Source organism: Neopelma chrysocephalum, unplaced genomic scaffold (genome assembly GCF_003984885.1).
Source record: "Neopelma chrysocephalum unplaced genomic scaffold, ASM398488v2 Primary Assembly neopelma1_67, whole genome shotgun sequence".
Taxonomy (NCBI): Eukaryota; Metazoa; Chordata; class Aves; order Passeriformes; family Pipridae; genus Neopelma; species Neopelma chrysocephalum.
Window position 1 is genome coordinate 1 of NW_020897726.1, and position 144,179 is coordinate 144,179.

Here is a 144,179-nt window from a genome sequence, read left to right on the forward strand (position 1 = left end):
CATAACTGTAAATATAAGTGTAAATATATTTATATATATTGCTTTGTCTCTCTCTCGTTTTCGGTTCTTTTGGTTTTTTTCCCCTCTTCTCCCTTGGTTTGGGGTGGGGGGGGACTTCTTGTGGTAAGGTTTGGAGACTTGGCAGGGAGCCAGCTCCAAACCATAACAATGGTTCACAAGCATAGGTTTCAAAAACTGTCTTCCAGTGTTCAAGTCACGATGCCTTCAAATATTGTTTTCCTACTCATTTCAGGCAAGCAACCTTAAACTGACTTGCAACAAGTTTTAAAACTCATAGATTGAAATTTACACCCTTCCAGTCCTAAATCACAAACATGCTTCACATTTCAGTGGCTTTTTTTTTGGCCAGTTCTACTATGATGATGTCATTTGTAAAATCCAGGTTTTGTTCTTATCCGCCTTCTGTTCATGACTGTCACTCAAGTATGCTCTAAAGAGGCATATGGTACTGTGCTTTCCTCAATTGCTTTCACTGCTTCCACAGAATTAAGTATCAGCAGGATGGCACAAAAGAAGGTGGGTGGAATTCCATCTTCTAAAACACCTTCAAACATTTCTTTTAAAGGCTCCTTTACAGATTTTTTAAGACATAAGGATAAGCAATAATGCCAAAGTGCAAAATACAAATAATCTGGCTAATTTACCCATTCTGATAATTCATGTAGGAAACAGGATTTGCAAAAATGCAACCAGAATTTCAAATGATACCTACCATGTTTCAGTACAAACATATTGATAAATCAAATATACATAGATATACAGATATGCCAATAAAAAAAAGCACAACAAAGTAAAGAAAAAAAGCCAAAATCATTTCAAACCACAAACTATTAAAACAGCAAGCATGTATGCCTCTTACATATAACACAGAACTAAGCAACTGACTGAAATCCATGAGATGGGCTCCAAATTACTAGTATTCTCAAAATTATCTGAAAGTGCAATAGTGAAATGTATTACATTTCATACTAAATATGCAATAATCAATTTGTGTTTTGCTCCTAACTGAAGGAGTTTTATGTGATATCTTCATATCAAGTTCATTTTCTCCTACTCTAAATCACAATACAGTGTTAACTTCTTGTGGATTAACCCTGGCCAGCAGCTAAGGCCCACACAGTCACTCATTTACTTTTGCCCAGTGGCATGGGAGAGAGAATTGTAAGGTCAAAAGCAAGAAAAATTGCGGGCTGAGTTAAAGACAGTTTAAAAAGTGAAGCAAAGCAGTACATGTAAGCAAAGAAGAATAAGGAATACATTCACTAGTTCCCATCAATAGTCAGATTTTTAGCCATTTCCAGGAAAGTGAGGCTTCATCATTCGTAACAGTTACTTGGGAAGAGAAATGCTGTAACCTCAAATGTCCCTGTTTCTCCCCTTTCTGACTGAGCTTTTACCACTGGACACAATGCCATATGGTATGGAGCATCCCTTGGGTCAGTTGGAGTCAGCTGTGGGGGCTGTGTTCTGTGGAGGTCAATAAAGCTAAGTCGATCCAAGGGAGGCAAGAAACTGGAATCCTCTATTCGTAGAAAAACTGGTATTTTTATGGGTCTGGGTTACTACATATTCATGGCAGGGGTTTGCATATTCATTTGAGGGTCGGCTTATTACAATTGGGGGCTTTACAGAAATGAGGTAAAAGGCGAAAACCCAGGTTTACAAATTTTGGGATCTTAATACTTACATCATAGGGGAAAACCCACTTTATCTTAGGGGAATTACGTGGGGGGGAAATAGGTATTCAAGTTTACAGAATTTACAGGATTCAGGGAACACAAAGGGAGAGAGAGAACACAATAGGTCTTCTGCAGATGTTTGATAACATATGGTCTCTCTGGCTTGGGCAGGGCACTCCACACAAATGGGTGATGTCCCATTTGCTTCTTAAACTGAGTTTTTTTTACCCAGCTCTCGTAGTCCAAGGCCTTTTGCTGAGACCGCTCAAATTCCTTTCTGCAGATATATGAATTCGGGATCCAACAGTGTTCCCTCACAGCTTCTTGTGCAGCCACAGCCTCCTCACTAGCTGGGAAGTGCAAGAAGCAGAGATAGCTTTGACTCTATATAAACACTGTTCAGCACCAGTTAAACTATTGGTGTGTTACCAGCACTGTTTTGGTAAGTAATCCAAAACACAGCACCACACTTGCCACTATAAAGAAAATTAGCTCTTCCTGCCAGACTCACTACGCAACTTGTAGAGTAAGTTTCAAGTGGAACTAAACCTTGTAAATATTTAATTTGTTCAGAAGTGAGGTTTTAAAGTTACAAACTGTACTGAGTCAAACTCACTAAGACTGGAATAAAAGGTTTGACTTTTCACATCTATCCCTTGTTGCCGCATATGACAATTGCCCCTTGTCTGTTTGCTATGCACTCCTCAGAAGAGCCTGTTTCCTCTATCCTCCCACTAGCTAGTTGAAGGCAATGAGATTTTCCCTGAGTCTATTTTCTTACAGAGAGGCATTAAAAATTCAGGAGTTAATACAGTAAATTTCCTGACAAATTTATTGAGCTTTTCAAGGCAGCTGATGATATTCAAATTATTATTTTTTTTCTTTTGAAGTCTTCTGGAACCTTTTTAACGTTTTCTGCTTGGATAAAGCAGTAGTAGAAGATAAATTATATTTGAAAGAAAGCAATGATTTCTAAAGAAATCCATTTACTTGAGGACTAAAATCTACCATTGAAACCTAAAGCTTGGTCCAACAGATAAACCTGATTTAATCTTAAATCTCTTTGAAGTACAAAAATAAAAAGTTGCAGTTTCTGGGAAAAAGGCAGAGAAGAAGAACAGAGAGGATACTTTTGGTTTTGATATATGCAGAATATTTTTCCTGTTGTTTGTTGGGTTTTTTTGTTAGGGCTTTCTTTGGTAAAGCATTAGTAATTATCCAGTATGTTTATCATCAGTTCAAGAACAACAGACCTTGCAGCTGAAATTGCTCATCTGTAGAGATTAAATCTACTTCAGCCTCAGCTTGAACTTAATCGAAAGATCATTCAAGCTGCACGAATCTCTTAACAGAAGCTACGGATACAATGGGCCTTAAAAAAGACTCTGAGAAGCAGAAAGAAACCTGAAGCCAGGCTCTTCACTTCTGAGAAGCAACAAGTAACGCATTTCCCCTTGATAGTCTGAAAGAAAAAGCAAAAAACAACAGCTAGTTTCAATCTTGTACTAGTAGAGCCATTTATTAAAAAAAAAGTGTTACTCTCAATTTCAATGTAGGAAGAACTTCCTCCTTCAGGTTTATCTGTGCCCCCATTTCTTTTATGATGTTTCTGGACAGGGGAGGAAGAGAGGCAGGGAACAGAATGATGAACTACCTTATAGTGAATTTGAATAATATGCTTGGGAAAATATCCACCCAAGCAAAGATGAAGCTTTACGTTAGGGAAGGTAGAACAGTTTACTTACCATTTGATATCCAGGTCGATGAACATAAAGATTAGTTCAAACTTATTCAGCTCCATATCAAGTGGGGCGAGAATATAGCACATCAAGTAATATATGATGAACTTGGAAGGTTTGGTGTTAACACTTGAATCTGTTTAGGAAATATCTTCTGATGAAAAAAAGTTTATATGTTACTACATTTGAAAAAATGGTCATCCACGTGCTAATCTACTTTTGAAAGTTCCTATGTCAACACAACTCCTTATCATGTAAAGAAACTGTCAGTCAGTAACTGGACATGGTTCTCATTTGACAGGATCTCTTAGAAATAGCTTCATATCTACAGGCAATATTCTCCAAAAAAACATAATTCAGGGGGGATTTGCATGTCAATAAATAGAATTTTTCATACTTTCATATTATATCTATTAATAGGAATTGATAGGTTGGAATTTAATAGACCTGGTAGAAATACCATGTGCATAATGCAGTAGAATAAAGAGTTGTGACAAAATTTATTTCACCATTCATCCTTGTTGCAAATAAATGAAGTTATTTTCTTAAGCAGAAACAGATCTTCTTCCCATAAAGGAAGCAAACCAAATTAATCCATACAGCTTCACATCTCCCCAGCTATCCCGCCAAATCTACTCCTTCACAGCCACAAAACGCAATTAGGTTACTGCTAGGTTTTCTTCAGAAATGTATCATCCTCTCTTCCAATGACTTGAACTTCATGCCATTCTGTGGAACTTGACACCAAGGCAAAGCCAGAGCTCTTCAAAGCATGCTCAGAAATCATACCTTTGTTCAGAGCTTTACTTTGGTGGCAGAGTGCATTCCCATTTCATGCCCATATTCCTACAACTATGGCCTCTAAAGCTTACATATTCCATTAGGCATTGTCTGGCATTGGAATGGACTGCCCAGGGACATGGTGGAGTCACTATCTCTGCAGTTTTCAAAAAGCTCTTAGTGCTACAATCTAGTTGACAAGGTGGCGTTTGGTCAAAGGCTGGACTCGATGGAGGTCTTTTTAAACCTTAATGATTCTGCACTTCTATGATTCTAATTAATTATTGACAGCACCTTTAAGTTCTCAAGCTACAACCAGGGAAGTTCACACATCCTAGACGGCGACCTGCTATAAGGAGGAAGAACTGATAACCATTAGAAGAAGACCACGATTTCACGGACGTTTAGAGGGCTGCAGGGGCTCGCTGAGGTTCCCGAAGGACGGCCGCTCTCCCCGCCCTCCCACCGCCTCAGGTGCGGCGGCCCCGCCCCCTCCCGCTCCCCGCTGCAGCGCCCCCCGGCGGCGGCGGCGCGCCCCCCCCGCGCGCTGATTGGCTGGTGGGGCCGGCGCTCTGCGGCGCTGTGGCGGCCCGGCTGCCGGCGCGGGGGGGCCGAGCCGCCCTCGCCGCGGGGACCCCGCGCAGCCCGCCTGGCCCGCTGCCTGCCGCGGGCGCTCCGGGACCGGCCAGCGGGAGGAGGAGCGGGGGAAGCACGGGGGTCTCCTCCTCGGCTTCCGCGTGCGGCGGCGGGCGCAGCATCCTCGAGAGCGAGAGGCTGGGAACAAAGGCTCCGCGCCAGCCCCGGCGGCTCCACCTGCCCTGCCCAGCGGAGATGGCGTCCCTCGGCTTAGGGGGGCTCAACGTCTCCGCCCGCAGGAAGAGCGTCCCGTCCCGCAACGCCGCGGTGGAGAGGCGGAACTTGATCACGGTGTGCAGGTGAGCCCCGGCCCTACCCCCCCCGAGGGCATCGTCCTTTCCCTACTCGCTCCCGCCGCTGCCCGGGGGCCCATCCCGCCCCCTGCCCCCCACCTCGCACAGGTGGGGCGGAGGCGGGAGCGCGGGCGGCCTCCCCGCCGCAGCCCGGTCGGGGGGAGGCAGGCCGGGGGTAGGGCAGCCTCCTCCATCCATCCATCCATCCATCCATTTGTCCATTCATCCATCCTGACTCAGCTCCTGCGGGAGGGTGTCCCGGCGGCGGCGAGGGGCAGGAGCTCACCGACCAGCGACGCTGCTTCGGGGCGTCAAATGGGATTTTTTTTGGTGGGAGGGGGTTGCATGGAGCGGGGGACTGAGAGGTTATTTTTGACCACCATGCTTGAGTTCTCGGGCGCAAGGCGTGTGCGGGAGCAGGGCAGGGCAGGCTGAGCCGTGGGCAGCGCCGATCGGACGCTGCCCGTCCTCGGGCAGAGCTGGAGCAGCGGCCGCTTCCCTTCCATGGCCGCGGTCCGGCCGCTTGTGGGGTTCAGACTTCATACGATGTCTCGGACGTGAAGGCTTTCGAGCCCTGTGGAAGCGGCCGAGCGTGTGCTCCTGCGAGCGGGCCGGTGCCGCAGGAGCATCCCGGGGAGGCTGCGCTCCGGGATATTTTTATCTCCGAAATCTAGATCAGGAGATCTGCAGTACGGACTAGAGCTACTGTATTCAAACATTGTTGTTTTTTTTTAGCATCTTGGTGCTGAGCTTATGCAAGCTTGGTGGTACGGCGTTCCGTGGAAGCGTTTCCACTGCTGTCACTGTGGAATTCATGCAGCGTTTTCCAGGTGTGCGGCACTGACCCGTTACGTCATGGCAAACTTTTAAATACGGGCATGTGCTGGTAGCAATGACTCCGTTCACTCGTTTGTTTCAATTGCTTAATTTTGAAGTTGTCAAACTAATTTGCATATTATCTGGGAAAGGTCTTCAGCAGATCCATGTGGGTTATGATATAGTTTTCCTTCTCACAAATCTTAATAAAGTTCCAGGACAACTATTAAATAATTTTATACCATCACCACTTAACGCTGCAGCAGTATTTAAAAATATTTTTCCTTTTTTCTTTTCTTTTTTCTTTTATTGCATATTGATAATAGGTTTTACAACTGACTCCATCATTCATCTACTGCAAGGAATTTGCTTCAATATTCCTTTGCTTCAATATTCTGCATTTCAGAGTAGCATTAGTACTATTCTGTCTTCTCCCAGGCTTTTGTGCTTACTTCTGTTCCTACGTGTGAAAAAGATATGCAACAAAAACAAAGAAAAAGAAGATTTTTCTCAGACTTGCTGAAGCAGATCAAATAAAAGAATAAAAGTTTTCAGTTTCACTATGGTTACAGAGATGCAGATATTGCCAGTCTATGTGTTCAGGAAAACACCAGTGTTATCAAGTAATGACACAATCGTACAGGATATAAACAGTTCTTTTAAAAAGAATATATTGTATTCTACAGAACTTGCTGGTTTTTTCTGCCTTCCATTTGAGGCAGTGCTCTTCTGTATTCTGTACTGTTACATTTTAGTTTTTGTTTTATCATTGTCCTACAGTTGAAATGATGGTGTGACATAGATACCTAAGTTCCATAAACCAGTTGCATGTGAAAATACATGGTTATGTTTGTGTAACTGCACAACTGTGATTTAAAGTGGGATAATTCTTAGGATTTTCTTGTTTGAGTAGGCAATACATGTTCTAAGCTCTGTCTCTCTTCTTACCTGTTTTCCCTGGAGTTTGATGCCTTTCATTTTCCAATAATTGGTGCTAAGATTTTATGGTGGTTATAGATTTTTCACCTGGTTTTAATCTAGTCTTCCATAGGATTCATAGATCAAAGATCCATATGGATACAGAACCACTGAAAAAGAAGGCCTTGGAAGTGATGTTCATAGGTTAGATGCGGAATGTTGACACAGAACTAAACAGCTGTCAGGAAATATATTTCTAAAACAGTAATTTTGCTAATATTCATGAGAACTGTTGCAGTGACATTGACCCTTAATTGAACTGTCTGGTTTCATGTCATGTTTAGCATAAAGAATATTATTTTATAATCTTAGGGATTATTCTATACTAATAGTTTGTATTCTTCAAAATGGCATTTTAATGACATTTCCCAAATTGCAAGCTAAATAAATTTGACAGAATCCTTTCATTCATTTGAAAACTTAAAAGGAGGAGCAAAATTTGACAATGAAAAGTGACAAATTCATACATCAGTCTAATTTTCCACTTTTTTGCTTTTTGATTAGAGGCTTGTTGCTGTTTTGGAAATAAGCCTATACATGCGGGATATATCCACGAAAGATTCGGCTTTGGTCTGGAGTTATACAAGAAATTTGGGAGACCTTCTTGTGTATCTTACACAAGTGCAAGACCCTACCCCAAAAAGATTAAGTCTTTCTTATTTAAGAGTGTTTCCATCTTACATAATTCAGAAGTTCTTTTTAAGGTTGGAGAATACTACTGTTTCTACATCTTTTTTTTGACTCAAGCAAGAGTAGATTCGTGACAGAGAAAAATATGTAAGAATCCAAAACCATCAGGTTTAATGAAGGTCATTTAGAAACACTGATATTGGAATCTCTCCAATGGCAGTTACTATATCTAAAAAAAATTCAAACCCAACAAAACCTTATTGTTGCAGTAACACAGTGGAAAATGATTGGAAAAAACCTCTTTTTTAAAGAGTCTTGAAGCAACAGGTATCAGAGCTATATTACTGCTCTGCTCCTATAGTCCACCAAAAAGTTAATTTTAGAAAATTTTTAGTTTGTTTTCAAGCCAGTTTACTTTCTCATGCTCTTTTTTTGCAGTTTCGCTGTTAACCTCTGATGTGTAGGTGGACTGTTGCACCGGGGAGGTTTAGACTGAATATTAGGAAAGATTTCGTCACTAAAAGGGTGGTCAGGCATTTGAACAGAATGCCCAGGGAAGTGGTGGAATTGCCATCCCTGGAGGTGTTCCAAAAAGATGTGTATGTGGCACCTGGGGACATGGTTTAGTGGTGGACTTGGATTGGATTAACAGTTGGACTCAATGATCTTAGATTCTATGAAGCTGGGAGCAACAAAGGAAACCAAGGAAACAGCTCTGGCTCTACCTACATGGACATTTTTTTCTTCATAGCTCTTGTGTGCTTTAGACCTGACCTTTAGTTTCTTGACTTTCAGTCGGCATGTGGTTCCACATAACTGGGCAAGAGCATGGACTTTCTTGTCTGGGGGACCATACAGTGGCAACAACACATTAGGCATCATTGATGACTGAGGAAAATGCTTACCCGATGCTTACACTGTAACCTTTTTCAAAGGGAAAACTTCTACATACCTTAAATCCTTTTTTTGAATCTGCATGGTAAGCATGGTGAAGTGTGAATATCTAACATGCAAAATATGCTTACGACTTTTAACTTGCACTTAGAGATATGTTTGCCTCTTTGTAGTATTTGGAGAAAAAAAGACAACTCAGAAGTATTTGCCTAAGAGGTTTTTTTTTTTAAATCTCAAGAAAATATTTCTGGTGAATCACATTTTGCCTGGTTGTGTCATTGTCTTCCTGGTCTATGGAAGTAATGGGTACATACTTGCACTCCCTGTCAGTCCTCCTAAAAGACAATTTACCCTAACTTGACATAGCTATAAAGGTTGCTTAGGTTTTTGGTGAAAATGTAGAGTAGAGAGGTGAAAATTAACATTTCCATGAAGTACATGGTGGCAGCAATATGAGCACTTAAAAAGAACACCATTATTGATGATGAGCTCTTAGACTGTCTTTTATAATCGGACCCAAGACATGTAGAAGTTTTTGTATCCTTAAAAACTAGATCTTTTTTCTTCAGTTGAATTGCAGAATGCTTTAAAATTGAAAATGTAAAATAAATTTCTTATCTCTGATTTTTAGAAGTGTATGTGAAATTGCTCTTAAGTGTTTCTTCTTGAATATATCTCCATTTCTGAATAGGTATTTGATACAGTATTAATCAGTGAACTATTAAGTAGGTCGTTGAATACAGGAAAAATAGACACGGCTATATATTGTACTCTACTTTGTTTTGCAGTTTGTTGTTGATCCTTTCTCTGAGTTTTAAGATAATATTCCTGTATATAGTGCAGTACATCACACTGCTAATTCACTGTCTATCTTGTGTATGTATCCCTGAGTGAGTGATATGCTGCACTTTCTCTTTTTCAGACCTGCATGGTGTAAGAGGAGTTGTCTTCTTACAGTTAATATTGACTTAGTCATGGCATCGCTATATGCATTTATTTTTCAAAATTAAGAAGGTTTTTTTTGTAGATAATTTCATGGCTCTGGTATAGCTTTGAGGAAGCAATAGTTTTTGCCATTAGAGTAGTCAATAGCGATTAACTGGTGGGCATGCATGTCTCTCACTTACTCAAAACTGGTTAAAAACGTGGAGGAGTTCAAAACTGAGTCATAACTTGGCACTGCAGGAGAAGCTTCCTCCCCCACCCTAATTCACTCCTAATTCCTGTCCTGCCAAAAACACTACAACAATAGAAGCCTGCGGGAAAGGTAAAAGAGGGAGTCTTTATTCAGAAGTTTTCTGAGTATAACAAATTGAGTGGAAACTCTTGAGATAAATGTCAATTCAGTTTGAGCATATTAGTTTCGTTTAGTAAGTGAGCATCAGGAGGCTGTGCTGACTCCACTAAGGAGGCAGTTAAGTTACTTTTATAGTACAGAGCATCTGAAACTAGTACGGTTGGTTTAAGGAGTTTCCGTCCTGCCCATGCCTATGTAGTATGCTGCTTCTGCAGCTGTGCCATAAAACTGTTTGAGATGCAATGATGTGTACTTATTATGAATGTATCCATATTTAAGAGTCACTTCACTCCTCCTTTCCAGTACTGAAAATCTAGAACAGTTCATAGTGAGCCCCAGAAAAAGTAGAACTGGCAGAACTGAGGAAGCCAATATGCTCAGGTATGGGATCTGTGATGAGCAGGCAGAGTGAGAACATCCTAAGCTGGTATTGTTGAGGTTTGGGTCTTCTGACAACCATCTCCTCAGGCTCTGGTATGGCTCTATTAATACAAATAAGATTGCTACAAAACCCCCCACAATAAATTCTTCAAAATAAGTGTTATTTTCAAATTTGAGAACATATGAAATCTGCTTTGAAACTGAAAACTGAAGAACAAGGAGCAGAAAAGAATATAAAAATGAATTATAATTAAAATTATAAAGGCAAAAGAAAATAATTTTTGGTCATGTTTTTTGAGGTTTAAACTATCTTCTGAATAAGAATAAAATTGTGTAAATGCAGTTGTAACTAAATACAGTGAACAGCCTGATTGACTAGTTACATTTTGTCGTGTTTTTACAGTGACTTGATTCAGCCTTTCCTATTTCAAATGTTAGATCATTTAAATTGATAGCTTTTCTAGCATAATAATGTAGTAATATATGGTGCTGAATACCCCCATTCACAGGGAAATCAGCCTATGTTAATGCACGGAGTTAACAGTGCATAAAAATTCATTGTTTTATAATATGTCTGGATTATTTTTGCATTAGGATGAAATTACAGTGTTCTCTTAATACAATAAAGTTTATACTTCTGATTCTTGGGCATGAATTTAGGGAATAAAAGAAGCATTGACGAAATGTCAAGCAAGAAATTAGTATGTTTAGGATTACAAAGAGAAACTGATGTTGGATGCTTCCGCGTGCTCATTTTTCTACAACTTCATTAAAATAGCTTAGGGAAGAGGAAAATAATTAGCTCATTTTTATGTGGAATGGGTGGAAATTTTTGTTTTCTTTCAGGTTTTAAGGCTTTATGCCTGAGACCAACAAGGATGATTGTACTTCCAGGCTATTTCTCAACATGTTTTGTGTTCCTATTACTCTGGCTGAACTTGAAATCATCAAGGTGGTTTCTGGTTCTTTGCTCTTTTGGTTTAAACAAACTACTGCCCTACTATAGAGGACCAGTAGCTATTCATATAATTTATGATGGTCCTGTACTTTTGCTCTAGGTTTTCAGTCAAGACTCTGATTGACCGTTCCTGTTTTGAGACTATCGATGATACTTCCCCTGAATTTAATAATTTTGCAGCCATTCTGGAACAGATTCTAAGTCATCGACTGAAAGGTATGTTAATAAACTTCCTTACTGGTGATGATTTTGCCATGATAATTTGTTTATAATAAACCACAATACATCTACAAACTTCTTGATGCTGAATGAAAGCATTGGCTTTCTTTGTGTGTCTGTCCCATTGCTGTTGCCTTCCTGATTTTTTACATTACTGTGGAAAAGTGAAAGCAACTGTTTTTTGTGAAACATGTTTCCAATGATCTTGTTGGAAGCCTTCTGGGCTGGTAATTAAGCAAGTGAATGTTGCCATGGTGCTGAGCTCTGTCTGCTTTTCTGCTTTATGATGAGGCTGTGTCCTAAGAGTCTGAAAGACAATTGTAGTGTTATTGGCTTTAATAGAAGCTGTAGACAGCAAAGTGTTGCTCCCTTTTCTTTCTCCCTTCCTTGCTTTTGTTGCCTTCTTTTCCAGAAACTGTGTTTAGGTCCTTTAATTCCTGTCCCCCCACTCCTTTAGTGAACACGTTTTTTGCTACTGGAATCTAATTGCTAACTATATGATTAAATTTAGAAAGGTCAGTTGTTGATTTTCTTCTTGTATCGAGTCAGATGTTCTAATTGAAGAAAATGTCTGTTTGCATTTTCCAATTGTTTTAGAGGAAGCTGCTTTGCTCGAGGAACAGAGTGTGCCTTAGCAGTAACAGTCACTAGAAGAAGACTTTGGAAGCTTCTCCTCATTTTCAGTTCTGTGTACAGTTTCTGAAATATTTAAGGATTATGAAGGACATCATAATCATCTAAATATAGATATGTAATATGACAATCTACTCCTTTTCATACTTTTTAATATTCATAACTAAGCTTTGTGAACAATATTGTGTGTAGGCTGACATTTGAGTAGCACAATTACTACCTGCTGTGGTTCTGTCAGAGAAGAAAAAAAAAGTCACGCAGTGGGGTGGAAACATAGGGTTTGTCACACTGTGACAAAGATTATTGGAGTGATTATGGGTACTTAGCAGCTTGACACTGCAGGGAAATTGCTCTCTTTTCTCCTTCTCCCCCAGCTTCAGTGATGTTAGAGCAGAAAACATTATACATTTTATTTTTTTCCACAACATTCTTTTGCTTCACAGTCTGTTACTCAGGACAAGGAGTACAGAGAAGCCTTGACAGGCTGGCAAATGGGTTACAGGCAAATGGAATTTGAATTTCTCCATTTCTTACTTTAAATAATTTTTTACTTGCAAACAACTAAATTGTTGTTTCAGTCTTCCCCTTGTAATTACTAGTATGATTTTCTAAGTTTTCAGAGTTAAATAAAAATACGTAAAAAGGCAGGAAGTTGTGCGTAGTGTTGCAAACGGGGAATATTTTGGTAATAAACTAGTTGACTGTGAGTAGTTTTTAAATAATAAAACAGAAATTGAGACAATAAATGTACATTGAAAATTCAAACTTTAAAAGGGTATATGTTATACAACACAGGGCTTGAAAGAAATTGTATTTTATTGATGGAAATGACTAATATATTCTGAATGCATACTTTTTGTCAGTAGGAACACACTAATGGCAGACTGGCTATTGCAGTAGGTTGTGTAAAGTGTTTTTAAACTGGCAAAACATACTTGATCTGTTTGTTTATGGTGAGATAAATGGCTTCATTGTATCAAACTTGTCAGGATAATCCCATGGCAACGTAGTTAAATGAACGATCCAGATTTAAGAGTTTAGGGTATATAGAACTTTCTTAAGGCCATGGAAAACAACTGTTCTTAATCTTTACTTCCTTTGGAAGTACTGGGTGAGGAAGGAAGAATATAAAAAAAGTGTTTACTTTGCATTATTAAGTACTAAGTTTACTCTTCTAATAAAACTTTTGCTGGTAACTTTTTCTTGCATTAAATTTAATATGTTTTTAAGGAGCAAAGCATAGTCTTGATGGAATATAGTGACTGTTTCTGCTTATTGATTTCATGTTTAATTAGAATCCAGACCAAAAAAAAAAAACAAAATGGAAGGAAGAAGGGTAGGTGTTTTAAAGGGAAAAGAGTTTAGCTACAGGGATTAGGATTGTATGCTTTTTTAAAAAACATTGCTATTAAGAATTCTGAAATAGTAGTTCTCCAAGCTTCATCTTCCTGGGTGTTCTGCTAAAAATGACTGTTGTAGCAACACAAGCATCATTTAAAAATGGATTTTTAATAGGTAACTGATCTGATGTTGTCAGCTCCCAATAGCAAAAGGGTTATGAAATAGCATTCTTAGTGGTTTCGTTGATTTGCTTTTTCCATTCGGTATCACTGAAGAATTAAGTTTGGAAAGTTTCTTACGAAGTCATCCAGTCCTACCTCTTGCTCATAGCAGGGCTGTCTCAGATTGCTCATGACATTTTCCAGTTTTGTAGAAAATCTTTATGACACTTCTTAAACTCAGTGCAGTTTGCTACAGATTTTTTTTTTTTTCCCTTCTCTTACTTGGTGCTTACCTTTCCCTAATATTGGCTGTGGTCTTCAATGGATCCTGTAGTGAACCAGACAGTCAAACATGCAAAAAACTAATCACTTTCCCCACGGATGCACCTTTTTAGCTCAGCTGCTCATTTTCTTAACAGTGTTTTAGATGTGGGTGTTTGCGTAGTAATAAAATGAGGTTGTCGAAAATACATCAGCTCACACAACAGAAGTCTGTGAATGCTGCTTGAACAGGTATCTGTTCATGCGATACAGAAGACTTGGCACATATGACACCAAAATAGTTCCCAAAAAGGTAACATAATATGCTATGGCACTACCTTACAGTTACATGTACCCCACTGACCATAAGCAGCAGTCAGGAATAGGCCACTGTTGTCAGTAAAAGCAATCTGGCTCACCAGCTATTTTGAATTGCCCTAAGGAAGAGAGAGAGTTTGAGCAATCTGTATTAACTGTCTTTTCAGGCATTGCAAGCTACTGGCTGCCTTATGATCTAGAAAGTGGAGATTTATATCCCGGTATTGTATGTGCAGTATACCTAGTACTCCCTAGGAGTGCTGGATTGATTAAAAATGTGGAGTAGATCAAAGATTGTAATAAGGAGGATATAAAGTATGTGTCCTTCTTGTCATCAAAGTAAACTGTGTGGCGTGCTTGCTGGCAAAATAAGATACTACTGGACAGGACAGTTGAAGATCTTGAGAAGGTAGGAGAGGAGGAGTAACAGAAAAAAATGCGTGACTAATTACTCTTTTATTCCTTCTCAGGAATAAGAATTTTCATGGTTTTGTAATACAGTAGAGACTAAGTTATTCTGGGAGGGTGCAGAGACAATGTATTTGAAGGTCCCAGGACCAATTAAGACCTACAGTCCTGAAAAGAATTTTACAGATCTGTATATAAATATATGTGTGTTTGATGATCTTAAAGCAAGGTGAGTAGTTTCAAGAGCTGTTTTTTTCCCAGATACTTGTTTGGAATTTGTTCTTTCTTAACCATTCTGTACCATGGAGATTAAGCTGTATCTTGTAATTGACTGCATGGTTTCTTGTTTTCACTGCTGGCCACAAATTTTTCAGGTACATTTCCTGTAAGCGTCCTTTTTGTAAGATCAGCTAAGGAAATATAGTTAGTGAAGAAATGGTAGGGGCATCAGAAGTGTTCAGCAATAGTACTTGGGATTTGATCTCAGATCTCAGGTGTTTCCTAGCTCAGTTAAAACCTGAAGTCATTTCAAAGTGATGTATATTTTGTTTCTACTCTTGCCTTTTTCTGTCACTTTGAATTAGTGTTAACTGAGTTTGTACTGGAAAGTATGGATAACTGTTGTAGATTTTTATGGCCATCTCAAACATATTTCTGAAAACTAATGTCATGTGTATGTATTCGTTGACTTACAATGTTTTCAATGTAATATCCTTCACAGCACAAATTATTTATATTCAAACTGCTAGCTAATATGCATGCTTAGAAATAGTTTTGGTGTATAAATTCTGTCACTGACAATGTATCCAGTGCATCTTGTTTGTGACTTCTGTAATTTTTGCATATCATGGTTACTCTGAGTTTACTTGTCATCTGTACACTTACTTGCGTTTATCACCACGATGACACAAGACAGGATGCTGTAATGTGCTATTTTGACACTTTCACAACTTTGTGTGCCTTTTTTCTGTACGTTTAGAAGGCATTATAAACACCTCAAAAGCTTCTGCTAGAGTTGCCCATGGAAGCTGCTTGTCTCTATCCAACCTACGTTATTCCAAATTTTAATGACTGTGGAGTTTGTTTTCTTGCTTTTCTTTTTTCTTTCAGAAAAACTACAATGAGCAGTAAACTTTTAGGGTAATCAGTGGTGCTTGAGTGGGAAGATAAATGTAATAATTCTCTTTTTTTCCTCATTCTGTAGAATGTTCTAGTTATATGTGTCATCAACAGTTTGGTGGTAGTAATGGTAAATGGCTGTACTAGTGATGTTACTGGTAAATATTCGGGTTTTGCTCCTCATAGTAGGAGAATTATTAAATAATTAATTTTTTAAGCAGAAAAGACTTTTCTTATATCTGCATTACACAATTTATCCCTTCCCATGTGAGTTTAGTTTACCTATTTATTTTAGGAGGAAAAAAAGCACTTACTACTACCTGCTAGTTTAGAGTCTCTTTCTTTTTAAGAAATTAATATTAATATAATTTTTATTAATGAAAATTCCCTAAATTCTATTAAACAGAGGTTACAAAGGGAAAGGGTACGAATTAGGTCTGCAGAAGACAATTTGTGCTTGCAGGTCTAGGTCACAAGTGAGGAAGCAGGGTTTTTCGAGTAAGTAAAATGCAACTTGTATTGCTGTTCATCCTGAGAGAAACATGTCTGCTGGATAAAATAAGTAAGGTAACGGTGACATAACAAAAAAGGTAGGTTAAGAAAATAAGAATTAAAGGCACCACCATCATGAAAATGACAAACTAAGCGTATAGCTGTAGTAGCCTTTTCTTTGGTGCCATAACTAGATTTAATATCTATACACATGTAGTGACCCTATTATTGTTTTTGACTAAAAAAAAACTCTGTAGGGCTTTTGTGTAGTTTGTGGCTTAGCTCGTTTTCTCTCTGTATGCAGAAAAATCATGAATGAATTTATAACTGTCTTGGAGGACTGGGTTTATGAACTATTGTAAATTTTTAATGACCCATTCTGTAGGCCTGAAATAACAGTAGGTATCACAGAAATTCCTCAAAGGACTAGCGTGCCAGTTTATTATCAATGAGTTGTATTAAAACTTATTTTTTGTGAGATAGAAAAATTTGCTGTGAACTAAATAAAACAGGAAAATCTGTAGGAAATCTGCTTATACCTTAGAACATCCCAGTCCTTACTTCTTTGCAACTAGGGAGTTTTGTAGATGAAATTGGACTGTGAGTGCGTAGGGATCAAATTGTTTAATGCCTTATTTGTGAAGAGTTTCTTGGGTGTGAAAAAGATCTGCAGTAACTGTGGATGTTTGTATCTAGTTATCTGACTGGAGCTGAAATGAGTTGATACAAGTAGGTGTGCAGCAGTACACAAAAATGTGGTGAAATTAAAAAAAAAAATCACAGTTGTTTCTATTTGCCTTGTGGTTCTGTAGACAATAATTGAACTAAATTGAGCTATGTTTAATATTAAACAAGCAGCTTCTATGCTTACCTGACAATATGTGTGTAGCTGATACAAGCAGCATCACTTCTTTTGGAATAGCTGTCAGCTTCTGTGTCTTGTGGTGACATAGGAACTTCACGCCAAAGACCATGTGCTCTTTGTCCTTTGGTCCTCCTGAGCAACCTACTCTTTCCCTAAGAAGTACCTTGACAGAATGTAAATTGCATACTAAAATTAGCTTTCAAGTTTATTAGGACCCCTTAATATTTAGATAGGATTTTGGAATCATAGAATTCTAGGTTGGAAGGATCTTCAAATGATCATGTGACCCAACCACTTCTGGGAAAGGGAGCCTAGATGAGAATGTCTGGCACCCTGTCCAGTCATCACATCTTGAAAACCTCCAGTGATGGGAACTCTGCCAGATCACTGGAGGTGTTGTTTCAGTGAATTTTGGTTCTTATTGTAAAAAAATTCTTTCTTGGGATGAAACCTCTCCCAGTGCAACTTGTAGCTGTTGCCCTTTGTCTTCTCCACGTGGCTCCTTGTAAAGAGGGAGCATTCATCCTCTTTAAATACTGGAATACTCTTTAAATACTCTGAGTTTCCCCACTGAACCTTCTCTTCTCTAGAGAGAAAAAACCTAATGCCTTCAGTCTTTCCTCATGGGGCAAGTTCTGCAGCCCTTTGACCATCTTTGTGACCCTCCTTTTGACCCTCTCCAATCTTTCTCTGTCCTTGAATTGTAGAGACCAGAACTGGACACAGTGGAGCCTGACAAGTGATGAGTACTGGGAGCTATTGCATTCCTCATTCTTGAGAGTTCTCATAGCTGTGTGCATTGAGTGCTTTGAGGGCCAAATAGAATTTCATATGCTGAAAGCCTTTAAAATTTTATTGAATATACAGTTTAGTATCTTATTAAGTGGTTCTTAAAATACAATCTCACTATTCTCAGTCTTTTCCAGCATTTTTCTGTGTATAGGTAGATTGAGGAAGTTTTTCTTCAGATTATGTTAATTACGATAGTGTGAGCAAGGTTTAAAGTTGTAGGGACAGAATAGTGAAATAAAGAAGTCCTTGGTTTGCCAGAGGTCCTGGGCTTGCTGTGAGTTTCAAGTGAAGAAATCTCCTACTGAAGTCTGAAACCAATTGTACCTTCTTTCAGAGCTGGCTGCGAGATGGGAGCCCTCTGTTATGTCAGAGTATGTTGAAGTACGGCCAGCTTGCTTTGTTGATCAGTGTAAGCCAAATAAGTGCTGTGTGCTGGTATCTATTTCTGTTATAAAGCTATTCTTGATTTTGAATTATGTGTTTTTCAGGTGTTCATTTATGAAAGAAATTGCTTTACATTACTGACTTCAGAAAACTGTGTAGTGAAATTATTTGTTGCCAAATATAATCTGTCCTTAAGACAGTTTGAAAATACCACAGAACTTAATGTATTATATGCTTGCCTTTATTAGTTGGCACTGGAATTGGTGATACAAAGTCATCTTCACACTTTAGCTGCATTTAATTTTGCAGGTATAATCCCCAGGCAGAAATGTTTCTGATACAGTGAAGTGTAAGAAAAATATCTGTAGTTTTTCATATTGTTAAAATGCCTCTGAATTTTTGTTGCTGTCCACTACATTTGGCATTTTAACAAAAACAGTAAGTTTATAAAAACACTTACCTTTTGGAAATTCTTTTATTTTAGTCCTTAGAGCTGAAAAGATCTGAAACTACAGTAAATGAAGCACCTTGGAATTTTATTTTTTCTTTGGTATACTGAGTAATATATGTTAATTTGTCCTGCTTGCTTTTTTTTTAATAAGTCTTTTATCAAGCTTTGAATTTAATAAATATGTCTGTGTGGTGAAGTAAGCAAATGGGCCACAACATCAAGTTACATGCACCCTCTAGGTGAAAAAAACCCTGCCACTTGAATTTCTTCAGATCACAGGGGACAGATCTTTGACACTACTTTGACTATACCTGGAGATAAGTCAAGTCATGTTAAATAAAAAATCTTTGTCATCATGTTTTGGCATTTTATTTTCAGTAAGTATGATTTACTGTATCAGTTTAATATACTCTTTCTTGAAATTTGAGCTTTCTAACAGGAAAAGAATTAGAAGTCTTTCTGATACATTAATACAGCTTCTGAAGTATAACTCAAGTCTTCAAATAAAATTAACTTGAAAATAAGATTTCATTTTATATGCAGAAAAGGTTTTGCACATAGTAATGATGGCAGTCACCAGAGGGCAACGTTCACCTTACTTGTTACATACCTGTTTGCAGGTATGTACTAAGTGTGAACGTTGTGCTCTTTGGTCTGAAAAACAGGGCTGAACTGTTGTGGCTGTGATGAAATTTATTTTGTGTGGAGAGGTCGCAAGTAGTATGTAATTTTCCCTTTCATTTTCTAACTGCAATACATTGCAAGCTGGAAGAAATATGAAGGATTTTGGTTAAAGTTTCAGAAGAGAGAATGATCTGCTCAATTCATTTTGGTCAGCTTCTCAAGGAGAAGTGTACTTATAATAAATTGTGACTGCGAAATTTTTTTGATTATGCATCAGTTTCTCCTCCAGTGAAAGCACATTTTGTAAACTTCCAGTCTGCTTCTAAAATAAAGATATCACTGCGACAGCTGACTAGCATTCTATATTTTTATTTAGTAATTTTTTGAAGAACAAAACTCTCACTACTTGACTGTATTAATGAAATGTGTGTACTACCTAAAACAAATAACAGAAATACTTTTTGCATCATATTTTCAAGTCACAACAGTCTGTGCTCTGTTGTGATTTAAGAGGTCTGTGAAGAACTCTTGAGTATTGTTGTAGCATACTAACAAGGAGAAAACCAATAAGATACACATAGGTAAACAAATACCCCAAACTTCTCTTTGTGCATCACTTTCAAACCAGGGTGAGCTGCATAATGCAAATTTTTTTACACCTGTGAGCCGGTTTTCAGTAGGAATTTATGGACTTGTTTGTATAAAATTCTGTCAGTACTGGCAACATTTAGGGGAGTATTTAATTATGTTTATCTCCAATAAGCAGAGAGGGAGGTTCATAAGTTTTTAAGTATCTTTTATTTTGATTTAAGGTCAGATCACCTGGTTTGGCTATGAAAGTCCTCGTAGTTTCTGGGACTACATTCGCGTAGCTTGCCGAAAAGTCTCGCACAATTGCATCTGCAGTATCGAGAACATGGAGAATGTCAGTTCTTCTAGAGCTAAGGTAGGGAAGAGAAAGGTCAAACTGACTTTTTTATTACATTGTTCTGTATGAAATACAACTGATATTTCTGTACCTGGAATAAAACCATATTACTAAGCTTACTCCACACATTTTTTTGTTGTTTGAAATTTGGTTTTTTTGGTACCTAGTAAATACTTACTTTTTAAAAACCCTTTTTAAATCTGAATGAGTTTACTTTAAAATTTATGTTATTCAGTAGAAAAAATTCTGAAATTGTCTATTCAGTAAGCATATTGTGTTATAAAATGATTGTGTTCATTGACTTCATTGTCTTCATTGTTTTTGGCCTTACATAATTTTTTGAAAATGCAGTATGTTGAGGGAAATTAAATTCCTGCAGACCTGCCAACAAGTATTATTTTAAAATTGTAGAAATTCGATGACTTTATTTCTTTCCCCTCCTAATAGTTTTGTGTATAATTTATGCATAAATAGAAAAGGTGTGATCAGCTTTTGAGTTTGTTGGTGTGATTGTATGGGAATCCTATCTAAATAATAGATTTATTTGCTAATAAAGATCTATTCTTTTAAAGGATCTACATAAAAATAACATCATATTTTGTCAAGGTACAATGGAAATCAAAAGGAAGTAACAATTTAATGTGTTTATAGGCATATGAACTGAATAAGAATAAGCTTTAAACTGACCTATTGTTAAATCTTAATAGTGAGAGACAGTGTAGACCAACATCCTAAATAAATACTGTTGGACAGAGATTACAAGTTTTTTCTGCTAGATTGGAATGTTTTTCAATAGCTTTTACTTCTGTGTAAAGCAGCCTTGATTGGTAACTGAGAACCTTTTGACTTGAAAGTAGCATAAGAGAATGCAACAATTAATGTTCTTAATACTTTTTATTCTTAGATGAACTGAAATCAGTTGCTTGAACAAGTGTCCAAACTGTGTATCACAGCTATTTTAAAAAGCCCATAGTTCCAGATTTTTATTGTACTTTGGATTATTCAGAGTTGGTGTCATTGGTGAGGTGGAAATACTTAGCTTGTTATATTCAAAAACTTTTGTAGGTTTTTTTTCAGGGGCATGACTGTCATTAGTACAATTTAAATTACAGGTATTTATGCAACCAGTTTTCTTCAATAAAAGTTGCTTAGATCAAGTAACACCATGAATCTAGAAAATCTTTGAGCACTCTGATGATCCATAGACTGCAGAAAAGTTTATTTGCTGTTTCTGCTGTTAGTCCTTTCTTTCTTTGAATAGACTGAGTTTTAAATTTTATATAGTAAATGTATCTGTAATTTGTGTGAAAGCTCTGAAACACCTGAGATTCTATGGCAAAAGATTATTAACTGGCTTTCCTATCCAGAATACTGCATCTCTTCCTAGCCCTCAATGGACTGGAGCAGTAGGCTGATAATTTGTCATGCAGCTTTTTTCCTTGCTTATGTTGAGATCTGGAAGTTCAGATAATTTAGAGAACTTATTTCCAAATGCTTTCTAGAAAAACACATGTTCTAGAATATGATGATTGTATTGCTTATATTCAAGATTTATTTTAAAGGTGTTTCTGAAGTCTAAGATTTTAATAGACATGAATGTTTAAAGTCAGTAGGTAATAATATGCAAAGCTATTTTCTGAAATGTTCTTGTAAATAAATTACAACCTTCTTTTACTCTGTGGAAAACTTCATGCCAAATAGTAGACCGAGAAGAAAATTTGTGCAGTGAGCGTGGAGAACAGTGTTGAATTTTTTAAGGGAGTGTTTTGGATGTCCATATCCGAAAAGGTTGAGAGCATGTCAACACAAATACCTATCATATGCATCAGTTTGACTGTGGTCCAAATAAGTGTAGTATTCAGCCTGGAAACTGTCAGCAAGGGTTTGCCAGGGCTAGTTGACCCTGCTTTCACTGGAGGTGCATAGGTTTTAGGCCTTAGCTAAGCAGCATCATCAGAATTTGACTGTTTCACTCGTGTTCTAAGTAACTGCAACATAAAGGCAGCTATCTGAGTAAGCGTGCTTTTAATATTAGTGCAGTCTGTGTTAATTTTTTTGCTGTGCTGTTGGTATTTATGAAAGCAAATTTTTTGTGTTGCTATTTAGCATTTCATAGAATCACAGAACAGTTTGGGTTGGAAGGGACTTTGTGTGGTTCCAATCCCCCAGCCATGAGCAGGGGCACCTTCAACTAGACCAGGTCGCTCAGGGTCCTGTCCAACCTGGCCTTGAACACTTCCAGGGATGGACCATCTACAACTTCTCTAGGCAACCTGTTCCAGTGCCTCACCACCCTCACAGTAAAAAATTTCTTCCTAATATCTAATCTACACCTACTCTCCGCTAGTTTGAAACCACTCCCCCTTGTCCTGTCACTACATGCTCTCTTAAATAGTCTCTCTCCCTCTTTCTTGTAGGCTCCCTTCAGGTACTCTAAGGCTGCCATTAGGTCACCCTGAAGTAGGATTATAATCTACTACAGGTTATTCTGGTAGAATGACTCTAGTGATATTCAACTAGATGTCAATAACGACCAAATATATTAAGCATAAAGACATCTTCCTACTTATATAACTGCTTGTAAGTTTATATGGCTTATGAGAAATATTCCTGGTGTTCTCAAATGGACAGTCATAACTGTGGCAGCCGTTTGAAATGTTTTTGTCTTGTAAACTACAATCCTGTGCACTAGACCTGTAAACACAGCACAACGTACTTTCCTAAGAGCTATTTTTTGCTGTTGTTTATAGAACTGATTGAATGAAGTTTTGGTTTTGGACTACAAGATTTAGACCACTTAGATTTAATTTTGTGTCTGTATTTTGTATGCACCTTCTATAATGATGTCCTTACTGAGGGGAAAAAATATTACATAATAAAAATATGTCACTGAGTTATACTTTTTTTATATAAATCCCACAAATATTTGAATGAACACAGAGAATTAGTTCTTACTTAAATCACTTGGAAGGTAGCTTATTGCTGCTTTACAATGGAACCAATTGGATGCTTCCAATACCATTGACTTTAAAATTAAGAGCTTTTTTCCCTGATCTGCTTCCTCTTAAACATGAGATTTTCAAAAGGCAGGAGTATATGATTAAAGAAAAATTCTTTTTTTTTCCCCTTCAAATTTTGGAAAACTTTATTTCACAATAAAGTTTATTTGTGTCCTTGTAAGAATGCATTTTCTCTTTTCATTATTGCTATACTGAAGTACATTGTAGCAACCATTCTGTTTAGTGGTAATTTTGTTAATCAGTTCATTACTCAGGTAAACCAAATTTATTAATTTTCAGATGTAAAATTATTTCCTTCTAAAATGCTTAAATATCTCATATCTGTTTTGTCTTGCAGGGTCGAGCCTGGATCAGAGTAGCACTTATGGAAAAACATTTGTCTGAATATATTTCGACAGCTCTTAGAGACTTCAAAACAACCAGGTATATAAAAATTATTTTTTCAGTATTTTAGTAAATGTTAAGTGAGGGACTTAGGTTTGGAAGCGAAGGTTTCTCCTTATTTGTGTAGCAAAGGATATCATTAATAAAAGAGCTGTAACCTAGTAAAAGGTGTCTAGAGTTGGTATCAATTTGATTTTAGCATGGGTAAAACTGCAAAATTGAAAATCCCTTTTTGATTTTAAAAATGTGGAAATAAGTCTGGAATTCTCAAAAGGTCAAAAGAGGAGAAAACCTCTGCAAAGAGGCAACTGAATCTGAAATTGTAGCATGATAAGGAGAGATGTAATATTCCTTTCAAGATTAGGTATGGTTGATGGAAAGACCTAGAGACTCAATGAAAAGTAACTTTTATAGGCACCTTTTCTGAAGAAAAAAGGAAGAGAATTCCAGGAAGCTTTTGAGAAATATAGAGTAACAGAATTAGTGATCAGGCATAACTAGGATCTTGGAACAGATTTTGTTGTAACTTCTAATGTAAAAACAGTTATGGATGAGAATATACTTTGTGATAGAAAACACTTTGGCAGTTTTGGACTGGTTTTAGATAATGTGATTATTAGATGATGTTTTATCTTGTAATGAGTGTGTCTTGTAGATTTATGAAGAAGTAATCTAAATACGAGTGAATCTATAACATGTTGTACTTTATGTTGAACACTAAAAGTTTTAGGTATAATGAATGGACTATTAAAACAATAGGAATTTTCTCGGTAAAGATTTCTGTTCATTTAGAGTATTATATTTTAAACCTGTTGGTCCAGAGATCTCCAGATATTTTGCAGTTATTAAGGTGACTTTGAAATACGACTAGGTAAATATCCCATTTCACCGAAGTTTCAAAACCTGTTGTCTTATTTTACCCAGATTTGCTGGCATTTACAGTAGACAAGAACCTCATAAAACAAAGATTTCTGGAAAATATTTACTCATGTTTCCTCAAACTGAAAAGTCATTTATGTTTTTGAGGGGGAGATGAGGAGGAAGAGTAGGGTCACAAATTATGTATTGTCCCTGTTTTGGTAATATGCTTTGTTAGTGGCTAACAATGGTCTTATTTGATTAGCAGTTTCAAATTAATTTATTTGAGCATGTTAATGTTTAATATATTTAAATGTTCTTTCAGTGGTATAGCTTTTGGAAACAACCTCTCTTGCATTCCAAACATAGTAAGTGCAAAGTTTCTTTTGAAGTAATATTTTAAATACATCTAATGGAAATAAAAGTTACATTGTCAGATCTTCGTTGTGTGGATTTCAAATCCACTAGAAATATACGAGCATACTCTCTTTTCCCATGTGGGATTTCAGATACCTAATAAGTAACCTGATTTTTTTTGGTGATGCTTTGCACCATTTATTTAGCATTTTAAATTATGTATTGTGCTGTATGTATATTTAATAATTATTTATATAAACTACAAATTTTTTGTGTTACACATATGTGTATGTAGAATACGAAATTCATCTATCATACTGATAGCTCTTTTTAAACCTCACTGTTGTGTTTAGGTGGCTGAAGTTAGGGCTAGTCCTTTAATGAAACAGCACATTGTTAGTGCTGGATCTACATATTATGCTTGGAAGAAGGTTTCAATGAGCATGGGCACACAAATATTTTACTAACAAATTGGTCAGCACAGACTTAAGTTGTAGTGGACTGTTGTGTTGTGACATGTCAACTGCATAACACTGAAAGAAGATTTGTGGGTTTTCCAAAGCGGCTGTGGTTTTGGCTGGGTTACTGTAGCTGGCTTAAGAATCACTACCACTGCCAGGCCAACTTCACCATTGAAATTATGCTCTCTGATTTCTTCCTAAGCACCTTTTTACAAAATAAGCTGAGCATAGTACAGATTGGTACCTGGCAGTGATTTTACAAATGCCGGTGAATTGGCTTGTAATCAGCTTGTACTGGGAGCACTGCTGTTTGTGCACAAATAAGAGTCACTGTGCTGAATCAGACTGTGAAGTCCATCTAGCTCAGCACTCTGGCTCACCAGTTTTGCCTCCTGGTGTCCCTCCTGAAGTCAGAAAGTAGGAAACTGAGTTTGTACATCCTAGCCTCAGTGTCAGGACTATAATCTCTGTTTTCTCAGAGGAAGTCTTACTTCTTGCTTCAGCTGAGAACATCCAAGGTCTTGGGCAACTCCAAATGGATGTCTGTTATGAAAATACAGAAGTTGGACTTTATAGTCCACAGTGTGCATTATAACACAGATCAATATTTGGAGCTGTGCCCCAAAACATTTCTTTCCTGGATGTTAACCATGCAGCCAACTTGAGCTCTCACTGAACCATCCAGGTGCTTTCATACAGTTCTTAAAACAGATGGAGCTTTTGGTAGGGCAGTGTTGGTGGTATTTGTCTGGAAGATGGGTTCTATTCAGTAATCTGGCACCTTCTTGCACTCATATGTTGCTAGAATGTATAGATAAACTGTGCACCTCAGCTCCTAGTAAGTGACCTTTCAACCTTGCCTTTGGTACTAAACAGCTCTTGGTTTCTCTATTTCCACAAGTAATGCTCAGGTGAATTCTAGTGACCTTTCTGCCCCTGCTACTGCCAAGACTCCTTTAACCAGAAATTAAAGTTGTGTGGTACTTTGCTAAACAGACCAAATACCTTTTTTACAAGGCCATGCGTGGCATTGATGGGACCTGTTTGCTTGCCCTGTGCATGGAATGTTTCTGTCTGGAAGTAGCTTCTGTGGTAACTGGGAGGAGAAAATGAGAATAAACAGGAGAGAATGGGGAGGTGGTGAGAGAATACAGATTTCAGCCGTCACAAGTCCTCATACGCCTGGGTGTGTGAATTATATTTTGAGATCAAGGCATGCAGTTTTAAAGCTTTGGTCAAGAGGTGTTTTACAATAAAAAATGATATTAAGAAAACACTCCTTCAAGTAATGAAAACTAAATCTCAAAATAGCTGGATGCAGCGTGCATCTTCCCATCATGCAGTATTTTAAGAGAATGTAAACTACGTGGAAAATAGCTGATTTGTGAAAATATTTTTTAAAAAATAATCAACTGCTAGGAATAAAAAGTGAATATTGAACTTCAAAAGAGGCTGCAAGTACAATTGTGAGAGAGAACTTTTTCCATGAGATGGAATCATTATTTTTTTTGTGTATATGACACAAATTCTTCCTTTTAGCAGTGAAGTATAAGATACCTTCATAATTTTCTTTGCATTCTGTCCATCCTGTTCTACTGTTAGGACTAATACTGAAAATTCTTCTTACTTCTGTCTAAATTTTTATGTGCTCTAAGATTGTCGTGTTTTGTGCTCTGCAGTCTATTGGTTTGCTTTATTTGAAATGAGATATGTATACCTCTGGGGTTCACATAAGTTGTTTTTATTTAAACTGGATTTCTTCAGTTTTCTGTTAACTATGAAAAATATTATCATTATTATTTGAGAGAAAATGGTATTAGTTGAACTAATTTCTTTTTTATTGAAGGAGATTTTATGAGGATGGAGCAATTGTTCTCGGTGAAGAAGCAAATATGCTTGCTGGTATGCTGTTGGGACTCAATGCAATTGATTTCAGGTATTATATTTGCATGCTTCGTGACTAAATGCTCAGAGAAAGTATTTATAAAACAATGTATTATGGAAAGCATTCTTAGATTCCCTTGGTAGTTTGCGAGACAAAACTCAGGTTATGGGGAAGAAGGGAGAAGGGGAGAGAGAGATATCTTAAATGGCTCTTCTAGATAAGAAAAAAGTTATGCTGTCTTTTATATAACTGCATGGTTACATGGTTGTTCTTTCAGGTATCAAAACCCTAGAAGCAATCAGAAGTATAACTGCAGAAGATATTTCAAACCTGTTAAATGAAGCTTACAGGCAATTGAATCTTTTAAAGTTATTTTTAAACTGTAAGGAAAACTGTGTGATTAAGTGCTTGGTTATGCCTTGGTACTCAAGGACACCATTATAACCCCTTATGTAGAAGGTAATCTTTAACTTTAGCACTTCTAGATTTTAAAAGCTTAACCTACAAATGACCATTTACTATCAATTTTTGTTATAATTAACTGCAGCTGAACATCTTACATTAATTTACCCTTGCAATCTCTATCCAGACTTTCGTGGGCTTTTTCCTATATGATTAATTCTGTGTTTTGGGGTAACAAAGGTGCAAGCACACCCTAGTTAATATAAATATATATGTTTATGGTATAGTGTATATATATATATATATATATATATATATATATACACTATAAAACCCATCAGTAACGCATAAAAATATAGTGCCTGTAAAAAGACCAAACCTGACTGGTGCAAGACCCTGTTAATATGCCTGGTTGGGCCCACTTAGCCTCAGGCAGAGCCGGCAGCAAAGCGTTTCATAACAGAGCGTAGGGGAAAGGAGAGCGATAATGTTATTCTCCATTCTTTTGTCCATACACTGTTAATAGTTACCCTGCAGCAGCATTATTGCTTGTCACAAACGAGTTTAGGAGATAAACTGGCAGAAAACAGCACATAGCCTCACTGGGTGCACTGAGTGATTACGTGTTGCCAAAAGGCCTTTGGAGATTTACTTCTGCTTATGTACCCTTATGCCAGTTTTGAGGCTTGTTAGACCCTTCTGTGAGCCACCTTAAATTGTTAAAGAGTAAAAAAACATACCCAGTAAGAAGACAGGATAGTTCTTTTGTTTTTAGTAGTTTGGTTCACAGGAGCATCCTGTTAGTGGGAGAGATGATGGGAGCATAAGGCTTAGAGAAGAAAAGGAACAAAAAGCATTACATTGAGTAATGTTTTCCCTTTCCAGTGGCACTGAGCATTTAGTTCAGCTGCCCGTGGAACTGCAACAGGATGCCAAAAGGGGAAAAAAAAAAGTAACCTAAAAATTCAGGTCCTCATGGCTGCTGAACTGGTTCATAATGGAGTCAGATAAATCCCAGTAGTGCTGTGAGGAGGGGAAAGGGAATGTAGTTGGGGTTTAGAAAAAAAGATAAAATGGAGAAGGAGAGATTGAAAACACAGGATAGCTTCTTTTCCCAGCATTTTGTCATTAGATTGGCTTAACTGCATCCTCACCATATGTTCTGGAGGAACAGAAGTGTGCTGGAGGATGATAAGGGTGCTAGTCTTGTGTTCAGCAAATTCAAATCTTGAAAGATTTTATTAGTTTAATCTTTACATTATGTGAAATTAAACTGCTTCTCTATTATCCCTATACTTGAAAGGACTATAGCTATACAGGAATAACATTGCAAGATTAGGTCTGCAGTATGTAAATCCTCCCATAAATAATCATCAGTTGTCTGTGTTTGTCTCACGTAAGCCTCAGTGATACATAGTAGGGTAGGAGTGCTTTTTTGTATGACTGCATTTGTTCTTCCTTTGTCCTCTGATTTCTAATATAAGCATATTTATAGGTATCTGTTAATAGTATTCAGAGTAATGATTGACTCTTTTTGGAGACTGTTAAGCTTTTTTCAATGCAGTTTTTGAGAGTCTAGGAATTTTCTGGTCAAAATGGGAGCATAGTACTATAGGAGTGTTTGTATTGTCTCACATATCACATGGTCACAGAATTACAGAATGGGTAAGGTTGGAAGAGACCACAGTGGGTCATCTGGTCCAACCTCCCTACTCAAGCAGGGTCATCACAAAGCACATTGAACAGGATTGTGTCCAGACTGTTCTTGAATATCTCCAGTGAGGGAGACTCCACTACCTCTCTGGACAATCTGTTCCAGTGCTCAGTCACCTGCACAATAAAGTTCTTCCTCATCTTCAGGTGAAACTTCCTGTGCATCAGTTTCTGCCTGTTGTCTGATGTCCTATTGCTTGGCACCACTGAGAGGAACCTTCATAGTATTGTGATTTGCAGAGCTGAGAAGCCATAGCCGTTCTCTGCATGTTATATTTGAGATTTTTGCTTGTCAGTTCAAACAGTCTCTGCTACATGACTAGCTTATCTATGTGGAACTGTAAAAAAGACTTTGGGGTGGAGATGGGGGAACTTGGGTGAGAACATAATCCAATTTTTTCCTCCTCGCAGCAATGTGGAATTAGGTTTTGACTTAAAGTAATTGTGATTTTGCAGGGATGCTTTTCTTATTTTCTTTGTTTTTCATTTCTTTGGGGAAAAAAAAGCCCTTTAGATGTACTTCCCAAATACCACTTAAATGACTGCATTGTCAAAAATGGCACTTTGCAATTCATTTAGCAAAAGCTATGTCTTATTAGAATCTGTTTACTGATGACAGAGATAGGAGGAATGATGAATATGAGCCTTGTGGAAGCATGGTTAATTTTGTCACTTCTGTGTTAATTAGACATGGTTGAAATGCAATAAGTTGTATCCAGTACAGAAAAGAATACAGTGTAAATGAGGGCTTTATAAAGTTACAGCCATTTAAGAACATTTTCTAAAAGTTAGTTTCATTTATGTTCCTCATCTTCCTGCAGCCCAGCACCTGTGTCTGAAAGGGGAAAGATTCTGAAATATTTTTGATAACAGATTTTTTGACTTAATGGGATGGTTGCATAAGCGCTCTGCAAACACTTTAAATGAAGTCAAATGCTGAAGATTCCAAGTTCATCCATAGTTCTTCTGTTGCTTTGGTTAACTTCCCTGTTATTCCCTTGCCATCTATCTGTATTTTTCAGAATAAAAACAAATATTTAAAAACTAGGGTTTATAGTACTTGCCCTGATCTGTTCCCTGATTATGTGTATTTTCTGGACTCATTTAATATTAAACAATCTAGCTCACCTGAGTAGGATTTCAGTGTTAAATGCTCTAAGCTTTTCTTATTACCAAAAAATTAAGAAAAATCAAATTTCACATTGGTAAGATTTCAGCTGCCACTGTTGTATAATTTTCTTTTTATAAACTTATTGTTTCTCTTTTTTATCAGTTTTTGTCTGAAGGGTGAGGGACTGGATGGCAGCTTTCCTGCTGTCATAGATTATACACCGTACTTGAAGTTCACCCAAAGGTACTTTTTAGCTTTACTCTGCTTCTTTTTATTTTATTTCGTTGGCAAAAATGTGCTTTGTGCTGGGCGTCTTACTTTTTATTTCACCTTCAAAACAACATTCGTCTCTAAATACAGATCTATACCTTTATCTTTAAGGCTGGAGGAGTTGTTACATGACTCATCAATGTGAGTCATGTTAACTTTGTTTCCTTGGCTTAGAATCAGAGTTTAGCAGGAAGCAAATGCTTTATCTCCTTTGATGATCACCAGACCAAGTTGTCCTTTCTCTTGGGCCTCTTCTGTGTAGCCATAAACTAAAAAGTAGTTATTTTGTGTATAAAAATTATATATGCCCTGCTAAATGTAAGATATGACATGAGCAGTATGAGCTGTTAGCACATAATAGAGAGTCACGAGCAGTTGCATATATAATCTGACTTTCCAGCTACATTTTCCTCCTCTAAACAACCTTATGATTAATAATAAAAAGAATTCCGACTATGTAATAAATCAGGTAACAATCTGACATAATCAAAAAACATGGAAATAAATAAAATGTGTTCTATTATTAGGTTTGCCAAAATGAAGGAAGGAGTTGATAGTTAGTAGTAGTCTTGGAGATGTACAACTGAACATGAAACATCCCAGTTATTTTCCCAAAGCTCTTACCAGCTTACATGTTAGTGACAAATTACGTGGTTCAGTTAAAGCAGAATTTGTATCACAGCAGGATCATAAGGTTGGAGAAATCACTACTTTAAAAAAACTGAGTAAATGCTGGTAATGTAGTGGGAAACATAGTCATAAGGGAAGATTTTAAATGGGTGTGGAGATAAATCAGAATTCTATTCTTTGAGGCAGAGGTCTGCATTCTCTGCTACACATTGATTCTGGATGATATGAAGATATTTAAGCAATGAGTCTGCTTACTATGTTGGGAAATGTATTCTCTGCAGTAACAGGCAGATGATCTTTGCTATAACCATAACGATACATTCTCATTTGAATTTATCATGATTTACCGTAATGACAACCACTTTTTTGATTTCCTACTTTTTTTTTTTAGAAAAAAAAATTATTTTCAGATCCTCCTGTTTGTCCTGAATTTGTGAAGAAAAGATTGTCACCACTTCCTTAGATAGCATATTGCAATGCATTTGTCCTTTGTATTCCAGGAGAGTAGCCCACATATGGTTGTCTAACTTGACTAAGTTCACAAGCAAATTTTTGCTATGCAAATAAAAGCTTGAAGTATAAGTTGTATTTAGTGATCTATCCTATCCCAATATTTTGATTCTTTTTGGTTTACAGAGCTTTAGATATTTTTAAGAAATATCGTGCTTTAATTTCAATCAGAATTTGCCTTTTTACAAGCATGCCTTTTGACGTGGCTCATAATTGTGATCTTTCAGTTCTGACAGCATCAGCAGTGATGAAGAAGAGCTGAGAACACTGGGCAGTAGTGGCAGTGAAGGCAGTACTCCAGAGAACATTGGTCCTCCTTTCATCACAGACGAAAACAGTTGGTACAACAAATGCAAAAGGGTAGAACAGAAGTACCGGCTTGCGTTGGAACAGAAGGTAAAAGATTAGTTTCGTGGGGGAGCTGTGAAGCCATAGCTCATCACCAGCCAACTGGTGACATATCCAGTTAAATAAAGTCAGGAAATTATATTAAATATTGTTTCGCTTCAGGTAAGTGGTTTTAGATTTTATGACCCTCAGAGTATCTAAGCATCTCTGCTCAGTGATTTGAGGGAAAAAGAGGTTTGGGGAGATGTGGAAGAGAATAATAATTCAGAGATCAGATTTCACAATCTAATGTAGAAGCTTTGTCTCCTTTTTCCAGTCTTGGAGTTACATCCAGTGTATTTCTGACACTGTTAGGCTGTGAGCTTGAAGTGAACATGATTGTCCACATGATTTTTCTCTTCCTTAGATGCTACGGAATTTTACTGATGTAGGTAGTCTGTCAGTAGAAGGCTTTTATGATGACAGTGGTGTTAAACTTAAGTCTTAGAGTAAATAGAAATGATCAACAAAGTAATCCATCTAGTAGGAAAAGTAAAGTTGCCTTCTCAGTGATACTATGATGGGTTTTTAGAAAATATATGGTTTTAAGACTTGCCTGAAGCTAGAATGGGAAAGGAAAAGAAAAAGTGTTTGTATTTGATTTTGATTTAGATGGCATATTGAATGTTACTATAGAAACCAAAGGTAAGTTTTCCATCTACACCCAAGACACTTTAAGTTAAAGGTGAAGTGAAATAGATGTCCAAACCGTTTAGTAATTAAACATTTTAAAAGGATAGTGCTTGTCAGTTTTTTATAATGGCATATTACATCTACCGTAATTACAGTGCATATTAGCTAGTGAGAGAGAGAAGAGCGAAGACTGTTCATAGACACTTAAGAAGTAGAGCACAGAAGAAGACACAAAGGATCAGGAAAAATAAAAATAAAGAAAATAGAAAGACAATTTTTTTTTTAAATAACTTCTATTACTATTTTCATTATTTTCTTTTTGTAATATAAGAATTTGATTTTTGTAAAACTCTGAGCACAGTAAACCATATGAAAGACTGGAACTACAGAAAGGTGCTTGGAGGTGTAATTATTTCCCAGAATGCAGAATCAAAACTGGTTTACTTTAATGCATTTGAAAGAACCTAGCTAAAGTTTTTCTTAGTAACTATGAAAAAGTCAGACTTGCTTGTGGGGTAATAAGTGAGCATTATTTTTTAAAAAGACACATACAATTATTTCTTTTCTATTTTGGGTCCCTTAGACTTCTTGGTTTTGAAAAATGACCTGAATTGTTGGCATCCAGGTTGCTGGTACAGTCTTTCTAGCTAGTCTAGTATCATTTTCCATATGGAAAGAACTTATGTTTCTGGGGGTCTCTTTGGTACAGAGAGCATTTCTCCTGCTTCTGCAAACCAAAATATGCCAATCAAAAGGAATGTCTTCAAATACATGAACAAAATGAAAACCTTGCCCTCCCCATCCCAACAGTCCTTGAACCACCAGAAGGTATTCAAGACAGTATTTGATCCTTGTGTCCAGACATAACATAGGATCGGTTTGAACTCACACACTTCCCCATGATGAGGAAAGTGTCATCAGCTCTGGAGAAGCATTGAAGAGAAAAAAATAAGTGCATGTTTATTTTTCATGGTGCATCTAAGTGGTTTATTTCCAAGGATACCCCATCATACATTATGACATACCTGGTGCCCAAATCCACTAACCAGAATTATTAGGAAGCTTTATATTTGCATAACACAAAGGTCTTCAGTGGCTGTAATAGTGAATGGTGGTTTTGGTTTATCCATGAGTCTAAGATCCAGAAACATTCCCATTCCATTGAAGTTATTTGCCAATCTGATACTCAAATTTTTGAGCATTATTATTATTTTAGTGAGTCACATTATTTCTTGTAACATTCTCTTAATGGACTGCTAACTTCTCTAGTTGTCTAATGTAAGGGTGAATTTAAATCAGTTTTAGGATAAATCTTTGAAAATTTTGATGCATTTAAAACAATTTTCAATATGATAGCTACTCTGACAACTGTTGACACTTTCCTAATTGTCCTCCTTTAGGATGCCTATTTGAAATTGCAGCAGCAAAATAACTTTTTTATTCCCACAGACAGAAAAAATTCCATTATTTAATTTTCATTTGGGATGCGCCTGCCAAGTTTTTATATAATTCTCTTCAACTATACAACATCTGTTCTATTTTATCTTGAACAAATGACCATTAAGAGGTTAGATGGATTACGGAATGGAGCTCCTTTCCTGGTGTTTCTCTCCCTTCCCTTTTTGGGACTTTTTTCATGGCAATAAGTTGAATCAACAACTGAGTTGCACACATTGCAATAGGTACCAGTTAATTAGAGGCAGTGTTTTTATTCAAACCAAGTGGTTTTCTGACAATCTAGAAGTTGGAAAACTGGATGTTTGTGACAAGAAGACCAAGTTGAAAGTATCTTTAGTAGCTGATGTAGTGGGTCTGATGGATCCTTCTTTTTACTCTACTATCATTCACTTTGCCCAAACAATTATAAATTCCATTTGTGCCTCCCAAGGAAGTTTGTGTACTGCAGTCATTAACAGCAAAGGTGAATAATATTTACCAGGACCACCATATGACTCTAAGATAAAGGTCTTTGTCTTCTGAGTCATTTGAATGGTAGGATAGGGTCAGGTACTATTTTAGTGAGGTAAATCCTAGTGTTGATTTATTGGATCAACAGCACTGTGCTGGTTTAGACCAAGAATCTTTGGTTATCCTACTATCCTGTCTTGGGTACTTGGCCGAAATAGATGTGGAGGAAAGAATAAACACAAAGCACATGTATATGCACCACTTTTCCTCTTATACATTCTTGGCCAGTGTATATCAGCTGAGGGACTTCCTGAGGCTGGTAAGGTTTGTCTGTGCAGTAACCTATGATGGATCTCTTTTCCAAATACTTGTCAAATATCTCCTTCATCCCATGCAAATTTTTAGCATCTAAATAATTTTTTTGCAAAGCATTCTGTGAATCTACCATCTGTTGTGTGAAAAAACACCTCCTTTTCTGTCTTTTGAATCTGGCTTCTATGGGCTTGATTTCCTGGTACCTACCTCTTCGTTTGTTTTTTTTGATTAGGAAGAATCACTTCCTTCCTGCCCTCTCTAGCCCACTCTGGAAATATGATGAGTTTGTCTTTTCCAAGTTGTCTCTTTTCCAGATCAATGAGTCATACCTTACACATTTGTTACTTATGTGGAAGTTATCCCTTCCCTATTTTGGAATGGTTTATACTGTTCACATTTGTGTAGTACACTCCTAAATTCCTTGTGTACTGTTTATGCTGGAGTTTTATGTGCTTTTACTGGTGGGCTGGTGCATCTCTATGCCATTATAGATAAGAGTATTTACTGCTCATAGTATTCTGTTTCTGACACTGATGCTTCATGTCTAAAATGTTTTTGTAAAATGATTTGATTTTTTTTTCTGAAAGTCCAGAAATTTGTGTGTGTCCTAACACATCATTTAGTACTTTCAAGTACTTTGTCTTAGAGCTCCAAGGAGTACCTTAGCAGTCAAGATGACAGTAACATTTGATGAGGCAGAACTAGGCATACTGAAAAGCTCTCAAGATTCCTTGGAACTTGTACTGAGGCTAAAAAATTCCTATCAAATATAAATATATCCGGTGGATAGAACTATGTGTAATTATAGAATCACAGAATACTTGTGGTCAGATAGCACCTCTGGAGATTGTCTAGTCCAACTCTCCTGCTCAGAAAAAGGTAGACCAGAGCAGGTTGCTTAAGGCCTTGTTCAGTATCAGGCCTTGTGAATATCTCAAGGATGCAGACTCCTCAGCCTGTCTGGACAACCCATTCCAGTGTTCATTTAAGACCAAGAAAAATAGAAGAGGAAAAAAAAGGTTTTCCTATATTTAAATAGTTTCCTGTGTTCCTGTACTTCAATTTCCTGTATTCCCGCATTACAGTTTTTGCCCATTGCCTCTTTTCACTGGCTACTGCTGAGAAGAGTCTATTTCTCCCCTTAAAAACTGATGATAAATAATAATGAATTTCCCATTAAATACTGATGCACATTGATATGATTCATTTTTCTTACCCTCTTCCCTTCTCCCCAGCCCTGACCTGAGCAATCCCAGCTCCTTCTTTCTTCTCTCATATGAGAGATGCTCCAAACCCTTAACAGTCTTTGTGGTGATGAATTACATTAGTAGCATCTTGATACCAGCTAATGTGAGACCTCTTTTCTTATTCAACAGGATTTGAGAACAGACACACCCATTCCATGTCTATGAAAACTGCCCTTTTTTTAATACCAATTTTTAAATGTGGGCACCTATGAGAGAGTTGCACAGTTTTCCACAGGTTTCGAGGAATATGCACAATTTTATGTAGTGTAGATGTAGTGTATCTAGTTTTAACTGAGAATTTATAAGAAGTTATTCACATCTGACATGGTGAAACTGTGCTTGAACAAGGAAATGGAATAGCTGCTTAGTATTGTAACCAGATGTGTAACATCCTTTGTGACCAGCGTGCCATCACAGCTGCCATTAAATACTCACATAGTGGATTTTTTTAGGTGACTAAGTAGTGTGATTAGGATTGTCCCATTTCTTTATAGTATCAGCTGGAAAAACAATGGCGTATGTGCACATTCCAGCTGTACATGTCCAATGTTACTAAAAGAAGTGACCTTCACTGGGTTTCTTACTTTGTGCTTTACTGTAGATTAGTATTTATTTCAATAACCTCCTTTGTCTTTTCAATGTGTCATGAGGTATTGCAGTTTTCAAAGAAACTTTAAAATAAGGTATATTTTATTCATAATAATTCTGGATCCCTTTCATTAACTATATAGATCCATGTAGTTTCTACTCTTGTGCTTCTTGTGCGATATCTAACATCCTGCATCTGTTAAGTTGTAGAATTCTGATCTTTTTCTTGTATTAGTGACTGTTCTATGTTGCTTTTAAAAAATGAATTAGTGTTTCATGCTGGTGACACTCCTGTCTCGTTTTTTCATATACCTCTGCAAAAGTATGTCATTTTTTTTTGTTGCCTATTAAGAAATATCAAACTAATCTTAAGTCAATTTACCAGTCTGTTTAAAAATAATTAATAAACCCTACAACAAAACCAAAGTAAAACCATATATATCATAAACCAGAAAATGTGAACATACATAAGGAAGTTTTTTTGATAGCTCTTTAAAGTTTTCTAACAACTTACATTTCCAGGGTTATCTTGAAGAATTGGTACGACTCAGAGAAAACCAACTATCTGAATCTGTCTCACAGAATAAACTGCTGTTACAAAGAATTGAAGATATGGATCTAGCCCATAAAATGGAGAAGGAGCAGCTGGAATATATCATTGTGGAGCTGCAAGACCAGTTGTAAGTTAGTATAATAAAGAAACATTGTTAGAGCAGTATTATTTAAATTATTTAACTTATTTAACTATACAATAAAAGGGCTTCTGGTTCTGTGGAAATGAGACAAACTTCTTAAAGAAATTGATGTATTTTAACTTTTTATTTTTTTTTTAACCTAAAAGTCTTTTATTTGAAATGGCTTCCGGAAAACTTCAGTAGTATAAGACAGAATAAGTCTGTCTTATTAAATATTTAATTAATTAAATATTTTTTTTTTTAGATCTGAAATAGCTTACAGTAAACTTGCTTAAATTTTTAACACTTTTTTTAAACTGTTCTTTATATTTTATTACTTCCAGCTTTAAGGCTACCCCTAAAAAATATTTAAAGCAGCTTCCTTTTGAACACTATTTTTTAAATGTTAGGCAAGAGGGGATAAAAGAAAAATACTTATTTTCATTGTTTAGATTCTAATTTATTTGTGTGTGACTCAAACACAGTAGAAGTTCATCTGGCAGTTCTAAAAATATTCAAACTGGTAAAACAGTTTGCTAGTCACCTTTTCTTTAATGCAAGGCAAAATGCTAAAACAACAGTAGAAGGCCTATTTTTTAATAGCATTTGTGGCTACTAATATGATAAATATTTGAATATCTTATGATTCTTACACAATTTATCCTCTCAGCCCTGCCTGTTGGCTGTTAGGGAGTTACTCTGCTTTTGCAGAGACACTCTCACACTGGATGAAGCTCTGAGCAACCTGGTCTAGTGGAAGGTGTCCCTGCCCATGGCAGGGAGCTTCGAGCAGGATGATCTTTAAGGTCCCTTCCAACCCAGAGCATTCCATGATTCTATGTTTAAAGACCCTGATAGATGGAAGACTCACTGTCTGGTGATAAGTTGCCATGAGACTGCTATGGTATGCACCTGCAGCAATTGAATGTTCTGTTCTGTTCGTAAGAAATACAAGATAAGTTATTTTACCTTATATCTGGAGTAATTTTTAAGTGTCTGAGCCCTAAAGTAACATCTGTGATTTTTGAAACAGTCCAGGATAAAGAGAATATAAAGACACACCATCCAGAGAGGTCTTTTCTATGCAGTAAAAAGTATTTAGCTTGTAAACAAAGATGATTTTTTTTCTTCTGCTCTTCCTTGTGATAGATCATTTTATTGGCAGTCCTCGAAATGCATTTTATGAAAATCCAAAGGAATACAGAATTTGCATTTTATTTATGCCAATTTCAGAGTTGAAGAAGAAAAAAGATGTTTTTCCAAGTTTCTCCCCCCCTCCCCCCCAGTTGCCTATAAGTTTTTGAGAGATACCTGTTCTTAAGTTGTTTTCTGAACTTACTGATATGCCTTATGATTCACGTTATACTGCTTTGGCATCCTTGGTTATTTGGGGGAGGTGTGAGCTCATTTAAACCTACTCTGGTACTGGAAATTTTGAATGTTCATACCTGCTGTTAATTTTTAGCTGAGATATATGCAGACTGTTCTAAAGATCTCAGTCTTTAGAGTTTGATTTTATTTGCTGGCTTTCTTATGTAAAGGTTCAAACTGTGGAATAGTTTCTATTGTATCTTAACAGTGTGTTTTTGTATAGCTGTTTGTGAGACGCAGTCAGGAGTCTGAACTACACTAGGTATTTGGAGAGGTATAATTTTGCATTTTTATTGCTGTTAGTGTAGTGTGCCTGTCAGATGAGGGAAGAGGTATTCTTACCAGGTTTCTAATGGTCAACACCATAATTAACATATTTTAATCATATTTGGTAATTAGTAATTTTCCTTTTTGTTTTTGTTTTGGTTTGGATTGTTTGTTGGTTTGATTTTTTATTCTGACCAAGGGTGACGTGGGAGCAGAATGTTGTATCACTAATGTATCTGTAATGAGGCATGAGTTTCGGCCAGTTGCTTTTTATGGTCCAGCCATTTTAGAATGATGTTAATGTAATTCCACATCTTAGTGTTTTGCTCTTCTACCATTAGTAGCATTTTGAAGCAGTGAATGTATGCTGTAATCTGTTTGAATTCTTTATAAGCAGGTAAGAGCAAGTTTGGGACTGTAATTCTGCCCAAGGCATACTGCATTACTGTTTGTAAAACACTTTTGAGATCTGATTTAGGATCATTTGCTGTATAATTGAAACTATTATAAATAAACATTCTATATTTTCTTTTTAATGATGCTTTTCTATTCCACTGGCTGTTGTTTCTGAGGTAACAAGTTCTATGGCTTCAGACTTCTGTTGCATAAGAATTTGTCAATGTTTCCAAAAGGCTATTTCACAGGCATGCAAGTCAAAATGTCTTACGTATATTCTCAGTGGGTTTGGGCAGAATCTGAGTCTCTGTCTATTTCTGCCTCCCCCAGAAAAAAAAAAGTGTGAGGTAAGGAATAGAGATCTGACTCTTTTAACAATATAGGTTGTTATTGTTGCTGACTTGGAAACCAGATAAGACAGAATCAACAGACAAACGCCGGATAAACAAGGCTTTCTGGTTAAAAATTTCCTCCAGAGACATTTTTCCACATGCATGTTTAATAAGGCAGTTTGCTATAAAGCATGAAATAAATATGAGGATAGGAGATTGGAGAAACTTGGAAGTTAATTTGCTTTTACAGCTGCTATGCTTAGTGTTCTACAGTTTTCTGTATTCTTGTCTCACACACTTGAGTATCCAACCTACAGTGAAGAACACAATTTTCAGTTTAGTTAAGAGCTATTTTACAGAACTCATGAATACCAATATCTGGAAAACAGAGAATCTGAAAATGTATCAGATTAGTTATTCACAAAAGAGTAAGATTTTTTTTTTGTCTTTCAGCTTAATTGGATTTCTTAGTAATATGCCCATCCATCTGTGGATTGGAGCTCTCTCTTTGTAAATCAAGTTAGAAAAGTGAATCTGCAATGCACAACCTGATCATCAGTGCAACACATTTAAACTAATGCAGAGCTGATCAATGAGGAGGTTCAGGCCGGACATTAGGAAACATTTCTGTACTGGGAGGGAGGTTAAACACTGGAACAAGCTTCCTAGAGACGTGAACAATGCCCCCAGCCTGTCAATGTTCAAGAGGTCTTTGAACTATGCTATTAATAATATGCTTTAACTTTTAATCAGCCTTGAAGTGATCAGAGAGTTGGGCTAGATTATCATTTTAAGTCTCTTCCTACAGGAACTGTTCTGCTCTATTCTAAGAACAGCTTGGTCCTTTACCACCCTTTCAGCATCTCCAGATGAAGTGATTGCCTAGTGACAGGTGTGAGTTATAGTAATGATGAGGCATTTATGGCCTTCATCTGCTTTCTTTAGAAGGCATCACTGGGATGTGTTTTTGTCTAGGACTTCTTGTAGCTGAACATTACAGAACAGTGCTTTTGGCTCCACTCTTCTTTAAAAATAGTGTATTTTTACAGTGAGAGTGAGGCAGTTCTTAAAGCCTTAAAGTGCTTAAAATTAATAGCTCACAGAAGGACAGCCAAGAGAAGCCTGTGATCCATAGCATGTCTAGCTGAAGAAAAAATTCTGTAACATCCAAAATGTGATGGGAAAGGGATCCCAAATAATCAAGAAATTGTATTCTGGAGTATTCAAACTCACAGAGGCAGATGTTCTTTCCTCCTCTATGATCCTGCGAAGAAATGTTGAATGTCTCTTGAAACAGAGACATTTGATTGCACACCCCATCAGTAAAAAAATTCTAAACACCCCCACAATGTAGGTATATTTATTTATAAATTATATAAATGTACTATTTCGCTAATACATTATTTAAATTTTTAAACATACACAAAAATAGAAATTTAAAAGTATGAGATAAAGATTAAATAAAAGCTATTTTGTATTTTTTGAAATGTATTAACAGTACAAAAAGTATTTTCTTCCCGTACCCCAAAGGATTGTCTTTCGCACCTCACTTTGGAGGCCACTGCATTGAAGAACTAGTTAGCTCAGTCAAAGATGTGACTGGGCAAAATCTGGGACCATTTGCCCACAACATCCTTGTATTAAAACTCTTGAGCTCATCTTAAAGAGACTTTTTTCCCCCTTTGGGTGATTCTTAGTCTTACTTTTGACTAACACACTACCTGTGTTAAGACAAACTCTGCTGATATTTGTTACTTTAAAGTTCAGATTCTGCATCTGAAATTGATATTCATATATGTTAACTATTGATGATTACAAGAGAGATTCCATCGATTTCCAGAATAATGACTCATCTCCTGCATGGTGACTCACTGATGTTATAAAAGCTGATCACTTTAGCATAGACCATCTTTTTAAAAAAAGTGAAAGGAAAAGGGAAGGCATTGTATACCAAATGAGAAAACCATCAACTTAAAAAAAAAATGCTTTAATTTTTTTTTTCCTGCTGGGATATTTGTTAAAATATATCTTAAAAAAGAAATTTGTATGTTAAAATAGTGATTTGCATAATGTTTATCGACGTAGGTTTCCTCCTAGATGATTTCTTAGGGTTTGTTTTCAGGCTGGTGTGCCTGATGTAAGATAGTACAGCCCTTTGTCCCAGCTGCTGTTTTTCCTTTTTTTTTTTTTAATTTATCACATGTATGGAAAATCCATTTCTTAGATTCAGCGATTATGCTACATTTTATACCACTCTGTTTTTAACCCCCTTTGCTGTTTCTTTTTATATCCCTGTCTTGTTCTGGTGTTTTGTGGAGGGGCATGTGAAGGGAAGAAAAATCAGGAAAACTGTTCTAAGTTTGGAATTCTGTCACTGGTTGTGGCACAGATACGCATCAAATTTAATTGTAGGGACGCCCATGTCGTATATTGAACTAAGCTTTTATGCATAACTAAGAATTTTTTTAATGTATTAGCAAATCTTAAAGATAGGTTTATTTAATTTGTCTTGGTGTTACTTCAGAATTAGTCTTTCCAAGGTCCAAACTGTGCTTGTAATCCATTCTTAATACCTTAAAATAGCTTAATATTTTAATAATTCTTAATAGTTTAATATCCAGCAATACTGCAGTTTCTCTCTGGATAATGTAGATGTCTTTGTAAAGACAGGAAATTACAGTGTACTTGCAATCCTGAGAGACTGGTCTTTTTCGGTAACACTTTAATTACAATAAGTGTTCTGTGTATGCTTTCACCCCTGAGAAGTACACAGCCTGTCACTTACACTGTGCTCTTTTCCAGGCATTGACTGTTTGAGTACTCTGTCCTCACACCTCTTTTCCCCTTTGTTAACACTGCGGGGAGCTCAGGGTAATGGCATCTTGCCTTTCAGAAAGGTCCATGAGCTGATTCTCAGCAGCACGTGGATGGAACACAACAGTTCTGTGAGACATCTGACATGCAGAGTAAATTAATACATTTAAGTTCAGGCAAAATGACCTTCTCAGTTTCAGACAGACCATGTCCTACCAGATCTGTTACGGAGTACATAAAGGAAGATTTACTATATTCTTTGTAGCAAAGATGATTTCTTTTCAATGATTGATCATACCCCATTTTGTTAAAAAACCTGCTTATGAAAATTCCATCTGTGCTTTTCCTTGCTTTGTCAAGGTTCTATTTGTAAATGCTCTAGAGCTTGTAGAGTGCTGCCACAACTACTCTCTCTGAGAGCAGGCAGGGGAGGTTCACAGATGAAAGTGCAAAGCTGTAGAGGATGTAGGCAATAGCTCTGCTGTCAGGGACAAAGCAGAGGAAAGCTTGTTCAAGGAAACGGAAGCAGAAGGGTCTGAGTGAAGGCTTTGAAATTTAGCCTATTTTGTGTCTCCTTGTGAGTAAAACTTAAATGTCAGTTGCCTGGCTTTGTAATCCTAGCTCAAAAACTAAATCATCTGCAGAAATGGGGAAGCTGGATTGATTTTTTAGCACCTTTACCTTCATTTCACATGGTCCTCTTTTAAGACTTACTGGGTTTTTTTAAGAAACTGAATTCCTCAACTGCTTAAGTACAGTAAATCCAATTTGTTGTAGCTACTTTATTTTCTCACTGAAAGGAAATTGGAGATTAAATTTTAATCTTTGATCTTCTTGGCAGATTTCGTTCCTAGAATATGAAAACTGAGAATGCTAATCCTTCTTCCTTTTAAAGCTTTCACGGATCCTGCTATCAAAGACTAATTCACATGAGCCATGCTCTTATTTGTAATGCTTCCTGTCTGTCCTCTATATCCCTCAAATTGGCAGCAGCAGTTAGAAATCCTTAGTATTTCAGTCTGTTTTCAGGTCTTTCTTTTTTCAATCTGTATTTTTTTTCACAGCATAGAAAAAATACTACATATTCTGACAGATGTTAAAACTTTTGTTCAGGCAGTGTTTGGGATTTTGGTTTTGTGTAATTTTTTCTTTTGAAGTTTGCTGCAATATTGTAATCCTGTTCTGTTGTACAAAGGTGTAGTACACAGAAAGATGGGAAGTTCTGTTTTCAGTGAGGTGGAAATCCAAGAAGACATGGGTGTTTCCTTTTTGCTTGAAAATATAACTAGAAAAGTTCAGCTGGGCGTAGTACATGGACAGACAGACTCCTGCAATTCAGAGTGGAGCATACAGGGCAAGGCACAGAACACTGCAGAATTAAACAAATTTGCAATCAAGCCTCCAACATGACAAAGGATATGCTATTCTTAGAATCCACATGGGTTTACTGCGCAGCAGGAAGCCAAAAGTTTCTGGGTTGATAGCAGCCTGAAGGAAAGGACTTACTCTGCAAGATGCAGCAGATAAGGGAGGGTTTAACTTTTAAACCCTCATATTTTAGTATCTCTTTCAGAACTTTTGAAAGGGAGGTTTAAAATGTCTATATTAAAATAAACCTTAAAATGTTAAAAAAGCTTAAAGCTTTTGAAGCTGTTGGTGTCTTCAAGGATAAGATGTGTTGGTATATTTACATCAAAATGTTGTCTGACTCCAAAGGGAAAAATACTCATTTTTGTGAGGAGTCTCTCTTCTGCCCCTCTCCCCTCCAGCCCCCTTGGTGAGTTAGAGACCCATAGGGACTTTTCTTTCATCATTTTGCATACTTAATGACATTAGCAGGGCAATGTGTCCCCTTCTATGAGTCTCTACTGTGTAATACTAAAATTTTTTTTTTACAGTGGCATCCTTTCTTTTTTCTCCCATAGCTACACTTCTGTGGATAAAGGCATTGCACAGAAGTAGCAAACAAGAAGGCTTTAAATAAGTTACTTGGACATTAGCACTTCATGCATTCAAAATTCCAGAGTATTTATCCAATGTAGAATGAAAAGGTTGGGAGCAGGGGAAAATAAGGCCTTTCAAAATAATAATAATGACAAGTATTGAACCTCTGAAGCCCTCAATGCAATGGAGTTGCAAATGATGTGCATTCCCAGTAAGAAAGTGTATTGTGTGGATCATGGAGTTTCTTCCTCTGTTAATATACCTGAACTTACATGAACTTACCTGAACTGTGGCAGAAGAGAATACTTGCTTTGACATAGTAATACAATAAACATTGATGTCTTCCTCTTTTAATTCCACAAAGAGAATTATGTCTGGAACAGGTGAAGGTTTTGATTTCATAAAAGGGTTTAAATAACTTGATACTGCAAATGGAGGGGATAGAAAACATCATCTAAAATATATGGTAAGTCCATCATGGTGCATAATCATTAACTGCTGGAGTATGATCATAGAGACTGAATTTGATCTCTTTGTGCTTTACCTATTTATATAAATAAACTTGCATAACCATTTGCTTCTGAGAGTCACAGGTTTTTGTGCTTCATTTCTTAACACTCAAACTCATTTACTGTAGATTTGCTTCAATATTCCAGAAGATATTGATGAGAAAAACAAGCATTTCATAGTGCTTATACATAAAGGAGATGAGTTGAATAAAGGTTATTTTTACATTCTTCTAATATATTTATTGCAAGTTACATGAAGTTCAATACCAAACTAAATGGGCTTTAAATGACAAATAGTAAAAATATAATCAGTTTTTGAAGGGGTGGAAGAACAGTACCAAGTTAAAATGGTGAGGAGAGTGTAGTTCTGTATTTGCAGGCATAATTCTTTGTCATTAATATATTGAAGGAGTCTCTCTGAGATTATCCAGATGAAAGAAACTGATATTTAAATTATCCTAAATTTCAATTTTATTTTACTAGATTTATTCGTTTGAATAAATCATATTGGGAATTAACTTTCATCCAGTCAAAAAAAATATAGCAAATCCATTTTATACTTTCAAAACAAAATTAAAGTTACTCTAAAATACAAATAGTTTGACCGAAGTAAAGGTGAGTTACAGTTCAGTATACATGCACATGCAGTGGCAGAAATGTTTGAGTGTTTAAAAAATTATGGATGATATTTGTAAATTTAGGTTACAACTTGTCTTTCTAGTTTTAAGGCTACAACTTTGTGTCTTATGTTTTTTCAATATTTCACTGAAATAAACACAGTCTAAAGGAGTTTGGGAAAGGCTTAGAATAGAACAAGTGAAATGTCTGAAGTTATAACCAAGCAAATACAATGTAGTGTGTTACCTGATTATTGAGCAGGAGCTGCCTTCCTGTTTGGATAGCAAGTGGTTGAGATATAGACTGGTGCCTTTTCTGTTTGTCATTGAGATGTTCTTATGCAATCATGTAACATCATAATTTTTCAGAATGTTGTTATCCAAATTATACCTCAAATTATTGTCTGTATTCTGAAACAAAGACTCCACTGTAATTAAACTAGAACTAAAGAGTCAAGCTCCTGGTTCTTCTACCAATATAAACTTATCCAAGTTATCTAAAGGTCAAAAAGATTGAAAGCTGTATAAAATTGATAACTAATTTTTATTACTGGAGGATATATTTCAAGATCTCTGAGACAATAAAGGAGGACTAAAAGGTGCTGAAGAATCTTTGAGGAGTTTTATTCACAGCTTGTACCATTGCTGTGACACACTAAGATCTGTTGGTCAGTTAGAAAGAGTAAGAAAACGTTGCGGTGGGACATTCCTGGTTTTTTTCACTGCAGCAGCTGCCTTTAAAAAGTCTGCTGGGATCTAACTGCTCTGGCATCTAATTTGGGGAATGCTGTGTCTGTGCACAAGGCATAAACCTGAGAGAGGTGATATGTTGCAGCATCAAAATCTACTGGTAAGTAACCCATTTTCATACCTGCTGATCTAATTTCTCAAAGTCCAATGATATACCAGTCCAGACAGCTCACTGTTGTGCTACAGCACTGACAGTTTGGGAGTTCCCTTTTACTTTAGAGTTGCTCTTACAGATTTTGGTTATATTCATGTATGCTATCAATTTGAGTTTGCATTCCATATTTCCTGTCCTAAATAAAGGTTTTTAAACTTTGTTCTTTCTTATTCAAATGTTTTTATTTTTTTTTAAGCTTTTATTTTTACTTTTACTTTTCACTACTCAGGAAGTTCTTGAACTGGAGCACTCATCTGATATAATTCCCTTTCTTAGGGAATTAGTCTGTTTGGTTTATTTCCTGTCTTCATCTGCTGGTAGGAGGGCAAATTGCCAACTGGACTGGCATTTTCTGGATTTGGAGAAATTAAACTTGCAGGTAAGAAATTACTGGTTTTTCATAGGCATAATTGGAAACAGAACTGATTTTTGGTTTATTAAACAAACAGAAAAATCTGTCTAAATGGGTCTTGCAGAATAAGCTTCCAATGGTGTGAATCTGGATTTGACCCAGGGGAAGTTAGAAATCCAATCTAGCTGAAATGAGACCAGAAATTCTATGTGGTTACCCAGATAAGGCTTTTCTATATTAGCTTGGACTAAACTCGAGATTAAATTTTACTTACTTATTTATTTTTTAATTCCCAAGTAATATAGTTACAGTATAGTAACTGACCAAAGATAATCAACGTTTTATGCCATACAGGTTGTCTTTTGTCCCCATCCCTCACTGAAATGTAAGTCAGGTCACACTTTCAAAATGCAGAAATCTTAGATGTGTTAATTCAAAGGAGTAATTTCTTAATCTTTTGAGAGGCTACATGCCTCTCAAAACAATGCTAGTGCAAAGAGAATTGTTTGTGGGGTTACCTTGGGAATTAAATTAAAAAACAAACAAAAAAACCAAACCAAACCACCAACAACAAAAAACCACAAAAACTCAAAAGAAAAAAACCACAAAAGCTTCTTCAAAAATTTTTTTTAAATAGATAATTTTGATGACCATTTTCAGAGTGACTCCTTACTTGATTGTACCAGAACTGAAAAGGCAACAGGGATGGAAATGGGCGGTAATTTGTCAGTAGCATTTTATGTGTGTACCTTACAAAAATAAAACCTGCATGTGTTTAAGAAATGATCTCAAAATAATAAATCCTTATGTAAACAGCTCAAAATAATAGAAGTTGAGGAAATCTGCAAGTAAATATTGTGGAGAGTACCTGACAAAGAAAGGGTCAGTGAACGCTAGAGGAGAAGGATGTTTATTGGAAGACCTCACTAATCTCACATTTCCCAGCTTCTTAAATACATTATTAAATAACTGAAAGTCAAAAACATGCAGAGACTTTTTGGGGAATAGCTGTGTAAACCTGATGAATGCTTTGGCTGCTTCTGTTATTATTGAATAAAAGTAGTAAATTTACAGGCCTGGAGGGAGCATATGTATCTGCAGACACTTAGTTCCAACGTGGGAGTATGTTAGTATTGATTAGTTAATGACTCATAAGTATTCTCAGGAATTCATTAGCAGGATGTTTTTACTTTTCTTTGTTTTTGAAGAGGAGCTTAATTTAAATAGTGGTTCCTGATTTAGAGAACAAAAAATACAAATGTAAGCCAAATATTTGTTAGTTTTTAATGATGTATTCTAGTATTAAGATGATGTTCTCATCTCTTTTGCTGATTGTTTTGCTGAACAAATTCTTACTTGCACTAGTATTTTGAATTTTTATGGAGTTTTTCTTTTTTTCAGACATTAAAAAAAACCCACCACAATTCAAACGTCGTAACTTAAATAGGGTATCCAGGGCTAACATGGCGAGACTGGGTATATTATACTTCTCTTATATATATGCATTATGGAAAAATCTATGCTGTGAAGTAATGCAAAGGATATTTGGTCATTTTCAAAGCAATGTCCTGGTCTCAGCTGGGATAGAGTTAATTTTCTTCCTGGTGCTGTGTTTTAGATTCAGTATGAGAGTAATGTTGACAAGAGACTGATGTTTTGGTTGTTGCTGAGTATTTTTTCTCTGCCTGCTATCTCTTCACTGTTTCTTGATTTTTATAGTGTTTTTCAGAACTTGAAACACTGAATGAAATTATCTTACAGAAGTGTTTATTGGGGTAAGGACTGCTTGAGGCACAACTGTTTTCTCCAGATTATAAAACAATCACTTTTTGTCAATGTGATTATAAAGAGATGGAAATTACTGTAGGCTGAGAAGATATGAGTTAGTTGGATGAGTTCACAGGCTCTCAAATATTCAAGAATTTTTTCATGCCTAGATTAGGGAATGTACCATGAATCGGTTTAATACCTCTACTTTCATAATAAATTCTTACATATTCTTCCTACTCTGCACAAAATTTTTCTGCACTCCCCAGTCTCACCGTATTAGTTCAGGATGTCCTGTTCAGCCACATCTCACTGCCTTTCTTTCATTCAAAAAAAACAATCATACAATCTCTTATTAAGATCCACTGTGTTCTCCATGTAGCAACTGCCTTCCTGAGATATACTACTTTTAGCCACTGGTTTTTTTCCAGTCTGAAGAAAAGGAGTTAACAGCTTGTTGTATATGCTTGTTTTCACTCAGACTTGATCATATTTCCTTATTTTTTAACTTTCCTCTTTAGTAAATCCTTTTATCTCTCTTACTTCTCCTCTTCTTTTTTTGGAATGTCCTTGCTTTTACTCTTGTATTAAATGGATTAACATATTGTCTACAAACCTTATCTTGCATCATCTTCAAATCCTCACAGCTACAAACCCAAGAGAATAATATTTTATTGAATTGTATTTAAAAATAGAACTACATACTTGTGATCTTCTTGTTATTCTTATGATGTATTATGGATTTTGTTCCATGTAAGTTATAAGTTAAACAGTAATATCCTTGGTAAAATCTAGGCTTTGAGTCTTGGTCTATAGGTGTTCAGGTCATTCTGGATTTGAGTTGGTGTTTGTTGCCACTGGCTCGTTCTTAGAAACAGAAGTGGTAGAACAAAATCTGTGTGTACATAGGCCATTCCAGTTCAGTATGTGTTACTACAGACCAACATTACATTACATTAATTTTATGTGACCTTTCAGTAACACTTGAAATATTTCCCAGTTAAGGCCCAAAGAGTCCAGCAGTTCCTCTTATTAGTTTCTTTTTTTTTTAAACAGAAAACACTGATTTTACATTTTATTCTTGAATATTTTTTGAAACTTGTAAATTCCACAAATATCTATTTGCCATTTGTACCTCTCCACCATTTCTTCATTTCTTACTTTTGTTCTATCATGACCTTAATTTTCTCCTGAAAGCTTTTATATGCCAGACTTATTTTGCTATACAAGCAGATAAATAAATTTCAATAGTAATATTGTTTGTTTGGTTAAATGCCTGACAGTAAACATCTAGAGGAAAGCTCAGAGTCTTCATTACACTCCTGGTGATGAGGAAAAGTCCTGCTTCAAACCCTGTAGCATCTCTGCCCTGATCTGGCGAGCACTGGTTATGGTGTTTGCATTCTGGGGAACAGGAGTGCTACTGTGGAAATTGTCTGCCTTGGATAAAATAAATTGTTGTCCTTTGAGAGCTCTTAACGTCTAGAAACTGCTTCTCTTGTCTGAACAAGAGCAGGACAGCACTTGATAATCTTATGCAGCATTTTTTCACATTGTATGTTCTGAAATTTGTATGCTTTTTTCATTAAAACTTGTTCATATTTGCTTCCTTTTTAACTCCTTTCTATAGTAAATGCTTTTGTATCCATTTCTTTTCCTCTTCCTGTTTTTGAATATTTGTAGCAGGATCCTTTTTGCCTTATGGTGATTGAGTTTGAGGATTATGTATGCTGTGTAGACTTGGCACTTAGGGACATGGTTTAGTGGTGGACTTGGCAGTGTTAGGTTTAGGGTTGGACTCAGTGATCTTAAAAGTCTTTTCCAGCCTAAATGGTTCTATGATTCTGTGCATTTTAACACTTTGACTCTTCAAGTAAGTCTGGTTAAACAAAGGCAGTACCAGTTTTTGCGTATTATCTCGAGAGAATTGCTGTTTGCAGACAGTGCCTTTATAATGACTCTGCTGCAGCAGAATCTCGTGATACTTGAAAAATGGCTGCAAAAGAGCAAAGAGCTAAATAATCTCAAAAGCTGAAAAAATAGGTGGTAACTAATAACACCTGCTGTGAATATTTTGTCTAACTTTCTAATGTCTATACTACTATTTTATGTATCAGTTTGGACTGATTTTATGTATTCAAATCTATTTTTACATACTTTTAAAAATTCAAAATGACAGTTTTAGGAGGAGAATAGTTAGTTATGTATCCTACTTGATGCCTGGTTTTCTTCCTGAATGTGGTGGAGTGGTTTAAGAAGTGATCTACTGGAACTATCTTTTAATCTTGTTATGCTAAAATCCCTGGAGCAGTTTGGTGAGTCTTCAGAATTTCTTTGTTCACATAGAAAGGGTGAAATTTCAGGTTACTATAGGATAACGATTTGTGGGGAAAGCCTCAATATAGAAACCCACATAGAATGCAAAAATTCCTCTATTAGCAACTTTCCTGTAAATGTGTGTTGTGTGGTGATAACATACAGGAGTTGTCCAAATGGGAATTTACATGTATGTGTTATATGTGTGTGAATTTGCATTTAGGCATTGTGGGCATAGTGACTCATATAAATTGTGTCCTGTTACAAAACTTCTATGAAAGCATGCAAGATGTCCTTCTGAATAAGGAGGTAATGTAGTGTACCTGGCAACCCTCATGAGAATTTGCTCTCTCTCTGTTTCAGTTTCCTTAAATCAACAAACCTGTAACAGACTTGTTTAATGCTCAATGTACCCCATGGAATTAGGGTAATTACATGGGGAAGGGAATGCCATACAAGATATTTGAAATTATTGAGAGCTTTGGGTTAGCAAAGTGTTTATTCCTATAGACCCCTTAGAGAGGTGAGGAGGGAGACCTCTGGGTAGAAAAGTTGATTGTTTATTTCTATGAATGCTGGGGGAATTAGTCATCTTGCGAAAAGTTTCTTGAAACTAGTTTTATTCACTGTGGAGCTTCCCACCCTTCTCGTGCAATATTACTGTGCATCTGTCTCCACTCTCAAACTCAGCTGCTAAAAATTCTTTACTGAGCTCACTATTGTCTTATTTTTTTTTTGTGAGAAATTTTGGCTCTTTGGGCAGTGTTATGTGCCCTTATTGAGATTGCTGTCTAAACAGTTCAGAAAGCACCAGAATAACAACTGAGTTGTAAAAATAGACCTGTTGACAATGTTATTTGGGAATTCACATAAATGTATGTGTGCCATGAATAGTTATTTAATTTGCTCTGCAGTTTGGCATTTCAGATAACAACATGGCATTTGGCTTTGAACTTTTGAGTACATTTGGTATGGAGATTAGCTTTTTGCTTCAGGCCAGAGATAGTCAAACTTGTAGAGCAGCATTTTACTAATGTCTAGTATTTTGTGGATTGGAGAATTTATGGGTTAACAAGCACTATTACTTTTGTTTCTAGTAATTCTACAGCAGTATAAGGGTAGGCTGGATGTTGCCTTTTACTACTGAAGAAGGGCCGATCCTGTCTTGGAGCCTGAAGAACTATGTACTTTCCTTATTTCTATATGACTTTTGGCAGGTGATTTCTGATTTCTAATGTTGGCATTTTAGCTTCCTCATTTTCAGAATTTTAGAAAACTGCTTTGCTTTATGGGAATATGAGGCAAAACTAATTTGAACATGTAAGGTATTCAGTTTATATTTTTTCTGTCAGTTATAGACATAAGTTACTAGAAACTGTAGGGTGGTAGAAAACAGAATAACTATGTATTATATTTTGCCTGGAAGTATATAATGGAATTAACGTATCTGGATTTCGGTTCATTCATTCAAAAGTATTGAAGGGGACAGTGGGAGGTGTTCAAACTACAAAAAAAATTGGGGGGGGCGTGCAACAACATCACTTTCCCATAGTGGGTTTGCAAAATAGTTGGGCTGTTAATTACCATTATGCTGGCAGAAAGAATCGTTTGCCTGCGGTTGCTTTTTCTTTGTTGCTTTTGCAGAAGGATTCTAATTTCAACTTTTTTTCTGTGCATAAATACGTCTCAATAGTTTCTAAATTGCTTCCCCTAAGAAAAATGAACAGTTTAAGGTGCTTTATGAAAATTGCAGTCTGTTGATCCCTCAAAGCAGAACATCAGTCCAGTTGCTAGCTCAGTTTTCCCCAGGGCTCAGCTTTGGGGCCAGTCCTGTTTAACATCTTTATTGATGATGTGAACATGGGGATTGAGTGGGCCCTCAGTAAATTTGCAGATGACACTAAGTTGGGTGGGAGTGTAGATCTGCTTGAGGGTAGGAAGGTTCTGCAGTGGCATCTGGACAGACTCAATCCATGGGCTAAGGACAACTGCATGAGGTTCAACAAGACCAAGTGCCGGGTCCTGCACTTGGGTCACAGCAACCTGTAGTGCAGCACTACAGGCTCAGGGAGGAATGGCTTGAGAGCTGTTCAGCAGAAAGGGACTTTGGGGTGTTGGTCCATAGCTGGCTCAATATGAGCTAGCAGTGTGCCCAGATGGCCAAGAAGGCAAATGGCATCCTGGCCTGAATCAGGAATATTGTGGCCAGTAGGACTAGAGAAGTGATCGTGCTGTAGTCGGCACTGGTGAGGCCGTGCCTCAAGTACTGCGTTCAGTTTTGGTCCCCTCACTTTTAAGAAGGACGTTGAGGTGCTGGAGCGTGTCCAGAGGAAGGCAACAAGGCTTGTGAAGGGTCTAGAAAATATGTCTTATGAGGAACAGCTGAGGAAGCTGGGTTTGTTTAGTCTTGAGAAGAGGAGGCTCAGGGGGCACTTCGTGGCTCTCTACAAACTGAAAGGAGGTTGTGGTGAGGTGGGGGCTGGTCTCTAATGCTGTGCCTGCAGTGGGAGGACAAGAGGAAATGGCCCTAACCTGAGACAAGGATGATTCAGATGAGATAGCAGAAAAAACTTTTTCACTGTTATCATGGTCAGGCATAGGAATAGGTTGCCTGGGGAGGTGGTGGAGTCACCATCCCTGGAAATGTTCAAGAGGTGAGGTGTCTGGATGTGGTGCTGGGCGTTGTGGTTTAGGGGTTACACTGGTAGTGCTGGATGTATGGTTAGACTGGATGATCTTGAGGTCTCTTCCAACCATGATAATTCTATGCTCAACTTTGTCAAGACTATTTGTCCTGGTTTTTATTTCTGTACCTTAAGGAATTGCCTTTAATAGACTGGGGTTTACTGTTTTTTGTATTCACAGAACTGTGCTAAAGAATAATGACTTGAGATCAAGACAAGAATTAACTACTCACCTCACCAATCAGTGGCCTTCCCCAGGAGCTCTGGATGTCAATGCTGTTGCCTTGGACACTCTACTTTATAGAAAGCACAATCAACAATGGGATGAGTAAGTTTAATGTTTATTTTGATTCCCCTCTAGAGGAACAGAGAAACTGAAAATTATGTATTTTCCTCAGCACACCCTGAAACATATCCTGTCAGAGTTACCTGTTACAATGTACAACGATCAGCTGGTAAATAAAATCAATTTCTCTTGCTTACCATACAAATTTCCTTCCTTTGGATTAATTTAAAAAAAGAAAGAGAGAAAAAGGAACTATTGCTTTAGGAAAAAACTGATTTAGGAAACAAACAAATGAAAAAGTGTTTTAAGAGAAGAAAGATTAACTGCCTAGGTTTTTCTAGAAAATGTTTTAAGAGTTGAAGATATCTAGTTATATCTTTAAATGTGTTGCTATTACATATTGATTGCTTTGCAGGAAAAGTTTTCAAAGTCTGGACCAGCTTTCAGCAGATGTTAGTCTTTCTCAATCTTCTCTGGATCCAGGTCACTCACAGGATGAGAAGCAGGATGGAATGAACATGTTAAATGAAGGTACAGAGCCGGTCTAGTGGCTTCCTTTAATTTTGTTCTTCATAGCTCTGAACTTCAGTTGCTGTGAGATGAGTTTTCAGTGTGAAGAAAATATACATTGAAAAGCATATTTTTCATTGTTATGCAAAGTGTTTCAGAGTCCGTGGGGAAACCCCCAAGGACTCTGCTTCAAATAATTTTGGATTTATGAAGATACCCACCCCACTCCCCCAATAAGTATAAGACACTGTGCTGTGTTTAAAGCTAAGCTTCAAGTATGTGGCATATCTTCTTTTTCCATCACAGAACCAATCAGCTCTGTTACAAGGAGGATCTTCTGACGTCTTTCTGCTGTAATAAACGCTTTCATTTTGGTTCTTAAAAGAAAGATTAAAGGCAACTGGATTTGCAACTACCGCTGTCATTCTTATATCTTGCATTTAACATTTATCTGTGAAGATGCAGCCTGACAGTGTTTCCATTAAAATAGAGAGAGGAACATGATATGAACTGTGTATATAAATGTAATATATATACACATTTCCTTTCAAGACCTGTATGTTTATCAAAGCTTAGCTGCTCCATCTTGTGGGCAATTGTAAAAGCAGAAAAAAGATGGAAGACATATGAAATAGTAGTATTTTGGGCATAGAACATAAATTAATATAAAAAAATCCTTTTTGTATCTCATCAAAGCTTTACATGGAATTGATAATACAGAGCCTTAGTATTACATAACTGTTAAAGTTTCTTGGGTTTAAAATATCAAGGATGAAAAATGTAGAGTTTTTTTAAAAAACACTATAGGCAGTCTTAAAATCTAATTTAATTCAAGTTAGCGTAGAGAAAGTGAAACAGAGTTCTTGTGCAGATCTACTTTCAACTGGTTTTTTGCAATGTTAATCATTTGAAGCTATGCTTTGTCTTATCTTCTGAAAATTAAAGTGTGGGAAAACCAGTGGTAATAATAGTTTAGGTTTTGATTTCAACACTGTCTTTAAAGGTAGCATACCATCTCATTTCTAAATCAGTGACGTTCATTAGCATTTAAGTTTTAGTGTAGTTTTGTAAGACACAGTGATCCTGCTGTGGTATCTTTGGTCTAACTCTCAATATGGCAGTTTTAACGAAATGATTAGAAGTAGTAAATTTTCACACTATTCTGTAATCCTTTGTAATGTAATTTATTAGCAGAGTTGGCACAAAGTAAGTTGAACAGGTATTCTGAGAAGGGAAGACATAAAATAAAGAGAGAAATTGTCCAGTGCAGTTTCATATGGGTATGTTTCATGTTAGCTGTATTTGCATGACAAGGCAGATGTTTGCACTGCTACTCCTGCACTGTGTGGCATTTTCCAGTGGTTGGAGCCTAATGCATTTCAAATTACCAAGGTTTAAAAAACAAAACATGCTTATTTTGATAGAAATAGATCCTGATCCAGTTAATTCTACTCCTTTCTGTGGGATTTAAAATTAGATCTTTGGTACTGACATTGTATTAGTAATGTCACTTCCATGTATACACAATGGACTTTATATACAATTGCCTTCCATTTATATACAGTGGACAATTTATATACAATTAACTGGTGCTGGAATTAGTAACTTCAGTGTGTAGTCAGTGGAGCCTCTGGATCTGCCTCTGCAGGAGACTGACTACAGCCCAGCCTTTAGTGCACAGGTAGGGATCTCTGTACCACCTGGACAGGGAAACTGTGGCATAAATTACGTGGCTTCCCAATGCCTGTGCTGAAGCAGTAGTATGTAACTCATAATAGTGTAGATGAAACTGCCTTTTCTGTTCTTTCTTTTTTTTCTGTTATCTTGTGCTGTAAAAATTATTAGCTTAATTCTTGTTTTTCTTAACAGGGAAGGAAGACACTCCATCTTTGCTTGGTCTTTGTGGTTCTCTTACGTCAGTAGCAAGCTACAAGTCTCTCACAAGTCTGAAATCAAGTGAATATCTTGCAAGTCCCACAACAGAGATGACAAGTCCAGGCTTAACACCATCTTGAGATACACAAGAAGGAAGAGCTTTGTGTTGTACGCATTTGGTTTATGTTCTATAAAATGACTTGCAATGAAGACTGCTAGTTCTGAGTTGAAAAACAAGCTGCTTTATTTTTTCTTTTCCTGGTTACCTGTGTAATTTACAAATTCTGTCCATTTTCATTCACCTTTTTTTCCCCCAGAGGACTTTTCAGATTTTCTATTTTAATCTGGATTTATTTAAAGCTCTTTGTCAGGTACAGAATGTATAATCCGATGCTTATGAATGATTTTTAAAATGAAAGTTGGAAAACAGTCCCCTACTAAATTGCCATCAGCTTTGTTTCTCCTTGCACTGGCCTGGCCCTGCTCCAGCCACTGTACTTTTCTGCAGTGCTTTAAATATCTATCAACTCTTGCAGAATAGACAGGGAATCCTTAATGCCAGTCTTTATAGGCAAATAAATATATACCTAAAATTCCAGCTTTTCATCTGTGTATGTTGTGTAGGACCTCAAATAGCATATTTAACCTATCAACAACTTTTCTCAAGTTGACTCAGTGTTAGGTTTTGCATTCCTGTTAGTATCATGGCACTTAGATGTCCAAATCTCACTGAAGAATCACACTGAAACACTCTTGCAAACTCTTGAAGTTGCATGTGAATAACAAATGTAACTTAATCATATAAATCAAGCATACTTAGCAATTTTCAAATGGTGAGGAAACTCGCTAAATGCTTTTGAGTGACCTGAGTTACAGATAATCTAACATTATATGAGAAATTTCTTGCTGGAAAGATAGAGACTAAGGATAGTGGGGTTAGCACCTTGGGAAGTTTGGATTCTGTGTTTATTGGCAAGATCCCAAGGAGAGTGAAAAAGGGGAAACAAAGTAATGGCTGTATTTCCATGTTAAAGACTTTTCTCATCCCTGTAGTAGTGCAATAGGTATTTTTCTTGATAAGATAATACAGCAGAACTTCTCAAGTCAGTTTTCTCAGATTACTTGCCATTGATTTAAATTATTGATAGGAAAAAAAAAGGAGACATTTTTTAAATGTAACTAACTTTCCAGATCACCCTACAGTTTCAAAGTTTGCAACTAAATTTTTGAAATTGCAAACTATATTCTTAATTCTTTGTAAGATACGATCTTATCTATGAATTTTGCTAATCAAGATAATGCTTATCACTATGATTAGTAACTTTTTAAACAAAAGTTAAATGCATGTAAGTATGTTGTATTTATAAGTGCTAGGGAAAATGCTTTTTTGTGCCAAAGAAGTTTCATAAATTGTTTACATGAGTAGCTGCAATACAGGACAGATTTTTAATTATTGCTTACTCTTAGGTGTTTACAGTATGTCACTACATTCTGTACAGTTTTACTTGATTTGCCTCTTGTGATGGTACCTTGGCACTACTACTAAAAACTGGTCATCATAGGATGGGCTTGAAAGAAACAGGATTCATTCTTACCTTTACTGAAACTATAGGGAATGTAGCCTTTGTAAGTATAGGCTACGCATCTCTGGAACTTACGGCACTGCTGGATTTAGCTGGAGGAGGTTCAAAATACATATCCTCAACTCTCTAGTCCATGCTGCTAGAGGTCACTGCATCCATGGCAGGGTACACAACTACTGATGCTGTTTTAATGCAGCATTTTAGCAAAATCCACCAGATCTTGTCTTTCAAGCCCTCGTGTGCCCACCCAGTTAATTTCTCTGTAATAAACTGACAGTTAAATCCTGTCATACACTGTCAGAATGCCCAGTACTTCATGTAACCTTTTTTTGTTATCACATTAAGCACCTGTTCTTTCATGACAGTCGAGTAACATTATTAAATATAAATTTGTAAACTAGAGATGCATTTTTACTATAAATAAAATGAGGGAATCCGGATTCCACAAGTTAACATTCTTCATCAAGGTACAGTGATTTAATGGGTCTTGTTTGCTGTTAAACACTTCTCACATTACAACAATATTTTGGAGGGGGCTGTAATCATGATCTTCAGTCATGTTCACTGATGGCTCTTTTCTTGGAGCTACTAGTTTGAAATTCATGTGTCATTCAACTGAAGTCTTTTATGTGGTCAGACACCACTGAGTTTCTGGGTTTTGTGCATGGGAAATCAGTTATGTGTGTCTTTCTCAGTTCTAAACATTAATCATTTAAAAAAAAATTAAAATACCAAAACTGTATGTTTTGTTGCCTTGATGTTCCATAAATGTTGCATGTAAATTAAACATTTTGTATCATCACAAGTTACAAATTTTTGTCTTTGTTTTAATCACGCAAGATAAAATAAGACCATTCAGTAAATTACAGTATTACTGAGCTTATAGCAAATTCTTTTCTTGCAAAATGGGGAAATCTGGTTTTGTTACTGCAAGTCATTCAGTGTCATCCAAAATCTGTTGTTATTATTTTCTCTTAGGCCTTATTTTGTCAATTTACGTTCAAAAGTCACAGTGGGAGAACAGTGTTTAGTATCTCCTCTGGCAGCACTTCTTGCCTGCACCATATGCTGTAACATGGTACCTAACGTCTTTACAACTGCAGCATTTTTCAGCGTGTGATGAATTTTCACCAAGACAGAACATATTCTGGGGTACCTTCTTCACAGTAGGATAGGACTGAAGTCCATTTCTTCAGTAAAGCACACCCGAATGTCAGTGTCTTAATGACCTGAATACTGAGTTGCTTTTGCATCAGCAAATAAAATACACAAAAAAGTAAAATTCAACCCCTTCATTGAAAATGCATGGAAAAAGGGAGGTAGAGTGAAGGTAGTTAAAAAATAATTAAAATCATACAGAGGAAGCTCTGATTCAGTAACTGAAGTACCTATGGGCAAGTGAGGAGCTGCAGCTGCTCATACCACAAGTGTGCAGTACACTGTGGCAGACAGTGGCTGCGTCGACAGCAGCAAACTAAATATGCTCTTCCCTTCAGAGAGACACACGGCTGAGTCCAAGAGGCATGGAACCACCTGCCTGTGCCAGCACACCTGGCCTTCCAAGACAGGTGATCCCATAAAAACTGTGTATGGCTTGGCCCTGCCCAAGAGCATTGTGGCAGTGACAGCTTGCACCTCCCAAAAACATGTGAGGCAGTGTTTCTCCAGAGCATCTGTACAGGCCGTTGTCTTCAATGCCTGGATGTGCTTTAATTTTTTAAGAGTATTACCTTAAACAAAAGCCACTGCAGTCCCTATCACTGTATTCACTAAGCTCTCTTGGTTTCTAATGAGCATGAGTATTTTTTCCACTTTGACATAGGGAATTTTTCATTTAAAATAAACAAGAAGCTGTTTTATAATGTGTACTGAAACAAAATATAGAGCTGCAAACAACAAACATGCCCAGAATGAAACGCATCAAGCAGCAAGAATAAATAAGCATTTAATGAATTCATTCTGTATCAACCTCCGTATTGAGAAATAAATATATCATACAACTGGAAGCCCAAAACATTTTTAAACAATAATTTTAAATATCCAACAAAAATGTTTCATCAGACTAAAAATTTAACATGGTGGCAGTCGTTATTCTTCATTGCTCTGTCCAGGCTTAAATTCTTTTTTTTTCTCCTCCTTCCTTTCTTTTTCCTCTTTAGCTGCAAGAGAAGTCACAGAATCTTCAATGGTAGTTTAAGGGTGATGTGTATTTTCTTAGTCTTAATTAAAAAAGTTAATTTATCCTTCATGAAACAGTTAAAAATGAAGTTGTATTTAGTTACCAAATGTAATGGTAGAAATTCACTGTGAATTCTAGAAAACGTCTTCACAGATTAAAATTTGGCACAACTTTCACCATTGACTTCATACAATCGGATGAAGGAGAATTAAGGACGTTGATTCATTTTTTCATTTAAATGAGAAAAGAAAGATTTTCCATATTCGTATGTGCTGATCATTATGGCACAAGCAGGAGCAACTTTACATAGCCGTGGAATAATACCTGCCCAGAAGAGAAAGGAAGGTATTCACTATCATTTGTTTTCAGACCAAGTGCTGTAGTACAATTTATTGGTCACAATATATTGGTACCATAGTATATCAGTGTAGAACTCTGATTGTACGTGTCCGTGTTCCTCAAAATACTAAATTTACTGGCTGTAGGTATTGCCAGAATAACAACCTTATGCGCTCAGCTATGCCATCCTGTGGGGCCTGTCTGCCTCGAGACTGCTGTGTCTCTGCCCCTTCCGACTCTCTGGAACACCTGGACCTGGAGGGCTCCTGTGCTCCAGCACAGAAGAGGTGACCCAAGGGCAGGCTGTGCCCACCCCTAAGAGCCAGTGCAAGCTCATGGGGGACAGGCAGAGGCTTATGATCTCTCAGGTGTGAAAAAAGAGGTTCATGAAGCCCTCAATCCTGACATGGATAAAGTCAGGGAGGAAAGGGCTCAAGTACCATGCTGGGCTGTACTCTCTAGTATACAAGTTTGTGGCTCAGCCCTTCAAGCCAATTCTTAAGTAAAAAATCTGGTTCCCTTGCCACTATCTCTTAAAACCTATAGCACCTCTACTAAAATGGAAGAATCCTGTTCAAATGTATGATGATAGAATTTCAGTGTTAAATGTGTCTCATTACAGTCAACTGTGATCTTGTCAATGGAGTTCAGAAAGTGATTAAGTTTACCTAGAGATAGGAAAATAAGGCTGAATCCACTTGTCCACACACAGCCAGCCATCTACTTCCACTTGAAACAGAAGGACGTCGGTGGGGAGCCAGTGCAGATGAGACATGGGTGGAAAACTTGAGTTGCTTAGGAACAGCAGCAAGAGGCCAGGGAGACTGCCCCTGGTCACCTTAGCTATGTGTGGACAACTGAACTAAACTACTGGCTGATCAAGAGAACATCTCTAAACTCTGCTACTCACGTGTCAAAACCTACACGTAGGTATCCTAATCTATTAACTAAATTCCACCCACATTGGCTACTAATACTGATACTTTGTGGTGTCTTGCATTCTGCTGGCATCAGTGCAGACCCTGTTGCCCTTGACATTCCTGGCCAGACTTAATTCTATCAGAGCTTTAGCTTACTTTCCCAAGCTGATCCCTGGCTGCTTGGACAGTTTCTCTATGACAGGTTACCTGTCCTTGTTTCCACCCTCTATAGGCTTCCTTTTTGTGTCTGATTTTGTCCAGGAGCTCCTTGTTCCTCTATACAGGCCTCCTGGAGTTTTTGTCTCACTTCCTCTTTGTTGGGATACATCATTCCTGAGCCTGGAGGAGGTGATTCTAGAATATAAATTGGATCTAATGGGCCTCTCTTCACTCCAGGGCTTTGCACCATTGTACTCTACCAAGCAGATCCCTGGAAAGGCCAAAGTCTGCTCTTCTGAAGTCCCAGGTAGTGAGCTTGCTTCTCATTGCCCCAAGGATCTTAAACTCCACCATTACACAGTCACTGCAGCCAAAGCTGCCCTTGAGATTCCCATTCCCCACCAGCCCCTCTTTGTTGGTGAGAACAAGGTCCAGCATAGCACCTCTCCTTGTTGGCTCCTCTATCACTTAGAGGACATTTTCATCAACATATTCCAGGAATCTCCTGGATTGCTTACGCCTTGCTGTGTTGTCCCTCCAGCAAATATCAGGGTGATTGGAGACCCCCATGTGGACTGGGGTTTGTGAATGCAAAGCTGCTCAGTCTTCCTGCTTGGGCAGTCTGTAGCAGACCCCCACTATAATGTCACCTGTCTCTGCTCTCCCTTTAATCCTGACCCACAAGCTCTTGGTCAGCTCTTGGTCCATCCTCAAGCAGAGCTCCATACACTTCAGCTGGTCATTGATATAGAGAGTGACACCCTCTCCTCATCTCCCCTGCCTGTTCTTCCTAAAGAGTCTATATCCTTCCATTTCAACATTCCAGTCATCAGGTGTTCACCTGCTGACCTGTGATCCCTCTCCAGGCTCTGGACTTCTCTTGTGGGCACTGGCATCACATTGGTGAGAGTGGGATGGATTGAGGTTCCCCTCCCCTTTTAATTTAAAGCCTTCCTCACCAGGTGGGCTTATGGCTAAAGATGCTCTTCCCCTTCTCTGACAGATGGACCCCACCAGCCCCCAGGGTTTCTCAGTGTGAGTCCCATGGTCTGAAGCCCCTGAGCTGTGGCACCAGTCCTGTAGCATTTGTTACAGTAACATTGTAGCTCCATGTAAGAGACATTAACAGCTGTAGTCTGTGTTACTGCTCTACACAGAAGTCGGGTCTAAGGCTCAGCTTTGGTACAGAGCTACAATATTGTATTTCTTGAGGGACAGTAGATACGATATAGAATAATCTAAAAATTGTACAGAAATCTTTAAGCAGTGAAGACTTGATAAATTTTTTATTTCAATAATGTTCTTATAGAAAGGCAAATTTTCTAAAACCTGAATTCCTGAGGGATGCTAAGCTTTACAGCCAAGAAGACCTTCCCATTAGGATAGCAATGCTTGTTCCAGCTCCACCTTGCAGGCTTCCCCTAGCACTAATTGAACCCACAGCAGTGCACCCTAAAGGTCTCCCAGGGAAGAGAGACATTCAGTTTAGTTTTGGAGAAATTTGCATATGCCACAAAAAGTATCTGGTAGCTGCAGAGAGGAAATTAGGGTGGAGAGAACAGTGTATAGTTAACCTATCACATAATCTTCTGTTTTAATTACCATATTGGCAACTAGAAACACAAGTTGCCTTCTATGGCTACTTAGGACACAATGGATGAGAATGCAAGAACTCCAGCTTCTGGGAAACCAAATCTTTTCTTTCTCACAGAGCACACCAAGTAGAAACCTCTGACAGAAATCTAGCAGGATCCCTGACAGCTGCTGCCAAATATCTACAGATCTGTGAAAAAAGAATTCCACTACATTCTCCAAGAGAATATTCAGTGATCTGGCTAAATCCATTGTGAATTACCAAAATGACTGGCAATTACCTCAGAGAGGAGTCAGGCCCTTCTGGTCATTCCAGAAGTGCAACATTCCCTGAAAGATGTTAAGAATTAAAAGAAATCCTCCTTTTCAGGATGAGGTAACAATGAGGGACTTCTGCTCCAATGCTGAATGTCACTTTTCTCGTCTTTCATGTCACATTTGTCAGCTCACAAAGACCCTCTGTTCTGGCCAGGGCAACTTGGTTATTCAATGGAAAAGACTCCTAAGCCTCGTGAGGTCTCAGGAGTCTCCATGATCACTCCTTGGTGACAGGAAGTCCTGATACAACTGAGCCATAATTTGAAAATAAGGAGGAATATTTTATGCTGGACCCTTCAGGGACAACAATCTTTGTTGCTAGAGGTTTTGAGTTAGTACCAAGAATTAGGTCATTAGGCAGTGCTCACAGTTGCCAGGATTTGAAAAAGACATCAGAAAGTATTCCCAAGGGTTTATTTTCTGTTCTTTAAATATGCAGGGTTTAAATGGCGAAGATATCTTGGGATGGTCAGGGATACATCTATGCTGATTAGCACATAGTCCAGGGCTAAAAAATGATCTTTGCCACAGCTATCAAAACTACTAAAAGACAGTCTTTAAGACAGTCCCTGCAAGAAGAAAAATAAAATACATCAAGGAATTTCACAGCTAAATGGGGTATTCACAGTGACTTGATCATGTCTTACTGAATGGCTCAGAGGAACTGAAACAGTAACAGCTACAAAGTGAACTGTGCAGAACCTTGATAGGTTCAGTGAGAGTAAGAAAGTCATGTAAGAGGGGTTCACTCATATGAGTACAGATGAGAGAAAATATAAGGAAAATTTAAAAACTATTAACTCATTAATTATTAACTTATCATTAACTCAATATATTGTCAAGATTGCATTTCTCCCTCTGTTTAAACATAAAAATTTAACAAATATCTTAAATAATGTTTCTAGTTTGCCAGACACTTCAAAGGAAAAAATTCTTGGAGAATGGTTGTTGCATGACCTTGAATGCCCGAAATATTATACAGTATTCAACATAATTACTCCCATTTAGCAAACAAGTACTAATAGAATTGTCAAATCTTCCAGTCCTCTGTAAAAAACTGTGTTGAAGTTGGACTTCAGCTGAATGCATCATAGGACAGTATCATAGAATTATTTAGGATAGATGGAATCTATCCTGACCCTAGTATTTCACAAGCCCATAACAGTATTTTATTCTGTAAATTTTTCAAAATACCTATTCCATTTTCAGACTTTTTGGGTTCTCAATAATGCATCTTGTTCAAAGACTAAGAAGGGAGACAAATAAGCTTAAACTCTGTTTCTGAGACAGAAAGAACCAAAAAAGTTGAGTACAGAAACTACTACAAGATGAAGAACAAAAGTTAGGATGGCTATTCCTAAATATAGATGCTGCAACAGTAATGTCTGCTTTAAGATTTTTAGCACTGGACTAAAAACTGCATATAAGAAACTTTGTCAGCCTAGAAAAACCTCTATCCTGTTGGTTGCAAACCTACAATCTATTATTTTTATTTTGCACCAATTCTTTCTGAAAAACTTAAGAAATCAATAAAAGCTTAAGAAATCAGTAATTTTTTTAAATTTGAAAAAAACATTTTCTGAACTGAATCTTTTAGCACCATTTTTCATTGCCAATACAGACATACTGGTCAAGCCCAGCCCCTCTGCTTTTAAAATAAATGGTATCCATCTCAAACAGCTATATCTTAGTAACTTGTTAAGAGACTACCAAAATTCTCTCTGGATATATGCATGTCTGTTGCTTTATATATACAAACTATTCCATAACTGACAGTGTTCACAGAGATGGAAATATTATACAATTTATGCATGTTAACATCTGTAATCACTTGGTAATGATTAAAAAACTCTCTAGTCCAATTTTTTTTTAGAGATATGAAAAGATTTACCAGCAAATAATCCAGTAATCCCATTGCTAGCGACAACTTTCCTCATAACTGCCCAGGTTGATGTAGAGTCCCTCTGTGGAACTTAATATAGTACAAGACAACAGTGAATCAAGGAATCCATACATTGCCACGCAAGAATATTTTTTGAAATCAGAGAGTCACAGATGTAATTATTAGGTTTAGTTCCTTTTCTATTAATTTTATCCATTTTATTTACACAGTATGTTAAATCCATACAGTATGCAAATACACAAGTTAAAACAGCATGAGATGGAAACGTTTGTAGAAACACCTGGTGTAAGATATATGAACAGATACAATATTCCTTACAAGAATACAAATCCAGTGAAAAAAGTCAACTAGCTTTCAAATGAGCCATTCCCTCTCCGTGACACCTTACACATGCAGCTAAAAGATCATCACAATTCAGACTTTTAAATAAGAACTTGCTTTTCTGGTAAACTGAATCCAAAAGTAAGTTTTGAGAATTGTTATCATAAAAATGAATCATAAGATTGAATATAATAGTTAAGCTAGGACACTACACATTACATCTAACTTTACAAAAATCAAATCTCCCCTAAATTTATGTTTAAGAAAGTACAGCTCTAAGAAATGTGGATTGAAGTCCCTTATAGAGCTAAATCACATACCACAAGCAACCTAACAGCAGCAGCATCCAGAAGCAATCCGCATTCCAGACATATGCAATTATTTTAAACAAAGGAAATTTTCTGTGCTATTTCATGTACTGTTTTCTTTGATTTGAAATATGAAAGTGGCCAAGAAATTTTTTTTCTAGATGAAAGTTAAAGCAGTGTCATAGAATACATTCATCAGGAACATCCCACAGCATTTAGAAACTGCAAAATATTTTTGCAGCCACAGAGAGACAATATATAGATGCACAGTTAGTGTCCAACTCTAACAGTAACTGGATTTGGAAAGAATTCAACTGGTACAAATTAAAGATAACCATAATGAAATTCTGAATGTATATTAATCTGGTTAATATCAACCTAATAAATATATGGCAGCCACACGTGTTTCAAAGTGGTGTTAGCAATGAATTCTTACATTCATCAGCACAAGAAAAAGACTGAATCACAATAACTATTTATAATTTAAGCTTTTTTGATATTTTTCTATTCTGCAATGAAACATTGCTGTGTTTTTTCAAGAATTACACTAGAAGAAAATAATTTACCTGAGAGAATGAAACCTCATGCCAAAAAGTGAGGACTTAGTTTCTAAGCAGAAACTGTTCAGGTACTCAGCCTTTTTAATGGTCTGTAATCTTAAAGTCGTGATCTAACATTTAAGTTATTGAAAGTCCCTCACTGGTCCAGGTCCCAAGTAATGGAAAAAAAAAGTTTTTATATACAACTCGAATTCACATAAAGCACAGCAGTGCTCTACTGAAAGAACAGAACATAAACTTCCCCTTTCATCCTTTAAAGATGTTAGGACATTCACTAATATGCTCTCAAAAATAATTCTTTTGAAAGAACATGAAAAGAAGGTAAAAACACAACCTGAGAAAAGTGCTTTCTTTCTCTACCCTAATATTTATCAAAAGAATATTGTTATGAAGGAGCAAGTGGTAGTGAACGTGCAAACATTTTATCGTGTTATTTTAAAGTCTTTTTCAATAGATCACTGTTCACCTGAATGTTTTAGAAGTTAATTTTTTGCCTATTTAAATATAACTTACTTCAATCATAGAATTATGATTGGGTTGGAAGGGACCTTTAATGGTCATCTAGTCCAACCTCCCTGCAATAAGCGGGGACATCTTAAATTTGCAATTGGTCTGCCTAACTGTAATAGTTTTGAATTTATTTGTTGCAATTTTATACCATCTTTTTAAGCTCAATTGTACTGAACTCACACCTTTTCCCTTTTCCATGCCATTAATGAAATATTGTATTGTCCTATGAGATAAAAAGTATCTCATGGGATATTACAATTTGGAGAAGAAAAAAGGCCTGAGTGATAGAATTTTTAGATAAACTTCAGAGAAGAGACAAAAACTTAAAATTCCTACCAAAAGTCTATATACCCAAACACTAAGTTTTCAGAAACACTAATTTTCCCAAACCTTGTAGGTTTTTTTATTCTTACCAGCTACTTACTTTCTAAGGTCTCACTCTCCCAAAGTGCAGTCTGTCTATGTGTTTTCACTACGTCAAATGGCTGAGTTATGACAGCTGCAATCTATCAGGAAAAGAAAACAATTTTAATGTTAGTGCACAAACAAAATTTAATTTAAAATTTTAAATTAAAGTGCACACAATTGAAAACTAGATTCCATATTCCAAGCACATGATAGTATTAAGTCTTGTATGTCAGAACACCGTAATTTATTCAGATTTATCTAATCAGCTTGAATGCCAGGCCATGTGTGTTTAAAGTACACGTGCCCCAAAACATAAATTTCTGAGGGAATCACCTAAAATCATACCTCTTTTAAATAGGTTATTAGTGATAATAATAAAGAGTAGTACTAGAAATGAAATTATATACTTACAGAGCCAGATGCTGCTCCTGAAGTAAAAGCAATAAAAAATGTAGGTTCATGTCCACCAACTTGCTTGCACATCATCTTCTTGAAACGTTCATAATTATACCAGTACATTGCTATGATTACAAAAAAATAAACTTGCATTACAAGAGATTTTTATGTCAAATACAGAAATTCTTTCATCAAGTACAGATGTAAGAATTCTACTGTGGCAACAGAAGCCAGAAGAAACAAGAGCTGAAAGCATAATAAGTGTCCTCTGTGCTAACCCATGGACAGATTGCCCTGTTCCCCTTATCTCCATATCCCAAATTTCTTCATATAATACAAATTAGCCTAATCATTTTGTCCTTCCCTCAAGTAACCCCTATCTTAATACAATCTAAACCAAGCACTATAAAACTCACATTCAATTTAATATAAATTAAAGTGTAGGCTTATTATTCACTATGTTTTCAGGCATATTTCACATTTTCATCAGTCTCACTAATTTTATAAAAATGTGTCTCATGCAAAATGAAAGGTTGCTCAGGACTGCTTCATACTTTTCTGAGGGACAGAGTGTAAAATTTAACTCTGAGAGAACCAAAAAGTACAATTTTGCTCCTTGGAATTACTAAGAGGAGAATGCCTTTGTGAAGACTGTCAAAGACAAGTCTGGCAAACAACTTTAAGGAACAATATCTGTTTCTTTGACTGCCTGCTGAACTAAACTGCACTCTTTCTGCTTTCTAATCAAAACTCCAAGCTATATGCTACCAGGTCCAATTATAGAGTCAATTATGGCAGCTGGTCAAGTAAATACTTCAAATGATGGCTGCACATCCTGAAAGGTAACTGTGCCTTGGTCAGCACTGAGTTCTGAAGGCTGTGCCAGCAGAAAAAAGTATTTTCTTGCCACAAAGACTGCCAGAACATGTGTCTGGCCTCAATCATTTTGCAAAAGCAAAAGTAGGTAGTATCTCAGAAGGCATTCTCAGGGTTTGAGGAAAACCTACTACTGAAATGTACAAACCCCTAATTTAATATAAATTATCTAAATCCAAAACTTTGCTTAAGCACCTACAGGACTCATTTCCCTGAATATCTTTTATATTTACATTGTCTGCCACACTACTTAAAGAATGACTCAAGTATTATTGTTAACCCAGTTCTTGTGTTTATAAAGATTCACAGCTCAAGTTTTATTCAGTCTAGCTAGCATCCCAAGGAACATGCTTGAAGCATATCATGAACACTTGGACTCGAACACAGTGGGATTCTAATTACCCTGTGCTGCTTAAGACATGTTGTACTGCTTGACTGTTTTCACAGAGGAATGACTTTTTCAATACAAATTGTTACACTGATTTTAATTCTTGAGATAGCTAACTTGAGCTACCTGCAGAAAAGCTGTAAACTGTGCTGTAAGAATACTAGAGACTGCAATGCTGTGGGGGCATCATTCAAACTTAAGAGCTAAGATTGAATGCATTAAGGCAGCTCAACATAACAGACAAAGTATTTATAAGAAAAGAATTATCAGAAAACACATTTGAAAGAGATATTAGGCAGCAATAAACACCCTTACCTTTTAAAATCAGAGTTCTGTGGCATTTAATTTTTTTTTTTTTTTAAAATACATTGTCCTTTACTCATGCATCTACTTGCCTGCTCACTTTTGGCTCTTTAACAATAGTTCTCAAGCTATAAGGCAGTAGCTATAAGGCAGTGAGACCCCTGGTGGCCTAGTGGTTAGCGTGCAGGACTTTCACTGCTGCGACCACGGGTTCAAATCGCGGTCTCCTGGCCTGATGGAGGTCGTTAGCCCTGTGAGGCCATCCATCTATGAGAAGGACACTCTAAACAAACCTACGTCCTGAGGACCTCACTGCCATTGTCCAAGCTTGCTTGGCCCCGGCAGATGAACCTTAGGATTAAAGGGTGGGCTCAGTTCAGCGCACGCTGTGTCTCACCTAAAAAATCCATTGCGCAGGCTGGAAAGGTAAAAGACCTTTCCCCAAATCTTCGTTCGCGAAGATGGGCCATTATTTATAAATAAGGCAGTAGCTGTATGTTAACTTGTGCCTCTACCTTTTCAGCATCCCATGATACCTATGAAGTACTGGGGACAGACAAGCGCCCACTGGCTGTGAAGTGAATGCCAGAGCAGTGTGGAGACTGAGTTAAAATAGACGAGCATGTTTTGGATCAGTGGAGGAACAGCAGGCATGGACGCAAGAATCTAAAAAGGCCTGAAAAGAACACACACATCACCTTAGTGCTCTCTTCCTTGTGCACTCCCTCACAGTGCTCTGATCTTCCCCCTCTGTTAAAAGCCGCAGAGGGAAGGAAGCTCCAGCCACACTGGTACAGACAAAAATCAGTAAGAGAACAAGAGTTTCTACTTCAAGTCAGACAACAGGGATTAGATGAAGAGTTCCCTTACAAGTCTTAGCAGAACAGCCTAAGAGAAAGTTGAGTTTGGCAGAGAAGAAAAATAAGTAAATTAAAAAATAAATATTGAACAGGAAGCACTTTGGACTAAAGGTTCTCTGAATTCTGACAGTTATCTTTAGCCTTAGTGAAACCATGTTGTCGTAGGTAAGGAAGCCTTCCCTATCAGAGAAGGCTAAATTAAGTCCTATCAAAGAACTGGATCCTGAAACAGGAAATACATTCCAACCATGATTTTCAATCACCTCCCAGTAGCTAAGTGAAAGAACACAAGAGTATTATACATTCTGGAAAGAATACAGCTTAAATAACTCAGTTTACTCACTTAATTGACAACTGCAATTTTTAACTAAATATCATAACCACCCCACACTTATCATGTCTTGGTTTGGTTTACAACCAATTGAAAATTTACTCCAGGTACACATCCAAGTGTGCTCAAATCCCATAACAGTCCACACCAATGACTGGCCCTCTAGATTGCTTGGAAACACAAATTAAATTAAATGTCAAACTATCTTAAGACTGAAGTAGGAGAACAAAGACAGCAGGTCAAATATTTCAAGGGTTCTCTGACTTCAAAAATAGGTTAGAAGAATTTTTCTGAGGCAACATCAGGTGTTCAAAGGTGTCATTCCTGCTACTATCCAAATGACAGAAACAGCTTCAAGGACAATTGATGTCTGCTCCACAAGTGCTCTGACAAAAGCGAGCCTCAAAGAGACAGGGGCTTTTACCACTGGCATTAACAGGTGCATTAGCAGTCTGCCCTGTAACATCTGTCCCCTCTATCTTAAGGAGAGCCCTAGGACTAGTTATGCTCTGAATCAGACTTTTTTTCTTCTGGGCTTTCAGCTTTGGAGCTTTGCTAATGAGTGGTGCTCTACCTTCATGATTTCTGGACCAGTTATAGAAACTAATTAATCTTTATTCAAAAAAATCCTGAAGACACTACTGTGTCACTCTCTGTACATGTTTTCAAAATTAAGTAACAGAACACTTACATAAAGGATGTTTATCAGAAAATAGCCACTATACCTATTACAAAGAAAATTTCCTACTCAAAGTCTTCAAAACAGTCATTGTGTAAGCTAAAGATGAGAAGTAACAGACTAAGTACAGAGAAAGGGAATGTAACAATGAACGCTATCAGGTTCAAAATGGGAAAAATCATGTCCTCAGCAAATTTATAAATAAAAGCACTCAAAACAGAACGAATCAATCTCAGTCATTCCTAAAGCTAACCATTAAAATTACATAAAAGCACAGAAACAGACTAAGTTATGCATAAACATATCTTCTGCCATAACAAAAACCCTGCATGGAAAATAAACCCTACCTGAGAAAGGTATATCTCTCAGAACAGTAGAACTCCAGCCTCTCCACAGTGAAAACCACCCATCTGCAGCCACTTGAGTGCTGACGCACAGGTACAGCTGCTTGTAGGACAACTTGCGATGCTGCATTCTAGTTCTGATCAGCTCCAGGGGACTCACCACAGTGAGAGAACTGACTGCAAAGGAGGAAAATGCCTTTTTTTCAAATCAGCATTTAATAGTAACGTTTCCTGAACATTAAAGTCACATCTCACCTTGCTTTATATATTTGATTCTTTTCAACTCTCCGATTTCCCTTTTCCGTTTTCCTTCTCAAAATAAGTTTCCTTTCCAGATAAGAGCATCACATCTATTCACAGTACCTACACTTTCCGGTTTAGGGTTTTTTTCAATACTGGCCTATTGTAATCGTGTTAAGAATCCTCATTTTCAGATTAAATACATAAATAGGCTGAAAATTTCAAGTACTTATAAACATTAATTTTCAATAATTGCCATTTCAAAATGTAATTTGAAGAAAGTGAGCTCGGGGTTTAAGGCTTTTTTTGTGTTAAGGACAAAAATAGTTGTTAGAGATTAAGCTTTTATTGATCTCTAAGCACCCTTGCCATTCTTATTTTAAACTCTCAAGAATAATTAGCAGGCCATCTGTATCCGATAAAGTGACTCTTTGAGCTTGCACAATGGTCAGTGAGTCATGACTCAATAACAAGCTCCCATCACACATGTAATAGACGTTAACAATTTTACTAGATCCAAGAACTTTTCTTCTGTTGCTAGGATAAGGTTTAACATGTGAATTTAAAAATCTGGAACACCCTAATAAGAGCAATTTGCCACACCACCACAGAATAGCAATTTTTTTCAACCAGTCTTCCAGTGTCCCCATGGTTGTCATAAGTAAAATATGTAACTACATCATCAGACTCTTCTAAGAAAGCCCTAAAATATATGATTTGTGTTACTTCTACAAAAATAGATGAGGAAAAGGCTAGTAAGAAAATATAAAAGCACATTCAGTCCACTTCACATCATACAGCAGTAAAACCAGTCCAATTCTAAAAGAAGTTCAATTTTCATTTTCCTATAAATACCTGTGTAGTTGCCATTATAGAAAATAATGATGTTTATTGCTAGATTCATGACAGAACAGACTTAAATTAAACTGTACTTGGTAGAAGTCTAGAAATATAAACATAAAATTTTGAACAAATTACAAATGTAGTAAAAGTGTAACAGCAAAACCAAATCACACTATTCCAAGTTACAGAGTTTTGTTGCCCAAGAAATAGTGGGTAATTACAGTATTCCTTCCGATCCCTCATTTAAAGCGATGGAAAATTTACCTTAAATAAAAATCAACAAAACAGACCCAAGAAAACAGCATACAGGTATTGCATTTCAGTTTTCTCTTTAAACAGGTGAAAACTTACATCTGCTTAAGGAACCTGCAAGAACTGGAATGTATTCATCACCCTTTTTCAGTCTGTATTTCAAAGCTTCACGCAGTTGGTCATAGAGGGTAAAATAGATCATTGCGTTAGGAAGTGCCATTATTCTAAAATACAAGAGACATAATTTAAATTTATACCAGGAAAGCAGAAGAATAAAGGCAACTGTCTTGTATGGATATTTTACATATATTAAAAAAAAAGTTAAATCTCCAGCTGTGCGTTATGGATGAAGAAAAAGCATAAATCCCGTGGCTTTAATTCACTGCCTCCAGTTCAGATTTTCAATCCACAGTTTTCCTAGGTTTTCATTTCATTAGGAGAAACTATAAGTAAAATGATGGTGGATTATCTTACCCAAAATTTATTTCACATCAGCTTCAGAACTATTTTGATAAAGAAATGGAAGTGAAAGATCTGAATATGAAGAAACCAAATAAAACATTACAGGAGTGCTACTAACATTAAATTTTTATTTATTTAACAATTGGAGATTATTTTCTTTGTCTTAGTAAACAGTTATGATTCTCACTACTTGAGAGACAATGTAGTATTCATAAATACAAGCTATTTCCATTGCAGCACAGTACAGAGTATAACAGCAACAGTGAGATCTAATAATCATTCAGTGTAGGGATAAGGCACCACATCTTACTATAAAATGGCAAGTACATTTTTGTGTTATGTCCATACCAATGTAGCATGCACCACCATTACCAAAAAACACTGAGGACTGTCATGCTTGGAAAACTAACAAGCCATAGTTTAAATCTCTTAAAAACTGTGTACCTTTCTCCAATCAAGAGGCTAGTTTTCTGCTGGAGAACAAAACACATGTTGAATAAAAAAATTGTATTTATTTAAATAGTTCAGTCAGGTCCTAAAGGTTTATATTTTTAAATTGCCATATACTGCAGGATAAATAACTATGTTGAGCTTCACCATCCTTTTCTTTCTTGTGTCTATACACTGAGCACTGTCTGCAAATCAAAAACATGTGGACCACTGCTTTCCTTCTGGGCCGCACTTCATGTCTTACAAGATACAACTTCTAACATACATCTTAGATTTGATTACTCTCTTGGTTTATGGAAGAAAACATAATTATAGAGGTCTTAATTTCTATCTGTACCAGGTTAATATGAATAATATGTAGAGAGAAAACAGGTTATCTGTTTTCCACTACAAAGTCAGATAGGATAAAAACCCCAACAAAGTTCTTTAAAATAAAGATGATGGTTACAAGAATTAAATGAGGGTAGTGAGGTGCAACACCAGAGCATCTGGAAACAGCCGTGCTGCTGATGGAAAGGCATTAGTAACAAGATAGAACAGTATGTTTTTGTCAAAAACTGTCATTCTTTAGTGATCACCTTCCATCCACCAAAGGAACGGTTATTGTGAAGATACCACCTGTAAAAGGCACAATGAGAATTCTAATGTTCTGGCTTAACTACTGAGAATATATCAGAAAACTCTGGAGATCTGGCAAAAATTATACTGTCCCTAGATGTTTCTGATTGAACTGATTGCTCTGTAACTTCAGAATTGAGTGAATTTTTAAAATAACTTAGAAACACACATAATAATTTATCTAAATAATTAAGTAGTTTTTTTAACAATAACTCATGTTACCAAAACCAGAACATTCAACTTACAATGTTGGAGGAAGCCCACTCCACAGTGACTTAATTCCCTCTATTCGAATAATTTTCACAAATGCATCCTAAAAGTGTAACCAGGCAAAAGGAAATATTTAGCTACAAACTTTTGTAGTCAGTAATATATTTCAGCTGGCAGAACACACATCTTTAAAAATATGTTTCTAAAGTGGTTTATCACTGTAAGATAGCTTACACTAGCTATCATTTTTAACCACACAAATAGTTCCACTGAGCTGAACAGAATAATTTGTGTGAATGAAATTAAGAAGTTTCTTCCATCTTTAAAAGACCAAAGTAATAAGTGTTTGTCTGTGACTGAATGCCCTGTGAAGAAGTTACTTTCAGAACTAATATGGCACTGCAGCAACTTGTGGAAACTTCCCCAAAATAATTGACTAAAATATTTTTCCAATACATAACAAAGATTCTAGGCATGAAATAGCAATTAATTCTTAATGACTTTTCAATACTTGCTTTCTCTGACAAAAATGTGACAACATATATGCAATGTATACACACTATACTCTATACTTGGAAGCTTGCAGCTATTATTACACCTGTCCAATATATTCCCAGGTGACCTGAAAGCATCATTAAAAAGACAAACTCTCTATTATTAGAATACCTAGTTTTCTTAAACTTTTGGGGGAAAAGGTTGAGATTTGATGGATTAGAATATGCTTAAGACCAGACATTATCGCAGGGCCTCAAAACAGTCTGACAGATCACAAAAGGGACTTCTATGAAGATAAGGGCAAATATCTTCACAGGAGATAGTCTTGATGGACTAGTCCATTGAGGTAAAAAATGGAATGGGGAAAACAAAGACATGATTTATTAAAACAAACCTGACTAGTAAAAATGGAGCTTTGAGAGAATCCCTGAAAGGTCGTAATGTGGTTGGACAAAAAAACCCCAACTTCTATACTAGTTAGTTAATATGCTTATAATCCAGCTTCATTTATGCCCATGAATTTATGGGCATAAATTCATGTCAAATAAAAAACTAAGTGACCTTCTAAAATTATATAGTAAAGCTAACTGAAAAAAAAAATCACACTTGTGAACTTATTAATTAAAAAAAAAACACTGTAGAACTGCTGAAGACACCTTTTGCATTAACATCTCATTTTCAGAAATTTAATTCTGAAAAATCCTTGATCACAGGTTTAATTTAATGGCAGAGCCATACAAAATCTTGATTAATGAACCAGCAGGACAGTGTCTGACAGCAAGTCTGTTTCAAGTGTCTGGGAACATGCCAGTCCTACAAATTTCAATGGATAGAGAACTTGACACATGAACTTGACTTTAAAACACTATCTGCATTGTTACTTCAGCTCAGGAGCATACTGGGACACAGAAGAGTGTGAGCAGGTAACAGAAAATCATTACCTGCAATCAGCAACTACTGGCAATACAGCTCAAGTGGGGACAATAAAATCATAGAGCCAGTAATCTGTGAGGAAAGCTGTGCATCCTTGTTCATCTTAAGGAAGGAATACATATTTTATTATAGAAAATAGGAGGTATCACTAATCAACATATAAATTACACAGTGTAGCCACACAAATTTCCCTCTAGAATAATAACAGACTCCAGAAGAACCCCAAAAAACCCCAATAATTTTATAGTATGCTACTTAAAAATGTACAGTTTTATATACATGTAAAATGTTCTTACCAATGTCCCTTTGAAATTCCCAGGTTTTTTATACCAGGCTTTGCTGTTCCCATTTTCACAAACACATATATGATCCATAAGGCCACTGGAGTATACAAAACATTTTCCTAATAAAATGGTGTATAAGAATAAAGTTAATGCTTGTAAGATCATTCTTACACAGCAGCAATTTCAAATATATAATGGCAATACAGATTTATCTCTGATTAGACACAGAGGAGCAAAATAATCTTGGTCAGTAACGACAAATTAGTTAAAAGGAAAAAGGGCACAAATGTACTCCCCAGAGTGCCAGACTAAATGGAACTGCCTTCATAAGGCTCCAGGATACATGTTTATGTTACACTACCATCTGCTGAAGGCTAAAAGCAGCACAAGACCCGAATATCACTATTGTATCTAACTGTGAACGTGTTTCAGACTTCAGAATTTTTATTAAGTAGCCTAAGTATCCACATTACAAGTGGAAGTATTATATCTTAGGCTGGACTGTATTTATATTAGATCATCCTCTCTACTTGTTTTTTATTTCTTCTGCCTCATGTACTCTGAAACTGTTTGATAAAATATTATTGCCATTACAAAAACATACTTTGAGCCTCACATTTTCAGATTTCTGGCTTTAGAATTTACTAAAAATCAGGATAGAAGGCACAAGGATTTTTCCTACTTTACAGCAAGTCTGACTGCAAGTATTCACCTCAACATTCAACATGCAACACTAGTCATCTTCTTTCCTTTTAAATTTCATTTATCACATATAACTAAATAGTAGGAACCAATAACACGTTTTTGAGAGCACAATGTCTTCATGTATTTAAAACCCAAGTGGCAAGTGACTTCTGTATTTCACAAATCTCTAGATTTTGGAGAAGATAAACTTTGATATAGCATCCCAACCACATAAGCCCTCTGATATAATATTTACTTATTTATTAATAGCTTTTTATTTTTTAACTCAACTCGGTATTAATTGTACCTTCTGCCATAATAAAATATTAAGAAAGATAGGGGGAAAAAAACCTGTTTAAAATGGTAGGTATTGATGGGATTTTTTTCTCCACTGTTCACTGGCACATTCTTTCTTTAGCAATTTCAGTATATGTGTTGCTTTTTTCCCCACTCACTTACACTGAAGAAACAAACTCACTGTTGTGAAACTTACACAAACATTCTGCACCTGAGCAAAGGATTATGACAACTATCTGCTAAATACACTAGCAAAAAGCAACCTGTGTCCCCCATTACACTACATATTGTTTACCTTTAGGGAACGGACTGCTTTGGGCTTGCAGTCGAGTTTTGACAACATCAAGAGGAGATACTAAAATGAAACAGAAGTCATTTAGAAATGCCCTGCATGGCCTGAAAATGCAGAAGTGTACAGATGCCTTATCATTAACTTCTACCTTTTTTTTTTTGCCAGAGGAAAAGAAGAGACCAGTTTTACAATGTAATCAGGCAGAGGAAAAGGAGATGTTAGCAGACAGAGGCAAAGAACTACAAATCCTGTATGGTTTGCAAGCAACCAAATATATCTTTTCTAATGTACTAACAGTTGTGCAGGCATCAAATGTTAGAGAAACACAAAGATCATCTAAAAACCCTTGTGTCATCTTGTTTGAAATTGCTAAAACTTACTACATTATGCTCTGCTGCTAAACTTTTATAAGTAGAATACCACTAGGCATATGAGATCAGATTTTGGACTCCAGCATGTAAAATAGCACAGCATTCTTCATGTGTTTATTCTTTCTCAATAAACTGACCGTAACAGCAACATTCAAAAGAAAAACGTTAAACTCATGATGTACATTTCTTTTTTTCTCCATGTAGACAATATCTAGAAGACTGAGGCTGTTGATAAGTAAATGAAAGTTCAGTGAACATTTCATTGCTTCCACTCCAGCCCTTACAATTTTTACAGGCCTAGACATGCTGAACTTCACAGTGGCTGGGCAGCTGGACCACAGTCTTATTTTATTGACCCAGGGCTCAATTCAGTTGCCTACATATAAGCAGCTAGTGCCATCTGAGTCTCTAAGGTATCCAAAATACCTACTCAGTTGACAGAAATGACACAGGACCTACAACCTTACTTACCAAGTGGCAGCTAAAGTCTAAGTCAAACACACCAGCATGTGTCTCACTGAAACATTACTGTGCACAGGCAACGGAGTTACACCTTAGCTCTCCATTGATGCCTCTCAGTTCACTAACAGGCGGTGAATACTTGGCTCACATTTCAGTATCTAAATGTAGGGATCTCAATGTTACTGCCGCAGTTCAATTAAGTTGCTTAAAATTTGTCATCCAGTAGCATTTTAGCCACTCACAGATACTTTTGCTTGTCTCCAGGAGGCACTTCAGAAAGGAGTAGGTCTCCTATACCTCTCCTACATCTCTCTTGAATACCAGCACCTTACACTGTACTAGAATTGTGTGTATGTACCCACAACTGAAATCCATCTTGGGAATACCACAGGTCTGATGTAGCTTTGCTTGGTATTTTACCTAACGTCACAGGACATGTGGTATAAAGACAGAACAAAAAGACTATGAATTTGACAGGTTTCCGGTAAGATACTATTTTGTAAACATTTGGAAATTTGGGGGAGGGGGAATCGTGCTTAGAAAAGAGACAGGAAGTGCTGAATCTAACCAACCAATGACTCCTTAGGTTTGCATGCGGAAGGAGGTCCTCAGTGAGATGACTGAACGTGAAGTAGAGAATTAATTCCACCAGCTATCCAGAAGATTAAAAGAGTAATAAAAAGCTATTATTAAAAGCAATGTTTAGAGAAAAAAACCAAAACCAAACGAAACCCAACAATAAAAGGTTTTGACAGTGTAAGACATCACAGCAGCACAAATTCTTACTACTTAAGTGGTAACATGCAGGAGACATGTCACAGTAGCCAGCCTTGCAGGATTTGTGTCTTGTGTTGTAAAGTAGACTTTTATTTAATACATTTTTTTAAGCAGCAGGAAACATGAAAATTATTTTTATGGATAATTTTGTTTCTTCTAGACAAAAAGCAATTAATAACTACACTAAGAGCAAAAAAGAAAAAGAAATTAAAAGTTAATAAATATCATTCTTAGTTTCAGAAAGGGTTAAAAATTATTAGGGACAGAAAAGATTTCAACTAATCACATTTTTTAAAACATACACAAAAAAGAAAACGATCCAAAAACATCCTTGCCAAACATATTAGTGGAAATATATATGCAGACATATACTCTTACAGAAGAGTAATCACTTGTAAAGATTCTCTCTGTGGCAAGCTTGATAGTTTGCCTTACCAAGTAATGAAGTAATTATAGCTCCACAACAAGAGGCCATTGCTTGCTGAATAATGGTTGGTTTTTCTAAGTTGCTATCACTCATTTCAGTCATGGCTTTATCCCTGGAGAAGAAAAACCTGTTAAGGAACAGAAAAACATATTACAAGACTATGCTCAAAACTTGCAGAGAAAAAAAATCAAGGGAAAAAAATATTTTAAATTTTCATTAATGTGCTATGTATAAGCAGCAATATTAGTTTTCTCCTTGTATAAAAGCATCTCTGGAATTTCTGAGATTAGAGATTTGAGCCATGTTTTGTAAGTTTTCTAAAGACAATAAATTTTTTAAATCACTCTTACACAAATTCCAACATTTATATGTTTTTGTAAAACACATTAAATCTTTAATATGTATTACCTTTTGCTGCAACAAAGCGTTTAGGAACATGTAAATAATCCACACAGAGATAAATTCCCAGCCTGCGGCCCATAAACTGTAGCACTGCAGAATAATTCATCCAGCCCTCCTTTTGCTCCCGTCACTCCTGTGAGAAAATCCAGAAAGGTCTCCTGGTTGATCCAGCACTCACAGCCTGCTGGTGGTGACTATACTCTGGCAAGCTACTCACGTAAGAAACAGTGACTAACTAGTATTAATGCTACTATCAAATACTAATTCCTGAAATCCTGCTGTACGGCTGCAAAGGCATGGTCACAACAATTTAGGAACACGCAATATCTGCAACTAGCCAGGGCAGAAGAGAATAAAAATATTTCACAATACAAAATCCCCAAATAAAGACATATCTCTTAAAATGCACGTTGTGCGTAAGTGCAGCCTTAGCTTTATTAGCTGTCACTGATCTAAGTTTTTTATCTGCTCTACAGAAACATTATGCCATGCTGTTTTCATCAAGTTTCAAGTAAAAGATAAGAAAGCTTAAGCTGCATAAAACAAGACTTGTCTCTCAGGTGCTAGCAACTGTTAACGAGGGGTGTCAGCGGGGAAGAAACTGGCTTTCTTAATGTATTTTTAACTTAGAACATCACTGCCCAGAGTAGCGCACATACATACCCGTTTATGAGCAGCGCCCGGGCCGTGCTCACCGCGGACAAAGCTCTCCGGAATCCCAACGCGGTACCTCAGGTGAGGCGAGGAGCGAAGGGGGTAGGCACTCCTGCCCCGCCTCCCCACCCACGGCCGCCAACCTCCTGTCACAGGGCCTCCCGCCCCGAGGCCTCCTTCCCTCCCTTCCCTCCTTTCGCCCTCCCCTCGCTCCGCCCCGGCCCGGCCGTTGGCGGCGGCGGCGGCGGCGGCGGCTCCGGGCTTGCCGGAGGCGGGAAGGGTGGTGAGGGGGGTCCGGGCAGCCCGCGCTGACCTCGTAGGTGGCGACGGCCGCGGGGCAGGGGAGGATGTGACCCAGCGGGAAGATGAAGCCGAGCGCTGCCGAGGCCGCTGACAAAGCAGCTCGTCCCCGTAAGCGGCGGGGTCTGGGGGCGGCCGGGGGGAGTCTCAGGCCTCTCCCAGCGCCAGCAGGGTCCGTTCAGCCGCGGCCTGGGGCCGGGGCGGCCTTCCCGCCTATGGCTTTGTCGTGGTTTGGGGAGTTAAACGGAAAAGCGTGGCCTTGGCGCTGACTCGTTCTCTTTTACAAGATAATCGCGGGGCAGGGAGGCCGTGGGGTGTCTGGGAAATGGCCGGGCCGCTGCCGTGCGAGCCGCCCCCCAGGGCAGGTCTTTGCTGGTGTCGGGAGCACGAGAGGCTCCCTAAGCCCGCGGTGTGAGAGCGCGGCCGCTTTGCGGGAGAGGCTCCTCATTGTTATTGCAGGCCTACTGAGCCGCTCCGAACTTTCGATCATCTCCGGGAAGTTTAAAATGCATTCTCCAGTGTTAATAGTGTTTAATGTGTTAATTTTTAAACTGCCCTGGTCATCTACAGAATTTCGCTTGCACGCCTGCGTATCATCCGTTTTTTCCTTTTAGATTCTGGATCACTTACACCAGCTTATGCCTCCCCATTTTCCTGTTTCTCTAGGTTTTTTTTTTCTACTAGGTTCTACAAAGCTAACTGCTGTTCCTGCCCCACTTAGTGTGTTCATAAACAGAGAATCTTGCAGCACGAGTGCTGGTTCTGCTCCCTCTCCTATCTGAGAGTGTTTCAGGGACGGAAAGAATACTTTACAGAGGGACTGTTTTGCATGTTGGCTTTTTGTGTCCAGAAGAGGCCTGCTCACTTCCTTTCGCAGCCCTCATTGTCTTGGTAGCAAATACTTGCCAAACTGGTGAGAAAATTGATAGTATTGTATGGCAACTGAAATTAAAAGTTCATTATAGGATATTATTTCAAGGAGAAACTTTTAAGGGCCATATGAGGTATTATATTAATGTTTGGGTTTTGACATGTTTACCATAATAGCTGTTTTTTAAAAGTCCTATTAAAGTCCAGGCTGGATAGGGCTTTAAGCAACTGGTCTCATGGAAGGTGTCCCTGTCTATGGTGGGGGATTGAAACTAGATGATCTCTAAGGTCCCTTCCAGCCCAAGCCCCATTGTATGATTCTGTGGAAGCTTGCCGTGTCCATTACCATAACTTAGGAATTTTCTTAAAAAAAAAAAAAATTCTGTTTAAATTGCCTTTTTTTTCCCCAGCAGATGGAATACAAGCAAAAACAGAAAAGATACGATCTTCTCTCAAGAATGTGAAAAAAGATACAGGAAAACCAGAGAAACTTAAATATAAGCCACTAACTGGGAAGGTGTTTTACCTCGATATCCCATCAAATGTGATCTCTGAAAAATTAGGAAAGGACCTCAAAGAACTAGGAGGGGTAAGTTTATAATAGAGCCCTATATGAATCTAGAAGAAAATCTGCACATGTGGAATGTTTCTTTCATGTTCTTTATGTTATTTGTACTTTATAAATAATGTTTGATGTTATTTTTACTTTATCTGTCAGGGAATTTTATTTTTCTGTGTTTGTCTTAATGTTTAATACAAACAATGAACTTATCATTAAATTATTCTGTGTTTTTTTGAGAGAAGCTGCTTTGCTGATTGTAACAAAAGTGTTTATTATTAAGGTTTGTGTTCAGTTGATTATTCACTTGGCTTAAAATTTTATCCAAGTTTATTAAGTTTCATTGTTTGAGGTGATTTTTTTTCTGCTGCTTCTGACTATATTGACATTTTTACATGTTACAACTAATGTTGTTCAGCTGAACCTGAAAGAGATTAAAGGAAGAGTTTTGCATATGCTTACTGTAAGTCAGTAACTAAGTACTTTTTACACAGGGTATGTTAATGAGTATTTTTGAATACTCTTATTTAAATAATAAATTTTATAAGCATCTTACTAATTTTTTTTCCTAATTCTCTCTTCTGTATGGAAGAAACTTCAATACAAGCAAGTACAGGATATGATAGTAACACAAGCAGTGCAGTTGCTTAGTTCACTTTAAAGTTGAATATTTGAATTGATGTAGAGAAAACTTGGCCGTTAGAGAATTAAACACCCTTTTAAGCACAGAGGCAGAAGGGATCTGCTTAAATTGCTAGCTATTTTGAATGGTGCTTTGGCAATTGTTCTTTGACCTCAGAGGAACACTGAGCAGCTTTATGAAATTGATGCTTGTAAATCAAGGTGCTATCTGAAATCACAGGAGCGGTAAGGAATAGCAATAACATGGTTTCAAATTAAATGCATCATTTTACATTTACGTCAAATAAGTGCACTCTGTCTTTTGTCTTTCTGAGAGAGAATTTTAGGAGTTCATATGTGAAAGGTAAGGTTACAAATCACAGACTGGAAAGGAAGTTTTTCTGGCTTACTCTGAGGAGTAAATACCTCAATCTGAGGTGCTCTAACACCCTCAAGATCAATTACCACGTGTTTTGTTGCTGCTTGTGTGGAGTGCACTCAAAAGTGCCTCTCTGTATCCTGTTTCCGTAAAAGGTGCGTAGAGCAGCATTGAAAGGCACAGTTTCAAGCTTGCTGCCTGTGTGATTTGTGCTTTCCAAGCTGATGACTTGAAGAGAGGAAAATACATTAAGCTACATAAGCTGACAAGAAATAACAAGGCAAATAGCTGATAATCACACAATAGTTAGCAATGAAAGACTGAAGGAGCAAAATGGAAGAGAACAAGCATAGGGTAACTGCATGCTTATATTGCTGAGTATGAGAATATGAATCTACTAAAGACTACCTTTTTGAGAAGTGTCATGAATACTATAGGTGTGAAAAATGGTAACTCTCCTGAAGTTTTAATTTTTCTGCTGGTTCTGAACTCAGTAAATTTATAGCTTCTTGCAGACTAAAATACATTTGCATGCACATGACTTTTAAGTTTAGCTGAGCGCTTCTGTGTAATTTCTGTTACATAAAATTATGTAGACAGTGGTTTTCCTTGAATTATTCTATTATTCCTCAATGCAGTGTTTGATTTTTTCTATTTGGAAAGTATTGCAGCTAGATAGTCCAAAAATGATAGTAACCAAAACATTGCAAGGCTATTTTGATAAAGATTACAAAATTAAGAAACTGAACTTATAATTTGTGACTGGTAAGATTCTAGTGCAACTCAATTTTTACATTTAGAAAATATCTTCTTGTTAATTCAATGTTTTTGTACTTAGTTATTCTAGAAATATTATTACTTCTCTTTTAAATATGCAGTGTAAAATTTGAGGTACTGATCCTATGTCCTGAAATGGTTACTTGTTTTGTATCTCTATATTTAGAGGGTGGAGAGTTTCCTTAGTAAGGATATCAACTATCTGGTGACTAACAAAAAGGAGGCAAAATTTGCACGAACTCTTGGCCAGATTTCTCCTGTTCCTAGCCCAGAATCTGCATGTATTGGAGGAAATGGTTCACCTCATCCTAGCAACCGAAAAGATCAACGTGATGGAAGTTCATTTAAGTTGGTAGATACAGTAAGTTTCTTAGTAATAATATTGCAGATTGGGTACAACCCATGGGATATGGTCTTAGAATTTTCCTTCTCTTTAATTTCCTAAAGATGGCAGCAGTTCTTTGAGTGAATAAGGGTTTTTCTTTCAAATATACTTTTCAAGTTATTCAGGTTAACTTGTTAAATTTAACTAACTCAAACTAATTCAGCAGAGTTTGAGAAACTAATTTTAAAAAGGAGCCTTTTTTACAAATAAGCAGAGTACACTAAAGTCCGTTCTAAGGTAATATGTCTGACTTAAAATATTGACATTATTATGTTTGACAGCTGGATCAATGTGGATAGACACGTGATGGCATCCAGTGATTCCTCTCTCTTTAGAAACACAGCCTAATAAAGTCTGACTGATGTGTTGTTAATGCAGATATCAACAGAAACACTCTTTGATAGTAGTTCAAAGAAATAATTAAAATTGAAGATTATGACTACTAAGCTTTTTTGAGCTGTTTCTTAGAGGATCATGTTAATTGCATGGGGACCCCTGGTGGCCTAGTGGTTAGCATGCAGGACTCTCACTGCTGCGACCACGGGTTCGAATCCCAAGTCCCCCGGGCAGATGGTAGCTCGTTAGCCCTGTGTGGCCATCCATCTATGAGAAGGTCACTCTAAACAAACCTACGTCCTGAGGACCTCACTGCCATTGTCCAAGCTTGCTTGGCCCCGGCAGATGAACCTTAGGATTAAAGGGTGGGCTCAGTTCAGCGCACGCTGTGTCTCACCTAAAAAATCCATTGCGCAGGCTGGAAAGGTTAAAAGACCTTTCCCCAAATCTTCGCTCGCGAAGACTGGCCATTATGTTAATTGCATGTAAATTGTTAATTTAATATCTGAATTTATGTAGGTTTATGTGACATTTCTTACATGGGCAAGTCTTGTGTCCTTTCAAAATACAGTTGGAAGTAATTAGCTGTACTATGTATGTGGTACTTATTAAGAAACATGACTGTGAGTCAGTCTGGAGGCTAGTCTTTGCATTACATAGGTGAGATTGCCTTATTTTGTAAATAACCTGGATAGGCAAAGGCAGCTCATTATGAATAAGCAGCATAAAGTACAAAAGGAGATGTGCTGGTGGTAGAAAAGAAGGTGATAAGACAGAGGCTATGATTGTATTTATGACTTAATTTGCACAAGCCCCAGCTGATAAAACCTCATCATCACACCATGTGGTGTGTGTCGCTGGCTGCTTATTCCCAGCATCTGTGTAGTTCCAGCACTAACACTGCTTCAGCCATGCAGTGGTCTGCTTTGGCTGAAAATTACTAGTTGGGTTTTTTAGTTTTTTGGTGTTTTGGTTTTTTTTTCCTCTTTAGACTATCAGCTGTAACCCTGTGAGGAAGATACACATTACTGAAAAGTTAGCAGTACAGTGAACAAAATGAGACTCTCATAGCTAACATGTATTTGTTAGCAGCAATGTAAATTGTCTCACCTTACTACAAATATGTTTCTGTTTTAATGTAGGTGCGTATGAGCAGAGGAAAATCCTTGGTTGAAAAAGCAATCAAAGAACAGGTACACGAAGTAATCAATGAATTTGTGTTTCAGAAACTTTGGTTTTGCTCTTCTAGAAAACAAACCAGAGTAAGAGTGGTCATAGAGAGAAGTCAGTCTTGGAATACTCAGGCAGAAGTTGAAGGATTGTCCTAAATAATCTATCAAATCATGCTTTCCGCATGCTTCCTGAAGAATTAAAAGTCTGTGTAGTCTTATGACGAGTGTTAAAATTTGTCAAGATTGCTAGTATAACTAGCATTTGAGAGGTGCTCATGAAGTTAAGGAAAATGTATCAATTCACTGTGTTCAAATTCTTACAATAAAATGTGACAACAGAGAACAGTTTTGGCTTTCTGAAAGTAAATATATTCTTTGGATGGTAAATTGCTGTAACTCAGAGATGGCAAAGTCAGTTGAGAAGAGCAGTAGTCTTTTGACCAGAAGCAAAGCATCTGCATTTTAATCTCAGCTTTCATATTACATGTTGCAATATATTTGTAATTATTTTAAATAATCTACTATTTATTGCTTTAGATTATTAATATAATTTATTGTTTGCAGGATTTAATCCCCTCTGGTAGTATACTGTCCAATGCTTTGAGTTGGGGAGTGAAGATACTTCATATTGATGGTAAATATTTTTGTTAGATGGAGCCTGACTTGAATTTATAACATTCATGTAATTATTCTTTTGTTGAATTCAAAATATTAAAAATTGCCATTACATCAGACATACAAAAAACTGAGTATAATTCTCCTTCTTTTTACCAGATGTTAAGAATTGTATTGAACAAAAGAAAAGGGAACTCTATCTAATCAAAAGAGCAGACAATTCTTTTAGAGATGTGGTAAGTGTCTCTTTGCTATTTGTGAAAATGCCATTTTTTTCATTAACTGAGAAAACCAAAATACTAAATACTGCTTGCTATGAAGCTTGCATATTTTATTTTAATGAAGTCTTGCTCATGTTGAGTTTTTCACAGACCAGTATGTTTTCTGAATTGATTTAAAAACCATCTTCGAAAAATATTAAGTATTAGCTATGTATTTCAAAGTTATTCAAACATGACTTCCATAGTTGCATTGATTCCATAATGTGTAGTCCTTTGCTCTTGCAACGGATATCTAAGAATCAGAAGTGCTGAGCTGTCTGAAGTTTCCATTCTACATGCCTCAAAAGTAATAAATAATAAAAGAAATTATTGATGTAAATAGCCATTAAGTTGCCTTGTATAACTTTCCCTGTGACACAGTGATTAGAAACCCTTTACTTTTAATGAGCTATTCTGAAAAAGCTGTTACTACAAGGAATCTGCAGCTTTTCCTTTGTAAAGAACTAGCAGAAAGCATGCTCAGGCTATTCTGCCAATAATGTGCATTTTGCATGTGAATGTCCCGATTTCTCAGGTTTTTAGTGTATGATATAATGAGACATTAAAACTTGGAGTTCCTCTGTAATTTAAATTAAACACCTGAAGTTGTCCAAATGTCTGTTCCATGCATGGGGCTCTGATAAGGAAATGGAACGAAACTACCCAGTGAGTGTTATGTTGTTTTGGAATGCAATATTGGCTAATTATTGAGGCCACATAATTATCATATCATCATCATCATCATGGCTACGCTTCGTGAACTAAGATCTGGGGAGGGCTCTACCCACGTTTGTTACAAGTGCACTGGTGGCTAAAAAGGCCAATATGAGGTAGGCATGTCCGGTTGCAAAAGGCACAGCAGAAGGACTCCTTAGGTGATATATTCTGCAAGACACGATTCTTTCTGGGTTGTCTTTTCTCCTCAAGAGTGAATCCAAAAAATCAGCCCGAAAAACTGCTCAGAGACTTTTTATCTTTAAGCAGCAAGGTATTTGTTTATTCAGCGTTGGGAGCAACCCAGCTCGCGCTGGACAAACTTGCTCAACTTGCAAGTGCAAAACTAAGCCATTTTATACACTTTAGATACAATTTATTATACATATTAATAAGTAGGCTAGTTTCTGGGCAGAGTCTTTCCAGACGTGCGCAGTCTTCCACTGTGGGGGTCTTCTGCTCAAGCCTTCCTCCCTCTGGTGGTCGCCATGAACATCTTCCTCAATTTGACCTCTTCAATTAGGTGACCTGAATTCTTCAAGCTTGCAAAATCCTGGCTCTGGGCCTTCTAGATCTTATTCAAACGTCCACTTTACCTAATTTATTACTGTGTATGTACTACTCCTGTTCTTTCTATAATAAGGCCTTTGGTCCAGTGAGCAGAACAGAACATGATATTAACCAGTGCTCCTAAAATATTCTTCTAGCAAAACAGTTATTGAGGTTTCTTAGCAGGCTGCGATATCTCAGTTAACTCTTTTAGGCCTGGCTCCTGTTTCAAGAGTGATCCTGCATGCTTTCTCAAAAGAAGCAGCATCCTATGCCAAATCATCAGTGTGTCCACAGATAGCAGGGTGGGATTTATTTATAAGTAATATAAAATGAGTTTGTACCTTTACCAGAATCAATTGCAACTAGCAGTTGATGCTTGAATATAGAATTTACTTTTTTCTAAAGGCGAAATATTCTGTTTAATTTTAATCTTTGTTGCTAAAAACAAAGACTCAGCCTGTGTAAATCTATTGAAATGAAAAGAATTGTTTTAATTGGAGAATGTTGCTATATGCAGGTTTTGGTGGTATTTTACAACTTGCATTTGCAGCTTGCAATTAATTAGGATTTATAAAGTGTAAAAATGTTGTATCTGTTTAAGAATCAACTTGCAACTGTGGCAAGGTATTTTAAGGGAGGAGAGAGTTAATGTGTAAATTTATCTTTCTAAGTTTCTTTGTTTGGTTTTGGGTTTAGGAAAAATAAATTGAAGCATCTGAAGGAGAACACTGGTTTTGTTGGTTTTTTTTTTTTTCTTCAGTGTAGAAATAAATATTTTTTTTGGAAACATGTCACCATATTTCTGAATTACTAATAAGCTTAGTTTCCTGCAAAATTCATCATGACTGTGTATGAAGTCATGATTAACACGGGGATACCCTCATAACTTAAATTACCTACAACTAGATCTTTAAGTGAAGTGCAGAGTAATACTCACAGGGATTTTATACCTTCTCTCTTTTTTCAATAGGGAAAACATGTTACTGCTCAAAAGTCAAAAAGTAAGTATTTCAATAATTGTAGAAGTTTCTGGTTTGCCTTGTTTTCTGAATGCTTAAAAATGTACTGCAGTTCTCACGTGGTCGTGTCGTGCTATATTCCAATTTATATGTCCAAGAAAAGTATGTAGAAAAACTTCACGAAAATCAAGAATGTCAAAACGTGTACATAATGAATTCTAAAATAAAGTCTGCTAATTTATTCAGCTACTGCAGTAACTTGCTGAATGAAGAAAAGTATTCCTCTTAATTTCGTTTTCTCTCCTCTTGAGCAGGTAGACTGAAAAATCCATTTATCAGGGTGGAAGATACAAGTCGGTAAGTGTTCTCTTCATGCATTCAATAATGTGGTTCTCAAACTGAGGAATTCAGAATTACTTGATCAAGCGTGTCCTTATATCACAATTTCCTTCAACTTCCTGTCTTGAAATGCCAGGTATACTGTCCTCTTATAAGAAAATACAAATGCGTTCAGCTACCGAATGAGATTGAGCTAGTAGTAGTAGTATGGTAGGGAATATTTGCAATAGGTAATGGAAGTGGAAAGTTAATAGGTAGCTCCAGTTTTTTTATCATGAGGGTGGGTTCTTTGGGTTACTTTCTGCCAAAAGCCATATGAATGAAAGGGAAACCTGGAAGCTTTGAACTTTTACATCTTTTCTTAGATCTAAATCCTGTAGCCCAAAAGGCAAATAAAACTTAGTATACTGAATTCCAGTCCTGTAGTCCCAACTCAATAACATTCATCTCCTGCTGAGACCATTTGGATATAAAGAAAGGGAGATTGTTACAGTTAAAATTATTCCTTAAAGTTAGGTTTAACTTCTTGTTCAATCATTTCTTTTTAAAAGTAAAAATCCCAAATTATTAATCCGATTTCATTATCCACAGTAGCATGAAATCTGATATTCACTTCTTTCTGGTCTCAGTCAGACCTGGCAAACTGGCATTTTCTTACACAGCCAGAAGTTGACAGAACAAGGAATTGTGAAAAAGGTGCAGTTCTGCACAGCATGTTTCTCACCCTTGAATTCCTAAAACTTCTGCTTTATGATACTGTTTATAAGTGCCAAATTCTTTGACCTGATGTCTTTGACACTTCCCTGAATTAAAAAAAAAGAGATCTAAACCTGGTTATACACTGAGTTGGTGTAATAGGTATGAGGGACATGAGGATAGTGGAATGAATTGGACCAACACAGTTGTAAGTACAAGAAATTGGTATGTAAATATATGTGAGTTTAACTTCAGAATGTAATGGGTACTAAACACCTGAAGCACTTTTAAATATTTATGTGACATGTTTTTAAATGTTTATGCAACATAAGTAAGGGTTCAGAAACAGAACAAGATGCTTAGCTATTCCTATTATGTTTTCCAAACTTGCTCTTTAGTTTTGCCTGGGTAGCCTATAATAGTAATGTGGGGAAAAAAAATCAGACTGAACTCTGGCATCAGCATTTCAGTTGCATGATTCAGTATGTGAACTTTAGCGTGCCCTATTTTAAACATTCTTAATATATTTAGAGCATTGCTATGGTTTCTAGTTCTGATATCTCTCTAAGTACAATAGTGTGCAGGAAAACTAGAAAACTATCTTTCTGGAAAATGAAAAGGTCAGTTTTTATATTTTGAATGGTGAATTGATCAATTTTTCTTTTTTTTTTTTTTTTAAGAAGGAAATGGTAAAATGAAACTAAGTAAAAATTAATGCATTGGATGTTAGGAACTGCTGTAGCTACTTCTCAGGAGCACAAACGCACTGTTGTCCAAATTGTTTTTAGGTTTATTGGCTACCCAATTCACAACAATTAATAGGCACAAAAGTTGTATACCAGGGAATGTGTAAGACAGCTATGGAAACTGAAAGAAGGTAGCAAGTTTTACAGGAACGGATGAATTACTTATTTTAGGATATTGACCTGCTTAGCATTCTGTGTGTGTCATATGTGAAAGAGAAACACTTTTTCAAGATTTTTGACCTGATGTAATTTGTGCTGTGAACATCTTTTTCCATTTCTGATGGTTCTGATGCTCTTGGTTTGTCTAATGCAGCCAGTACCGACCGTTTTATCTGCAACTACCCAGTTTTCCATTTCTGAACTACTGTGTTCCAAAGCCATATAGTCCATTTGAAGTGGATAAGAAGTATCCTTCTGGTCAAAAGCAAACTCACTCTAAGCAAAGGTTTGTTGTAAACTTGTTATTGAGGTGTGGGTAGAGGAGAGGGCTGTTTTCTAAATTGTGTCATAAGTAATTGTGTTCTAAAATAATTGCTCATCTAATTTTGTGTTCCATTTAATACTGCTAACCATGTCTCAACTGATGTATTTACTGCACTGTTGGTGTCTGTCTATCTGCTCTTTATCCTGTCTTTAGTCCTTTTTTTGGACATACAGATGCATACATCCAAAAATGCGGCCTTCTCTTTTCACTGTGGGTCAGCATAAGATATTTTTTTCCTTTCTGCCACTGGTTTCTTCTTTGTCCTCATCTTGGATGCCATTCAGTAAGTATTTCAGAGGAAGTGCATTTCTTAAGACTTTTGTGTTTGTCCATGTAGTGCTAAAGTAGGCAGTTAATTTTTTTTAAAGCAGTGATGTTCAATCAAAGTGTATAATCACTGTTGATAAAGAGTGTGTATTATTGATAATTTATAGGAATTAGACTGCTAATACTATTTCAACTCTAGAGATTAAAAGTGGATGCTAGCTGCCCAGTAGAATTGCAGTTGGTCTTAAAGCAAGTGTTTATATGATACATTTTGGCATTCAGGCTCTACTTGAGCACTACAGATGCAGTTAAAACTTCTGGCAAATGAGTTTTCTGATTTGAAACTATTTAAGTGTCTTAATTACCATTTTTTTGTGTATCAAACTATTGTTTTGAGTTTCTTCTACCTACCACATTTCGTTGACTTCTAAAATTGATTCATGTGAGAGACTAAAGATATTTAGGTGAAAGGTAGCTTTGCTATATGTGGAACTTTCTGTATTTAGTAACTTGCTGCTTTTCTGTCCTTGGGGCTGAACACTTACATGTGATACATGTTTTTTCTTTATAAAATGGCTTCTCCACAGTTTCTGTCCAGTCTTCACCATTATTATAGCCCTAGAGGTTTTCAGCTTATGTTGCCATGATGTTGGTTTTCTGTTTTTGGTTTGTTTTTTTTTTAATTACAATGAATTTAGCAGTATGAAAAAGCAAAAAAACATATATTGCAAGGGTTACTGCTGTATTAATAAGGCAGTTTCTGCCTCTGTCTCTTCCAAGGGGATTAGAAAGGCCCATTCTTTTCAAAGCATTAAAAAAACCCAAAAAGGCAGTTCCTCCTTATATGGATTAAGGAATATGATGTATTAAAAATGTCAGGAGTCATATTTGAATGAATATTCCTAATTAATCTTTCAAGTGGGCACAACCAAAGAGATATTTAGGTGGGAGATTGTTTCGGCAGGTAAATGTGAGGAATGCCAGCTTTGGGAGAGAGCAAGGGGAATGCTTGCTTCTTTCATCTGGGAGTAAAGCTTGTTGAAGCAAAATTATCAGTTCTACTGCTGCATTGGGTGAGACCTGCAGATATTATTCAGTCTTTAGATGATGCATTCTGTTGCTTATGTCCTGCTTTGCTGGTTCTCTGTGATTTTTACTGTTTTCAAGAGGGAAGATGTGAAGGCTGGTGCAACAATAAAAGCACAAAGTTGGGTGGAGCCTGTCCTGGGGAACCCAAGAAGTGCTGGGGGAGGTGTTAGACCAGTTTAGACTGGTGGATTGAATGCAGTTGTTGAAAGCAGTGTACCCTTAATGTGCAGAGCAGCACATTGCTATACTTTATAAGCTAGAGATTGTTCAAGACAGGTTTTTTGATGTAAACTCTTGAGCTTACAGCTATGCAGATACTTGGTAAAGTCTGTCAGAATGATTTTTGGCTAGGCAGGGAGATGGCACTATTCCTTTAAAGTAAAAGGGAAGTCGAGATTGATGACTTTGCTATACTGCTGGTATATCAACCTTAGGTGAGTTAATAGTGAATTGCAGCAAACAGTAACTCTCCCCAGATGAGGACTCTGAAGGTCATGGAGCAGTTATTGAAAACCTCTTCATGTTTAAATCTCCAGGAAAAACTTGAGGTTCATTTTCTCACATTCCCACTTAGCCTTTACCTAGAAAAACAGGACAAAATGGCATTTGGTCAGCATATTCAAAATCTATCTATAACCAACAAAATATGACTGTTACTGTTACCAAGGAATAAGAGGTCATCTGTTAGACCAGGTGATTTTGCTGTGTGTTTTCTAGGCATCAAAAATACTGACAGTGGATGTTAAAAGACTTTTTCTTTTTTTTTCCCTAGTTTTGGTTTTATCAGCTATGTGCAGAGATTTCAATATGTTCTTTGATTTTTCAAGGACATTTTTTATTTGTTTAGCAATTTTCCATTGTTTATTCTGAGTCAGTGATCATAGTACACACATACAAACCTGTATGTTTTATGCTTACATACAGTTCCACTGGGTCTGCCTGTCTTGCTGGTTTTGTGGTTGGTTTTTAAATTTATACATAATTTTTCTTTGTTTTTCCTAAGTGTTGACTAACATAATGTAAATAGCTTAAGGGGAAATAAAGGTTTGTTTTGGTTTGGAGTTTTTTTAAGTGAATAAGAATGAGCATATTGTGAGAGGAAAGTCGAGAGCTCAGTTCCATATTTGAGACTTATTAATATTCTCTTAACAGAAACAAAATAAATAGTGACAAGGACTGTGGAGTGCCTGCTCAGCTTCCTCAGAAGGACAAAAAAAAGAGAGGATATTGTGAATGTTGTGGGAAGAAATATGAAGATCTGCAAACAGTATGTGAAATGTCAAGTATATCCTTTGATAGAGTCATATCTCTAAAGTGTGGTATCGACAGAGGTGTCTAACTATTTTTTATTTTAAAATATTTTTCTAATATATCTCCTAAAAAGCAGCCTGTAGGTACTTTTTTCTCTTGTAGGTTTTAATTCTTGATTGCTGCTTCTGTGTATGATAGCTGAAGGCACTAGTAGTTTGTGTTTTGGAGATACTGGTAATAAATTAATGAGATTTACTTGCTGCTCCATATCATATTGATGACTTGTATATTCATATCTGTAGTATTAGATTTGTTTCATGTTTTTTCTTTAATTGCAGCATCTTGAAAGTGAACGGCACCAAAATTTTGCACAAAGTACACAATATAAAGTTGTCGATGATATAATCTCAAAGTTAGTGTATGAGTTTGTTGCATACAAAGATGATACAACAAAAATAAGAAGGTGAGTTATATGTTCTAACTTTTAAAGACTCTGTGAGTCAAGACATTGGACATAAAAATACTTAGTTCTGAAGTTCTGGATCTGAATAGAACAGAGTAAATTCATGTTTTTCAGTCTGAAATAAGTCACAGAAATTTGCAATGCAGTTGTACCTGGCAAATCAGTTCTATAATGCAGAAATTAGGGAAAAAAAAGGAAATCAGAAGTGGAAATGGCATCACAGAAAGATGAGACTGAAAGGAATTGCCAGAAGTAGTCCTACCTATCTTTCAGCTTATGTAAAGCAAAATCTATTGTGCTTAAATATTGCTGACAGAAAGACACTGATATCTGGACATCTTGCTCTGAATGCTCTCTGTCATTCTTAGTAGCCTAAGAACAGCAAATGTTATCCTCCTCAGTCAATCTGATCTCCTTACCTGTGGAAAAACTTCCTGTCTATATTCTATGCCTCCTAACTTTGCTGGACAAAGAAAGCAAATTGTCCTTTGTAGCTCAAGAGCTTGAAAGGGCGAGAAAGGCTTGTTTCTTACCTTGGACTGTAGGTATCAGTGTCTTTGTTACTTGAAACAGTAATACAGTTCAAGGTTGCTCAGATTTTTTGCAAATGACTTAGGAGATAAGAAATAACATTCTCATTTATTTATTTAAAAACAACGAGTATTGAAGAAATAAAGATATTCTTAGTGAAATCAAAGGAAATGCAAATAGAGTCAAACAACTGATAGCCTAATGAAGGCAAGCCTTTATTTCTTTTGTGCTTTCAAAGTACTCAAAGTGGTTAGACTTGAAATCCTTTCAAGAAAATCAAGTGATAGTTTTATGTGTATATATCATAGAATATTTGTGAGTATTTATAGTAATTGCATTAATTAATTAACTTCTGTTCTTAGTGCCTCTGTGAATTGAGGTTTACTGACATACTAGACTTGTGTATTTTTTAAACAATTTTATGTGCTGTAGGAATCAATAAGAAAACATCAAATTCAAATATAAGGCACTCTGTTTCTGTAGAAATAGTATGTTGCTACCCTAAATATATCTTTCCCTCAAAAGTAAAAACTGCTTTGTCAGTTCAGTTGCTTTTCTAGAATCAGTTGCATATGGAGTTGTGATACATGGGGTTTTTTATGTTTGTTAATATATTTAAACAATTTCATTGTAGGACAAAATGTAGCACAGGATGTTTTTCTCCTATTATTGGAAAGATAACTAGACCAGATGAGCTGCAGGAACGACTGAAAAAGCAACGCATTTCTTTGAAAACTTACTCCTGGAAGGATACGGCAATGCAGGCTCTCAAACTGGATTGCCAGCCTGCAGAAGTACAACCAAATTCTGTGCCCACACCTACCCCTATTTCTGCAACTGGCTGTTCACTTCTTTATTGTCACCCATCACAACCTTCAGAACTAAAAAGTAAGTTCAGAATTAATGATGAAAATATTAAAACTGGTTGCTCCTGTGCTGCAAACTTAAGAGAGACTGTTGAATCATCAAATTCCATACAACCACCCCTTCGGAAAGACAACAAAGCATACACAGAGAACTTGTCTCGAGCTTACGAGCCATTCAACAAGGAAATACTGGAACCAGAGGCAAATAGGAAGAATTTACAGTGTTTTCAGGAAGGCATGTGTACTTTAGGTTCTCATACTCAAGTTACAGATTTTAGTGAAAAAGACAAAAACCTAACACAGCCAAAACGAAAATTAAATAATGCAGTGGTTCTACCAGCAAAGCATTTGAAAAAAACAGATGCCAATCCTACGTTTGTCAAGAAACGTCACGATTTATGTGATAATCATCAACAAATGCAGCACAATGTCCTTCTGGAGGCTGAGGTATCTGATACTGCTATGAATAAAGAACTTAATGCATTGGCTGCCAGTGCTGCCTGCAGTTCACCATCTGGAAAGCTGCACAGAAAAGTGAAACTTAACTTGGGAAGGAATAAAAGAGAAACCTGGAAACAGAGCATGGAGTTAAGTATAAAGTATACAAATGGACTGTCTGTTCCTGAAGAGAAGAGAAGCGCTTGTAGCTCACCATTGCAGCCCCTGTTGGAATTATTTCAAACAAGTGAAAGAAACTCAGAATTTGCAGGTTTTTCAGATTACGCTGAGAGCAAAGGTTCAATGAGCATAAATGATACATGTGAAGGGCATAATACAAAGGTTATGTGGGCGTTATTTTCCTCTTCATCCTCATCCCCGTTTCTTGGATTTTAATGCTGCTTTATTTAATGAATTTTAAATCAACTTGCAAATTTAATATTCTATTCGTGAAGACTTAAATTGCTGTAGTATATGTACAGATTATTTGGTTTTCAAGTTTTTTAATGCAAAAAGTTCTGTATATGTAAATATGAAAAATAAAACTTAAGTTTGGTTTTGGTCTTGTGGTTTTTTGTTCTTTTTTTTAAAGGTACAGCTTTGTCATGGCTGGTAAAGGGCTCTGACCCCAGATTTCGGTTAAATGAATTGCTAGGCAAAACCAGTAAGCATGATGCAAGTGCATTTGGAGAGAGAATTTTATAAAATTACTGATTATGATACATTCCAAGTAACCACATTATAAATAACTGGATTGTAAATAAGGTAGTGTATTACTCATGGACTGCTGATGTTTTGTGGGCATTTTGTTGCTTCCCTTTCTATTTCTTCTGCTGCCGCTTCAATAGAGAACACAGTAACAAAGATGTATTACGTTCTTTGACTATTCTGACATAATTGATTTTTAAACTAAAACTAGCTGTATTGTGTATTTCAGCTAATAGGAAAGCAAGTATGTATTTTTCCATGGGGAAAACAAGCAAACAAAAACCCACCAGGGCATCACCAATGGCCACAACAAAACAGTCAGCAGGTTTCTGATTGACTTGAATCATTTGTTTGATTTTTCTTTCAGAGCAGCCAACCTGTCAGACTAGCTTACTCAGAGGCAGAGTGAAAGGCACAAGCAAGAGTTGGGAAGACTTTGTTTAATGCTTTAGATCTTTACCAGAGCTGATCTCTTTCAGAATTTTCATATCTGTAAATCATTGGGGGGCATGAGTATGAAATTACAGGATGTAATTGCAAAGCTTTATTAATAAATGTAAGTGCCTTAAGGTCATATAAGAGATCTAAACCAGCAGAAATCACTTTCATTAATTTTTGCATAAATTACTTGTTTGCATTTTCATCTCTTGCCTGTTTAATGTTCTCAAGTTTCGTGGTCTTATGGTTTAAGTGCTTTACATATTGTGTACTGTCTTTTATGGGCGATTTTCTATGAGGGGTAAATAAAGCTTCTTGGAGTGCAGGAATGCATGAGGAAAATGACATAAAATTACTTTCCTGTAGAGAGCATTTGAATTGGAAACTTAATGATGTAAGTAGCAGCTTGGGGAGTTGTTGTCACCTTAAAGGTGACATTCCTTATTCTACTGTTCATGTAATTGCATGCACAGTCTGGTAAGAGCTGCTTTTGGTCTCTCCATCTTACTGGTCACTCCTGGCTTGATTTATAGTTAATTCTGATCTGGATTCACATCAAGAAAATATTATAGAAGGCCATCAGAAAATTAAGCAAAATGTAGTATTTTAAGAAGGAGTTGATCTTGAATGTGTATGTTTATATATTTTTTTGCCAGTAAATTACCAGTATATGGTGTTGGAGTGGGACTTTAAAGTAGAACATTGAAGAAATTACTTTGTTCTTCATTTTGATTGACACTTTAATGTTAGAAGGATTGCTCTCTGATTCAATGAATATTTTAGGAACAAGTCTTTTAGTGAGATTATGTCTTTGTTTGTTTGGGATTTTGGGAGGTTTTTGTGGGGGTTTTAGTTGTTTTTTGTGGGGTGGGAATTTTTTCTAGCTTTTAAGGTTTAGGCTTAAAGTAAAATGAAGAAAAACCTGCATTTTCCCCCTAACACATTACAACAATCTGTCTGTAGGTATCCTTTGCAGACATCTCCTTCTTCCCATCCCTGAGACACACTACTCTTAGTCGGCATGGTGGCCTCCATCCAACTGGATTGTATATGCATGGTTATTTGTACACATAAGGATTACTGCAATAGTTGAATATCAAGGTTAGAAGAAGTCACTGTTAGTAAATCTACTCATCAGATAAACTGTGTGTATGTTTTGCGTATGATTAGATGCAATATTAGAATGTTAGCTCAACGGGTACTGCAAAGAGGAGTTACAAACACATTGAAATCTGGCTTTAGAATCTTAAGGGGGAAAATTCAGGGGTTTGTCATTGAAATATGAAGACTACTCGTAATGCAGAACAACATAGGAGAGTCACTGTTACTGGTTGCGAAAAGCACTTTTAGTCATGATGCAGATTTTGTTTACTGGTCTCATTAGTGTGTTTTAAGAGTCTTTTGTATATACTATGTTCAGTCATCACATGTCACACTAAGCCTGCTAGCTATTTCTAAAACAGATTTATTCAGCATATTTAATTATTTTAATGTATTTATTATCTTTTAAGCTTGTTTTAAAAAAACCCTAGTTTTTACAAAAACTTAAAAGTATTTGTATTACTCTCTGAAAATATAATTAAATATGGAAGGGTAGTTACTAGAACATCTGTCCGTCTCTCTGACTTCCTCCTAGAGAAAAGAATTGAGTAGTTTCAAAACACAAGGCAGTGATTCGGAGAAATGTGAAACTGTTCAGACAAAGACCACCACAAGTCCCTCTGTGGCCACTAAAATAAAAGTTTGCCATTAGAATTGCAGTTCATCTGTAAGTACGTGTTTGTGATAATTAGATATAGTTACAGTTTGAACTCTTTTTTCATAGGTACATGAATTTCTTCTAATGCACTTCATTTTAGAATTGTCTTGCTTTCTGCGGCCAAGAAGCTGGTGTAGGTAATTTTTACATTCTATTCAAAACCAGTTGTTCATATTTTAACTGTTGTTTCCTTTTTTGTGGTGGTTAGAGAAATTTGGAGCTATATTTCCATAGTCTCTCCAACGTATATTTATACGCAGTGTAGGATTCAAAATTTTAATGAAGCACCCAAATCTCGACCGATAGAAAATAAGTGAAAGCTTTAACCCTTGTGTAGAACAAACACTACTTAATTTTAAAATCTGATTGAAAAAATATCCCCTAGACTTTTAAATTATAAAAGTACTCTTATTTAAGTGATTATCTTATGGCCCAGTGATCTTCCTTGTTTCTATTTTATAGGTGTGCCAAGCCAGGGGGATGTGAAATATTTTATGATAATCTTTAAAATACTAAAATAGGAGGTACGTGCATACACAAACACATGCCACTGCTGAAAGCCTGTGCAGACACTGATTTGGTACTTCAGTGTAAGGGTGAGTTGTGACTGATCTATTCAGAAGAGGGGAGAGAGCAAAGTGATTTTCAAGTAAAGACTTTTAACTTTTTCCTTATGGAAACTGTACCTAGAAAGTGCAAAGTTGGGATGGTAGTAACAACATCAAAAGAAATACAGGTGTTGAAAGCTGCTTTTAGAAATAAAGCCTTAGAAGAAGTTGTGTTTTACTTTGATTACACCTACATCATAGTTCTGGGTTTTTGCAGTGGATGCCCAACCACTGCATATGGCTTTGCTCTGCAGCAGGTGTTTGGAACAGAAATGTTGTGTCTCCTCAGGCAATTTATAATGTGGCTGAGAGGAAAGGAGTTCCCAAGTGCTGGGAATGTATGTGTGTACATGTGTGTGGTTGTACATACAGATACTCCTGTGGATATATGGTGATAGTGGGGACCACTCACATGTGAGGAAGTTCTGCAGTAATTTCTGAGTTTCACGCACTTGGGTAAACCCTGTGCTCAGCAGCAGGATCTCTGAGCAGTAATCTCTCACCCGACATCCAACTACAGAACACTTGACACAAAGCAATAGGTAGGTGACTGAAAAGCCATGCATCTTAACATCTATTCTGTCCTTCAGTGAGGTGATTGAATCCATGTTCTGCCTCAAGCTTGCAACAGATGAACATGCTTCAGTTATCTTTTCATGCTATCATTGGTCTGTGTCACCTTCTGGCCTGTATGAGTGCACGATGTTTGACTCCTTAGGTGCACCTGTGGGGGTGTGTGCATCTTCATCCTGCACTCTGGAGAGCCTCAGCTCTGAAGCACTCAGGCAGTGTACCTGATGATGGTGTCTGTGAAGCTCTTGTGGTAGTCTCTGAGTGCAGGAATGATGAAAAAATGGTAGCTGCTCTAACTGATGTAGTTACAGTGGGGTATGTGGACAGAGGATAAAAATATGAATCCCTCTGTGTTCCCCTGCTGGAGAATCTTTGTGAGCTGTGTAGTCCATGTGGGCCATTGGCTGATAAGCACCAGGGGCTGATAGAGGCTGCCCATGCTGGGCTTTCTGATCACGTTGATAGTTGATACCACTGTAGCATCAAAACACCTTGGTCTTAAACTGAGTGTGCTCAAAGGTGGAAGTTGCTTCCTGGCCCTGGTTTCATTCTGTAGATGTTCAGTATCTGAGATCTTTACGATGTGCAATTAGATTATATAAAGAATTATGAGAAATTCCTGAAATAGCAAAGTATAAAATAAAACTACAATCCAATGTAAACAAGCATTCATATTCCTCTTGGGTGACTAGTTTGGATGTTATTTGCATCACAGCAGGAAATGGACTCCCCTTTATCCCTCTCATTTTTTATGTCTCATCTCATGAAAATACTTACAGAAAATAAGCTATTTTCTTTTGAGTGCTTACTGCCAGTCAAATTTAGCTGTAACCTCTATATGACTCTAATCACCACTCTTGAAGACAAAGGAGGGGAAATTTTAGCAGCCAATTGATCCAGAGCAATTGTACAGAATACATGAAGATGGACTAGAAACTGAATGCCAAAATTTATTTTCTAGCATGACTAGTCCTCTGGACCACATAAGAAGATTGTTTATGTTATCAAACGCAAGTATAACTAAAGGTAAATCCCCATGGTAATACCAACCAGTAATAATGTCACCACTGATACCTGTAGCAGGGTGAAGGTAAATGTGAATAGAGTTCATTAACCAGCTTAACACCTCTGAAGGTGATATGAGATGAATATTTTGGGGGTTTTTACCATGCATTCTGCAAATGTTGCTTTTTGGTTTCTGATATTCAACAGTTTATGTGCTTTAGATATTGCAGTTATCCAAAATAAATGCTGAGTACCACAGACATAGCACCATAAAAAGATTTGGGATGCAAAGCAGTTGTTTGGGTGGAGTCCAATTCATTTGGGATAAAACAGCTGTCGATTCAGGTGGCTGTCTGACATAATCCTTTTTTTTTTTTGAGTTGGGAGAGCTCACTTCAAGATTCAGTGTCTCAGTTGTTAAGTATGTAGATAGCTGGGCATAAACCCTAGGCTTCCTCTGTGACCTTCAGACCATTTTGCAACGTGGTACTCCAGTAGAATAAAGGTTGAGAGCCACACTGTGGAAGTCAATTGCCAAATGACAATAGTCACAGATTTGAACCACCTGGCAGAGCAGGTTTCTGGATATGGGTCTCACACATTTCAGGTTCAGGCACATCACCAACAAATGTCACATGGAGTTTATCTTTCAGGTACAAGGTCTGCACACAGGATGCTTTGGCCTCAGAAGTTTAATGGCCCTTGGAAAAGAAGAGGCTTCTAGCCACAGAAAGCTGCATAGATCTCGTCCTGTATCCTGCATTCAGGTTGGTTTAGTTGAGTAGCTCTTTAGCTTGTTTCTGAGGATAATTTTAGCTACTAACTTCCCTGACATTCTTCAGAAGTAACTACAGAAGGTCTAACATGGAAGCTCTTCAGTGAATGCAAGTTTTGTATGTTATAAAACATGAATCAGATTTCTGAACAATTTTTACTTTACTGATGCCCTGATTTCCAGGCCACTTGTCACTGAGCCAAGTGATTGAGTTTTGTTTGGGGTTTGTTTGTTTGTTTATAAATAAAAATCTTACCTTTCCTTATGTCACCAGATTTTCTGAGAAACTGCCTTTGCTAAACCATACTTGTAGTTATCCAGCCCAATCTCCTAATTCCAGTGGTGGTGAGCAGTAGTCACAAGAAGTGTAAAAACGATCCCATGCCATGACTAGATGCAAGATGAAACCACCAACCAAAAGAAATCCGATCTGTAAACTTGGAATAAAAAAATTAACAAAGCCTGAAGCACTTTTATCCAAAGCTGGTTGCTCATCATTGCAGGTCCTATTGTTCTTTCAGTGCACAAGAACGTCCTGTCTCTCTTGGTGCTGAGAATTTTGAGAATAATTCGAAAGTATAGCCCAAGTAAAGACTTCAATAGACTAACTACTTGTTGAGTGAAAGCATATTTATTCTTACTAGGTTTTAGTTAAATTGTCAATTCACATACCATACTGCCAGAAGAGCAAAAAGCACCAGCTTACTTTCCCGTACCACTGTATGACATTTTATTGTGTTTCTGCCTGTTCATCACCATCCTGATCAATCCTGAACTTCTTGGCTTCTGTCTCTGTCTTTGAACCCTGCAATGTCCTCACTGGGAGTGGCCAGTGCATATTCCAGATCAGGCTGTACCTCCAATTTAATGTCAAAACTGATTCTCTGTGATGAGCTCTATATTTAGATTACAGTTGCACATGCTTCCTGTTTGGAGGTAATAGTTATGCTCCAAACTAAATAACCATCAGAGTCAAGTGATTTTTACGTACATAAGTGACAATGTCACTGCTGTAAAATCATCGGGTAAAAATGCACTGTTTCTGTAATTGGACATGTAACTGGTACTGCTAAAAGAAAATTTAATTATCATATTTTGAGAATGTAAACATGTGTTTCACATAGAAACACTTATGGTAGTCAGTGGTCAGGTGAATAGAGACAATTAGAAAATATTTGCAGATCTTCCTTTTATCAGGAAAAAGTCTTAATATGTTTTTTATAAACTTAATAAATCATAATTGAATGTTGCCCACTGAGAATGTGTTTATTAAGGAGCGCCCTAGGTTTCAGTTACAACCGATTATATTTGAGAAAACAAAAGTTTCTGTGTGTGGGGAGAGGAGTTACACTCTTCACAGTATGAAATCACTGTAATGTTCTGTGATTGGAGTCAGTGCTATTTTTCCATCGTGTCTACGCATACACAAGGCTCCATTGTGTATTTCTCAGAGCAGAAAATCTAGATTTTATCAAAATTATAAAAATGTAAAGCAGTTTCTGTAGGTTTCTTAGCATTTAAAAATGTGTTACTCTTTCAGCATTTTAAACTAGGCTAATCTCTGCAGAACTTTAGGCAGTTTAAAACTGTAAATCATGATTGCAGTCTTACCTACTTACTCTAGTGATTACAGCAAAACTTAAGCTATACAGCTGGGAGGTAATTTTCAAGAATACCTCATATAAATTGGAAGTACAATGCCAACAGGGACGTTTAGTCCATATTTCTTTCTTATTTTCTGTGGGAAGGAGAGAAGTAACACTTAGATGTTAAAGTGTTAGATTGTGACTTGTAATTAATTATGGTTAAAAAAAATTTTTGTAATACCTATAGTGTTTGAGTGTGTCCAGAGCAAGGTGACCAAGACGGTGACAGGTCTCAAAGGCAGGACTTAGGGGGAGTGGCTGAGGCCACTTGGTTTGTTCAGCCTAGACAGGAGAAGGCCGAGGGGTGACCCCATGGCAGTCTGCAACTTCCTCAAAGGGGGCAGTGGAGTACGAGGTGCTGATCCGTCTCTGGGCACCAGCAACAGGACATGAGTAAAATGGTATGAAGCTGCATCAGGGAATGTTCACATTGGACATAAGGAAAAGGTTCTTTACTGAGGGGGCAGTCGGTCACTGGAACATGCTCCCCAGGAAAGCTGTCCCTAAGTCTGTCAGAGTTTAAGGAGTGTCTGGATGACACAGTTATATGGTTTATTTTTAGGTAGTCCTGTGAGAAGCAGGGAGTTGGACTGGATGTTCCTTGTAGGTCTCTTCCAACACAAGATATTTTAGGATTTGCTAGAAGAAGAAAAAATTCTGTCCCCAGATGTGAAAGAGCTAGTTGTTCAGAGGGGGACAGTCTGCCACAGTCCTCAGCAATGTCAAAGAGCTCCCAGTAAAGTAAAACTAGGAAATGAATATTGATGTTCTCTGCCTGATTTCCTAAATGAACCTGGAAACACCACCCATAAAATTAAAATATTATTTCTCTGAAGGATCAAGCTTGTCAAATCACCCATTTCTAATCAATGTGTACAAATAAAAGGGAACTTCAGACATACAAGTTAAGATTTTCTTCCTTGTGAGTAAGATCCTTCAATGTGACATACAAATTTCTGCAATTTATTAAAGTCTTTATTTAGAATTAATCTTCAGTGCTTATCATAGAAGATGTAAACAAGAAAGGTTTGCAAAGAGAGGGACATAAAACCTTTTTCAGCTCTATTTTGGCTAATCACTTGTAGCACACACACTTTTTAAATGCCTTTGTCTTATCAGTTGGTTGTATTTTTTTTTAAAGTATTAAAAATTATTCTTGAAAGTAGTGAAGGGTTTGACCAAAATAGAGTTGTCATACTAAAAAAGGATTGTATTAATGAAGTGTATGTATTATAGCTCACCACATTCCCTGAGCACACAGACTGGATAGAACTCTTCATTCATTGTCATTACTTAAAAGCAGCCAGGCCATGGCTGGTGCTGGGTTGGTGAACCTTCCGTGTGTGACATCTACACTAGATCTGAACACTGGTAATGGCAAGAGAAAAAAGAAATATATGATGTACTGATCCAGGAAATCAGTGTATAACTGTACAGTGTAACTACTGCCTAGCAGGTATAATATATATCTGATGCCATGAATTTTCACAGAAATACTGACAGAAGAAGCTGTGAAATAGTGTGCCAGTGGGGACAGTTTGGTCTAACTGAAATAACCAGCGGTTGGCTGCAGCCTGAAATATAAGGATTTATGACTTTCATAAGAAGATTGAAACATCATATTATAGTACTGATTTTTCTTTCTATAAATGGCACTTCATTTTCTTTACTCACCCCACCCATGCTCCTTTTGACACCCCACAGAAGAGTTTTATAAGCTAATTGTGCACAATTTCAGTGGCTGCTTGAGGATTTAATGGATATATCTTGCTTGTAGTGTGTGAGTGTAGTGTAAACAGGACAGCACAAAACTTATTAGCCACTTTGTTAATATATATTTCCAGATGCAATACTGAGCTCTTATCCTCACCTTGTTGGACTGTCATTTTGTCTGTTTTCATGTCACGGAAACAAATTGTGAGAAACTGAATTTCCTTCTTCTGTGCTCTAATTGCTTCTTTTAATAGATGATCTGTGTAAGTAAGGTAAGACCTACTGAGAAATCGGGCCAGGAGCCCCGACCTTCCCCGGCGGGTGGCTCTGGGAGAGGCGGGCGGCCGCTGCCGAGCCGCTGTGCCCGGAGTGCGGTTCCTCCTTGAGGAGCGCATGGAAGGCACCCCGGCAGACAGAAACGCTCCCAAGAGCAGGAATGCAGGTGCCAGGTGTTCTGGCTATTGTCACTGCAAGCGATACAATTAATATTGATCTGCATGACGGTAGGTAGTTTGACCTCTTATTCTCTTGCCTGGGTCGCTATCGAGCTGCATCTGCCACTGTGCTGCTCTGACACCTCTCCTCTTTCCACTCGCCTCAACTGCGTGCCATGGCAGTTCTTGCTATCGCCCCTTCGGAAAACGGCGGTAGAAGGAACCCCTTAGGCAATAGCCACTCTTGTCCCATTTTCAGAAAGAAACGTAGTTAATTAAGAAAGGTGAGATACACAGTACCGCGAGGTAGCACTGCTCCCCTCGGTTTCCCGGTAGGTGGGAGTGTAGAATTGGGTTGCAGATGCAGCCATCCCTCCGCTGAGGGAGAATGATCCTCGCGTTTCGGGGAACAGACATCGTGGAGACTCCTTGACACTTCTGCCTCTTCCTCAGTTCAGGAGAGCGTGTTGTACCGTGAAAGGAACGATTCTGCATTGTAATCCTTTTCTACTCTCTTTGTTAGTCCAGTGGAGAAAGCGGGGAGGGAGTAGAAATTTAAGAAAGGAAGAAGAAAGGTCATAGAGAAGGAAATGAAGGTTCACTCTGAAAATGAACACGTAAGGGGAGCGGGCTGGCCGCAGTACGGCCAGAGGGGGAGGGAAAACGCTCCGGCTGTCTCCCCAGAGACCTCCCGCCTTCACCCGCAGGTGGGGCTGCCAGCGGAGGCAAGTTTTGCAGCGGGGGTTCCCTTACCCCGGAGCAGTGCGGTAGCGGGGCGGCCCCACGGCGCGGGGGCTGCGGAATCCCTGCAGCGCTCCCCGGGCTCCGGGGCTTCCCCTCCGGTCTCGCCCCGCTACCTCACACCCTGGCAAACGACTACATTTCCCAGCACTTCCCTCTTCCAAGCGGGCTCTGCGGGGAGCCTCGGCGGCTCTCGCCATCTCCTTCGCTGGCGGGGGCTCGGCGCGGCGGCAGGGCGGAGCTCGGCAGCCCCGGCCCCGCGGCCCCGCAGCCCCCCCGCCCGTGCAGGCGCGGAGCCGGCGGCGCTCGGCGGCGGCAGCCGGGGCGGCACACGGCGGCGAGCGGGGCGGCGGGCAGCGCCATGCGGGCTGCCGCCTGCCTCCTCTCCCTGGCGCTCTGCGCCCTGCCGGCTGCCCCAGGTGAGCCGCGGCCGCGGGGCAGCGCTGCCGCGCTCGGGGCGAGGGCGGCGGGGGCGGCGGGGAGGGGGGGACGCTGCGCCGAGGCTGCTGCGGAGCCCCATGGAAACGGAGCCCCCGCAACAGCCTGCGAGCTGGGGGCGAGGGCGCAGCCGGGTGACGGTGCCTCTCCCCTGCCCAGGAGGCTCCGGGCCAGCGACAGCGGGGCGGCGGGGCGAGAGCCGCTTCGCGGAGCGGGAGAGCATCAGGCCCCTGCGGCTGGTCTCCGGCGAGGGCGGCGGCGGGGCGCGGTGGCCGGCGCTGAGCACACGGGTGCGGAGCGAGGCGGCGCGGACACAGGTGAGCGCCGGGCGGGGAAGCCGCGGGGGGAGAGGGGCCCGGGCACGGCGGGGGGAGCGGAGGGAGAGGGGCCCGCGCCCGGCGCGGCAGGGGCGGCGGTGCGGAGGAGCCTCGCCGCACCCCTCCGCAAGGGTGTTTGTACCGCTGAAAGATAACGCTTAGTGCACTGCGATGCTCGGCGAGACGCGCGGCTCGATTTCCCGCAGGAGCGCTGGGAATGCCAGTCCTTCCGCAGCGGCGCCCGAATTAGTTAAGATGGTCCCCGTGCCTGGCAATGCCCTCCCCCGGCCGTCAGCGGGGGCCCGGGCGGGCGCAGCCCGCCGCCTGCGGCGGCCGGGGGCCCCGAAATGAAAGTTGCGGTGCCTTTGCGACAGCGGGGCTTAAAACGCTGCGGCTTAATTTCGGCTTTTGGCTGAAGCGTGTTCCGTGGGCTCGGATGTGATTTTAAAAATGGAAATCGGAGGGGAATTGCTTGAAATGTAACATGTGAACGTAACATAGCAATTTAACATACATATTGCTTGCTACCCAAACCGGAGTATGTTTTCAAATTCTATAGAGTCATAGAATCGTTCAGGTTGGGAAAGACCCAAGATCATCGAGTCCAACCATTAACCTAGCAATGTTTATGTTATAGAACATATTTGTGTTGTATGAAGACCAATGCCTCTAACTTTCAACAAATAGCCACCCCAATTTGTATTAAAATACAGTGATTTTCATCTTGACCACTACTGATCATGTTTGAGGTGGTACATGGCTGTTACATCTAAAGATAAAAAAACATTGAGTCTTTGCTGTTATTGAAGAACATAAAATTTGTGCATTTGAAGCAACTGCTGACATCCAAGATGAGTTGCAGGCCTCCATTTCTTCCTTTTCCAACTGACTCCTTTGTGTTTAAGTAACAAAATAAGTGAAAAAATTGTCTCATATTTCTTTTTTATAATCCATAAAGTATAAGCACTGACAGCTTGTATTCTTTCTGTGTAGTTAAATAATAAGCAGGCTCTTCATAGCATATTTATTTGCCTCTGAATGTGACTTATTCTATGTAAAGATTTTTCAGATGTGAAGACTGTATTTACAGTACAATAAAATAGGTTAAAGATCCATAATGCTTTGCTTAAAAAAAAAAAGAAAAAAAATCCTCTAGGCATTTCAGGATTCTTTTAAGGCCCCTGAACAGTCACAAGTTGAAACACTTTTTGACATGTCTGTTTAAAACATAGTAATGGTTGCATTTGGCTCTAGTATTACAATTAAAATACTGGTCTTACAGAAGAAACTGCTATTTAATGGGTTTTATTTTTCTGAATGTGTCAGCTTTCATTCACCAAATCTTATGCTCATAAAAAGTTTTCAAGTCATTCTCACCTAGTCCAGTTCTTAGTATGAATATTACTCCAAGCAGAAAAAAAAGTAACACAAATGGTTTAAAAAGGGTTAAATGCATTTATTTCACAGCAGCCCCTCCACTAAACCAATGTAAATGTGTAGAAGCTCTGATGGAAATGTGTAAAGCTCTTTGTGCAACTGCAACTTTTCTTCCTGATGAAGAAGTTTCCCCTCTGCTGCTTCAAATATCTCCAGCCTCTCCCGTGGTATCTGATGGTTGTTACTCACTGAAGGATACAGTACCTGGCAGTGCATTGGAGGAAGAAAATTGCAGGGCAGGCCAAACTGAGTGGAGCAGTACTGATTTTCTGTGATTCTGGCACAGGGCATGGTTACATCCTAATTGCAGGATATTGCATCCCTTGCCCAGAGATCTGAGTCAGCTCGGTGGTAATGGACCAACAGTGTGGCTGACTTTGCTTAAATGAAGTTTTGTAGAAGCTGCATTTAGAAAGGTACTTTTGTATTGTTGGTGTTAACTGTTGCAGTTGAGTAATTTAATATCCTGACTCCTAAAGTCTAGCATCCCATAAAAACCCCAACACTCTTACCTCTGCCAGAATGCTTATCAAAGTTATGGACTGACTTCATGGAGTTAACTTTTATGGTTGCTTTTGTGTGTGTGGTGAAAGTCACATAAAGTATAAAGATGCTGCATTCTGCTCTTACACGAAGAGACACCCATGCCTGCCCTGAAGAGTTAACAGCCCAAGATCAGTGGCATATGAAGGGTTGGGGAACGGTGGTTCCCTCTCCATCCATAACATTTCCATATGTATTAGTTTATTTTATGATTAAATACATTCTGTCTCCATGCCCTATTCTATTCATTGCTAGTAGTCTTTGAATAGCTATATATGATAGTTAAAAAAAATGGTCTGGAATAGATATCAAACCAAAGCTAAGGGCCTTCTGGATTAGTTTAGGGAGGATGCTTCTTGGAGGAGGTTGAAGCATTCAGGAAGAATCTTCAATGAGTGAAGGACAAACAACCATGTCTAGAAAAACAGAGATACCTGAATGGGAGGATGCAGTCAGAGGACTAGACAACAGGGCTGTAGTTGAATTAATGTAAAACAATGTAGTTGTGTTTTGAACTGGATAAAGATAAAAGGAGAGAGAGAGATAAGCTGGAGAGAGGGAAGTTGCATTAAACCGGATTGGATTCCTTTAATTCCTGGATGAAAGCTTTAGCTGCAGAAAGGGCAGAAGTTGTACAAGAAGGGTGCAAGCCTGAGTTTGGAATTGCACAAAGGGAAATGAAGATGATCATGCAGGGGAACACAGAAGCAAAGCAGGGCCTTAGCAAATCAGGAGTTTTAGAACAGGCTTAAGATGGAATTGAGCCAGAGGAGTGTAATACGATAAAAGGAGGTGAAAGCAGCTAATTGAAGGCAGAAGTTACTGGGAAGTGATGGATTGCGGATTTCTAGACATGTGTGGTTTGTTTTTATCATTTGTTGAGGATTTTCTCTAGCAACATCCTTTGTTTTGTTTGTTTTGGGGTTTTTGGACCATTGCCATTGCCATAACTGTTGAGTGACTTCTTAACATGCATGCTTTACTATTAAATAGTAAAGAAAGTAATCTGTGTACTCATCCTAGAAGCCCAGAATGTAACTGCTTAAGAAAAATTAATGTGCTTACAGTAATAGTTGTCAAACATTACTGGACTTCAGAACACAGCACAAGGCAAATGTTGTAGGCTATTACATGTTCGTGTCATTAATGTTTGAACGTACAGTATATAGTGGATATAGGAGAATTCATGTGACTTTGGGTTTCTGTTTTTAATTCCATTGTGGAATAGAGTCACTAGCAGTATCTATGACACTCCCATGTTTCAATTTCTCTGTTCCCCAAAGGGGGCCTGTTAGCAGCTGCACAGAACTTAATCTAAGGAGTAATCAAGATAAGATATATCTAAAAATATGCTAATATTATATAATTATTAATGCAATCCAGGATCTTAGCAATGGACACTTAATTTACGGTTGCATAAATAAGCCTATTAGAAGATGAAAGTACTCTATGTCAGGGGCATTCAGTGCAGGCTGAGCTAAGATTTTTGTGTTTAAAAGAAAGAAAGATCCTACTGTGGACATTTATAAGGAACCTTTTAACTCTGTGCCTTGAGCTGTATTTTAGTATTGTAAAAAGCACATGGGAAACCATAAGCTTCTTAATATTCTCCTTCAGTCAATACTATGCAGATGTGTTTTTTGTTAAAATGTGACTGAGCTGTGTCTGGAGACAGGAGTGTATGTTGTTTCTAGTTTTCTGTGGGTCAGATGTTCTCGTTGGGAAGATGAGGTCCATTTTCCAGCTGATGATTAGAGTACCAGACCACTACATGCCTTCACCTAGCAGATGCCTTCCGTGAACCCTAGGTATAACTTGAAAGTGATCTTGCTCTCAGCTGGAGATTGCCACTCAACACCAGTGAAGGGTCCCAGTTCTCCTTAAGGCCAGCACTTCATGGTCATGCTGGTAGGTCTGCACTCACAGTCTGAGGGACAGCATTGTTCCTGTTGTGGCTTTCATTGCATTATCCATTTTTGATATATCTAGGTGTTGATATGGAAATATGTGAGATTTATAATGATGTTCAGCGGGAACAAGGTTCTGACCTACTATGGACATAGATTCCCTCATCTCTGCTGTTATGAATGCCTTGCACAAACATAGCAATTTCTGTATGTCAGGCTGTTTTTCACTTGCTCATTGCTGGTTGTCATGAAGGTATACTGGATTCCTTCCTAGAGAGTAAAAGGGCTGACCTGGTTGTAGGGAGCCTGGTGTGAAAGGGCTCCAGGGCTGAACTGAGACAGAAATACATGTTGTTTGTAGACCAGAGTGAGTCAGTAGTTCTCAGCAAAGAATTTATTCGCCTTCCACAGCATGCATTTCTGATTTGTTTGTGACCAAATGATAGAATTGCAGACACCAATTTGGAAGCATGGCTTGCAGATTTCTTAAATGACTTCTTATTGATAGTAATAATTGCAGTGAAACTTTGCTCTGTCATGCTGAGTTTGCATAGCTCTGCTTACACTTAGAGTTGAAATCTTCATTAGTTATTCAGGTGTTGCCTAGTCTTTGCTATTGGATTCTCTGACTCTTGGCCTCTCGCTCTGGTCTTCAACAGAATATCCCTATTCTTTATAGTTGCTTCTGAAACTGCTGACTTTGTTTAAAACACTCTTGCTTTCTGTTCTGATACTTTCAGCTTCTGTTGGTATTGTAAGTTACTGTGTCAGGTAGCTCAAACAACTAGTAATTTTTTGGTTAAAATACGAGTGCTGACTGTTGAGTGGTTTATAAAACATCTCTAGAGTTTGGGACTGATTGATGGTGACTGTTGAAAAGAGAAGTGTCATGAGAAATTGCCCAATTTTAAAAATTATTTTCTACTCACTTAATCTAATGACTGTGGTCTCTTAGAGAAACTTGGGCGCAATTTTTGATCATCCTATCACAAAACCAAAGGGCAGAAGGCTAAACTGGGCTATAGTGAGTAATAACATGCTTTTGGTTTGTTGCTGAATTTGGTTTTCCTCCTTCCTTGTTCCTCTTCTTCCTCTCCCCTTAAAGTTTATAAGACATTAGGCAAAGTGTGTGAGATACTTTCCTGCATGTTCACTGTACGCAGTTCTGCAATATTTGTGTAGGGGTAAGATACTTCACCAACCTAGCAATACTTTATGAATATGTAAATGATGGTTAAAATACCCATACTTTGGATGCAGGTCTTGCCTTCCTGAAAGCCACACTTTGCTATAGATTGTTGAATGATGCAAGGGCATTGAGAGTGTCCTTTGATTTCTCAAATGTAAGAGGGACTTTCAGATACACCTTTTTATAAAATACTCATAGTGTGTTTTGGTATTTTATAAGCAAAGAATATTTCAAATTCCTAAATTATCCTTCTTTGCAAACTCAGTGAAAGTCTTTCCCTGCTTGATAATGAGATTTGTTATGACAGTAAATGCATAAGTCCAAAAAAATCATCCATCAAAAAACCTCTGGTTTTTCAGAGTTCATGTTGCAGAAACATTGTATCAGGACTCAGATTTTGAGGGTTGGTAAAAAGACATAGGTATATTTGAAAATCCTAGTTTGGGTAAAAGGACTGCATGGAAAATCTTTGTTTTGTGTTATCTTCTCTTGCTTGTGCCATAGCAGCGTTGAAAAGAGAGATCTTCCTAAAGCTATGGCTTAATCGCATAAAACTGGCTTATATACAGTCAAGAAGGATCTTAAAGGCTCAGATGTAACAATTCGTATAGAAGGTATTTTCCCAACATTTGCTCATTGCCCTGATCAGTGTAGTAACTGCAAAGTCTGATAGAGAAGTCCTTTCTAGCTCTGGTAATCAACATGTCTGTATTCACTTCTGCTCTGTGTTGGTGCCCGTGAGTGCAGGATCAAACCGAATATTCTTTCTGCCACTGTTTCACGGAGCATACATGTTCTGGGACCTCTGCAGTGGCTAATCAGCTATATCAGCTATAACACATTCATGGTGTAGAAGCATGTTGCATTACAAGGAGTGTCATGATAAACTTTGCTGAGATTTAGCCAAATTATGGATGAACTACATGTGACGTTAACATCATTCACTCTGAAATGTTTTCCACAAGATCATTATGGACATATGTGTTACACAATCATGGTAGATCTGGTATTATATTATCCTTCTGGTAGTTCAGGTCCCTTTTGTGGTTTTCCCAATAATCATACCAATCTTTAAGTGACTTAAAACTAACAACTTTTTTTAGGGCTCTGCTTGTGAAAACATTATCGCAGTTATCCTGTCAAACACTGCTTAAAGGTCAATCGAACTGTATAAAACCTTCAAAAGCCTGATAAGGCTAAGCTCTGTAATTTGTGGGTCCTTCTGGCTAGTGCTGTCTCAGTGCTTTTCCCTCCCAAATCAGCTCTGCTGGGTTTTGTGGTCCTTCCACTTAGTGCAGCCACTTTGAGAGGATGGGGATTCTTTGTCTTCCACTCCTGTGGGTTTGAGGCAAAGTTACTTCTCCCAGGTAGACTGCCCTTCTGCTTCATGGGAAATAGTTCACCGGTCTGTTGTCAGATGTTTTGGTTGTCAGGCCAGGCCGTGTGTATTCTCTCAATCTGGATAACGGTGGATATGGAGGGTAAAGTCCAGTACTATTAGAGGATCAAGCTTACCAGTCTTGGACACAGGATTGTGGTGTCTTCCTACACAGTATCTCTTTCTCATTCATCTACTGATGTGGTTCAGTGTTTTTGTCCCTAGATAATATTTTTTCAGTATCGTATTTTCTAGAAATAGTGTATTGTTGGTTTCTTGCATGTTAATCAAAACTGCTGGATTTAACATCTCCACAAATCACTGTAATTCCCAACCTGTCTCCCTTTTCTCTAGTTTTGACTTACATAATTTATTTTAAACCAAGTCAAATTTGCTATGATTGTCTGTGGAAAACTTTCAGACAAGAAAGCCTTCAGAGCCCTTCTAGTTATCTTCTTTTCTTTGGCTTGCCAGTGGCCTCCTGGATACTGTATGGATACACTGTTCTGCAGAGATGTCTTTTGGAGCACATATAGGATCACAGAGGCCTGTCAGATGAAATTTTACTCTTCATAGCTGCAGATGCCCCCTGATAGTACTCCTCTGAAGCCACTGCAATAGTTGCATTAATCTGAGGAGGATAAATCATTGCTGCAGGGATGAACTGTGCAGTGGCAGCTGTGCTGAGCCACAGCCAAGCATGGATGCGGGACAACGTCTTTCTCCTCAGATGGAGGTATGTTCAGTGCAGATGAGAGCTTTGCACACAGAAGATTACATCTGTGCAAGGTTTTAATACTTTGGTGGGAGGACTGTATGAAGGCTCATGTTTTTTTTCCCAGAAACTTTATTGTTGAGCATTGATCAGCAAAGGTGGCTGAAGTGCTGCATGGGAGTGCTGAGCACGTGGACAGAATGTGTTCTACCTAGCTGTGGCATGCACTCCCATGATGGGGTTTTGCTGATTGGGTAAGTTCAAGTGGAAAGCCCGTGTCATATGAATTAAAGACACGATTGATTATGTAGAAATCAAAGAAAGTGGCAAATGACATAGAGCTGTTTAACTGTTGAATCATTAAGAGTGCAGCTTGAAAATTGGATTCAGTTAAAATAAGTTAAAGAAGCACGGCATTGCTGCTGGGCATTTGCCATCATACAGTGAAATTTGGTGATTCAGCTGGTAATTTGACCATCTCTGATTTGTCTACCTATACTAAATTTTATTGTACAGTATCTTTCCTTTTTTTAATGAAATGGGTGTTGCCAGAGCAGAAAACTGTAGCAAGTGGCAATGCTTTAGAAAACACATATTCCAGAATGAAGTAATAATACAAGGTTTAGAAAAAGGTAAATGCCTTTTAATGGAAGTGTGATGTATAGGAGTATGGAGGCTACAGACCTGACTCAAAAATTACCCAGGAGAATAGTAGTATGTAGGAATACACTCTGTTCCAGAAATGTCTCCTTAGAGTATTTCAACCCCTGACATTCTGTGGGAATAAAAAAAATCCGTCAGCTGTTTCAGAAAATATATACAATGAAAATGTTGATTTGTTTTGATCTCCTAGTCTGTATCAAGAGGAAAAGGAGTTCTGAAGTTTGCTTTTCTTGCACTTTTCAACTTTAAGCAGGACTTTGATACTTAAATGTAGAGGGTGAGTCATATTTAAAAAGTATTATCTGTGGAATTGATTGAGCAATGTATTGGCATGCCTAACAGTCTGCAAGCTTTGTCAAGCTCTTCTTAGCCTGTGATGCTGACAAGATGTTACTAAACTTTCTGCTGGTGCCCAGAGCCATTCATGGGAGAAATTAACCATATTGGGAGGCTTTAGGTGTCAAAGAGTAGTGTAGGTGTCAATTTGTAATGTAAAGGTGGCATAATGAAGGGGTTTTATAGATTCCTCCGGTAGTGGAACTCTGTTCCTTCATTTGTGAAGCCTACAAGAGATGCTGAAAAGAGAGCCTTGAAATGTTATTGATTCCTTTCAGAGCTTGGAAAACATGCAGCTAAAAATGACCTCAAGGCACCATCTGCTTTGGCGAAGGAAATGCGTTCACTCCTCCTGACTCTTAGATCCATTGAGTTTTCCTTCTTGCCTAGATGGGGTCCTTGAGACAATAGCCCTTTCTGCAGATAGATGACATAGTGGTCCAGATGGGTCTGTGCTGCCTATGGCATGTGCGTTGCTGCCCTTGTTTTGTGTTCTCTCCCCCTGCAGATGGGTGGTGTGTTGGTTGTTTGCCTCTCACGCTGCAGCTGTGCACAACTAGTGGCTCATTTGGGTTCTGCTGACTCGAAACTGCCAGACATCCTTGGAGAGGAGTATTTCACTGAGGAAAGGTTGTCCTTGTTCAAGTCCTTTCCATCTGATCTTGTGTTTCTTCACAAGGAAGTAGTTTCCCCATCTGATTGCACCATCAGGTCTTGGGCTATTGAGTGAGATAGATGGAACACATTGCACTACTGCGGTTGTAGGTAGCATTCTTTTCCTTGTTAGAGCTGACCCTCTGAAAGCCACAGTTGCTGTGGAGGACAATGGAAACTGTCGTGTTCCTGGGGCGCAGGATGAGTATCTGTTTATACCCTTTCTTGGTTTTACAAGTGTGATCTCCAACAGTTATCAAAGTTTTTGTATGAATTATGGCAGGAAAAGATTCTGAACTTTGCAAGTTTCCATTCATGACTTTTGTTTCTTTTCTGTTCGTGACCCTGTACTTGATTAATCACACTTATAACAACCTATTTGGTCATACTTTCCCTAGTCATTAGTATTTGATGAAGAACCTTATTGAGTGCATTTTAAAAATACAAGGTTCAGCAGGCACCAATTTTTCTGCTTTTGCCCCAGTAGTGATATTTTTAAGACCTCTTGCACATTAGTTGTATCTAACCTTTTATACATGAATCTTTGCTGCTTCCCTTCCAGAAAAAGGGGAACAAATAAATACAGCTTCCCAAAAGTTCTTGCAGTTCTTTCTTTCACAGTGATATGAAGACTTGCAGCAATTAGTCTCTTAGGAAATCAGAAGTTATAAACAAAATTTTAGAATCAAATTAATCTCATTCTCTATATTTAAAAGCACGAGTGTAAGGTCTGGTGCCACAGGGCTTTTCTGGTGCTGGAGACAAGTGTTAGATTGCCTCTTGGGAAGCAGCATCTTGCCTATTCAGTTACTTAAATTTGTCCTGTTAGATCTGTGGGATCAAATGGTAACTCGTGCTAAATTTGCTATCAGTGATAGGCGGTTAGTTTTCCTGTCTTCATTGTTCCATCATTTAACCTCGTGTGAATTTTTGAGAAAGATGAAGTGGAGGTGAAGAAGTAGAGCAAGAAAAGAAGTTTTCAGGGGGAAATGAGAATTATTTTTTCTTACTCCATTTGTTGTAACTGTTCAAAGATGCTCATAGTTTTGGAACGCTGGGTGGAGGTCTGGGACGAGATGTGTGAGCAGATGCAGCCGAGTTCTCGTCGCTCGGCATTACACCCCTGCAGGACCTGAGAAGGATCTGTGCTGCTGCCCAGGCACTGACTCTGCAGCAGTGACACCTGCAATACATTGCATTAGTTTGTGCTTGGGACTTTATTTCCTGGTGCTGTTCCCCCCCTACTATATTGAGTAAATTCGAACAGCCTTTGCTTTCAAACACAGAAATAAACAAAAGAGTTTTTTTGGTTTTTTGGTTTGTTGTTTTTTTTTCTATTGAGAAGACTAATTACTGGCATTTTAGAGGTACAAGTAGTTCTTGCTTCTGTCTTAGAGGTCATTGACACAATGATATTTATATGGAGAAAAGCTATTTTAGGTCATATTTACAGCCACAGTGAACTGGACCTTGGCACTACACTCCAGCTAGTGGTGTTTAGGTCTCCCTCTGCTCCACCCTCACTTGGCATGGAGAACAGATGTGATCCAGGATTAATAAATGAACATGGACCTATTAAAATATTTTCTTATTTCTAGCTTTTTCTCAGAATAAATAACTTGTTTACTAAATGTGCCCCAAACAGGCAGCTGTAAAAGCCTTTTGTAAAAGCCATGATTCTTTTCTGCATTTTTTTCATTAAATAAACTGCCCCCCGCCAAATGCCCCATAGATATTTAGATTTATGCAATGGATAAAAAAAGAGAGTTTGCATGAAGAATGAAAAATAGTGGTGATTAATACAGCAAGTGCCTATAAATATTGTGAGAATGCCAGGGAAAGTAAAAAAAGAGATTTTGTAGTTGTTTAATATGCTATGATGGCCTAGTGGTTAGCATGCGGGACTCTCAGCGCTGCGACCCAGGTTCGATTCCCAGTCCCCCGGGCAGATGGAGCTCGTTAGCCCTCTGAGGCCATCCATCTATGAGAAGGTCACTCTAAACAAACCTACGTCCTGAGGACCTCACTGCCATTGTCCAAACTTGCTTGGCCCCGGCAGATGAACCTTAGGATTAAAGGGTGGGCTCAGTTCAGCGCATGCTGTGTCTCACCTAAAAAATCCATTGCGCAGGCTGGAAAGGTAAAAAGACCTTTCCCAAAGTCTTCGTTCGCGAAGACTGGCCATTATTATAATATGCTATGATATGTGGATCCAGTTCAGTGACACTGAACTTTTGATTAAAATTAGATATTTGCAAATAGCAATAGAGAAGGCCTGAGGAAATCATGTTGGAGCTATATTTTATTGTGTATTTTTTAAAGAAGATTCTTTCACTTTGGATATTTATTTTTAATATTAGACCTAGGCTTATTTCTGAATTTTATCTCTGAGCAAAGTTTTAATTTTTTTTCTTCCCAGTACAAGTAAAAAAGTCAGTTTTTGAAAAAATTTCTTACTTTACATACAGCAACAGTGTACTCCATAACTCTGGATTTATTACAACAAAAATGAGGCTGAGAATTGTCCTTTTATAGTGTGTACATGTGCCAATTAGCACTGTGTGCCTTTACTCTAGTATGAATTTAAGTGTAATGATTATTTTCAAACCAGCCGTTAATTATTTTTAGGTAAATCTACATAAAATTTTTAGTATATTTGTCATTTAATTTCATTAATATATTTATTTTGATTTCCTATTGGCTTATCTGTGTCCTTACTGAACTTAAAAAACAATTATTTCATGCACACTGTTAGCAAGCTGAAGTTTCTGTTCTGTGAAATAGAGAGGGGGAATTAAATTAATATCTAAGAAATCTATTATTTTCTAAATGTGACTAAATCACCAGATGTCTGCCATAAAACCTCATTGTTCTTGCAAACTCTAAAGCATAGTTTTTAAGTTCTCTCTTCCTGTATCATCCTGTATTATTTTATCTCTTGATTCTCTTGATGCTTTTCTTTCAAGTCTACAAATTTGATCAGAATCGTTTAATTAGAAACCACAATGCTATAAATAGTAGTATATATAAAATTCTGTACATCAAAGGGCAAGCATATAAATAGGATTTTCTCCTCAATTTTTTTTTACAAAAGACTTTGTTCTTTTTTGATGGAAATTGTTATCTCTTCCAGCAAAACTTATTAAAAAGCATCTAAGTGCTTTCTTAAGGATACTTCTAAAGGAAAAAACACGTTACAAGGAATTGCACATTGCATTATGATATGTTTTCAATTATTTTTCCTTATTTTATGAGGAAAGATATTAGTCATCATGCTACTGTGCTGCTTTCAATACTCAACTAATTATACACAATGTGAGAAAAATGTCTAAATTTTTCTTTTCAAAATTCTTGTTAGTTTAATTATTTGTAAGTGTTTCACTGGTGATTAAGGTATTTGACCTATTTGAAATGAAAATCTTCCAAACACATTTAAGGTTACCTCCAGTGCAGTACAATGATGTTGATCTGCAGTGATGTGTGTTGGTTGTAGTTTGATGTACATGGATTCCCTTTGCAGATGCTCATTCTTTAGGACCAGTTTCTGGAGAAAGCTGAACCCCAGCCAGAGTACCAAAAGGACATCATTATTCAGTTGTGTTTCTTTGTAATAATAAGTAGTCATATTTGGTACTGATTGCCCATCTCCTCTGTTACTGCGGTGATCCCTGAGACATGGAGCAGGTGATTTAAAATAATTGGAATCACATTGCTCTTGGTTTGGCAGCAAGGTTTGCGTACCACTTTTGTTTTTCTAGAATTCAAGTTTTTAATCTTTGTTTTAGATAAAATAGCATTGTGCTTAGTGAATTGAAATAATCCTTTCCACTCCATTTACTTTTGATTCCTTTCAGACATTCACTGAGATGCTTAAACTTCACAAACAGAAGTTAGCTCTCACATAGTTGCATTGGATGCATGGGATGCTTAGTATTTTCTTCCAGAGGGGCTTGCAGGGTAATATAATTTATGTGCCACTAGAGATTGCATCTAAAATTACTGGAGCTAATTTCAGAATTGTTATTGATGTTTTCCTTCTTCAGTTGCATGACATTAAAATTTCAGAACTTTTTGTTTGTGTTGGAGACATGTCGTTGTGCTCTTCCATTAAGTTGTTAGCTTCTCCTTTCCTGGCTCTTGTTCATGCTCTGCATTGAGTACATCTCTTCTGGTCTCCAAGAACTCCCCTTTTATGACTCAGTTGTTGGCCGTTGATGTGTCAAGCTGATGGTTGTTGGAAAAGCCTCAAATTTTCCAAGAAAATTCCTTGGTTTGAGAACTGAAGGACATAATTAATTGTCTTGCTTCAGTGATTTAGAGAGACCTTTGCAGGTGTCTTTCTTGTTACTTCTGCTTGAATGAGGTGGTATAGATAAAAAGTAGTTATTTCCTTTCTTTGGGTTCTTTTATTGACATATGTCTATGAATGTAAGCTTCCTTTGCAGCTGGCCAGTTTACCTATTCACTGAGCAGGCAGGTAGTTGTGCTTAAAAATAATGTAGAACCAAGACTTTTAAAAATCCATTTCTTTATTTTGTGGTTCTTAACAATTCTTCTAAATATCTGGTTATCTTAAAAAAATATACTGACCGGAACTCTTAAGGGATAGGTTTTTTTTATGCTGAGTGAGATTTTTTGTCTGCCATTGAAGGTGGGAATCTGTCTTCCTCTTCAGTCTCTCTTGGGTGTGCCCTCTGTCTTCTTTGCATTGCATCTACCTCATGGTTATTTGGGTCAGCTTATTTGTCTGACAAAAATTGGACCCACTCCGTGTGATGATTAATTTTCTGATGCTGATCAGACTTTCTGGCTAGTCACATGAGCTGACAAGGGAGAGTAGGTGGGAACACATGGCCAGGATGGGGCAGAACTGTTCGTTTTTGGCAGCAACCCACAGCATGCAGTGTGACAGTGCTTTACAAACACATATCAGGGCTGAAGGAAGGGCTGCAGTTCCTGGAAAGGGCTGAGTTTGTCAGGCTATCCAAAATGTTTTGGTATCTCAGTAGGCTTGAAATACCCTTGGGATACACTTGATTGCATTTGAGCTTAAAATTAATGGTAAGCTTTCTGGGTTTGTGTCACGAGTCTTGGGAGATGGTTACATCTGTGTAATTTTTTTCGTAGTAATTTATTAAGAGGTATTTTCTCCCTTTAATCCACATCAACAGTTTCTGTCAGGGAGTAACTGGTCCAAGGTCACCTTAGAAATACATTAGCCTTCTAATTGTTTATATTAGAGACATGTTCAAGAGCGGAAATCTCCTGGACCAAATCAATATGGTGCAATATACCTAGTGGTTAAAAACCAAACCAAAACAATCTAGTCATTTTTGTTCTTATGGTCTATGAGGTGAATACATTTTAATGACAAATGTTACATTTAGTGTATGTACATCTAGAAATCCATGTTAGACTTTTTCTGTTTTTACTGACTAATTGCCTTTTGGTACCAGCATATGATTGTATAGAAGACTTGGTTGTACTGTGTAAAGAAATCTAAATGATGGCATATACTGTTAACAAACAGAAATAAAAAGGTGCTGTAGAATGTTCTTTGCATTTAATAATGTAATGATGATAAGCAAACAACTGGACTGCCATTACTCGTTGATCAGAAGGAGGTTGTTGCAGTGCAGGTAGGTAAATGAAGGTTAGTTAAGGTTAGCAAATGTGCTGCAGTGGAACAAGCGAATGACAAAACTACCATTTTATGTTACTTGATACTTGGCCTGTCACATCCTGTTTGTGAGCAGCAGCTTAAGAATTCACATCTAGCAAGGGAAGATGAAATTTTAAAATCATTCAAAGCAGACTCTGCAGCCTGAGAGGTAAAAAAGAAACAACAATCGTAATGTGATAATTTGTTGATGGTTATTTTTGCTATATTTGTGGTTGCATAGCTGCTGCAGGCCAGAAATAGCTAAATGATGGTCCTACATGTGGGTGCCGTATGTGCTGTGGGTGTCTGTACATTCTGTGGTGCCTTTCATTGCCAGCTGGCTTTGTCTTTTTTATGTTTGTTGGCTTGCTTTTTTATTATTTTTAAAATCTTTTTTGGATAGAAAGTAGGCTTTTAATATTGATGGTAATTAATCACTGAAATTATTTGCCCAGATAAGCTAAATTATATGTTATATTCAGTTAGTTGGTCAAAGACTATTCAGTTGAGCAAAAAAGAAGGTCTTAAATCATTCAGAAATTATAAGAACCACTTAGCAAAGACCTATGGCCTCTGTTAGATGTAATGGGGATAGCTGAAAGGGTATCTGACACTGAATTGTATCTTCTGAGGCATTTTCTAAGAAGCTTTCCAGTTTTATTGTATCCTTCTGAAGTGTAATGTAAATGTGTGGATTTTCTTGTCATGCAATTTTGCATGTACGTCCTCTGCAGTGACGTGGCATTTTTATAGAGTGCCCTCAGCCTGAGGGTCCTCTGCTAAGAGAAGCTGTCCTGACATTTGTTTTTTTTTTTAAAGCATTCATCATGTTTGTGGAAATGTATTCATGGTTGTTGTCTTTTTTGTTTATTAATACTCATGCTTATATATGTAGACATAAAAAGAAAATTTTGCTGTAGGGCAACTAAAAATGTAATAATCAAAAAAGTCATGGTTCCGTTGACTTTCTGTTCCTTTCCAGGGAAACTGGTATTCTCAGCTCTTCTGGATTTAATGCCTATCGAAAGCCTGCCAGTAGTTTTAGAGAGTGAATTTGATGATTCACATTATCCCATCCTGTCCTGTGTTTCCCAGAGTTTTCAATAAATCATTTGTTACAGTTGTACTATCCTGTATTGTATTTATTTGGAGAAGTGTAATTTAGAGTTGTAAGTGGTTCCTCAGTGTTTCCTCTTAGGTCCTCTGTCTACATGCTTCAAATCTTATTGTGCAGATTTCAATGGAAAGAAAATAAGAACAAAGTTGATACTCCTCCAAAATGTCTGCAAGTAGCTTTTCTTATTAATTAGCTACATAACATGACTGTTCTGTTTCTTGAGAGTTTTCAGGTCTAGAAACAAGTGTTGTGTTTCTATTGGATAGCTGAGTATTTTCTTCCGCTACTATTAGAATAAAACACTGTTTCTGGCAGATTATGAGTTATGAAGTATTTCCATGTTTGTCTTCTATAGGACTGTGAAAGGAATTCATTTGGGGAAAATATATGGCAAAGAAAGGAAGAAAAGAAAGAAAGATGTTTCTATCACCATTTTTCTTTGATTTTAGTGACTGCTCAGGGGGCTGGAGTTTTGGGAGCCTTTTAGAGGAGATAGGTTACAGGGTGGTGAGTCAGAGCTTTACAGAAAATGCAACTAATCGTATTTTAGCCCAATGCTATTACCTCACTATGTGGTCCTAAATGAGAGTCTGTCTGAATGAAGTTTCTGTCAGGTAATGTTGGTGAGAATTGTGAATGTATATGTGACTGACCAAACCAGTAACGTCTCAACTGTTCTCCACCGGTCAATGTCCAGAGTCACGTTAAGAAACATCTGTATACTTAGTATATATATATATATATATATATATATTTTGTTTCTGCATTCACAAACCAGTACAATATGTTTTGTTGTGGCTGAATAATAATTCCAATCTTTTCCCTATTGCAGTCTACCCACATTGCTCGAGCCAGCTTCCAGGTTGATGCTTTTGGATCATCTTTCATCCTGGATGTGACACTAAATCAGTAAGTAATGACCGTATCTTACTCTGCATTTGTTCAAGACCTGGTGCCAGTGAAATGTAATTTTTCAGTGGAGGTTTTAGAGGCTGTGTTATGACACAAATGCTATTTTAGGTAGTGAGTTGATCTATAGTAGTATATTGTAAGTTCTGTTATTTTGTCGAGTACCGTTGTAGGCTTTGATATTCCCATTTTTGATACTTAGTAGCTATTGCAGTGTAACTAGCATTTTAGTATTATAATTTCATTTCACAGAGTCACAGAATCACAGGATGGGTCAGGTTGGAAGGGATCACAGTGAATCATCTGGTCCAGCCTTCCTGCTCAAGCCGGGTCATCCTAGACCCCATGGCACAGAATTGTATCCAGACGGTTCTTGAATATCTCCAGTGAGGGAGACTCCACAATCTCTCTGGGCAATCTGTTCCAGTGCTCGGTCACCCGCAGAGTAAAGAAGTTCTTCCTTATGTTCAGGTGCAACTTCTGTGCATCAGTTTCTGCCCTTCGCCTCTTGTCCTTGTCCCTTTTCTTTGTCTCTTTGTGTCTTGGCACCACCGAGAAGAGCCTGACACCATCCTCTTGACACCCTCCCTTCAGATACTTATAGACATTGGTGAGGTCCTGTCTCAGGCATCTCTGCTCGAGACTGAATAGGTCCAACTCCCTCAACCTTTTCTCATAAGAGAGATGCTGCTGTCCCTTAATAATCTTTGTTGTCCTCTGTTGGACTTTCTTCAGGAGCTCCATATTTCTCTTGTACTGAGGAGCCCAGAACTGGACACAGAACTCCAGGTGTGGCCTTGCCTTCTTTCAGTTTACCATAAAAGCAAATTTCTCATACAGAGCCTCCCTGGATATTAAAAGGTGGATTTGCTGAAAACTGGTGGCTGTGAGCATTTTAATGACCAAGTGTAAACCAGACCAACGATTAAAATGTATTTTTTATTATCATTCCTGTGAAAAAATCGGTTTCATTCAGGAGGTTGTATATATTTTTCTTCTTTTGCAGTTCTTACTCTCCATAGTATATTCTGTGTGTATATTTTAAGAGACCTGAGAAAAAAACACTAATTTTTTTTGGGAAGTGGTTTGCAAATTTAGACCAACTTTATAGTTGAAAAGTCGTTGAATTCTTGTGAACAGCAAGGTTCAAGATGTTAGTTATTCTCTGGAAAAAACATCAGCTTAGTATTTATAACTCAACCTCTGCTAATATCTAAAGCATGCTGAAGCAGGCCCCTGTGGTAAAATTAGCTCTTATGTGTAATATGCATTTGAAAAATGGTAAAAGAGGTATGGGGGACAGAGTGGAGAGAAATAATTTGAAATACATAGATTATCAGAAAGGAGAGACTCTCCCTGATTTTGTCTGTCTTCTTTCTTGCAGTTTCCATGTTGTTTAAAGGTTGGCGTATATGACTTGTACATGTGAATATATCTGAGCATCATCTGCCATTACAATATCAGTGGTGGTCAGTCACAGTGAAAGTGTTTATTCCTCCATGTGGTTTCCCAATTTATGGAGGAAATAAAGTTCAAAATTAAAATGAGAGTAGCAAACAAAGACCTTAAAAAAACCCCAGAAACTAAAATATGCCCACCTCCTAATGATTGTCCTCAAATAGTTTTTCTTTTTTTTGTGGCTTTCCGTGTGGGCGTTATTTTCTCTATTCTCTTCAAATCTATCTTTTTATCTGACAGATTCTCTGTTTCCTTTGCTGCATTTGCCTGTGCTATCTCATACATCCCCCTGTTGTGTACCCTTTTGTCTTTTCAATTCTGTTGTGTTTGTGTATTTTCCATCTCTGTTCTTACTCAGTTCTCCAGCATCACACATTTCGTTCTCTTATCTTTACATCAGGAGTAGTTGTCCACTTTTTCATCACCACAGGTACCACACAAAATTCTTGTTTTACTTGCAACCTTTTCCTTGGCAACTTTCTGTACACTGACAGTTCAGGCTGGCAGAAGTGTTCGCCATCTCCTACTTGTCTCTCTCCCCCCATTGCCTGATACCCTCTGTTTTATCTCTTCACCAAAGGACATGCTACTATTAAGCGCAGCATTGCTAGCCAGTCAAAGCAAGTCCTGCCCTACTCTGCACTGGTGTGGCCTCACCTTGAATATTGTGTGCACAATATAAAAAAGACATGAAGCTATTAGAGAGTGTCCAAAGGAGGGCCACAAGGAAGGTGAAGGATCTGGAAGGGAAGCCTTACAAGGAGTGGCTGAGGTCACTTGGTCTGTTGAGCCTGGAGAAGAGGAGATTGAGGGAAATCTCATTTCAGTCTACACCTTCCTCGTGAGGGGAAGTGGAGGGGCAGGCACTGATCTCTAATCTGTGGTGACCTGTGACAGGACTTGAGGAAATGGCATGAAGCTGAGTTAGGGGAGGTTTAAGTTGGGTTTTTTACCCAGAGGGTGGTTGGTTGGGCACTGGAACGGGCTCTCCAGGGAAGCGATCTCATCACCAAGTCCGACAGAATTCAAGATGCATTTGAACAATGCTCTCAGGACATGGTGTCACTCTAGGGATGTCCTGTGGTGTCCTCTAGGGCCAGGAGTTGAACTCAATGATGCAAATGATTACCTTCCAGCTCAGGATATTGTATGATTCTGTTTCCTAGATTTCCTAGATCCTTTCCTAGTCCCTTCCTCTGCCACCTCTTACAAGAGTGGCCTGCAACCAAAGGCTGATTTCTGCAGTAAACAAGCTGGGAAACGAGGTGGACAGGGAAATAAAAAGAAGCAGAGCTTACGCTGACATTTCAGACATTAAGAAAACTGAGGCCTGGGACAGGAGTGTTCTGCAAGTTCTGGATGCAAGTGAGAGGAAGGAAACAAAAAAATGTCCAACTGGCATTAAAGTGTGGCAGTTTTAATTTAACACTGAAATCTGTGTGCTTTCTCTTGCTCACTTTGGATCTCAACCAGTTGTGAATGTGCATTTGTTCACATTAAATGCAGATGTGAAATACACTGAAGCATAATGTGGAATTATAATAAAAAATAATAATAAACAGTTATAATTATAGTGCAGTTTCCTTTTTTTTTTTACAGTGATGGTGGTATTTTCTCCTCATAAGTCACCATTTGTTCTCTCTTCCTTTTTTCCCCAGAGTTGCCATAGTGTCTCTACAATGAGCTTTTTTTAAGATACAGTGTTTCTTTTTAGCTTTTTTTGCCTGTTCAACTGGCTGAAGCATTTACAAAAAAGCTTTCAGATCGAATCAGCTGTATTTTTAAAAGGTTCAATCCCTTAGGCAGAGGTTAGGGACACATTAGTTGCGTTGGTGTGTTTACGAATCCGTTGCCTCGGTATCCTTATGCGTTCAGGGCTGCATCTAATGGAGCTGTTTTCTCTGGCTATTCCTTGTTAGTGCTGCCTCCAGCACCAGCAGAGCCGGGGCCAGCTGGCCGGGCAGTGCAGGCAGGTGCTGCTCGCAGCCTTCCCACTCCCCACATGTGTCCAGCGCTGGCCATTGACCCAGACCTGTGCAGGAGTCACAAAGCAATGGTGTGCTTCCTCATTTTTTTTTTTTAATTCCTTCCCCTTGAAATTTTTAGTACTGTCATGTCATCCATGGCTCAGCAAATGACTATTTCTTTCTTCATGCAGAGTATTTCTTCTTAAATGTATTTTTTCTTAAATTACACTCTTATCTTGGGTTTTAATTATGTGATTAAGCAGCAGAGCTCATCAGGAAATGGGACGTGTTTCTGAAAGCCTCTTTGAGGCCCTTTTGGTCCTGCAGCCCATGTGGATCTGTCTGAGGGGACTTGGGCCAGGGCATGTTTGTCTGCAGGTGAGGCAACCAAGACCTGATGGCATGATGGCCCAAAGCAAGCTGTTGTCATGGGGTTGGTTTTGGAAGGAGCATGCTGCCAGATGGGTAATCAGAAAAACTGCAGTATCTGTGCTTGTCTGGAGAGTGGATGGGCTCTGGGTGATCACCCCAGGTTCACTTTGTGGTAGCCATCATAGGTAAGAAAGATGCAGCATCAACCTTCATATAAGGGCTGTGATGTCTCCCATCATGGAGACAAGCAGAGAGTGTTTCTTAAGGATGAGTTTGAAATGTGGTCCCTTCTGAGGTGCAGTGTGGACACCAGGTGCCCTGGTGAGGAGATGTTTGGTCTTCAGAAAGCTCCCTGAAGCATCTAGCTACCTGCATATACTCTGGCTTCTCATGTTGTAACAAAAAAAGCCCTCCCTGATCATATCTTTTTTTTTTTTTTTTTTTATTTTTTTGGTGAGAGTGAACACATTGATAGCCTGGGATCCTCAGGTTTGTGGTGATGAGGAAGTACTCTAAAGGGTCACAAGCATAATTAAGGATTTCAAGTTTATATTCAGTGCTTCAGGACTGCTCTGTCCTTCCTGGTGATGCTCAGTCACTTGGATGGAGCATAATCAAAACCTGCTTTCTCTTTTTGTAATGCAAATTTAATTCCTCTGGTCCATGTTTTAGTGGAAAGTAATCTGTAAAGAAGTAGTAGGCTGGGCAAGATGTGGTCGGAAACTGCCACTTTAGGAAACTCACACGTCTTCTCTTCCCATTGAACAGCTGGCTGTGTCCCAAAGGAGTACCAACACTGTGTATAAATTAATGGGCACGGTGATCAACTACATTCAGAAGACTGAAAAACTAAACATCAGGCAAATTTTAAAATCTCTGCAATCATTCTCTTCTCTATGTGGAAAATAAACACCCTTTTCTCTTAGTTTATCAAAAGGTGGGCAAAAGCAAAAAAGCTTTTGAATATTGAAAATATTGATAGATCTTTTGTATATATCAGTCTTAATTTAAATTATTTCTGGTTAGTAATACTGGAAGGTTCCTGGAACTCCAGCAGTTGAATTATTTTGCCTCACCACTGAATGTTTTTTGCAGCTTCTGCTGAGAGGCATACAGACATTCCTCATGCTTTGTGGGGAATGTTTATTAGGAATGTCTTTTAACTAGTTTTGCAAACCTTACAGAATCAGATTGTAAACTTCATCAAAAAATCCTGAAAACAGAAGCAGAATAAAAGGCAGCCTGACAGACAAGTGCCAGCATTTTCATGAGGCAAACTGCTGAAACCTTGCCTGTAATTTCTCTTGGCAAATGGTCTCCAACACTAATATCAATGTGTCATGTAAGCTGTAAATGAAAAACATATTCCTAAATTTGCTCTAAATTGTAAACATTTGGCTGCATAGAATTCAAAAGGATTAATTTCCCCAAGTGGTTTAAAAAATGCAGTTACACTGTTTGTGACTATTGTAGTTTTTGGTGAGTCTTTCTCCTGTGCTGTCCCTGTGAGTCTTGCACTCCTCCTGCCCACGGGACGGGCATGCAACTGAAGGATTCCACGCAGTGTGATGTGGTATGACCTGCTGGGTTGTGCTGCTGGGTGTGAGGGGACTTGTCTGCCTTTCCTGCTCTAAAAGTACTCTGTGCTTTACGATCTCTGGTACTTTTGTGGTGGTGCCTAGTAACTGTTTGGGTAACTGTGTGTGCTCAGTGATGGTCAGATCAGATTTGAGGAGGAGCAGCACTTCCTTTGATCTGTTTTGCATCTCCCTAAAGTCCAACTCAGTCCCTTTTTGGTTATTTTAATGAATATCTTGGCTGCACACAGTCCCAATTTTTCCCACTGGCGGCTGGAATTTATTGGGATCAAGGGAATTCAAGCTCTGTTCACTTTTCTTGTTCACACTGTGTGCATGCCGGTTGAGAAGCCCCACTTGGGTACGGTCACATTTTAGTAATTGATTCTTACTTAAAATAATGGCCTTTTTTACCATATGAGAGTGCTCTGAAAATTTAATTGTAATATTTATTATCAATTTACATGTAGCACAATATAGACTGGGTTCAGGTCTTCTGACTGAGATCCTGAATCGTGTTCTGCACTTTCTTTGAATCATTTGTTGAGTAGTGTTTATCATGTGCTCTGTGATCAGAACCCCAGCTGACCCAACAGGATTGTTCTTTCACAGCCCTGTTTTGCAAAGTTGTTCTTGCCCTATCGCAGTCTGTGGTGGAAAAACTAATTTGGTCATAAATGCAAACAAGTCTTGGGAAACACTTTCTCATTTATATTGTTGCTTAATTTCAGAGGTTGGTTTTGTTCTCTGGGAGGCAAGTATTCCATTTGTTGCTAACATGTATATTGTACAAACTGGTTTTGAATGACTTACAATTTTTTATGCTTAATAAGAAATGCTAATTCTGCAGAGATTTCTGACAACTAGTTCTGTTTGGGCTCAAAGACAAAGAAAGGTAAGGCAAAAATTTAAGGTTTTACTGGTGTATCACTAAATATCCCGAGACTGGGGAGAATGCCTTGGATTATGCAGTTGGACCTGTGTAGCATCATCGTTAAGGGTTCCTGCCTTTTGTGGTTTGTTGGGGATTTCTTTTTTTTTTTCATTTTTGTGATGAAGAAGTATGGGCATTAAGAATTTGTCAAAATATAAATTGTTTGAATAGCTAATTGCCCTAAACGTTTGAACCATAGTTTCAGTTTGAAAAAGCTCTGCAGCATTGAGTTTTCTTCCCACCTTGGTATATATAGCATATCAGCCTTCTTTTTGTTATATTCAAAAGGTTGATCTCCTGGATCTTTGATAAAATGGCATCCTTTAAAGCCTTTAATAATTTCTGTTCCTTTTCGATGACCTCCCCAGTGTCAGTACCCTTGCTGAATTGTACATTCACTACTGCATTTTGACAGTGTCATGTATAAAGGTAGCACAGGTTTCACATTTCTAATTGATAACCTTCTTTACATAGTTCCCAGGATTTGCTCAGGATTTAAATTTAAAAAAAAACACCAACTTCCTTCTTCCAAGCTTAGAATTTCCTGTTTAGAAAATATGAACTATGTTTTTTGATCTTATTATAGAATCACTATTACTATGGAATTTGTAATCCCATGCAAGAAAAATACCAGATTACTTTGATAAGAAAAATTTTCTATAAACCTATGTTGATTTTTGGTAAGTTTATTGCCTTCCTTCATTCTTTTTTGTACACTGTTCTGTTATGCTCAAAACGTCTCTTGAAAGGGTAAATTGCTTTTGATAACTCAATTGCATTTTATTTTTTATATTATAATTTAGTTTTAAATTAAGAAATTTCTGTTACGATTATTTCTCTATTATTGTCGCTGGATTTGTTGATTTAGTACCAGGTACTGGTAACGGCTGTTGAAATCAACACAGGTTTGTTGATTTCAGTTGGATATGAAAAGTTTAAGTGATGTCTGTAAAATTCCTGTGAGTGTTAATTGGCATCCTGGTTAAAATGAGAATGAAAATGATAATTTGTTTAATTTATCTGTTATTTCCAATTGTGTAACTGCATTGAATTCACTCATAAGATACTTTCCTGGCCCATTAAAAAAAGTTTCTGTAAAGGTCAGTCTTTTTTTTTTTCTCTCAATGAGTGTGATAAAGAATATTTTACTGTGGTTCACTGGAAGCAGCGTTTGTTGTTTTAGAGTAGAGTAATCAAAATATATGGGATTATCAGCACTGAGTAAATTGCCTTTTCATGGTCTGATTTTTTGGACATAAAAGTAATTATAGAGAATGTATTACTGTATATTTTTGAGGGTGTGTGTGTAGGAAGAAAATGATTAATTATTCCGGAGAGATATTATCATTCTTTTAGTATGATGTTTTTCTTTTTTGATGATATACCTTAGATTACCAGGTCACTTAGGAGAAATATACTTCACATACACATATGCAGACATACTTCATCTCTGCATCATGTGCAGATCAATCGTGTTTTATATTTAGCATCAACTTTTAAGTAAAATGGCTTAAACTAGGGGAAGAATCAAATAATGTTTCAGCACCTATGAATTTATCTTCTAAGTGTCAGGTATCTCCAAGTGATAGTAACTTTAACAGTCATATAAGCCATTATGAGAGATTTTAAAAGACAAATTGTATTTTTGATTTAGCCTTTAAAAAGTGGCTCTCATTAGTCAAAGTGTAATTTCTGGATTTACTGTTGTAATGAAATTATATCCTTATATGCTAACATCAGTTTAGGCACCAGAGATTTTACTTGAATGTTTGATTTATGTATAGATTACTGCCACATCTGTAAATAATATAAAACAAACCCTTGACTTTTCCAATAGTTTCTTTATTTTGTTATGGGTTAACAGCTAGAATAGGGTTAACAGCCATACAAGTTGGTCTAACAGAAGTGATTATTTTTTCTTTCTTGCTTTCTGTCACTTAGATTCTCAGACCACTGTTGCTACAACACTACTATGGCCCTATGAATTGTTACGTATAATACTACTTGGAGTAAGACGTAGGGAGAGGGTAGTAAACAGGAAGGCACATGAATTGGAATGTGAATAGCAGGGGTTTTCTGTACTGTCATTTATAGGGCATCTCTTCCCTGAGTCAGCAGCCTTCCTGCTGATACAATTCCCTTCATATGTCTCTCCTGGTGTTGTCCAGCCACTCTGCCCTGTTTTTTACTTTCTCCTTGAGAACTCCTTTGGCATCATAACCTTCTGTAAAAATAGCACTTAGAGAAACAGAGGAAGTGCTGCAGGCCGCTTAGCTTGGGGCTCAAATACTTTCCTCAGCTAAGCAGTGAAATGAATAGCAATTTCCTTTTCTAGACAATGAGTCAAGTGATGCGTGGAGCTAGGAAGGAAGATATGAAGAATGAAAGCAATAAAAACTATTAGGCTTTCTGGTGTAGAATCGGAGGACCTAGTGAATGGCTGGAAAACCATCAGCCTGCAAACTGACAGTCTTTGATTCTGTAAGATCATTACACAAGGAATAGGTTGTTCAGCCCTTCCTTACTCAGGATAGTGGTTCTTCCTGAGAAATGTGTTTTTAGTCCAGAAACTGAATCAACTAGCTTTATTAAAACAATATGTTGTTAACATATGGAACATCTTAGCCAGCAAATAACAGTGCTCAACTTGTACACAGGAACTCTGTTGTATCAAAGCATTGGACTTATTTGCTGACTTTGCAGCATCTATTGCAGACATAAGGTGGTATGTTTGAAGTCTGTAGCTATTTGTTTTTGTGGTTATGTGAAATTTATGTAGCATTTTTAATGCATTTTGTTAGTAAGATTCAAGATGGATGTGCTCATGTTTCCTTACTCAGTGGCTGGAAACAGGCTTCTTTTGACAGACTTTCTGTATGGTGTGGTCTTTAATGTAATTGTTTTTGTTTGGTTGGGACCTGCTAGTGGGTAAAACTGCATTTACAGATAATTGTGTTGTCTTGGTGCAGAAGGAGTTTCCTTGAAGAAAACCACAAGCAAATCTAATTCTGCACTCTGGTTTGAAAGGCTTCATACATGTTGCTCTGATTCTCTTCCTGGCTGTCTTAGCATGAGAAGCAGCAGGTTATTACCCAGTGTAATAACCCCTCCATATGGGGAGACTTCTTTCCTCTTCCAAAACACGCACAAAAATCAGGTTTTCAAATCCCAGAGTACCAATTATCAAATGCAAATCTGGTAGGAAATACTGATCCAGCTCATTGCCCCATTTCCCTATTGTCAGGGGTGCTGTGGCCAGGGAAGGCAGGGGTTTGTGCCCCGTCCTGCTGGTACCGCTGCTCCCCACGGCACCCTGGGCTGAGTCAGGGTTGTGGCCTTTTATCAGAGGGTTTTCACCCTGGAGGATGCTTTAGAATTGTAGACTGACTTGTGATAGACAGCTTTCCTACTGGTAAACCTCTCATTTCTTGTGTATAACTGAAAGATACTCTGTTTCTGTACTGTAGATGAGAGCTGGCTTGGCTATAACCTGATCCTCCCTCAGTTCAAACTGCTGGACTCTTTTGATACTTTCCAGGCCTTCGGACTTTACAGTTTGTGACCTATTGTTGTTGTGATTCTTCTGTAATGGTCCATCTATTTCCCTGTTTTTTCAATTAAATGATAAATTTTCCTTCTAAATAATCTTCTGATTTGAACAGAATGCACTATGTTTCTAAAATTCTTCAAATACCTAATTGCTTCCTATTTAGTTTTAGATCTTTATTGTCCAAACTGTATTACAAAATAGTAGTAGATGAATGAGGTAGTGACATAAAGCTTACTTGTACACCTAATCAAATAGGGCATTAAAATCTGTGTTTTAAGAAAATATGGAACAATTTACTTTGCACCAATATATTAAGAAGTTGTTTAATGAAATGTGTTGTCTGATAATCCTAACGGAAATACTGAGGCATGTGGTTGTTTTCTGGTATATTATTGAAAAGAACTCCTTTTTTAGCTTTTCTGTTTCTTTTCAAGTGTTTTAATGAAGGATTATGGAATCTGCTTGTATAATAACCATAAAATACAAATAAATTCATGTAAGTAAAAAAAAAAATCCCTTTATCGATTGACTGAAGTACTGGTTGTATGATAATAGTTCTATTTCTTTTTTTTTTTTTTTAAAAGACAAAACAATGTTAAGAGAATATTTATCATGTGTCCTTATTCTGTTCCATTTACTTTATTTCCACTATCCCAAAGGAAATAAAATGCTGTCATCTAGTGTGATATACAATGAGATGAAGGAGAAGAATCATCTTGTACTTTTATTAAAGATGACCTACAAAGAGATATTTCATCTAAATTGGGCTTCTGCCCTTTTTTGAGATGTAAAAGGTCATTTGAGAAAAAATACATTTTTTTCTCTTGATCTTCTCCCCTTCTTTCTCTAAAGAAATAAAACCACTTAAAACTAACTTTTTAATAGTTGAATTTGTTTTTATCGACTGTTGTTTGTTTACCTCTTATCAGATCTCTGTGTTCTTGCTGAAGAATCTATTGGGGAGAGTATAAACATGCAGAAAGAGTTACAAATGTACGGGATGTACTCATCTCCTAAAGTAAAACCCCTCCTGATGACCTACTGAGGTTGGCCTGAATATCAAAGATGTGAGATTTGCTTCAGAAGAACAAAATGAAAACATTCATGTCCAGAGGGTGTGACAGATTTTAGACCCTTAGTTGTGTTATCAAATATACCATAGTGAGAGTTCTGAGACTAAATCATGGTAGAGATAACTAAATACATCTTAAAGATTTTCCCTCTACAAAGCAGTTCAGTTAGAACAAAACCGTGTGTTTTCTGACTGTAAGTGTGGTAATCCAAGTGACACCCATTCAACCTTCCTTTCACAGAGACAGTCTTGGTGGCGACAGTAAAGTTACAATTGTCTCTCTGCTCATTATTGCTCTTATAATGAATCACACTTTCCATTTGACCTGTCAAATTTAGATAGTGGTCAATGAAGTTATGATGAGGGAAAAGGAAAAAAATGAGCTTGATGTAATATTTAGATAATAGAGTTATGCATGATTTCGGAGCAAATAAGTAAGGAAATTCTGATGTAGCTCCCCTTCCTAAAGGAAGAGATGGAAAGCTTTTTGTTTTGTTGCCATATGTTTAGCATCGCCTCCATTTTTGCTTAATTATAAAAGCAGAGGAATTCTCCCGATGACTGAAGAGGCAGTAATCAATCCCAAGGTGTCAGATTATTAATGCATTTCTGCCTATGTCAGGTGTCCAGTTTGATTACAGAGGAAACTTCCTAAAAGTTAGCCAAGGAATAAATTTGGTTTAGTGTATTTCACTCTGGAAAGCTGCTCATCAGTAAGTGGAAATCACGAATTGTGAAACTGCAAAGAAGCGCTAAGATCGGGCTGAATATGATACTGTAACAAAGCTGCCAAGTCTAGCTAAAGAGATTATTATAAATACATTTCCAGTGTTAATGAAAAACGATGACTGGAGCTTTTAATCTGTATGTGCACAGCCTTTGCTTTGGTGCAAAGTTAGAGGGTTTCTTTTGTCTTTCTCTTTTTGGAAGAATTGTTAAATCTTACATTACAATGTATTTTCTGGGTGAGCTTGCTGATCTTTAGCCTCTACTTATCCATAATCATTCTGTGATCTTCATTTCTTTTTTGGTATAAGAGGATGTATTTTTCTTTGGTGGTTTGCCAGAACACCATTGCTAATGGATTTCTGGTGTGCTAGAAATTTTACAATAGAAATAGATATAATAATGTTCCAATGGCCTGCAAATATGTAATGTGTTGCCTCTTGAATTAGGCAGCTACACTTTACTCATGCTTTGTTCTTCCCTTTTCCTGTCTCTAAGATAGACTGTGGGAATTCAAAAGTGGCAATTCATCACTTCTTATTGAATATGTTTGCTTTCCATTTTTGGTAGTAAGATTGAGATAATTTTGCAGCTGGGAATCTGAAAGACTAGGAGCTGATACTGAATTTCTGCCTTTCCCTTGATGACTGGTTCTTGCACGTGTTTTGAGGGGTTTTGGGCTGAGAAGCTCATTCGAGTTCACCTTAATCCCAGTCCTGCTCTGTCTAGACAGCAGAAATGCAACACTTTAGGCCCAAGCATATAGGTTTGCTGACTGATTCCATTTCTACCCTTTAAATCCAGATTTCACTGACATAATGATGCATTTCCTCCTAAGTGACCCATTAACTTTTTAAATGTAAATTGTTTTCTTTGTAAACTTACTCAGGGTCTTATTCCTGGATGGACTCATTGTTGAAATATAGTAATTTCTTTTTCTTTTCCTCCTTCCTTAAAATCTCATATAAACATCCGCTTAAACAAGGTTTTCATGTAAGTACAAACAAGGGAGAAAACATCACTGTACGGCTCCTTAAGCTAGAGTCTAACTTAAATTTCAGGGATACAGAGCACTTGCTGCTTCTATTGACTTTTTTGACCTTGTACAGAAAATTATCTTCACTCAAAGAAAAATAGAGCAAAATTTAGATAGTGTATTAATATGTATTTATCTTTGAATTGTGATAGCCTTCATGTTGGTGCCTGGTGTAATGCCAGTGAATTAGACCAGAACAGTTTCACTATTAGCTAATTGCATAATTCAGTTGAAATGGGTAGAGGCTGTCAGAAAGTCCAAAGAATTATATATTATTTGACAGTTCATCATAAATAGCACAATGAATTCTACTAACTGTTACTAACTGTAGTAACTTCCTCTGTACTTTGTTTTTAATCAACCTATGTGTATACACACACCCACCCACACACAGGTACCTATATACACACACATAAACAGAGTGGTATTTCTGCACTCCCTCTCCATAGGTCAGTGTGCATTAAAGACTTTTAAGTAATTCACACATGGCTCTTGTTCCTAGTAGCAGCATAGAAAGACTGTTACCTACAATAGAATTGTCTAGACATTGTCTGAGTGTGCAGACATTAGAGCAGGTAGGTTATGCAGATTCTGGATTTGGCTTCTCATATGGGAGATGAACTTGAACACCTACCTCCTAGCAGGATTCTTTCAAATTTCCTGCTTTCCATTTCTATCCCACTCTTCCACCTCAAATGAACAGATTGAACAAGAGGCACTTAGGCACTTCAGAGGAGTGAGATTTTTACTACTTTTATTTCTTTTACAAATTGATTCTAAAGGTTGGGGTTTTTTTTAATAAAATACACTGCTTTTATTTTAGTTTCAGTTCTTGCACATTAGTAATCATGCAGATAATTCCTGAGAGCAACTCTCATTTCTCACAAAATGAACATGAGAAAAACAAGTCTATTACTGCTTGGTCCTTGCAAAGCCTGTCATAAGAAAGGGTTTGCCTTTAAGTACATTAATTTAGTGCAATATGATTGATTTTTTTTAATTCTCTCTGCATCTCTTTCTGTTGTGGAGAAATTAAAGCAGCAACATGCTGATGCTTTACTATGCCATCAGGAATAAGAAAAGTATTCAAGCTGACCTTCAACAGGGAAAAAATATTGACATTTTCAATATTTTTGTTATATGGAAAGCAGCTTTAAGCTGTTTTCAGAATGGTTTGCAGGTCACTGTAAATCACTGTGGATGTAATCTCTACACCCCATGTTGCTGATAACATAAGCTCCTTCCTACTCACGCTGGGAGAAGGAAGACCACCATGGTGCTACCTAATTGACAGTGTGGGATTCAGGGGAGTGTCTGGGGAATGACCAAGTCATGAGTTGTTTTCTGTACTGTTGGCCCACTAGTCCTTCAATATTTCTAGGTAGAAGTCTATGTGTGATTCAAACAAAAATACATCAAAAGATGTATTAATACTCTTGTGTCAGCTGTGGCACCTCAACAGAAAAAGAGGATGGTAATAGAATTGCACAAGGGCTACAGCAAACTAAATCATGCTCCTGACAACTGCTGCCTTTCATTTTTTTGCTTTATCCAAACCTATTAGCTAGTTTTCAGTTATGCATTTCGTGTTATCTTTATTCAGACTTGTGTATAGCATAAAATAAATGTTATATGTCAAATTTTACCCTTAGATGAACATTAATAGTTCCGGTTGTCTTCAACAGGACTGCAAGCAAACATCCTAAAAAAAGTACTTTGCCTTGGACCTAAAACCCCTTTTGGTGCATTCTATATTCTAGGAATGTGCATCTCCCTGTTTTCAAAGTACAAAATCACCAGAGTTATTAACAAGTCTCTTTCAGTTGACCTTGGAAAGCCAAACAGAAGGAGCTAAATACCGTATGGGAATAAGAGGCCAATGTCTGAGCGCCTTTGAGATCCCAGACCCTGAAATCTGCTGCCACCTAACTAAAGCATTTAGGATTTTGTAAGTCTGCATGGACAATTAACACTCTAACCAGAGCACAATGATATTAAACACCAGCTGTCTGTAGAAACTGCTCTAGATATGCTTACTGGGACACTGTGTTTTGTATAATTTTTAAGCTGTATTTGTATACATTGGTAATGTATTGTAACTGTGCAGTCACATTTTCCCTGGGGTTTCCAAATGTAGCTAACAACCTCTGCTGTGGATTACTGTTGTTACTTAAGGGAAGAGGCAGGACACCAACCTGGGGGAGGCAACTCTCAGCTGTCAGCAGCAGAGCTGGCAGGAGAGCATATCAGAAATCAAGAATCCTTTCCCCTTCTCTTAGACCATATGGCAACCAGAGTCTTCCAATTCACTGCAAAGGAGCCATGAGACAAAGGAATTTATACTGCCCGTTAAAGAATAAGCTAGAGCTGGGAATAATCAATAGACTGAGAAACCCCCTGGAGAAACTAAAAGGCTGAAGCTGTGTTAGGTATTTCCCAACAGATTCTGATATTTGTATGCTGCAGTAAATGGGTAAAGCAGGATTGCCTGCTTGCTGGTAAACTGGGGGTGCAGTGGTCAGCAAACTGAAGCTGGAGTAAGAAATGTTTCTGTGTTTCTACAAGTTTCCCCATTAGTGGGAAGGAGAATTCCCAGTGCCCAATGTAGGACTTGGACCACGTTTACCACTCCAGCTCGGGGTCCAGAGTCATTGGCTGCAGAATTTGCCTTTCAGGCTTAATGGTTGTTGAGCATGTATAACAAATCAAAAGCTTTCCAAAAGCCCAGTAGTCAGAGCTTTGACCTGGGATGTGAGAAACCTGATTTGAGGTTTTTTCCAGCAAATCAGCCTAAGTAGGGATTTTTAAAACGTCTGCTATCTGTCGTTTCCTTAGGTGTCTGTTATTGTGTGAGTTTATACTGGGTAAATGCTGAACTGAGACAGAGAAACGCTTGTTATCTGTGGTAGCTGTTTAGTGATTAAGCTGATGTCAGCATCAGTCTGAAGAGCAATAAGAATTCTTTGGTTTAGTGACTAAGAAAAGTTGCATTAAATTAGAGGATGTGAACAGAGAAACTGTTTATGAATTGCTGAGTTTTTCTTGCTTTGCTTTTCCTTACAGATACATCAGCTATGCATTGAAATAATTGTTATTATTCAAACTGTGACCCTGTGTAGTAACTTTCAAATAAATGGTCATATTACCAATTTGCATAATAAATTGGTAATGATATTCTTTTAATATAATACCAAGGCTGGTTTTAGTGGTGTGCGTGAATGCCACAGTTTGTACTTTCATTCTATAACCATCAATGAGAGATTGAGTATTATCTGTTAACAAGTGTTTTCAAACAGAGTTTGTTTTTCTGGTAAGGATCCATAGAAGCCCTCTTTCTTTAATGCAAAATTGAGTAGTCCTGTCCAGTCCCCTTTGTATAAAGCTAGTTTTCCTTAGTACAAATTTAATATCTTCAGGGTTATTGGAGTTTTTTAACTGCAAAATGTTTTTTAACAATTTTTTTACACAAAATTTAGATATGAAAAAACAGCATTAAAATAATACCAACACACTCAAAGTCTCAAGCTGAACATCCCGTAAGAAACCAGGAGAGTTTTAACAACTTTTGGAAAATGTCATCACTGTTTTTTAGCCAGTGTCCAGATCTGAACGAACAAAATCTTATAATTTTCAGTTGACTCTTCCATTGTCCTTCAAGGAGGTTTGGTTGCCAAAATATCACACAGCTTTTGATCTCTTTCAGCATCAATGCACCTGTGCTACAGGGGAGGCAGCTGGTGCTGCTGTGTTGATATTGTCATCTTTCTTCTCACTCTGGTATTGCTAAATATCAAAAAATTTAGAAAATGGTTGCTTGCTTTTTCTGTCCTTGCTGTAACTTGGTGCAAGCATTTACTTGTTGCCACTATTGCTTCTTCCATTGCTTCCTTTCTATACCTGTGTTGCTCCCATGGATTGAATTTGTCATTATTAAAAATGATTTTATTTTATTTTATTTAGAGAGAGAGAATACATACATATCGCTCTCCTGGTATCACACTGAGCCTGGCTGTTTGCTGTTAATGCAGTCACTGTTTTCTACTTGTCAACAGTCCCATGCTACACTTGGAATAGTATAGCTGTTAACTTTCAGTGTCACACAGGTGCTCTGTCTTTGTGATAATTTTTTCTTCAGCTGCATGATATTGAATGTGATGGTTCTCTGGAATTAGACACTTTCCAACTGTAGAGAGAATACTTGATGCAGGAATACTTGATGCACCTTTATCAGGTGCCCCTTTGAACTCTTCTAGTATGAGTATCATAGTTAACTTGGCTCGACATCAAGAGCAACATGACATTGCTCTTGCAGTCTTATGAGTGACTTTTTTTCAACAGTGCTTCTCCTCCTCCTTGGTTTGGGACTTTGCCTGATTGTTTTAGCTCGTGTGCTGCATTGTCTCTTCTCACATTGTTTTTGCTAAGGACATCAGGGCTAGGAAATTTGTGTCACTCAACTTCTAATGTGCAATAGCACATTAATTTCAGATTGCACTTGGAAAGACCGAACTGTCTTCATGCTGGAGACAGAGAGATCTGAGTAATGAATGGGGTTTTTGTCTTGCCTGAAATCTTTGCTGAAAGTTTTAATGTGGTTCTCTTAATTTTTAAAGTTGCTCTTTTTTATTTTATTTTTAATGAGTTATTCCTTTTCCTGGCGTTATCTCACAGAGCTACTCCTCCAGCCATGTCTCTTCTCTCTCAGTGACTTTCTCCTCTGCTTTTTCTTCCTATTTAAAGTCTTCTCTCTTCCACCAATTACCAAATGCAATTCATGAATTTGTTGTTAGTTATAGTTATGGAGTATTTTTGTACAAGTTTTTATGGTGTTGTTTTAGTGTGTTTAATAGTACTGTTGTCTCTAGCAGCTCTAAACAAGAATAATGTTTTTTTCTTAGCTCTTAGAACTATGTAGCTTTAAATGTCATTTTTGGTGTGTCACCTCCACTGCAGAGATCTTATCAGCAGTACCTTCCTTCAGCAGCCCAAAATGAATTTGAAGGTAGGTACCATATGGTATCTGCTGCACTATGGGGCCACTGCACTCTGTACAGATCTTGGTCCTCTACCATTCTGCTAAAATACTGGAGTATATATTTCTGTATTCAGGAAGGGGAGATTTCAAGGTGACAGGATAGGTATATTTATACAGAAACAGTTTTTTCTATTCTGTTTTGTCCTTAGCCACTGATAAGTTTAGAAGTCTCATGGTGTTTTCACTGCATGCTCTTGCACTGACTCCTGCTATCCCCCCATAACTTGGGGGGTGCCTCTGTAACAAGGGGCTGACTAGTATAACAAACCACCTATTACTTCAGGGAGACAGCCTCCATGATTGCAAACTGATGTAAGGAAAGGACTCTCTAAGACTCTTCTCAGTGCACAAACATCAAGTCATTAATCCTCACCACTCTCTCTTGAACTGTCCTGACGTCTTTGTCAGGAGCTTGGTGGTGATGGTGTGGGTTTCTTCCTCAGCAGTCTTGGGTTCATTTGGGGTTATTTGTATGTGTTTTCAAGCTGTTAGAACACTTTTGTTGTTATCCATGGGTTAATTTATGCAGTGATAGCTTTGTTTTGTTGTACCTTTGTCATATAGGGTATTGTCCATACAGGTTCTAACTATTACTCCTATCACATGTTGAATTTTGAGATGTGAACAACCTGCTATATTTTAAACATGATAACCCTTCCTGCCCACATGACACCCCCTCCTCCCTTTATTATTTCTCCTTTCTTTGGGAATAAACGTTCACGGACACCATTTAACGTAGTGTCTAAGATCACTATGCGGCAAAACTCCAGAAAAATGTTTTGGACTAAAATCAACATATGTATGCTTAAGATAGTTTCTCTTGCAGTGTGGAGCAGTCCTCTAGTTCTGATGTGCACATAGTTTTTACATGATTGCTCTTTCCCTGTTGTGGAGCGGGGACCCCTGGTGGCCTAGTGGTTAGCGTGCAGGACTCTCACCTCTGCGACCCAGGTTCGAATCCAGCCAGTACCCCGGGCAGATGGAGTCCGTTAGGCCTGTGAGGCCATCCATCTATGAGAAGGTCACTCTAAACAAACCTACGTCCTGAGGACCTCACTGCCATTGTCCAAGCTTGCTTGGCCCCGGCAGATGAACCTTAGGATTAAAGGGTGGGCTCAGTTCAGCGCAGGCTGTGTCTCACCTAAAAAATCCATTGCGCAGGCTGGAAAGGTAAAAGACCTTTCCCCAAATCTTCGTTCGCGAAGATGGGCCATTATTTATGTTGTGGAGCTCAGTGCTGAGACTTCTATAAACAGAAGATTGTTAAGTACTTCCAGGCCTGTCTTCTTCTGGACTTCAATTTACATATGTGATGAGGAGTCAGGATCACTGTTGATTTTAGATTGGCCTCAGATATTTCTAATTCCTTCCTGATGCCCCAGGATGTTCATATTCTGGTCCCATTTATCTTTTTTGTCCCAGGTGCCTGAGGAAGGCTTGCTGCTTGCCCCAGGTAGCTGTTTGTACAGTGCACAGTCAGCGTGTGCAAGAGCTTCCTCTGTGTTTGAGCTGCCTTGGTAGCCCACCCATCCTGTACGGTTGTTTGCAATTGAAGGGAGAGCAAAGGTGATCCAGTAGCTAGAAACAGCCCTGGGGATGGGCAGTCCCTTGATCTATCATAGCTTCACTTACAGTCTTAGGCAAATCACTTCATCCCACTGTAATTCAGTTGGTGTCTGTGAAGCAGGATAATAGACAATCTCTAATTTGAAAGGATGTCATGAGCTTTAACATATTAAAGAGTGTAAACTGCTCATCTAATATGTGAACTCAAAACATGGGGGTTGGACACAGAACTTCCAAACCCAAAGGCTTTAACCATATATATATGTATCCCAGGACCTAGGGTGGTAGTAATTTGCTGTGGTGCACAGAGACTTGTAATGTGCACCTTCAGATATGAGCTATCCTCAGATACTTTGATGGTGAAAATGGGTGGGCATATGTCAAAGACAGCTACTAAATTGAAATGAAAGTGGCAGAAAGCTGTGATGTCTTACATGCTGAAACAATCGGTGAGAGAAATACTGTGGCTTTCAGCTCACTGCTTTTTCCATTTTCCCTTGGCGGGTTAGAGCTATTTTTAAACTCAGTATCTTTTAAATAATGCATAAGTTAACAATAGAGACTTATAGTACTGGAAAAAAACACACGAATGAGCTTAAAAAAACCCCAGAAAATCCTACCCAGACTGCTTCCAGGAGGGTCTCTGAGAGGAACAGAGCACATTTGTCTGTTCAGTTTCCAGACATCTTTTGCAAAATTCTTTTTTTAGATCAAATCTCCTGTCTT

At 37.7% G+C, this 144,179-nt stretch overlaps 4 protein-coding genes across 18 annotated transcripts in view; 3 read left to right on the forward strand and 1 right to left on the reverse strand.

Annotated features, from left to right (window-relative positions):
- The first annotated feature begins 4,878 nt into the window (after nt 1–4,878).
- Nucleotides 4,879–58,787, forward strand: RUNDC3B (RUN domain containing 3B). The gene is made up of 11 exons (XM_027684853.1): nt 4,879–5,154; nt 11,203–11,318; nt 19,983–20,116; nt 23,456–23,541; nt 27,025–27,114; nt 30,452–30,532; nt 31,927–32,095; nt 37,300–37,457; nt 53,906–54,052; nt 54,426–54,541; nt 56,390–58,787. The coding sequence occupies exons 1-11, from the start codon at nt 5,051–5,053 to the stop codon at nt 56,533–56,535; spliced, it is 1,347 nt and encodes a 448-aa protein (XP_027540654.1). The 5' UTR covers nt 4,879–5,050; the 3' UTR covers nt 56,536–58,787.
- Nucleotides 58,788–59,238: 451 nt separating this feature from the next.
- Nucleotides 59,239–81,856, reverse strand: SLC25A40 (solute carrier family 25 member 40). Of its 8 annotated transcripts, none has more exons than XM_027684859.1 (13): nt 80,836–81,051; nt 80,179–80,305; nt 79,779–79,882; nt 77,737–77,796; nt 76,473–76,579; nt 74,784–74,851; nt 73,108–73,232; nt 71,677–71,850; nt 67,908–68,017; nt 67,513–67,594; nt 65,378–65,458; nt 60,261–60,481; nt 60,037–60,137 (listed from the first exon to the last, which is right to left on the reverse strand). In XM_027684859.1, exons 3-12 carry the CDS (start codon nt 79,870–79,872, stop codon nt 60,366–60,368), a joined length of 1,017 nt encoding a protein of 338 aa, XP_027540660.1. In that variant the 5' UTR covers nt 79,873–79,882; nt 80,179–80,305; nt 80,836–81,051; the 3' UTR covers nt 60,037–60,137; nt 60,261–60,365. The 8 variants fall into 8 exon arrangements, with proteins under 8 accessions (XP_027540661.1, XP_027540662.1, XP_027540660.1 ...); XM_027684855.1 differs by having other exon boundaries at nt 79,779–79,897; XM_027684856.1 differs by having other exon boundaries at nt 79,779–79,900.
- Nucleotides 81,081–97,022, forward strand: DBF4 (DBF4 zinc finger). 3 transcript variants are annotated; one of them, XM_027684850.1, is made up of 12 exons: nt 81,081–81,237; nt 82,407–82,585; nt 84,499–84,693; nt 86,196–86,246; nt 86,790–86,859; nt 87,000–87,076; nt 89,337–89,367; nt 89,637–89,682; nt 91,420–91,551; nt 94,099–94,213; nt 94,536–94,660; nt 95,826–97,022. In XM_027684850.1, exons 1-12 carry the CDS (start codon nt 81,192–81,194, stop codon nt 96,889–96,891), a joined length of 2,133 nt encoding a protein of 710 aa, XP_027540651.1. In that variant the 5' UTR covers nt 81,081–81,191; the 3' UTR covers nt 96,892–97,022. The 3 variants fall into 3 exon arrangements, with proteins under 3 accessions (XP_027540651.1, XP_027540653.1, XP_027540652.1); XM_027684852.1 differs by having other exon boundaries at nt 82,410–82,585; XM_027684851.1 differs by having other exon boundaries at nt 81,082–81,237; nt 89,640–89,682.
- A 10,230-nt stretch (nt 97,023–107,252) lies between these two features.
- ADAM22 (ADAM metallopeptidase domain 22) overlaps nt 107,253–144,179 on the forward strand; it is a 132,937-nt gene continuing 96,010 nt past the window's right edge. For all 6 annotated transcript variants that reach the window (XM_027684638.1, XM_027684639.1, XM_027684640.1 and 3 more), the window contains exons 1-3: nt 107,253–107,314; nt 107,493–107,650; nt 124,084–124,160. In XM_027684638.1, coding sequence (XP_027540439.1) covers nt 107,257–107,314; nt 107,493–107,650; nt 124,084–124,160 — 293 coding nt within the window. In that variant the 5' untranslated portion in view covers nt 107,253–107,256. The remainder of the gene's footprint in view (nt 107,315–107,492; nt 107,651–124,083; nt 124,161–144,179) is intronic.

Bases quoted from the DNA above. Each gene is read 5' to 3' on its own strand.
- RUNDC3B (XM_027684853.1), top strand. From the start codon at position 5,051: ATGGCGTCCCTCGGCTTAGGGGGGCTCAACGTCTCCGCCCGCAGGAAG. The intron at 54,053-54,425 runs GTAAGTTTAATG...ATTGCTTTGCAG, and splicing joins CACAATCAACAATGGGATGA to GAAAAGTTTTCAAAGTCTGG. The intron at 54,542-56,389 runs GTACAGAGCCGG...TTTTCTTAACAG, and splicing joins AATGAACATGTTAAATGAAG to GGAAGGAAGACACTCCATCT.
- DBF4 (XM_027684850.1), top strand. From the start codon at position 81,192: ATGAAGCCGAGCGCTGCCGAGGCCGCTGACAAAGCAGCTCGTCCCC. The intron at 86,860-86,999 runs GTAAATATTTTT...TCTTTTTACCAG, and splicing joins GAAGATACTTCATATTGATG to ATGTTAAGAATTGTATTGAA. The intron at 89,368-89,636 runs GTAAGTATTTCA...TCTCCTCTTGAG, and splicing joins TACTGCTCAAAAGTCAAAAA to CAGGTAGACTGAAAAATCCA.
- SLC25A40 (XM_027684854.1), bottom strand. From the start codon at position 81,776: ATGGGGAGGCATAAGCTGGT. The intron at 79,883-81,756 runs GTAAGTGATCCA...TTTCTTCTCCAG, and splicing joins ATGGGGAGGCATAAGCTGGT to GGATAAAGCCATGACTGAAA. The intron at 74,852-76,472 runs GTAAGAACATTT...TTACACTTTTAG, and splicing joins GGAATTTCAAAGGGACATTG to GATGCATTTGTGAAAATTAT.